Source organism: Lepisosteus oculatus, chromosome 9, assembly GCF_040954835.1.
Source record: "Lepisosteus oculatus isolate fLepOcu1 chromosome 9, fLepOcu1.hap2, whole genome shotgun sequence".
Taxonomy (NCBI): domain Eukaryota; kingdom Metazoa; phylum Chordata; class Actinopteri; order Semionotiformes; family Lepisosteidae; genus Lepisosteus; species Lepisosteus oculatus.
Genome location: NC_090704.1, coordinates 36917601 through 37035017, shown reverse-complemented (window position 1 = coordinate 37035017; position 117417 = coordinate 36917601). Strand labels below are relative to the sequence as shown.

The window sequence follows — 117417 nt, the reverse complement described above, 5'->3', positions numbered from 1 at the left end:
GTAAAACGCTTTGAGTGGAGTGTCCACATAGATAAGACTTTATTAATCCCGTAGGGAAATTGCATATTGTAAGAATGAACAAAAAGACTGATAGATGGAAAATGGAAAATGCAGAATTACTGTAAGATAAAAGGGGCGGTGGAGTGAGAGAGCCACCATACTCATCTATGATCATGGCAGGAAGGCTGTCAATTGCTACAGGTAAAGTACCTGATAAATTCATGTAACTACAAGATATAAAAGAATATCACATTTATAATTATATAAAACAGTTTTATTAAAGAACTAAAAAAACATTTTCACAGTCCATACAATGACACAAAGTATTGGATACAATTTTATGATGGTAGTGTTGGGGAAATAGTGGAGAATATATTAAATGCAGTAAACCATGAAGACACAACACAATGTGGAATGTCTCATTTATTTAACATTTTAAGATATGTTTTTTAATAAAGATTAAATATATTTCTGAAGGTTTTGAACTGATATCAGGAGTGCACTGAAAAGGGAACATACAGTACTGAGCAATGTGCAAATAATGACTATAGGGAACAGGAATAATAAAATATTATAACATTCTAAGGAACATACCTCTAGCTAGAATTTCAAGGAAAATGCTAATATCTGACATTATGCAAGTCATTATTCAGGAAAGAAAGATAAATGCCAACCAACTTTTACTATTAAGTGTGATAATTCTGTGTATTTAAAATACGGCATTAGAATATTGAAAATATACTCAATTCTACAGTATATCTACATTTCTATTCTTGACAGAGGTTTATTTTCTGAAGGACAAATATTAAACAGGGAGCTTCTTGTCTTAATTCTAAGACAAAACCCTGAAGCTGAAGCTTTTTCTAAAATCAGCGTGGGCTGAAATATAATATGTAATAATATACAGTATTACATATTATATGTAATGTAATTTATTTTTACTCATTAAAATCTGTAGGTTTTCTAAATGTTAAGTAATATATATATAATTTTACTACATGCCATACTGTCAAGACTTATTCAACGATTTCTACTAAAGCCTATTTTTATACATTCAGTACCACATGGGAAACCAGAAACATAGCAAACAGTTCAGTGTGACAGTTCAATTTCACAGCACAAATGTGATTCAACAAATTATTCAATACTTGATTAAGAGGAAAATTAAATCAAGATTTCAATCTACTAGTCAATCTCAAACTCCAGAGTGCTTTCATATAGGTAAAAGCAGGAACTCTGTGTTAAAGTAAACCAAAGACTAGGCTTGCACATTGTGACTGGTACAGTAGGCACTTCAAAGTATTCATGTTTGCCTTATGTCTTAAGTTTGTACAGTATGTCAAACTTAAAGTTTTTTAATGGTAAATCTGGGCTACACTTATTTAACATATGGTAAACATATTCTATGGGTGCTATTTTTCTGTATTAAATATTCAGAATTAAATTTCGACAAAAGAAGATACTGATAATGCACTGGCTGTGGTTCATATAATTTCTGAATTTTCTCAGATGTAGAATTTCATTTATAACTATAAATGTGTAAATTATGTTTTGACCTAACTTTATTAATACCTTTATTAAAAATAAAATTAAAACTTTACAATATGCAAAAAATGCCAATGTTTCATTAAGTGTTCCATTCCATTAATTCTTATTTGCATTTTCAACATAGGGTCTGTAGCTTTAGCTGATGCCTTTGCTGTGGATCATAGTTAACACTCAATTAAGAACAATATCAGCACACAGTAGTAGCTAAACAACTAAAAAAAGTGTAAGACCCAATTTATGGCAAGAAAGTTTCTAACTTTGAGAGCTAGAACAGTGTCTCTGCAATGAATGACCAATCATAGACATTATCAATTGGCAACAGATCAGAAGAAGTATTAACAAAACAAGTTTCAAAATGTCAGTGCTAAATAAACTCAAAGATCACATGCCAAGCACAGATCCTTGGTAAACAAATTAATATCCATGTTACAGTACAGTATTTCTGTGTGGAACAGTACAATCATTACATTGTAAACTAAATAACTGTTAAGTGATGTGGTCATAATCTGTACAATCTTTTTTTAAAAGCTTCCTGCAGTACCTTTCATACAATCCATAATACATTTCTATTTGATATTTTATAGATATTTGTAGAAACTCAGTCAGGCAACTTTAAGTTCTCATGTGATTAAAAATACTTGTTACCATAAAACCAAAACATATGAAATGGTTGATGTGTTTGTATTGTTACACCAAAAAACAGTGAACACGGGGAGACTAACAAAGGACACAAAGAACAAAATAGTTGTTTAATAAAATATAAATGGAAATGTAAGGGTTTTGGTTTTTAGTCAGATAGTTCTTGCTACTTGGTTTGTAACAGGTTTCAGAAGACAAAGACAACACCCCACCTCTTAATTTTTCAGCACTGGGATGCAAGCAGATTAGAGCATTCTTTGGTGTGAATCTTCTGAGATGAGGGGCAACATCCTGGCTTTTAAAGTAACATTCAAAATCAAAACCCCCAAGCTGGAGGAAGGCTGGGGTATGGGAGGGAAAAGAATACAAAGCAACACATTCTGAAGTGAAAAGATTAATGTGTTTATACAGGGTCAGGAAATTAAGTTTACACTATTAATTGGGTGTTGTCTTCTCCCCTGAACTACTGCTTTTGAACTCCATTGATCATTTTAACATCCTACTCTACTTTAACAACATATCTGCCACTACTCAATCATGAGCTTTTTCAGGGAGTTGAGATAGGCAGGGATGAGTGATGCAGTGTCGTCATCATTTATGATCTTCTCTGCCCGACCCTCTGAGCCTGCTGAGCTTGGAGACCTGACTGTGAGCTGTGAAAGAGCTGTGAAAGGTGTGCTGTAACCCTATGAAGACAGATACCAAAAGGCACTTTACATTTGTAATATTGCTTAATGAAATACATTTGCTAGAAGTATCTACAGTGTTAGTACCTATTCAATTGCTGCACTTATTAAAACACATAGATCACCTTTTCTCATCATTTTGACCTTAAGCACAAGAAATAAAAATGCTTTAGCAAATGGTTGAAGGAATGATCAGGACAGGGCAACATAGTTGAAGACATATTGATATCAGAATGCCATGGCAATATGGGCAGTGCTTCAATCATTGGAAAAATATACCTTATCTCTTTTTTATTTAATTAAGAACAGCCTCACAGCTTTTGGATCATGTGTTTGATTCTGGGCTGGCCTTCTGTGTGTACTCACCATGGCTCTTCCTAAACTGTGGCTGCTAGGGGTATGGAATAGATTAATTTACTACAGTACCTGTCTTGTAGATCCTTAATAATGTACAGTGCAATATTTTATGTATGGTTAAAAAGAAATGTCCTTGAACAAATTGTGGTGTCTTTGTCTGTATTTGGTTTGGTATCATGTGAAGGTTTCTCATTCAAATTTAACTAACAAGAAAAAAAGGTAGAGATGCACATACTGAAGAGTATCCTTTGCCAAAGCTTGCCCGGTTTTTGGTCCTGATCTTTGTAAGGGCTGCCTCTGCAATATCTGCTCTCTCCTCAGCATCGTCTAGTTCGTGGACTGTCTTCCTGTACTTGGCCAAATTCATATTGGCTTGTTCCTCCTGAAAGGGGATAATAATAATAATAATAATAATAATAATGATGATGATGATGATGATGATGATGATGAAGAACAGGTAACTAGATCTCGCTATTAATCTGAAGAATGAATACCACCTTCACCAAACTTTATAGTATTATTGATCACGGTTTGGACCCTTGAAGTTCCCCAAATGTTCATCAGACAGCATCAGATAAACAGCCTTTTAAGATCAGCCAGGATTTCCCTCAAGAATGCAGACTGCTAAAAATGTTATGTACCACAATAGTGGTGGTTGTTTTCTTAACAACCAACTTCTTTACTAAACCATAAAAAACCCAAACAAAACACGTCAGAGTCTAAACAAAACAATCAAACCGGATTTATCTTTCTATATACAATGTTTTACAGTCTCCATTTCCATTTTTCGACAGTACCATTGTTTTGAGGGCAATAAAGCTACAAGAGATGTGGGTAACTAACATTTGAATACATATTTTCAGTTTCTAAACAGAAGCTAACGAACCTTTGGTATTTTTTAAGTGAAAGATTATGCTTGCTGAAATAATCTATGAAAACTAAATGTTATTCAATTCAAATGTTTAAAAATACGGTTTAATTTAAATTACTATTTTCAAAAGAATTGCAGAAAGTCCTGTGATTAAATGAGGAACTTAATGATTGACTATTCATTTTACAGCAAGCTTTGCTTTAATTTGTTATGATCAAGCAGTTAACACATGACAGGAAATAAATAATTGCATTACAAATTATATTGAAAGAGTGGCAGAGCAATCTTGAAAACATGCTAAATGTGAGTGTCTAATTATTTCCTATCCTATTTAAATAATCTTAATTTGTTTTTTTGTGTTTCCAATATAATTCTCTAAATACTGCAGGGAAAAAATAACATTGTGATCATTGCTGCAAGTGAAATGGATTAATATATACCAATAAAATAAAGCCTATAGCATTTGTATAGATTCTTGTTTTTTTAATTAGGTTTTGAGTGAATGAAGTATTTACTTAGAGTAAAGGTTTATCTACACAACCTGCTGAGGTGATTTCCATTTCTTGAAACTTGACAGGACAGGTACTGTACTGTAATAACTCACTAAATGTATTTTGTTTGAAAGACTAAGTTTATTTGTAGCAAATGCATGAATTGAGAAGATTAAAATAATAGAATGGAATGATTTTTAATGCTTTCTCATTTGTTGGCTTAATGAAGGGGTTATATTATCATCCGAGGGCTAGAGGACTGAAATAAAATCTTAAATACAAGTCATGCAAAACACAGTCCCCTTATCATTATTGAGATTGAAGAGAATAAATCCACTGCATCGTTTGAACCATATCCTGAAAATAAACTGCAACCCTATTCAGCATTTAACAATTCAGGTGCACTGAAAATGAATTAAAAGGCTGGGAATCTCAATATTTCCATTGTATTGGGTTCATACCTATTTTAAGTGATATCAGAAACATGTTAAATGTTATTAAAACTCCTTGAACAACCATCACAACATGTTTTACAAGTTGCCACTATTGTTAGGCTTTTCAAAATAAACAACAATAAACTAGAGAACCAAGGAGTAATTGTTCACTGTTTTGGTTCACAAAAGTACTTTCTTTGCTTGGTTTTATAGGTGTTCCATTAGAAAAGCATTAATTTTATAATAAACTTAATAATTGATTAAGAGTAAATCTACTTTTGGGGATTTTATAGATATTTTAGAATATTTTAGCTTGCTTGTGAGGGAATAAACTAAAAGGTTTTTACTATACTGTACAGTGTGTATTATATCTTGTAAACTACAGTATATATCCTTTTACTTACATTTTACTAAATCCATCTTAGGATATCTGGTCTCAAAAGATAACTTAGCCACATGATGTCATGACATAGTTCACAGGGAAATGACCGAATGACCTCTCCTGGAACAAATGGTCAATTCAGCAGAAGGGGCTACTTGTCACGCAAGCTGGCAGTAAAGGATATATATGTAATGGTCAGCTTTTGAGAATTACCATATATAGCCACAATGCAAGCAGAGAGTCATGTGGGATTGTGCCACACGATGCAAGACTTCCATATGCATATGAATAAAGACGACTTTCAACACACAAAAGATCAGCTGATGCCGTGTTTTTTGGCAGTACACTTGTAATCTCCAGATTGTTTAGATACATTGTTTAAAGTATCTAAATATTAAATACATATTAAAGGCAAATAGATGGGATAGAATGAAAAGTTACAATGGACAATACTACATATACTGTAATATGTCACTAAGCATACATGGGTCTCAAGATCCCCAAGATACCATAGGAGTCCATTAATTCATGGCAAAAGAGCTTGATTTTACCAAAAGTGCAAACACCATGGCAGCAAAACTCATTCTCATGCCAAAAATCAGTACAGTACCGCTTCCTCTACTTGTCTCTTGTAGGCCTTCATCTTGTTCTGGAGCCTCTCTACCAGTTCCTGCATCCTCTGCTGGTTCTTCTGGTCTTCCTCGGACTGAAACACCAGTTCCTTTAAGCGCCGCTCATTCTTGCGCAGCGTCTTCACAGTCTCAGCATGCCGCTTCTGCTCAGAGTCCAGCTCCATCTCTAACTCCTTCACCTGAAAAAGAGCAGAATGCAAGTGCCTGCACACACTGAAAAGAATACTTAAGTAGGATCCACCAGAGTGTCACATTCTTTGTGATGCACTGAAAATGGAGGGTGGAGTGGTGGGTCTGTGGCTAAAGATCTGTGCCTGTGGCTGGAAGGTTGTAGGTTCAAATCCTGAGGAATCCTATTCTGTTGGCCCCCTGAGCAGGGGCCTCCAGGGACATTGTATAAATAGCTGACCATGTGCTCTGACCTCAAGCATCTCTCTCCCTGTCTCTGTGCCTGTATTTCTCATGGAGAGCAAGCTGGGGTATGTGAAAAGACTCTTATCTTAAAATTGTTTGTATTCAGATGAGTTTAATACTGAGACTGAGAAATACAAGTAATACAGTAGATATGTAGAGAACTAATGTACAGTTAGGCACTTTAAACTACTGCTCTCACCTACATGTATGGCCACTTTACTAGAGATTGTGCGCAAATCAGAGAAAGTGGGTTAATCAATAAAAAAATATTTTACCAAAGCTATGCCTAATAAAACTTAATTTCCTAACAACTATTTCCAATGTTTTCTTGGTGAAACTGGAATATCAATACACAGTACATTACACAGGAGACATAAATATTAATATTCTTTTATTTGCTATTCTGCAGTATGATTTAATTAAAAGTTTGCCTTTTTATTTGTCATTGTTAGAGACAGAGATACAGTAGATGCTAACCTATCATGTGTGTACAGCACATCTTTAACTTTATGATAAAATAAATGTTAAATTTACTCATCTAAATTTTCAGAACTCATTAGAGTTACAATCCACACTCTATCTTATACTTATTTTTCAAAATGTTTAATAATGTCACTACAATAAATCATTTACCTCTATGAATATATTTAACTCTGCTTTTCATGGTTTCTGATTTCAGAAATTGCTTAAGACAGTATGTAAAATGCAAAGTGACAATCATGAAATACTCCAAATATTGTTAATTAAAAATAGACATATAATTAAAACTCAATGAAAATATGAAAAATATTTTCTATTTTATCAACAACTCATTGAAAATCAATTAAACATGACTGACTTCTCATACAATATGACTATGCTCCAGAGAAGGAGGTTTTTAATTTTAAAGGAATTCCATGACCATACTACTCATCCTTTTTCCTATTTATTATCATAAAACAGAACTCTATACACTGCTTCCAGATTCAATTGAAATACTGTGGCACATACAGTTAAAGCTCAGTATCACCACAAATCCTTTCACAGTCACTGCCTTTTTCAAGGTTTGTTCAGTTATATCTTGAGCATGAACTGTGGTTATGACTTTTATCTAATACCCACAGCTGAAGAAAGTCAATGTGTTGTGGTTATCATAAAAAGCAATTCTCAGTTCATCTCACCAGAACAGGCATGAACAATTGGTATGAAACAGCACATCACCGCATTCATGTGAAGTGTTTCATAAGGGAACTGTGGTCAAAACAAGCATGCAAAATCACCACATAATGAAGTCAAGAATGTATCATGTGCTCTTCTCTTTTCACACAGGCATTCTTACTATTTAACATGATTCATATATGTTATCCTTAGCACATGATTTACAGTATGTGTGGTGAATAGAGTCTGCTATAGAAGAGTATTGCACATCAGCACATTAAAATACCTACTCTTGCTTCTAGTTTCTGTATGATTTTCTTGCCACCCTTCAATGCCAGCTGCTCAGCCTCGTCGAGTCGGGCAGTCATGTCCTTGATCTGAGCCTCCAGGCCCTTTTTCACTCTCTCCAGGTGCAAAGTGTGTTCCTGCTCATGGCGCAACTCCTCTGCCACTCTGGCAGCCTACAATAAGAACCATTGCAATGAAAAGATTATTTTCTGCTGTTAATGGACCACAGCAAGTGATGTACTGTACAGGGCCAACTCTTTTACCCAAACTGAACTTTGGCCAGCAGAGACTAAGGTAAATTAACCTTTGACGACAATGACAAGAACACCATATGCAATTAATACAGTATATTTTATAAGATGGCCATGGAAAAACATTAATTATACTAAGTAAAATCCTCCTGGACTATTCTGAGAATAATGGATGCAGGCTAAAAGGCACCTCTTTGGGGTTATCTATGTATACACAACACAATACACGCTCTTTATGCAAAGAGTTGTGTTCTACTCAGCTATATTTTTGAAGATGATACTGTACCTGGCTTCTTTCAAGAAACAGATGGATTAATAATCCTTGACCCTTGGATTAATAATGTACTGAATACCAAACAGGCTGGAAAGGCCAAATGGCTCCCTCTCATTTGCAACCATTTCTATGTTCTTAAATAATAAACAAATGATATTCATATTATACAGTATGTTGATGAAAGTAATGATGTGTGAAACCACTCTAGGAAGGATATCACCAATCGTGAATGCTACTGTACATAACTTTCCATTTGCTTTTATTCCTAGATCGTATGGGTTCTGAGATTCAAGTGTCCGTCCTTTCTTTTGAAATCTGTAAGGCTAAAAATGATCACATCTCCATAAAGAATTTGTGTTCTGATTACTTCTACAGAGGACATGCAAATATCTACCCAACAGTTTTTCAAAGGCAGAAGGAAACTCCCAAAGCATTTGAAAAGTGAACACAATAGAGTCTGTTACAGTCAAACCTATCTATTCTCTTGGATATGGAATTCATGAGATTACTTAATATTTTGCTATAGTCATCTAATCATGTCATGCTAGTTAGCTAACTGAAATCATTCATGGCCCAAACAAAAAGGCATTATGGAGAATCCATTATATTAAATCTGTAGACATACAGTACCTCACATGTGGCCTTTTTAGCTTTTTCATCTGCGGTTCTGATCTCACTGTATAATTCTTCATGCTCTGTGGTAAACTGCTGCAGGTCAGCTTCCAGCTTTCGTTTCAGACAGGTCACTGACTGGAACTGTATTGTAGGCAAGACATACAGTATCACACATAATAGGTGTGTTTGCTTGAATAGTGTGCAGAATATTTCCACTCTATAATATTTCACACTCTATTTCAGGATACATCTCTTCTTTAGTCTTAACAATGAGCTTTTGTGCAGTTAAGGGTGTGCCTTAACTTTTGTGAAGTTAAGGGTGTACATTATAAATAAAATGTGTTCATATAAAATACTAAAAATAGTTTACATAGGATATAGAAAAAATAAACAATAGACAGTAGATTTTGTCATACTTTAACAACAGTTTTCTGCATACCTAATGCTCACATTTTATGTTAACTATATTCTGAACGTTTAGTTAATATGTGCTTAACAAAAACATCATCTGCAGTGTACTCATACGAGGGTGAATCAAAAAGTAAAAAAATCAAAGCAACTAAAACAAAGATGAAATTGTCTACATTCCCTCCAGCTTCAGAGGGATACAAATCTCTCTAAAAAATGAAATTCAGCAGATTCTTGCATCTGTTAATAAAATTCATCTTCATGTATTACACATAGTATTCAGATCAGTGCTTCAGATGCTAATCTTATCAATCACTATCTTCTTTCTGCTTTGCTGACTGGAATGACTGGAAGTTCTAATACCAAACAAAGCTGATGCTACTATAATATTTCAAAAGCACCTTTTCTGTCAACTACCTTAATGTACGTTTCATGCAGTAGATGAAGTAAGGACATTTTTTTTCCTACAGAAGCTTCCTCTCACCTGACTGTTAATTTCATTGTATTTCTCAGTCATTTCAATTAGTTCCTGCTCCAGGGTTTTGCGGGCTCGTTCTGTGGCATCCAGGCTGGTGCGGGATTCTTCAGCCTCAGTGGCAAGAAGGTTACAGCGGCGCTCCATCAGGTTGTGCTGCTCCCTAAGCTCCTCGTGATGCCTGGAGTCTTCCTCTATCTGTGCCTGCATGTCCTGAGGAGACAAAACACTTTTAAAAGTCAGTCGTGCACTATTAAAGGATGACACATTTCCAATTTTAATCCATCCATCCATTCAATTCAGGTTCTTAGGGGAACCAGAGCCTATCTGGGAAAGCAACAGGTGACACCTTGGATAGGACACCATTACATCACAGGACACACACAGAAACAAACACTCACACACTCACGCCAGGGACAGTTTTCCCAGAAGCCAATGAACCTACCAAAATGTTTTTGGACTATGGGAGGAAACTGGAGCATCCAGAGGAAACCCATGCAAACACAATACACAATACAAACTTCACACAGACAGCAGCCCAGGTCTGGAACTGCATCCAGGTCCCCATTGCTGTGGCAATCCTGTGAGGTAACCACTCTGCCTCGCTGCCACTGTGCCGCCCAATCATAATCAAATCTACAGTATGGAGAACTCCAGGGTCACTTGAAAAACCACAATGTCTTTGGTTGGAAAGATTTCATTTAGGATCAGCAACAACTGCTACTGACAATGCCAAAGAGTTCTGAAGTAGACTAATTCAGATTGTAGTCTCCATGCAAATGCCTTTTCTCCTATTGGAAACTAACAATTGATTGAAGGTTTTTGTCAAATTAATACAATCAGGATTTGACAATAACCTAAGGGAACATTGAGTCCTAGTTCTGTTTCATTCTAAAATTGTACTTTATGGACTTTGAATTTAAAAAGGTTGGATTTTTTTAATAACATAAACATTTTTTTAAAATTATGACAGGATCACTAAAGATTTGATTAAATTATATTTTAGATACAGTATAGAGGACAGTTTGAATATACAATACTGTAAGATGACCATGCAGAGCAGCACTGTCTTTACTGTACTTCACTTGAGAAATATCCCTATTAATCCAGCAGATGGCAGTCTAATGTTGTAAAAAATGTAAATAGTATAAATGCTGAAACTAAACTATGGTATGCAAAAGCCTGAGCTAGCAATTTAAATACCATGTGTTTATAGAATTCTTTACTAAATTGAATGTGGCAACCAGTGTAATGAACCACTACTGCTTCTTATTAATATATCAAAGTTGCTCCATTGTTTCTGCTTTGTCAATGACAGATTGGTATTAAAATAATTATTTAATAACATTTACATTTAATAAGATCTCCGTTATTACAAACTGTACAGCAGCTTCTGTAGCTAAAACATCTTCATTTCTAGATGCTTGATGTATGATTTTCTTCTCCAGAGCAATTGTGTTCATACCAAATTTCAGACTCTAAAATTGTGTCACTTTGTGTGGTGTTTCTTGATGAGCTGCCTGACAACCAATAACATAGCTAATAACATAAGCAGAATATCAGAATATTATTAACTCTGGACAGAGAAGTATTAAGTGTTTTGATGGCATGTGTTTTGGCAAACAAGAAACAAAGACCATGCTCACTTGCATGCTCCTATAATACAAATATGTTGTTAGATATGTCAGTTTTGTGTTCAATGTCCTAAACTGTGCAATAGGTTAATTAAAGACAAAGTAATCAGGACCTTGCGTTAATGTCTTATCTGAAGGATGGTACCACCTACAGAGCAGTGTCTACTATCATCATTAATGTGTAAATTCTAGTCCAGAGATCCAGCAACAAGTGAGCTCTGGCATGTGTGATCAATAAGAAAAAGTAAACAGGCAGCTAGTGCTAATTAGTACACTTTGGTAATGACTTTCCTAGCAACATGCTGGGACACACCTGCTCACACATGCCCTGTACTGAATGTCAATTTACCTTTATCTGCTGCTGCATTTTCTTAGTGGTCTTCAGCAGCTCTGCATTGTTCTTGGTTACCAGGTCCAGTTGGATCTCCAGCTCATTGACATCCCCTTCCAGTTTCTTCTTCATGCGCACTGCCTCTGTGCGTCCTTTTACCTCAGTGTCCAAGCTAGCCTGCAGGGACTCCAATGCTCTTTGGTGGCTCTTTCTGAGCAGTAGAGAGTACAACAAAGAGCCATTAGCTCCTCCAAACACTGATATACTATTTTAGAGGGCATATTGGCGTCCATGAATGTCATGGCACGACAATGGCAGGGTAAAGACCATCAGTTACAGGAGATTATACCGTGGTAAAATAAAAGAAATGGTTGATTTATAACAATGTCTGGCATTCTTGTAAACTGTACTCAGCTCTAGACAAGGCAGCACAGGTATTGCAAAGTAATTTTCATTTATTTTTTCCCAAAAGCTTCCAATGCTGAATGGGTATAGTCACAATGTGAAGTTGAAGGCACACTGTAAATGTTAGGGGTACAGGATTTAAATAGTCAGGATACCTTATCATTTCACCTGAACTGCTTATTACGATTTCATCATACTGCTTGGAGTAAAGCAGTACTCCAAGTAATCTATGAAATGTATTTTGGAATGAAAAATTGTTTTATTTTTATATTTAAAACAACATGCAAACTTTATGTTCCCTGCTATTTTTAACCATCATAATTAGGTATTCCTTATCAATTGTAACACTCTACATACTGTAACAATGATTTGAGAAAGGGTAAGTACACAAAATAATGTACTATATGTAGTACAATTGATTTAAAGAAAAACATGTATTTCTGATATAAAATAATTGTTTGACGTGCATTAATTCAGTTTTTTGTATATTTCAATTTTAAATATCTAAAAATCCTGATAATTTAAAACAAGATAACTGCAGTCTATGATTTTTTAACACAATCATTATATTCATTTTTTATTCCACAACATTCATTCTATGTGGATTGTGTACAATTTATTTACAGAGAAAGAGAATTAAATGTTGATGATGTAGTTTTTTATATACTGTATGATCGCTCTGAGCCAGTGCCAAGTGCCAGTGAGTGACAGCGATCCACAAAAAAAAAAACATTCCCAAATGCTATAGAATTATGAGCTCACCATAAAAGAGAACAATTTCCTTGCATTGGGAACAGCAGGCAAACAGGAAAAAAGAAGGAGCCAGTGTTAAACCAAAACTAGGCAGATAGTCAAAGACTGTGAAATGCTTTTAAAAGTATTGGCATAATTCAGATTAATAACTGAAATCAGAAGAAAGATTCAATAAATGCAACCACTTTGAATTCAGAATATTAAGCAACTTTGTTCTGAGTTCAGAACATATCAGGTCACTGTATGATAAACATACGCTCCATAACATATCTGTAATACCACAGAATTACTGTATATTCTTTAATACCTAAATATTACTTTTATCACTTAAGCCTTCTGAGCTAAGAATGATGCTTTCCATAAGTACCGAGATGCTTGTACTTTTTTTGCATCTGTAGATGCATACAGATCCATATGGAAAAACTGGCATTGGGCTATAAGCAACATAGAGTAGAGTAAATTTGGTCTTATGTGGATTACTAGAAACAGCAAAATTCTGTATTCATTAATTTAATCCTAGATCCTGTATGCTAGGAAATTGCGTGATATAATCTTAGCATGTTTTATCCCAAGGAACAATACTGCCTGAGTAATCCACAAACAACTCAAAATCCACATTTACTCACTTTTTAGAATAAATAACATGATGTACAGTACGTGCCCAATTAGTTACTTATGTAAAATGCAGATGTTGCATTTTCATTGTACAGTAACTATGTTTTCATTGATAACTAAGTAAACTAATGATTTGAGGGCCAGTTGTTGAGATAACCATTCTTGCCCAGCCAGGCCATGCTTTATAGATGAGTGGTGTTCTTTGGAGCAACAGGTCTCCTCTGCAGTTCCTTTTACATCCATAATTTAGCATTTCCAGCACTTAAGTAAAAGTTTATTGTGGTTTCATCTGTCAATAAAATCATTCCAGAACTGTCCCAGCTCATCTTTTTACTAACAAATACATTTAAAAATATAATGGTGATAATGCCCCAGCATGGAAATACATGTTTGACTATGAAATTGGTTCACTCATTTTTACTGATGATCTATTAATGATGGATGATGATGTAGAAAATGCTTCCATACAAATGGAGCTTCTCCATGTAGCACAACAATGAGCCAAAGCATACAGGCAATGCAATGAAGGAGTTTTTATGGGGGAAAAGTGGAAAATCTTAGATTGGCCAAGATTCCAAATTTATCCAGATGAACAAGTATTATTCCTTCTGACACATAAAATGAAGTCAGAACTCCCCCCAAATAAGTAAGAATTCAAAGTGGCTGCAGCAGAGTGTCTCAAATGATTACACAGATTTTGGTCAGATGAATGGGTTGCTGTTATTGCCTCAAGGGGATATGCAATCAAATACTGACTTTTATGCACTGAAAATGACTTAATGTGAATGTGTGAATGTACACATGATACTGTATCACTGGGTTGAACATGCAGTATGTTTGTGTTTTATGATCAAACATATACGGTACTGTACAGTATGTGAATTTACCCCCCCCAAAAGTGCATGCTATACTGTTCTTATCATTTATATAAATCTCATGATCACAGACATAAATTGCTTCGTATGATCACAAATATAGACTGCATGATGGTTAAGCAAAGTGCCAATACTTTTGGAATGCGCTGTACAGTATATGAAAATACCTTTGGGCTATTTTACTGTATAAAATATTTTTTTCATCACGCTAAATTTACTATGCGTTCTTGGAAAAAACAAAATTGTATTGGTACCAAATCAACGCAATACATTTAATCTTCGTTTACAGACATTTAAATTGATATTAATACGGATTTATGTATAAGTTTTCAACTCCACTATAAACCCATTAAAAACATATGTGAAGTACGTATGTGTTTTATATAACCTCTAATCCCTCTCCTCATCTGGAATATATATATATACAGTATATATTCTTTTAAAATGTTATGAAAGATAAATAGACAGCTACAATATAAATCTGTGGTAGATTATGCTCTTTGGCTGAACCCAGCTTTCAAACTGCATGTTTAGTTTTAGTATGTAGGTGCTATAATAAGTATAAGGAATTAACTACCTAGTTCCTTCAAACTCTTCCTCTTTTTCTTGGAGTCTCCGATCTACGTCTGCCTTTGCCTGTGTCAGTTCCAGCTGCAGACGCATTACCTTGGTTTCTTCAGCCTGAGGATTAGGATGAAGGTAAATTGTAATCCATTACATAAATTCTGTTCATTGTCCCATTTCAGCTGCTCCTCATATAACATCTGACTGATGGTCACACGTCTAGGACAACAGTACACATCTGTCTTTAATGGTCTTGTGCTTTTCTGTAACTGACTGTAACTTTTCTGTACCTTTCTGTAACCATAAACAGCATTAGCTTAATGAAACAGCTTAATGAACAAGAGCTATTATCACATGTAAGACTTGAATATAGAACCTATAATGTGAATACTTAGATAATAAAGTGAGTTGGTGAAATAATGAATATAGATTCTGAAATGATGAGGCTGGCAGAATGGTCATAAAAATATGAATATGAGATGTAAAATGAGAAGAAATGGACTGTAACAGCCATAGTTTTACTCCAGTAGGATGTATACATACTGTAAATCCAACTGTATTTTTTAACACTAAAAATATTGTCAGTATTTAGGAAAGCCCTGTAAATGAACATGGACACAACTGCACTGACAGCAGCAACCAGCAGCTTTTCTCTGTGTTACAGTACATTGTAATGAAAAAGTAAATGTTAAAAAATATTTCTACAGTCTTAGGTGCATGGAACTATGTCTAAGGAATTTCTGCTAGATGCTGTAGTTCTAGAAGATAGATGGTTAAAGATAGACGGTTACCTATAGAAGATAGATGGTTAACCATCTATAGAAGATAGATAAAATAGCATTCACTTGACACATTTTTTAGACAAAAAAATACTTTTGGCAATACAAGCATGCAGAACTAACACTGCCCTCCTTACAGGTTTTCTAAGATAATTAGCCTTGGGGGTACAAATAAAGTCAAGTGAAGTGAGCTCAGTATTTTTTTTTATTTAAACTGTTAGTGAAAATCCTTATCAGCATTTTCTATGCAACTGGGAAAACCTTGCATACTGTACTCTAAAAATAGATTTGAGAATCCAGTCTTAACTGCAATAACACATCCAATTAAATGAAACTTGTAAAAAGCACTGAGCATTCAAAATCTGAAGAAAGTGAGTACAACAAGCAAAAAATAAGATCAATAAATTCTTAAATGTTACCTTGAGTTTGCAGTGTTTCAAGAACAAGACAATGTGTAACAGAACTGAAAGAATATGCTAGTCCAAATCAAAGCTACCATTTACAATTTCACAATTAACACCAAAATGTGGAACTGTCCCATAGCACTTCTACCGATGTACTGTAACAGGGTATATGTGGCATGAATCTGCCATAGTGATGTAATTCTCTAGGACGCCCAAGAGGTTTGAATTCTCCTGCAGCAGGAGACGGGCATTTTGACATAGTGATGTTCACTGCTAATTGGAAAGGTTACCACAGTTCTTCCAAAACAAGACTAGAGAATGCTTGAGAGACAGGCAAATTAATCCCCTCTCTGGGATTTATACACACGAAGCCATACTGGTTGTATACTGTAAATGCCCTTTTCAGAACGCTTTTTCTGAATGTACTTGTGTGTGCTTTATTTTGTTATTATCTCCAAGTAAAGACTCTCATTTTAAAATTACAGGGCTCAGTATGTATTGGATAAACTTTCTAGATTCAAAGGGTTAAACTTAAACCTACTGGTACTATAGAAGGTCTCCGAACCTAAGACCCAATTGATTATAATGATATGAAAATGATGTTCCAGTACCTCCAGAGCAGCCTCAGACTCCTCCAGTGAAGCCTGCAATTCTTCTTTCTCCATTTCCAGCTTTTTTTTCGATTTTTGGAGCTCATGAACACTTTTTCCTCCCTCGCCGAGCTGATCCGTTAGATCAGCTATCTCTTCTAAAATGAACAAAACATGGTATTCAAATTTAATATATCAAAAAGTATGATGTTTTATGATTAAATTAGCAAAATAGTATGGGAGAGTTAAAAGATTATATGAAGCCACAAAACAAACAGATATCATTATATTGTTTTATGTTTAGATATCTGGGTGGCATGGTGGTGTAGTGGTTAGCTTTGCTATTAGAATGCCATACGCATGAAGTTTGTACTGTATGTTCTCCCTTTGTTCACATGGGTTTCCTCAGGGTGTTCTGGTTTCTTTCCACACTCAGAAAACTGTGGGATAACTGGTTTCTGGGGAAATTGGCCCTAGGTGTGTGTCTGTGTTTGTGTCTATATGGCTTGCGATGGACTAGTGTCCCATCCAGGATGTAGCCTTGCACCCGTCCCTTGTTGGCACAGGCTCCAGCTCCACTGCAGCCCTAAATTAGAAGAAATGGTCATCTACTGTATCTAATCCTGTTCCATCCAGTTTTATGAATTTTTAAGGATAGAATTATGGTTCAGTATGTTTAAATAAATGAAGATAAATATCTTACCAGCATTTCCTAAAATCTACTACAAAACACGGTCAGTTGTGCGAGAATAGACCATCATGGCATGTGTTCAGTATACAACCACTTTTGGGATTCTTAGACATCTCATAAGACTCACCTTGAAAGGCTTTGTTTTCCCTTTTCAAAGCTTCTATTTGCTCAATAGCCTCCTCATAGGACGTCTTCAGTTTGAAGAGTTCTGTGGCATGTTGGCGACACTCCTTCTGACAGCTGTCCAGCTCTGCCAGGATATCCTCACATTTCTGACGCCAGTCTGACAACTGCTTCTCCAGCACACGCTGCTTCTTGTCCAGAGCTGCTGCAGTAGCATTAGCCTGAAAAGAAGAGCAAATAGATTTTTAGACTATATAAAACTATATTCTATATAAAACACAACACACAAGTCTATAATAGATTTACAACTCCAGCTTTGAAACATTTAGTACTTTCGGACATGAGTTTACAATAAAAAAAGATTAGTTCCATCAACGCCTCTGCATGTCAGGTAAGAAAAGGAAGAGACAAAAGGCATTAGTTGTAGCTTTTACAATATAGTCAGTAGTCAACAGTGCCAGAAATAACAGTCTGATAATAAAGTCTGCCGTGAAAAGTATTGTATAAAAACTTTAATCAGATCACAAGACCGTTTCATAGAATTGCCTATCACAAGAATCAAAGCATTTGGTGTTTGTATTGCGTGCATAGAATATTGTTTTTTTCTGCTCAGTTTGGATATACTGTATGGTAAAAAATAAGGGGACTGGAACATTTTCTACTTTCTCACAAAGATGCAGTATTTGGCCTGTTAAACCTGATGACAGACACAGAAACTGAATATGTCCACTATCCATTATTTGTAGTAAAGTTTAATGACTATTATTTGTAAATCGAGTCTTATTAATAACAGATCTTTTTCAGAAAAAAGAACAAATAAGAACAAAACATTTCAACATCCCACCATAAGTAATACCCTACACAGAGTCTCCCACCAAGTCCAAGCCCCCACCATCCTGTCCTCAGCACCTTGGATGCAAGCAGATGGCTCCATGTAAAAAATATCAAGTTGGGATAGGATGAAATAATGCCAGGGAAGAGAAAGCAGGGGCTCCATACAGAGTGCCAATATCTTTTTCTTGCAGTTGGATCAGCCTACCTAGCTACCATTAGTGGAATCTTTCTCTATCATTTTTTAGAAAGAAAATGTTAGCTTTGCATTTTCTCTTGGATGTTCTGGGCACCAGAATGGATTAGTGGCGTAGTGTCATGTGACACGTAAAGAAAAAAAAATCAAAACAAGTTGGTATTCATGCAGGCAACCTGCAAGAATTACTTATTAAAGAAATTGAATTGTGAGCATGTCAGAAGAACTTCAGCTTGTAATCATAGTCAGTAGAAAAATATATGCTGAGAAAAATCAAATTATCAGAGTCTGAATTATTCATGCGCTTAATGGAAGAGTCCCTCAGGGAAGTTTGTCAGTTGTGATACTGTACCTAGAGGCATGAAGGAAAAATTAAGTTTGTCTTTGTGCTATTCAAATGTGCACAAGTGATGCCTCCTAATGTTTTTTTTTAAATATGTTAACTCCGTCACTGATTTCAAATATAGTGCCAATTAAAAAAACATGACAGATTGACGATATTTAGGTTTTTCTGTAAATTGATTAATCCTGTGTAATAATTTTAAAAAGCTATGGGGAAAAAGCATATTATTGAGCAAATTGTTATTAACCCAATAGTCTCTTAAATTTTAATACACACATTCTTCTTTAATAATAATAATCAATATTTGTAATGCATCAATGCTCTAAAAAGTCCAAGAGGTGATAGAAAATTTAGAATGGGTTAGTGGGATGAAAGTAACACATGAAATATTTTATACTTCCTATAGCCAAAGTAAAAAATACAAAATATTTAATTTCATAGTTTTATAGCATTTGAATTATTTTTTATTTTGTAGACTATGATGGTGAGTCTTGGTTAGGACTACCAAGTTGTGTTCTTTATTTAGGTTCTGTACATCCTGACTACATCAGTTCACCCAGCTGTATAAATAGAAACCAGAATTGCTAGTAACTCTATGATGAACCGTGTGGGGTTGTGGGGTGTCATCTACTCTCAGCCTGTTTAACATTACAATAATAAGGATATGATCCAGTCAGTAGAGGGACCTTGCTCAGAATGAGCTTTACTTACAGTACTCCTTTAGAAACAGTTTGCAATCAATTTTTAAAGCTAAGCATTTCTCTAGCTATTTTCAAAAGTAAAAAAAAAACATGAATCCTTAATGTTTTCACTAGTTTTGTTTCCTAATGGAGCTTCTCCTACCTTTTCTAAGTCAATGCTAAGGTCCTCAACTTCCCCTTGTAATCTCTGTTTGGTCTTTTCCATGCTCGAGCATTTGGCCTGAGTGGCCTCCACTGCTTCTTCTGCCTCTTGTAACCTTGAGGATAGCTTTTTCCTGGGAAAATAAAAAAGAGAGAAATGAAAATGAAAATGGAACAAGTATTGACCTACAGTATAACACTGGAGAACAAAGTTCAGATTAACTTCATTTCACTTAAATGAGACAATGAGATCAAAAACTACATTTAATTTTGCAGGAAAATTCACTACACTTTAGTTTGGTAATTATGAAGAGCAGCCACTCACATTTAATACATTGTTTTTCCATTTTCTGGTTCTTCTGATGCAATTTAGTTGGATTAGCGTAAATTAAAGAAAATATATTTTTGATTTGTCAGATTTATTTTGTAATACAGTACACTACATGTAAAGTACGTTTTACTATAAAACGTAGCTTTTGCTCAGCAAGATCATACTTTGCATCCTCCAGTTCATCTGTGCGCTGGATGGCATCAGCTTCATAACGTGTTCTCCAGTGGGTGACCTCACTGTTGAGCTTGGACACCAGTCTCTGGAGCTCCAGCTTGCTCTCCTGCTCTTCCTCCAGTTGCTCTTTCAGCATCTCAAAGTCATGCTTCAGGCTGGACAGACTGCTGCTGAGGGAATTCTTGGCCTGAAACAAAAATACCATACTCGACTCCAGTTTGCACCCAAACAATGACCAGGTTTAGCCATGTTTGCACCAAAACAGATCATAATGGCTTAACCACTTTGCTACTGTTTATGTAGACAAAGAACTATAATACTACAGATATATCTTGCAGTTAACAAAAATAAGAATTAAACAATGAAGAGAAATTAAATAATCATAAATAGAAGTATGCCACAACGGAATGTATATGATGCAGAATGACATTAACATATATAACAGATATGATAACAGATGCTTATACAAAGGGATGTATACAAGTATAGTGTACAAGTGTAGCTTGAGTACAAAATCATACTTAGACATGCACAGTAGTTGTCCCAGGTACTCTGCCAGACCCACATTTTTCCAATAGATGGTGAAAAAGTATTGTTTTCAAACTGTGATGTGAAGATTTATGAAAAGTAATATATGATCCTTTTCATAAATCTTCACATCACAGTTTGAAAACAATACTTTTTCATAAGTAATATATGATCCTTAGTAAATTTCTTCCTCATTTGTGGTTTCTGCATCCACGATTTCTCATTCTTGCAGCTTAAAGGGCATTATAAAAACTTCTATCTCTGAGGCTCAATTCATAATTTGAACATCTTCCACAGTGTTACCCTTCTCAGATCTTTTTTTTCCCAGTATTCACATTTTTCATTGTATGTCGACAGTTCAGGAAGACATCGGGAATAAGGAGAACTGAAAGTTTATACATTAGACACTGCATATACAGTACCTTGGACTCTTCTTCAAGTTGCTTCTTGAGATCTTCACACTGAGAAGCCAACAGCACCTTTGTCCTGTTGGTCTGACTCGCTCTGTTTTCTGTTTCTTCCAGCTGTCGGCTAAGATCATTGTTCTCAGCTTAAAAGAAGAATGGGGGTTTACTTAATGTGAGGTTAATACCAAATACGCATCGGAATGGTTCATCTGAAATCAAGTTATTTGCTTTAATCTAAGATATCAACCAGTATTTATGAATATTTGCCATAAACACTTATTTTTGTCAGTTTATACTGATAAAAGGATAACAGAGAGTGGTTGAAGGTCAGACACAAAATCCATCTAGAACTATGAAGCCATTTATTACTGGTTAAAGTTGTTGATACACAGAGACTATCCCAGACTCATGTCCTGGTTTCATATCCCAGAATCAAACTAGATAAAGATAAAGGCTCCACAGACAAAACTTATTTCCTTTCTTCTCTTTTCAGCATGGAATAAAACTATTACTTGTTCCTATTTTTCATAATGTTTTTTTCAAAGTGGTGCTAATGAAATCTGAAGAGGTCTGGCACTAGTTACAGATAATTGGGCTCCAGCTGATGTCAAGAGAGCCTTTCTTATCACTCTTTAGAGGGCCTGGACAAAGGAGATTAGTTTTATAAGTGGCATGATGAGGCTGGTGAGAAGGTTAGAGTACACCATTTCTGAATTAGGAGCTAAATTGCACTTGAATGAAACACAACGGAGGACAAATGGCCAATAGCCTTACATTCATCTTATGTTACTAAAAAACATAATCCTCTAAATTTTGGAAATAACTTTGCAGACATTAAAAACTTAAAACAATATGTGACTAATGTTACAGTACTTGACTCAACACTTCAAAGCAAATGCTCAGATTCTGACCATGTCTGGAAACCATTATTTAAACATCTGGACCAATGAATACTAAATGCTTCAATCTATCAATTGAAGTTCTAAACAGCATCAGCTGTAGCCACTATTACCTGCTTTTCAAAGTATGAATATGATTTCTGAATATACATTTTGTACATAACCTGGTCTATAAACATAATAAATGTAATATCAATTATAATATAAATATCTCAGATTTTGTTTTTGTTATTTTTGCAATCGTTTATTTCAATGTATTTTCTTGATTATGAGGATGGTATTGCAGGGACAGGATTTGGGACCTAGTTATAGGCCAATCCTTGTATGGAAAATAATAAGAAAAACATTTTCTTTTTATTTTTCAAATTTTCTCTTCACTGTAAGACACTGTAAATAAAGGTTTATTTATTTTAATGACTGAATCTCTTTTTATGATTTTGTTACCCCCTCAACAGTAAACCTGGTCCGTCTATTGCTGGTAATCCTGTAAAAAAACACGATATAGCTCTGGTGGCACAAAGCAACACAACATTTATGATGGCATTTCTCCAAAAGTTCAAACTTCAAATAAGAGAACTAACTGAAACAAAAAATAAGGAAGTACAGTGGCTTAACAAAATTCACAAAATGAAACGCTCAAACTTTCAACAGTTTGTAATTTTTCCAACACACGTTCTTTAACACAAAAGGAGCTTAAACATCTTTCACCACCATCATGTGTCTTCCTCTAATAAAGCAAAGGAGCTTGTAAACATGGCTAAGGGTGAGTAATTGGTTAACTGAACATGCACGGACAACACAGCAATGGATCAGCATTCACATGCTGGTACTGTAAATCAGTCTCCCAGGAGTCTACACACATAGAACCAGCCCATCATATACATCAGACTGCTAAGGAGGTTAAAGCTTTCTGACAGTGGTATGGATTTATTATTAAATGGTCTGAAATGTCAGTGGTGTGGAATTGATACTCCATACAAAAGCATGTACTGTAGAACACCTAACAAAATATTTTTAAATGCATTTTTTTATTTTCTGTACCTATTATCCGGGATTTGGCTACATTCAGCTCTGTCAAAGCCTTCTGTAATTCCTCATTCCTAGAGCTTGCTTCTGTGAAAAAATCTTCCAGTTTTCGTATTTGAATATCACAGGAAGCCTAGTAAAGAAAGAAAACAGTAGTTTGATTAAATTTGCCTGATATGACTAATGCAGCATTTTATATGCCACAGTTCTCTGCTTCTCCCAGATCACTTGTTTGGAAATACAGTTTTTGTTTTTTACACAAATCCTCCATTAACAAAATTTAAAGACATGCTTACTATTGACACATGTTCTATTAAAGTTCTCTGTTTTGTTAACCCAAGTGTCCTGGCAAAATTTCACTTTGGTGTTACAGAACCTGGTCAGCCTACTGTAAATCTCCTTCTTAATTCCGTTTCACAAAATGGTGATCAGTGATATCAGTTGTATTTCTATTGAAAATGTACATACAGTACGTAAGAATTTAATGTAAGATATCTATAAGTATATGTAAGAATGTTTTAAGAATCTTTGTAACTTGTTTTTGTTGGTGGGCTTGCGAATGGAAAGGAAAAATAATATAAATTTAGGTGGATAGCTGCGTCAGGGCTGCAAAGGAACAAGTAATAGGTTTATTCCATGGTGAAAAAAATAAGAGAGAAAACACAACATTTCAGCCGTGGAGCCTTCTTCAGGTGTGAGAAAGACAAGGCAGTAAGCACAGGTAAAGTAGCAGGAGAACAAAAGCTGGGAGAGAGGAGGAGCGAGAGGCGGGAGCAGGGGGCAGAAAGAGAGGCCAATAAAGAGGTGTGAAGTCAGAATAGGTATAGAGAGGTGTGAAATGAAACCTACAATGAATAGAGAGAATTTAGAAGAAAAGTAGTCTGTCATTAAGAGAAAGGGGAAGGTGTGATCCTAGCTGCAGGATAATTTTGGTTTCTGTAGTCTTTCTGATGTATGAATTTGGAAAACCGTCTTTGAGAACACAGACAGAGAGATTAGTGTGATCATGGCTGTCAGAGGTGAAATGAGAAACAATGGGCTTGGAGAGATCTTTAATCTTCAAAGCCCTAACATGTTCTCTGAAGCGGTCTCCTTCCTGTTTCTCCAATGTAGATGGCTGGGCATTTATTGCAGGAGATACAGTAAATGAGGTTGCTGGAGGTACAAGTTGCCATCTGGGTGATCCGGAATTGTCCTGAGGGGTCTTGAATGAGTGTGGTGTTAGATGTGTACTTGCAGGTGATACAGCGAGCTCTGTTGCAAGGGAAAGTGCCTGGTGTGGATGGTTGCTGAGGGCGGTCAAATAAAAATTTAGTTTTACAAAAAAGTGAAGTTCTTCACCTTATTTGCTGCTTAGTGGGGCTTCTACCACACAATGTCTGCTAAGTGCAATTAAGGTGGGTGTTAAACTTCAAATTATTTGATTTAAAAAGAACAGAAGAAGAACAGGGCAGTCCAACACAAGAAGGACTGTAAATATCTTTAAAGAACACTTGACCTTGGCTTTCTGCATGTTTTCCACAGTGGCAGTCAGGTCTTCAATTTCCAGCTTCATGTTCTGCTTGTCTTTCTCTAGCTTGGCACGGACTCTCTGCAGGCTCTCGTACTGCTCAGTCATGTCCACTACCATGTCTGCATGCTTCTTGCGCAGGGATGAGGCCATGGTTTCTGATTGCAGAGATGTCTCCTCCAGCTCCCTCCGAAGGCGCAGCAACTCAGCCTCTCGCTTCTTATTCATGTCCATCTGAAGAGGAAAGCAGTGCCCAGAAGAAGATACACTCTTACTCTTACACAGAGGACACACTCCTACTTTACACAGTACAGAGGTTATAGATAGATAGATAAGACTTTATTGATCCTAAAGGGAAATTGAGGATGTATTGCAGGGCAACAGTTTCTATTTCAAATTGGCTAAAAAGGGCTTTTTTAATTAACTACCCACATAAATGTTCAGTTTCCTCAACAAATTTAACTTGTGGATGCATCAAAACTAAATGGAACAAAAAATGTAGGCCCTGTGGTTCTTGAGGACTGCAGATTAAGATAAAGTTCATAGTGTACCTTATTGTGACACCCGGAACCTGTTTCCTTTAGTTGTGATCTAAAATTACATTTTATTAACTTATATTAATTATTTTAATTGTTGTTTTAACACTTTTTATACATTGCTAATTTTGTGGAGTTCATTGATAATGAACAGAATGTCCATCACTTTGGATGAAAACATGAACTTAATAATGGTTTGAAAGGGAAGGGAGTTTCAAACAGAAACTCGCTCTTTGAAATAACACTTGTCATTGATTTTTTTCTTCCTGCAAAAAAAATATTCACGTTTATTTGTCTGCAATTGATAAACGAAAGCAGCAGTACAGCACCTGGGAAGCAGTGGCTCCTCCAGCCTCCTCCAATCTGTCTGTCAGGTCATCAAGCTCCCTGGTCAGATCAGAGCGCTGTTTCTCCACCTGACAGATACATGACACTGTGACACCCAGCGCAGGAGCTGTCCCTCATCACAGACATAGAGAGTAGTGACAATAGGTTGAACTGCCAATAAATGAAAAACCTATGGCGAACATAAGAATATTCAACACATTTGTTTTGCACATGGAACTTTTTTCATGGCTTCATTAACATAGAAAAAACAATAAATACTAGGAACTTTCATGAGCAAGCCAAAAAACTGTACACTAAAAAAACATTTACAAGCAATAAAATAAAAACCAGTAGAGTTAAGCTAGAAAGGACTGCACCTATTGAACAATATCTGAAAGAAAACAGAAACTGGTATCTATGAATAAGCTATCATTTTTAAGCAATAAACTATCTGTAATACAGTGCTGAATCAATCATCTGTCTTCCGGGCAAATCTGTGTTTTGGGATACCAGATACCAGTAATGTCATAAACCATTGAATATTTTAGCGATTAATGCTGTAAGAAAAACAAACAAGTCATTGAAACTGTAATTACGTTGTAAAGTGAAATTGCAGTCACGTATGAAATTAAAATTCATCCAATTGCGCTCTAGCAATGTTTTGTGAATATCCTGACAAAGCATTTTACATCAAAAATAAAAATGCTTTACAAAAAACATTTATGTCAGTGGACCTGTAACAAGCCAAAGCAGTATGCAGCAGCAATCTATTGCTCTGTTGGATTTACATCAAAAGACTTGAATCTTATTTTGTTTATAACAATCAGACGCAAGCCTGACAGCATACTGAAAAGTTCTCCTAAACTGAAAAACAAAAGAAGAAAGTGAGTGTCTGGTTCTTATCAGATGTAAGCAGTGGTACATTCTCAAAGTTTCAAATACAATGTCTTACGAAAGTATTCAGACTCTTGGACATTTTTCACATTCTGTTGCTTTAAAACTTGCGGTCATGACACATTGAAACAGCAATTAATATTTGTCATAGTATACACAACCTAATCCACACAATCAAATCAAAAAAATTAAAAAGAAGAAGTAAATGGATAATAAATCCATCCATTTATTTTTTATCTGTTATATCCCATACAGGGCTGTAGAGAAGCTGGAGCCTATTCTGGTAAACAACAGGCACAAAGGCAGGATACACCCTGGAAAGGATGCCAGTCCATTGAAGGGCAAATCCTCACGCCAGGGCCTATTTACCCAGATGTAAATTACCCTACTAGTTTGTCTTTGGATTTTGGGAGGAAACCAGAGCACCCAGAGGAAATTCAATGTACAGTAGATAATACCCCAGGAATCTTAATTAGAGCCACAGTACTACGAGGCAGCAATGTTAACCACTGCACCACTGGGTAGCCTTAATTAATACGTGAGAAAAATGGAAAGGTCATGATTGGATTGCAAGCATTTAAACCTTTTGCTGTGGCAAAACTAAATTAATTTAGGTGTACAACATTAGCTGAAAGAGCTATACAATTAGTTGATTGACCTCTATCTGTATGCAATAACAGTAGTTAATGTGATTTCAGAATAAACATGCCTATTTTCGTAACGTCTGTCAATAACATAGAGGATTTCAAGCAATCTGTGGAAAGCGTCCACAAGTGCTACCCAAGCAGCTTGATAGGGTTTGACCAAAAAAGAATGGGCAAAAATTGCAGCACGGCAGTCTGCATTATTGGTGGAGACTTCCCCAAACATAGACTCAACTGCCAAAGGTGCTATCATGTAAACTTTAAATATTAAGATGAAAAATTTGATGAACAATTTGCATCATTTTGTATTTTCAGAAAGACACTATAGGAAGAGTCTACAAACGTTTGCAAGGCACAAGAATACTGAATAGGTTTTCTGAAATGTGTAAAACAACTGGCAGAATAAAGGTGGCAATTTTAGTTTCTCCCATGACAGGCTCAAGGATACAAAACATTTATGTACAAAGTTGTTCTTCAAGTCATGGTTTGTGTACCTGATGTTAAATATAATGTGATGCCTAGCACATTTCATCTAAACACCATTTGTACACCATTTGTATGGTGTTTATCATCATTATCTCTTAGTCTGAATATCAGTAACAACCCAGCAGTAATATTTAGCATTTATATCTTTTAGAAAAAAACAGTCACTTAATTTAGTCTTTATGTCTATTCCTTTTAAACATTTGCTTTTTGTGTGTCACAGAAATAGTGTGAATACCCTTCTCTAGAAAAAAAAATAGTATAAGAAAAACTTGCAAAGCACACTGCAATAACAAAAGATCTAGATCAGTCTGAAAAATTACCCTGCCCTGTGTTTTGAAGTATATCTATCAAATGAAGGGTTTTAAAAACTGTGTACAAATTTTATCACTCAGAGCCAGATGTTCATTAAAAGCAGAATGGTCTATTGTTCCATGCTGGTTTAGATCCAATGCAGTTTTTGCTGTTCCCAATTCATTTTTATTGCATTTTTTTCTTGTTGAGAAACAAAAAGATACTCCAAACATTGATTAATGACTAAAAACTGAACTACTATCAGTTAACAATATTAATAGAGAAATGATTAGCTCTGAACCAAAATTCACTATTGCCTTACATCTCCAAGACCATGGATGTCCCAAGTCTTCCTTTATACCAACACAAAAGTAAGTGAAGAAGACAAGCACATTTTACACAGCTAGCAAAGAGAGATAAGAGGAGCAATGTTCTAAAGAATGCAATGCCAGAGTCACTGACCTTTGCAAAAGCATGGCTTCAAGTGATAGTAGATACTAGTACAAATGCAAATAAGTGTTGACATCTGAGAATGTCCTGTGTTGTTTTTATATAAAAGCCACTGGGGTCACCACTGAGCCTTGAATTATTATCTGTGAAGCCTAGATCAGCATTTCTCACTTAACTGTATTGCTTTTGAAATTTCAACACTAGTATTAAATACTATTCCTCAGAGACAAAACACCTCTCAGATTGAAATTACAATTTCAATAATTTGTTTACACATTCGGGTAAAACATTCAAGCAAGCATTTAAAAAAAATCAAGGTTATATTTTGGTAACATTCTGTTTTCCATCCATTCTATCCAACACACACATGAATGCACAGGCCAATTTTACAGATGCCAAATAACCTAACACAATGTCTTTGGACTGTGGGAGGAAGCTGGAGCACCTGGGGGAAACCCACCGTCATACAGAAGTATTAATCACTGTACCATCATGCCATCCCATTCCATCTTCTTCACAATAAAAAAAACACTCTGTCTGTAACATGGCAATTAGGTTATGAACAAAAATATATAAACATTTAATGAATCAATGCTGACAGCAAGATTGTGAAAGCAATGAGAGGAAATTTGAAAACCTTTTAAAATGCTCAGAGTCTGAGGCTATTTGTATGAAGTACCAAACATCCTAAATAACTGTGGCTGCCTTTACTTTGAAGTTAAGATTAATCTGAGACAGTATATTCCTGATCTACACCTTTCTGCTCGGCTACTCAATTCTTTATGCTTTCAGCAGATCACATATAAAAGCCAACTATCATAAGCACTTTTCCTTTAGAATAGGATATTTTAAATTAAATGAAAAACTGTTTTTCTTTTTTTAAAAGCTATATCTGAAATGGAAAATCTATGTTTTCTATTTTTAACAAAAGCTTCCAATTACTCTGCTTAACTAACAATAGAGGTAGAAATTATCTGGTTAGCGGCATCACTGCCTATGAATTAAAGATATTATTCATATTTGATTTATAGAGTGTACTCTATAATAAGAAATTTAGTTTAACATTTCTTTAAAATAAATTTAGTTTGATCTTATGTGCAGACCTGATTTAATCAATACAAATTTGTGAGATGCTGTTAGAATGCCAGATAATTGCTGTATGTTTGTGATAATGATCAGTAAATCATGCTAAATCCTATACTTTGAAAACAACTTAAAAGGATAAGAATGGTGCTTTTTTATTCTTTCTATAGTTATGTTCTTTGATGTTGTATGAATGAATACTAAATTTAAGATATGTTTTTAATTTGCTGCACAAGATTGAACTCTTGTTCAGAATCCTTTAACTTATTAATAGAAAACACTAGGTGCTCTTCTTTCGTTATGACAGGTGCAGATGTTTTTGGTAAGTGGACAGCTGAGATACAGTAATACTCCACTTAGGGGATGACTCCACTGATTGGCTATAACCCCAATCTCCTAGTCCATATCAATTTCCTTTTATAGACATTGAGGACATCTTTGCCAGCCCATAGTCTAGAAATATAGAAGTGACAGTTCATCTGCCCAAGGCTCATTCTCTTAAAAAATGGCTTCCAGGTTTAAACCTAACTTGTTCTACCAAGAGGATTACAATACTCCAGACCTGGTAGAATGATGAAGCAGTAGAACATTTTTTTCCCTTCTGTTATAAGAATGTAATCATGATGCCAACTGAGGCACTTCAGTTCTGGTGCTAACCACGGTCTAGCTCAAGTAGAGACCAGTGCAGTGAGTATGTTACAGAAGTGTTGTGGCTTCCTTGAAACCTACAGCAGAGTATATAGTCTACTGCGGCAGAAGACCAAGTATTCTGGTGTAGTTGTGTTCACTGCTGTCTATAAAGTGACCCTGTCTCTGCTCTGAGCAGAGCAACATACTGTAATTCTAGCCACGTGGGTGGTGATTTGTCAGAACCCAAGTGCAAGAGACTGGAGAGTGACAACTGAAAGGAGAAAATGAACTAATTAATTACTGGCCAGTGGGCCTTAATTAGCCCAGGCCAGTCAGTAATTGGGAAGAATGACAATTCTAGGAGAAGCTGGACCAATGACATCACTGGCAGAGAGAAAGGCTGATAAACACAGCCTGGAGGAAAAATTGAGTCTCGGGTACAGTAGGAACCCAAATAGCGAGACCCCTGAAAGAAACCGAACGGGCTTCGAAGGGCAGCCCTCTGGAGTGTCAAAGGTGCAAGTCAGCAAACTTGAGGGTCGACGCAGAGAGCAGTGAAAAGGATAAGTGTGAAAAGAAGTGCTGGCTAGAATCAGAGCCAGCTGTGTCAGGCAATGTGGAGAGCAGGCTAGGAGCTAAGGCTGGAGCACTGGGCAATGCCAAGAGCTGAGGCTGCTGTGCAGAGCGGAGGCTGGAAGCCAGGTTTCTGCCAAACATAATCCACCGGTCACAAAACAGGGAGTCTTGAGTATGGGAGAAACTGAGTTGTGAGCTTCCTGAGAAAGGAGCTGGGCAGCTTAGAAGGGCAGACTTGAGGCCACTGAGATTTTTGGGCAGAGCGAAGGCTGGCTGTGCTTGCTGGTTGACACTAGAGCAGAGGCTGGTGCATCGGGCAATGCTGGAGCCGAAAACTGCTGTGCACAGCAAGGGCTTGCTTGCTCTACCAGGCAATGCTAGAGTAGAGCCTGGTGCGCTGTGTGAGGCTGGAGCTGAGGGAAAAAAACTTCTGCACAGCCTATAGGTCAGAAAAAATACAAGGAGGCTTGGGTACAGAGAAACTGAATAATGAACATCCTGAAAAAAGAGAAAAACATTATTAGGAGAAGCCAAACAGCGAATGTGCTGAAATAAAGACCAAAAGGGTTTCAGGGCAGTGAGACTGAAACTTCTGTACAAGGTAAAGACAGAGTAGAGACAGAAGTACTGTACAAGTGAAAATCAGGGTGCCAAGAAAAAATGACGAATTGGAATCAAAGCGGAACCTAGGGTTTATATAGAAAACCAGGAATTGAATAATAAGCTAATTAACATGGATCACGAAAAGGCGATCTAGTTAGAGTAGCAAAACCCTGGAAAACCGTGAGCTCTCGAAAGAATGTGATGGTTTCCCAGGTCACCTCTAGCTGGAGGACATCCTCATGACAAGCGTGTTACACATAAATGACAGAAAAGTACAACTTTCAGTATTTACAGTTTCTTACTCATAGACAGTGAATAAAATGACCACAAGATGTATTATGACATGATTTCAGAAATCTACTAAAACATTAAGTAGTGGGGTGAAGACTTCTATCTCTGTTTTCTATTTTGCCTGTAACAGTTAGTTTGGCAAATATTATGTTAGTCATTATACGGCTGACTCAGTTTTCACAGCAGGACTTTGGTATAAACAGCACCTCATTTCCATAACTGAATCAACTAGAAATTAATTAAGAGTCTAATTGTACCAAATTCTTACTAAGAAATAAATTGAAAGTTCTGCTGTTTTACTACTGTAACTCTAGCTAAACAAACAAAACAGCCAAATAAAATACATTTAATTAGAATGATTAATACGTTGAGTTCAAGGAAACATAATATTAGCTACACATCAGTAATTGTGCATTATGGGACATTTATGGAATTTTTAAAGCCTAATGTTTTAAATGTATTATACCAATTAATCAATCACAGTCCCGCTTTGGGAAGTATACTGTAAGTAATATAAGTATTATCTCTTTAGACTATAATAACCACTCATCCGCAAACTAATCATTCTAAAACATTCATAATTAATTGCTTACATTAGGATACAGGGTACGGTATTTCTACAAAGGGTAGCACAGTTTTGCAGTGGTTATCAATGCTACCTCGCAGTGCTACGGCCCTGGGTTCAAATTCAGACCTGGGGAACCAGGTGGAGAACTAAAGTACATGTAGGTGGAGTTTGTATGTTCTCTCCATGTTCTTGTGGGTTTCCTCCAGGTGTTCCAGCTTCCTCTCACAGTCCAAAAACATACTGGTAGGTTAATTGGCTTCTGGGAAAATCGGCCCAAAAGTGTTAATGTGTACGTGTCTGTCTGTGTATCTCCCGTGCAATGGACTGGCGTTTTGTCCAAGGAACACCGCCGTGAGCCCATTGCTTATGGGAATAAGCTCCTGCTCCCCCGCGACACTGAATTAGAAGAGGTGGTTAGACAATGGATGGATGGCATTTCTACAACATTTCTACAACTGTGTGGGGGCATGGCAATTCTATATCATTATCAACTAAACATAAGTTAATATACAGAAGATTATACTGAATACATCAGGAAAGTGCCAACACACTTTGTATGTATTAATTTGTATGAATTAATAACAAAATATTCCTTAATTCCTTAAAATATTAAGTGTCACTGTTATTTCATTTTTCATCAAAAGTACTGCAGGTACTAGAAAGGCAAAGAAATAAAAAACAATTCTTAAGAAATAGGAGATAATCTAGTTGAAAACTAAAGTTAACTAGACTTAAAAAACATACATTTTTCATACACAATCTGTCATTAAAATTAACAACTATAGTAACAGAAACTGTTTTTTTTTATTTTGTAGCCCAGAAAAAGAAAAGAGAAAAAAATCAGACTTTTTCAATTAAGCATGATTACACTGTCAAAAAATGAAAGAAGCCAGCTCTCTCTAAAAAATGGCTTTTTATTTTTCGCTGCACTGACACAGCCTTGATTGCTGCACTACGTCTGCTTTTTTTTGCTCTGTCTCCCTTCTCTCTGAAAAAGAAGAATGTTTTTAAAAAGCGCTGGTTTCTTTCATTTTTTACTTTATGTGATCTTGAGTTTCAGAGCCCACAATAAAAGGTATTTGTTTAAATTGAGGCGAACATGTTTTTCAGGAATTGTTTAAGCTGGATTATGTTGTCAATTCAATCACATACCTTTGCTCTTATGGCCTTTTCAGCGTCTAGCTCTTCCTCTAACTCCTCTATGCGCACCTAAAGAGAAAGAAAATAATTGTAGCTCAAGCTTTAATGACTTAGCAATTTTCAGGTCCTGGACAGTGCACAATTATTTTCACAAGACCCTTTAATGTACTTTTTTACAGAATTACAGTATATGAAAACAATTTCACAGATCATTTTCCCAACATGTGCATACCTGAAGAATGTGTGCTTTACCCACCAATGGCAAATAACAAGGCCAAGTTTTGAGAAATTTAAAGATAAATGCATGACATTTATATTTCCATCTACCATAGGGAAAAAAAATCAGTTGACTGAAGATTTCAATGAGCTATAAACCGGCACTTGCATTTACTCTTTTTCCCCATTTGTGGGTTTGTTCACTTTTTATTCAAAAAGACAGCAATTTGGAAAAAGAATTGATCTGTATGCCATCATTAACATTTTAGCCTGAAGCTGTTTTTTTCTTCCCGACTTAAAATCTGCGGCAATCACAAAAAAGTTAACTTCAAGGAGTGGGTTGACAAATCTTCTTTATCTATTTGTGTGGTTTAATTCTGTACTTTGACATACTCTTTAATATAAAAAATATAAACAAAGAATTACACAGAGAAGAATCCCCCTTTAGCAACACCTTCAAACCACAATCAGTTGCTTCCTTGGACAATACATAATAACTGTAGTATGAACGTCTTTTTACAGAGAGACAAACAGAGCACCTGTAATCTTCTTACGAATTTCATATAACAAATAATATGTTTCATATTTTTAATTAGGACCTCTATAATTAAAATGGCTACAAATACGTCTTTGCCCCTTACAACATTTATATCTGACAGCAAATTTTTACTAGGTTAGTTAACTATTCCCAAAACAGAATTTGCTGCTTGCTGATATTATTTTTATTTGGTTATAGTTTGTTAAAACGATTTCAGTTATTTTAGGAATATCTTGTATATCTGAATATGTGACACACTTCAATATATCTACACTGAATATGTAATTGGAATTGGTAGGTATTCTGTGCATATACATTTGATGTAGTCAATGTGATCAAAAATTGTTCCAGAAAGGTTCCTCTGTAATTACACAGCAGGCTTGGGAGCTGGATGAAGAATTAGCTGTACACTGGGAAAATACAGGGTCTCCTATAGAAGAAATGCAAAAAACAAAATATGCACTCTTACCTGAACTGACACTGTGCTTGCATTTAAAATGTAAAGTGTGAACAGAAAATGACACTCCACAATAAAGCTGACTATGGCTAAATGTTCCATTCAACAATATCCTACTGTATGTGCTGGTAACATGGGAAATACATGTCTTAGTCTAAATGAGGAATCGGTAAAAGAGCCATGCCTTTTCCAATCTACATGAAAACATAAAAATCTAAAGAAAAAAAAAGAATTCTAGAGAGTAATGATTTTAAGTATATTTGAGCCTCTGATTTCTAAAATGTGTTCTACAGTTCATCATCAAAAGTGAAATAAACTTTTTGTTGCATGTAAATGAGAAGGACAAAGTTTATGGCTTGAGGCTATCACGTTACACTAAATACATGGTGACACTGACATTTCTAACTGCACATGCCTGGAGATGTTTGGAAATCTATTGAAAAAATATAGTTTCAAAGCTGAAACTGTAAAAAAAAATATTGTAGTGCAATAAATAGTGTTTTAACACTTTAGAGCCGATTCTACAAAAATCACTAAAAAAAACATTAGAATCTTTGAGGATGATCTCTATCTGAACCATGACAAAACTAAAAGGTAAAGAATATGGAAGTAAAGTGTTGCAGAAACTATAGCAAACAAAGAACCTCTTCATTCAGGTAGGCAGATTTATTTCTGATCTAAGATCTGAGGAAACAGAACAAAACCATAGGCGCTGCAAAATGAATAACAATATTGCTATCTATCGAATAAGACAGGTGCTAAGCTTTAAACATGCAGTTAATTGAAAACTAGTTTTAAAATTACTCACATGCCACTGTAAGACTTCTGCCGAAAGCACAGCCATTACTGTGCAGGAGAGCTCTGACAGCTCTTGGAACAGTCACCCCAATGAAACTGGATCTACCAGTATACAGATAGGCCAACGCCATTCTGTTCTGCTTTGAAGGGGCTTGCAAATCACAGAGAGCATCCCCACCCCCTCATACTCTCCAGCCCTGTTTCAATCTCACTAGTAAAGCAGCAGTGGTGTTTAACCAGCAATTTGTTTACCCAGCCGATAAAGTAAAACAGTATAAATGAAGTCCTTTGATTTAGGACTCCAGTTAGAATACGACAAGAAACAAGCAGCTTTCAGAATAGAACCATAGCCGTTTTTATGATGCAGAGAAAGAAACTGCAAGAGTACAGTATAAATGTGAGCTGGTAGACAATTCTATCCCTGCATATGTCATATTAACATCAATATGCCCAGTCACTACCAATGCAATCATCTTTTACTTTACCGAAAGGGGATTATAATCAGACAAGTTAAAGCTCAGTACTATCAATAAATGCTCTGTATTATTTACTGATGTAAAACATCAATATGATTTCTGAACATCAGGACAAAACCAGGGACACTGCCTTTGTGCACCCTGGCACTAATGGCTATTAGAATACTTGACTGTTACAGTATATCAGATTATACAAACAATAACTGAATTGGTTGCATTAAATAAAATAACTTAATAAATACACCTTTTAGCTACACTAAAACACTCTATTAAAGAGCAATAAAGAGATTAATACAAAAACATATAACCTACAGAAGTGCATATAGTACAGTCTCATAAGAATCTAAAAAAGGTTACAAAAGAAAAGAGTCATTCCACACACTGAATCTCACTCATGTGGTTGCTAGTAGCTAATTGATCCGAGGATCTCATTCTGATGTTTCTTAAAAGAAGCCAGAATATCAGTTTTCTCAATATTGTTGGGTAACGTGTTCCAGACTCCCACAACCCTTTGTGTAATAAAGTGTCTCCTGTTCTCAGATTAAAATAAACTTCCACATAGTTTCCATATGTGTCTTCTGGGTTGAGTTGCACTGTTGTTTCTGAAGCAGTCCTTAAGTTTACGCAGATCAGATCAGGACTTCCATCTGGCATGAAGACCTGGCAGAAGGATGCTGATACCATGTGACTTCCCCCAGCTACTGTTTTTGTACAGAGTTTTGTGAAGTCTTGTGTACAACTGTTACTTCTCAGCAGGGAAAGTTCAATGTCCTCTGTAATATTTAAGGTAGTGAAAAGAAAAGTCTGGTTTAAAAAGAAATGTCTGTACAAAATTTCCTTCAAATGAGGAGAGTTCTTGATCTTTGAAGCAACTTGTTTATATCATGTATACTACATGCTTTCTTTGTCTCACAGGTCATAATATTAGGAACTCTCACCAAATATGTGAAGCGTATGCAAGAATCATGAACTGTTTGAACAATAAAGACTTGATGAAGATAAAGGTATATATTCAATTAGATTTTGGCCAGGCATGGTGATGGAAGGCTATTTCATGCTTCAGTTTCATGCTCTACAGGCAATCACACATGACTTGCCACTGACACTATATGGATTTCACTGGGGGTTACTTACAGTATGCTTTGGCCAGTAAGTGTAGTTTCTTTGTCTTTGTAATTCTTTGCCTAAAGAGAGTGCATTGGAGCTACTCCTCGTTTTTTGCTGTTTTATTATTTTGTACTACTGTATTTTTTGTATCTACAGAAAATCAGTTCTGTAAATGCTACAGAATATTTTCAAAATCACACTATACATGGAGGAAGTTTCACATGTAATTTAAAACCCAAGCAATGCAAATGAGCTTGGATTGTTTTGTCCCTGACAAAAACAAGATCAACCCAGCTCTTGTTATGTACTGCCCACCTGCATTTTTATCAGTGGGAGGATTACAGCCAAGTTCAAAATGGATCCAAAGAACAGCTTCATTGTGAGGCATGAAGAATGCTTTTGCTAAGCGGGAAAACTTGTACACTTTAACCAATACACATATCAGCTTTCAGTCCTCCAATCATGGTCAACTAACTTAAACAAAGAAAGGCTTTATTTCCCTAAAGAACTCCAAAATGAAGCATCTAAACTAAGATGGCATGTGCCAGACTACCCAGTACCTGATCTTTACTAAGCTATCTTCTCCTTACTCTGAAATGGTAAACAAAGATAAACCACAGGGATGAAGACTTTTTAAAAGACTTTTTTAATTCTTTCACAATTTTTTTTTAATATAGTCAATTAGGAACTTAATGTGACAAACATTCTGATGATTCAAGTGATTTTATCCAGTTTTAATAGATGAAAACAATAATAACAACGATAACATCATCCTTAGATCATGACAACATTGTGCTTGATGGTTTTTTTACCTTTGTTTAAATGAAAGCACTTTAATTGTTTTATTTCTTCAGAAAATCCTATTGTCATGTTTCTAATTTCACCAGTTGTGATAATGCTTAATGCACAAATGCTCAATGCACTAATTAAAAGGTCTATTTTTTTTACTATATTTTTGTATTTAACAAGATATACAGCATATTGTGTAAGTAGGAATTATTCCTACCTTTAATTTATTTTATTTCTCAAAATTAATGACCAAAATTAAATACCAGTAATATAACTAAAAATAAAAAAAAATAAGACTATAAAAGTATGTCATGTTTTCTTTACAAATAAGTGCTAAAAAAGTAATATTTAATAAAAAATCTTTACTCGACTTTGTGTAACACCAGACAACTACTAATGTTCTGTAAGATAAATGTTTATTGCAGACTTGGAATCCATTAAGGAAGAATTTTCAATAGTCTAAGAATGTACTGGCTAGAGCTTTTCCACAAAATCAGTCAGAGAGCTTAGAGTTAAATAGGCCATGAAATTTATTTCCACCGTTATTTTTTTTAAGATGTTGCAACTTTTAAGATGAGGAAAAAAGGGCAATTGCAATTCAGCTGAAAAATGCCCTTGTTTGTTCTTAACACTTCAGCAGAAAACTGTCAATTAGAGAGAAATGCAATCATTAAATACTGTACTGAGGACATGCCAATAGAGCACATTTAATTTTAAATACTTGCACTCCAAATCAGGCTACTCCACCTCTTAAATATATAATGAATATTTTCATCAAATAAGATCAATAAAAGACTGAAGTAGTTTTAACATTTGAAAACAGATACTGATTTGGACTTACTAACAGATCCAGTGCTGTAAATTTCTAAATGACCTTTTATTGTCGTGAAAACATCCCAACTCATATGACTGGGTCTGATATGGTACAGTATTTGATATGGTATTTGAGTTATGCAATTCCCCATATCAGCAAATAAACATTTTTACTTGCCCTACGCAAGCTAGGGTTTATGGCAAGATAAACATTAGGCAAAATTAGATTTTAAAATGAACATGTTGTATGTCCATTTAAGGGAGTTTATGTGCTAACATGAGTATTCAGTATCATGTCACTTTTACTTTGCAGACCGACTGAATCTATTGTAATTGAAGTTTTAACTTTTTTCAACACTGCAATAATGGAAAGAATATACAGTATTTAAATCTATTTTGGACACTAAGTCTATTCAGACATTATGATGCTGATTTCTGTTGGTTTATCAAATATATAAAAAACTATTATTATTTATATTACCTATTTTTTTTTAACAGTTGAAAATGAGTTGCATTTTTATTTTACATTGTACTGTTTGTACATACAGTACTTGATTTCAAACAGTAAGCATGTATCTGGAAAACATACTTGCTTCACATTTTCACTATTATTAGGACTGCTTTATTAACAATGGGAATAATATTTGAAAAACATTCAGGATGCTTAGACAATAGGCTTCTTAGAGAGATTGTGTTTTCCCTCTATCTTTTTTCTTCTCCTACTCCTTAATATTTTTGGAGAGATCGCCTAAAAAGTTAGGGCTTACTAGTGATTTATGTACAGTATGTTGGCAGCTATAAATACATGTAGTTGATTTTATTGTAGTGGGCAGCAAAAGAACAAGTGAAAGGTTTATTTCATGCCGAAAAGAGAAGAAAGAAAACAACGTTTCGGCCGTGGAGCCTTCTTCAGGTGTGAGGGTTTATTGTAGTGGTATGATTGAGATCTAATCACAGTATAATAATGATGAAAGCAAGCTCTAAAGCTTTTTATTTTTTAACTAAAGCTATAGCTTTATGTCACATTGACTGTTAAACTAGGGAACCATTTATCTATCTATCCATTTTCTAACTGCTTCTTCCAGTTCTGGAGAGTCGGGGAGCCAGTGCCAATCCCGAAAACGAACAAAGGTGCAATGCAGGGTACACCATGGACAGGATGCCAGTCCATTACAGGGCAGACACACACAAACACAGACACACACACTTAAGGCCTAATTTTCTCAGAAGCTAATTAACCTACCAGTATATTTTTGGACTGTGAGAGGAAGCTGGAGCACCCACAAAAACATGGGGAGAGCACACAAACTCAGATACCCAGATAGCACCCCAGGTCTGGAATTGAATCCAGGACCCCAGTGGAGCGAGACATCAATTCTAACCTATGTATGCACTGTGCCAGCATGCCAATTGGGGAACCAACAAAGTAAAACTATTTATGGGGTTCAATGATTTCATGTTGAAATATGGCTCTGTAGACACTAGACCATTTTTGTTTTATATATTCTGTGTGTTTTAGTACCATGGAACAGTGTGCAAGTGATCATCATCATCATTAAAACAAAAATAAAGCATGACATTTAAAAAAACAAAAGCTAAATTGTAGATGGTTTCTGTCATTTTTAACTAGCAGGAATTCTGTAATGTACAGTACACGTACACAAGTCTGCATTACTATAGCCTGTGATGAAAGAAATATATTCAGTGTTTATTCCTTGCAGTCCACAGAAATATTCTTTCAGGCTCACCTGCAGCTCCTTATTTATCTTCTGTAGATTCACATTTAAGGCCTCCTCCTCCTCCAGCTTGTTGTTTGTGGCATTTATCTCCAAATCTTTCCTGCAGGAACACGAGAGGGAAAAGAACAAAGGTTTGTTTTTTTTCAGGCATACTTGCTTTATGAACCATGCCATTCTCTACACGGATGGTTTCTGGTGATGCAGACGGAGTCATTTTACAATCATTCAGTTTTACCATTAAAACCTTGGTTTTCTTAAAGGCAACAACAAGATATTTTAAAACCAATATATCAGACAAACATGGGTTCCTATAAATATGGGTATATCATAGTCAAGTATTTAATTGTGAAAAATTAAAATGTGTCATATGAAAATTCCCATGAAAAGAGGGTTTCAAACGGAAGTTACTGAATTAACTACTTATACAGTACCTTTCTCCAACCATGTAGCCTTTTTTTCAAATCTTGCTTGGTTCACTGTGAAAGACTATCATATCAAACAGCTGTTTTTGCTTTGTTGTAATTGTGAGAAAAACATAAATGATTCTCTGTCTCCCCAGTGCATACCAATAGATCTGAGCTCTTCCCCGGCTTTTTCCTATTTAAAAAGAAGTTGACATCTGCATGGCAATGATGTTCCAGATTGCCTTAGGGCTTGCTCTGATCAAAGTGAAGATAGCTCTCCACAGATATTCTTTTATTTGTCTGAACAAGAAAACTGTGAGAGCAAGCAACCTCCCCTCTCACCCTGTGTAAGGTTAATCTGTAACAGAGGTGTTTCCTTTTATTAAGGCCTGACTCCTGCCTCCACACAGCCTTACCCCCCACCCAAAAAAAACTAATTCTTTGACTCAAATGATCTGTACATATTCTTACATGAATAGCTATTATTAAACATCCCTTGTGGAGTAATGAACCATAGAATGCCCAGTAACTGAACATCCCTCACAGCCTTAAAAAAATCTGTTAATGTGACAAGATCCAGAACACTTTGAGTGCAAGCACCTTCGCCCAGATTCTACTGAAAGAGTAACACTTTCTGGGGCCTGCTGTACACGCTCGTGAAGACTTACAGATGAACTCCAAACACACAGTCAACTGTGCTACCCCTACACTTGAAGAAGTGTCAGAAACTATTCTTACAAAGCACGCAATACTACTCAAAGTGGAGTGCGGTGACACAGAGCATTCACACTGGTGAGATCACACTATTCACCAAATTCAATAAAGAAAAAGATGGAATAGATTAGGATTTCTTAAGCAAATAAATTAAGTTTAAATTTTAGGATTTGGGGTGGAAAATGTTAGAAAAGAGTACATCTATATTTCCATAGCTTTTGGAAATATTCTCCATATGTACTGTATTATTATTTTCAGCTTTTTTTCTTGAATGCATAGCCATGAGATATACTGTACAAAAGGTGTTGGCAACCTTGATTTGAGAATTAAGAAAATACAATTTCTGATAATCATTTTAAAGTCAAGAATTTAATTATAAATTATTGTGTCATGAAAATTCTAATGAGAATAGTTTTTATTAAACATACTATTGATGCAGATTTTTAATGAAAAATGTTGATCTTAGAAAGGTACTGTATAGAGTAACTTACAAATACACTACTATATAAATAAAATTTAAATATATTGTACCAACTTTATACTAATGATAAGTCTTCAGTACACTGTATTTTGCCAACCATTCTATAATCATGGAAATGTTTTAATGAATTTAATTTTAAAACTAAAAATATTATTTTTCTAAGGGAATAAAGGGAATAGGGAATTAAAATATTCCTAAGGGACTAAAGCTTGATTTTACAGATTATGGTTTTTAAACAACCCAGTTCATGTACAGTAGATTTTGCATACAGTAGCTTCTGTATTCCTGCTTAAAGAAAATCATGAGGTACAATATACTGTACCAATTGCTCCATTACCTATACTGTAAAACACTGCCTGGAATTTGAAACTCATAAACATAACATAAAAAGAGAACAGAAGACAAGTGCAGTATGAGTCTAAGGCTGCAAAAAGCAATGTGTTTGCAAATACACAGTACATTTGTTAATGTTCTATATAGTTTAAGAAGATTATTTAAGAGTAACCAATTTAGGGTGTCAATATCAAACAGAAAATAAATTCTAAATTGGCTCATTAATGATCTTTCATGACTTACTTCTTGATTACCTCCTCCAGGTCTGTCTTAAGCTTCTCCATCTCATTCAGGTTTTCAATAGTCATCTTGCTGTCTCCTTCCAGTTTCCTTTTGGCTTTCTCCAGTTCACTTCTGTGCCTCCTTTCTTGCTCAAGAAGATACTCCAGCTTAAGGGGAGGATTTAGATGTGATTTCTTATCTGCTTCTAACAGTGAATAGCCTCTCCACTTTACTCATTGGACAAGATTGTTTACAGTATGTCTCTTATTCAAAGAGGTGGTCAGTTCTGCAATTTGCCTATACAGGATTCTGTTGAATCAGAAGACTCTACAATTCATGTCTATAACAATTCCCTTGTATCAAAATAATACAAGGTACTCTCACCAGGTTATGACCATGAATCAAGATACCCAATTTTAAAATAAGATTTTTACTAGTGATCAAGCATTGAGTCAACAGGTTTTCTGCTTCACACATTTTAACAGTGAATTTTCAGATCTGAAATTGTTAGTTTTGGCAAACATTATTTTAATGACCATGACCAGAAACATAACAATTCTCCAGCATTGCCATTGCATTTTAATTTGAGTAGGTTGACCATGATCACATAACCATTTTTGCCATTTAGACTAACTTTGTGCAATACAAAATGTATTTCAATTTTATGTAATTGGAAGAGTCAATATTTGCTGAGTTTTTTTATATACTGGAATTGAAAAGAAGTCATTGCATATCTGTTCTAGCCTTGAAAGCTTCTACTGTAGCTTATAACTGACGACAGTTTGAAACAGTCTAAGACCTGTAAAAGAATGCTGCAGTAATGCATGGTCAATAATATTAAAAACATTTTTATTTAAAAAAATCTACATTAGCTTTACGTGGGTTTAATATCAACACTGTGAAATGTACCAATTAAAATAACATTTTGGTTGAATAAATGCTTAAATTATATGACAAAATAACAAAAAAATATGGAAGCATATTTCAGTGAGTATAAATCTGTCAGAGAGCTATATCTTTTAGCAGTGCTGGAATGCAATGTATGCAATAACTGTCAGTAGTCAACATATTTAATGACTGAACATTAATGGGTACAATGTATATACAATCATCCTTGTGCAATTTATTATTGTAAGAAAATGCATTTGTAAAAAAACTTACTTTATTATACTACTGTATATACTGTACCAGAGTGGCCGTTATTTTTGAAAATCTAAAATCTCATGCTCTCACCCCCTCAATATGCAGTACAATATGACAAAATTATCCAAGTTACCAGAAAATATCATGCATGAAACTTCAAGGTAACTGAGATTTACTTACTGGTGTCTGCAACAGGGTTTGAAATGATAGTTTACTTTTTTGAATGGAAGCCGTGCCCTGAATCCTGATATACAACATGGAAAAAGAATTGCATCTGTTCCTTGTTGCAAGTTAGATGATTATTGAACTCTTGTATCATGGCCACACTGTGATTCTCAGTGTCTCTGACCACCTTTAATCCCTTCTTATGGTTGATTATAAAATTGAAATCATAATAACCAAAACATTCTAAACTCACAGGCAATGAAATAATTTAATCTAGACTCAGTGACTGCCAATCACCATGTAAGGGATACAGCTAGGTAGAAAATAAATGCTGAAAATTAAAAGCTGTATTGATATCACTTTTAATGTCACTACATGGTAAAATATCAACTAGACACTTCTAAATACATTCAAAATTGATTATATTTTGCAGAGAGCAATTCAACACAAATTAGAAAAAATGAGAGGGTGAGCATTCAGACTTTCACGTTTTATTATATTTATAGGAACTACTGTACTCTATTATAAACAGTACACTGGATATTATTTATCCATTCTTCACTACTAGCAGTAAATCATTTCTACACTACTATCTTATTGATCAACAAGAAAAATAATAAAAATTATCCAAATATTTTTATGACCGTTTTCAAAGAAACTCAAAACACTGATTTGCATAATGGATCTCAAAAGGACCCCAAACCAGGTATGTTATGCTGTTAATAATGTTAAAGAACTAGAGCAAATATTTAGATCTCAAACTTGCCAGGCAAAATGCAACTGCTCACCCAGTCTGTGAAAGTCAGTGGTCACAGTTTTTGAAGGATCCTGTTAAGATCGCAGTATTCATAATGAATATATCAGAACAGGTATAATAAAGATAAAAATATGCATTCTGGTCTGTGACACCACAGACCACTCTCATTCCAAAAAATATACCTAATAATTACATCAGTATGGAAGACTGGAAGGTCATCTATGGCTTTTGCACAGGAGCTGTAAGAGTGATGAATAATGCTTTTGTGTCGTCTTCTGAGCGAAACAAGGTCCTAATTGGTTTCTGTAGGGTTGCAATACAGCAGAAATGTAGAATAAAGCCCTGATATGCAGAATGTTAACTATAGCCAAGGCAGATAACCAAATCCATGAAAATTAAGACAGGTCTGTTTAATTATTGGTCCTATAACACTAAAGGCATGATTAACACTAAACGGTTACTGCAGGCAGCCTCTATACCTTGTGCTCATGTCATCAACTAAATCATATATTTTTTTTAATCTTATTAAACTCCACAGCTTTCAAAAGCCCCAGGATGCCCCTAGAAACAGTCTAATTTGTCAGTGTGATTATGACAAGCTGACAAAAGAAAGAAGATATACTGTACTGTATATAAATGGTGAAAAGAGAAGAAAGAAAGCATAATGTTTTGGCTGTGGAGCCTTCTTCGGGTGCGAGTAGCTTCAGGTGTGAGGTGAACTACTCACACCTGAAGAAGGCTCCACAGTCGAAACGTTACGTTTTCTTTCTTCTCTTTTCAGCATGGAATAAATCTATTACAGTACTTGTGCCTTTGCAGCCTACACATGCTGACACAGCTACCCACCTGAACTATATATATGGTTGTGTGCCACAGAAGAAATAGCAACTAAATTAAATAATACGATAAAATATGGACCTTTTTGTGCTTTGTAACAGTAAAGTAGTTTTTCATTGTGACCTAAAATGGACTACAGTATGTGGACCTTTCAGTTTATGTTGCTGTCATTTGTTGATTGAACCTTGCTCAGCTTTCTCATTTATTCACTTCCTTTCAACATGATGCACAACAAGTGCCTTGGAATTATTTAATCTAACCACATGAGGAAAACTTTATTTAATCTCTAATAAAATTAACAGTAGGATCTAAGACAAATACAAATATGTTTTCTGTTTCATTAGAAGCAAAAAGTGTAATTATGTAATAAAAATTCTCTGCTCAAATTCCTTTAATGGTCAAATAAAAATAAAACAGGAGAAATCTGCTTGTGTGTATAATACAATATTATTGTTAAAAAACCAATGAATTTTATACAGGCATAAAATAAGAGCTGAAGTATGCAAACTAACTAGCAATAGCACAAAACTGTCTCATTACAGCACTTTGGAAGGACACAGTGTCACGCAAAGCCCAGCAATTGAATTTGACCTCATTGTTTATTTGCTCTAAACAGTTATGACAAAGCTTTCTTGAAAACCAAAGTTATTTTTTTAAATTTATGGAAAGTTAAATTAAAGGGATGATTTTGTAACAGAACAGTACAGAACAGAACAGATTACTACACTTACAAATAAAAAAAGTGCTTGAAATCCAAGACAACAAAAATGCATCTTTATTGTGGTAACCATGAAAAACTAGGGAAATTTTTGAATGATCATATCAAAAGTATTTTGAAGGGCTATTGTTGTAGGACCAATAAGGTAGCCATCTCATTCTAAAGCAATATATAGACATTGCAGCTACAGTACTACTGATGACTTATATTCCTGCTTTATTTTTCATAATTTTATTGAGGTATTCAATCAATAAGCAGCCACATTTAACTTATTCACAAATTGATCAATACATTTTCTAACCATTTTCTACAGTACATGGTCATGAGAGAGCTGAAGCCTCTCCCAGAGACCAGCAGACAAGCAAGGGAAGATACACCACGGATGGGACACTGGTCCATCGCAGGACACACTCAGACACCAACACACACTCATGGAGAATATTCATACTCCACACAGATAAAGCACCCCATGTCCAGAGCTGAGCCAAGGGTCCCAGTGCTGCGAGGTAGCAATGCTAACCACTGTGCCAGTTTGCCACCAAGCATGGTTTCAAAGAGTAGCAGTGCATACAGGAGAAAATGACAGACATGTCTTTGAGTAAATCTCATTACTGTCATTACATTATAACTTTTATTTTTTGCAATTAAATATCTCCATTCTACAGATGTCTACATTTGCCATTGTACATTCTAAAAAACAGCTGTCAAGCCAATACTGCATGACAGAAGCATACTGTAGAACACCAACTTTTACTCACATCCTCTGTTTGCACCTGCAGTTTAGCTTTTTCTTTGGTTAGCAGGTTGACTTTCTCTTCCTCTGACTGTAAGTCCTCAAAAGCCTGCTGTGAAAGCAAAGCAACACATAATTCTGTCATTAAAAAACAACAGTACAGTTATTTTGTATAGTATCATATTTTATATGCACTTCATGTTTGGCTTACTATTATGCTTGTCCTCATTTCTGCTTCCAAAATAAAAGAAAAGAAAACTTGACCCAATATATTTTGCTACTTTTGAAAAGCACTGTAAAAATCTTTTTAATGAGTCAGTAACCAGAAGGAATTCATTAAACTTTTTTACTCAACAGCATGTTCACTGACTTTCCTAATTAAGGAGTAAGATCTACAGTATCTGTATAAGAAAGATTTTTTTTGTATTTCAGAAGTTGACTCCTGGCTAAGAGGGAGCCTTGAAACCAGTTTTCTCAAGAATAATTCCTTACAAGCACAGCTTTCTATAAAGGGTAATTACTGTGAAACAAGTAAGAAATATTTTAATCTGTTATAATACACAGTATACTGCACATATTTCCTGTGCCAAAATACAATGGGGTGAAACCCAAGAGTACATTTTGTCCCTGCAGGTTATCTCTCCCACAGTCTTTTGTTTCAACAAAACCAACATTTCTGAAATGCAAGCACGTCAGTCATCCATTCAAGGAATCCAGTCCAATGACAAAATATATTAGTACAGCAGGCATATCTATAACAAGACTGTATTAATTAAGTGATATTAAATAGCCACACAATCTTAATTCTTTATAAAACCTGAAATAGAAATAGAATTCTTTAGAAAACCTGATTTTATATCCCACTGTTTCAGGTGTTGCTGTTATAGTCCATCATTTGGCAGATGTGTTTAAACAAGCAGATGGTGGTTTAATATCCATGACTTTAGGTGGAATTCTCCAGCAAGTTAAAAGGACAGCCTTTGTAAAATTGCTACTGTGAAACATCTGATCTGAATTAAGGTAGTAGGATTAAAATACTTAAGAAACATCCATAACAGAAAGGGAAGAAATTGCTTTATTTTGTAGAACAAACATAACATCCTGTATCATAAAAGGGCACTGCTGGAATGGCCAGGGCTATTGTTGGATACGATTTATGACAAGCCTGGGGAATGCATAGCTATATGGTGAGGTTCTTTTCAAAAGTCTTTTTTTTTGTTACAGTTGTGTTGGTTATATATTGCAGTGTTTTGTCATTTATAACACACAATGCTTTTAAAATCGAATGATCTTTTCAAAGGATCTAAGGGGTAATAAAAACTTTTCACTATTTTCCCTTGCTTGTCTTCTAATATTTTTACTAGCGTTTCTTCTCTAAAATCTAGAGGGAGAATACGCCTGCTGAGACAAGGTTGTAAAAATTATTCAGTTACTGTATATTAGATGGGTTTTTTAATCCTTAAGGATAAAATGTTGAAATTCAGCCTGTTTAACTCTTGTTTCCTGATTAATTGGTATAGCATTTCAAAAGGAATATCAAATCTGTTGCACCACAATATGGATCAATATATTTTTTTAAATGTTACTGATCTCATAAAACTTTAAAACTTGTCTATATTTAAAATATCACCCTCTCCAAGAGATGGTTTTGGACTAGTTTCTTCATCCTTTTTTTGAGTTAAGAGACACAATTTGATATTCTGCCAAGTAACAAACAACTCTAATGTCTTTCAGATCCCACCTTCCATCCAGATGGCTTCAATCTATAATATACTTATATCATCAAAAAGATTTACTATCCCCAAGGTGTGACCTAGACAAAGAGAAATAACCAGATATCTGAATTGAAATGTTTCACCATCTGTCACAGAGTGGTAGTGGAAGCCAACTGTATAATTACATTCAAAACTCCCAACAAAACTATAATTTCTTCTACAAATAATGCAGCAAAAAGTGCATTACGAAGGCACTTTGGAATTCCTACTATTATCACTACCAAGGGTTCAACTTGTAGTATCTTACTCAAACTAGCATATACATGTAGCCCAGTAAAAGCAGTCTGGTTATCGGAGTGGCTGTTTTTGCCAAAACTCCTGATCTCCAAGTCACATCACATACTTAGTACAGAAGATATTTTGAAATATCCACCCCGATGAACTAGAACACCAGCACCTAATGATGAAAATAATCATCTGAATACTGAACATGAGTTTACCAATCAATTGGCTGAGAAGAATACTCTATTATTGTACTTGTCTCATGACTAAAGTTTCCTGTTGTGCTGGGTAAAAGAAACCATACATTTGTTTTAGCACTTTTCAATGTGTTGTAAAAGCTCTTATTTAAATACATCCTACATACTGAAATTGAATATGTTAAAAACAGAATTGTTTCATTCGTGACTGCAAACAATAATCTTCTGCCCAATCCTCAAGTTTGTTTCAAAGCATTTTATTACAATTCTATGCAGATACAGAATGTAAAGACACTCTACCATTACCACCCCGTTCAGAGATATCAATCATCACTCAGAACAGAGAATTAATTACTTTCCAATTGCAGAAGGAACAGTGAGCTTCTTCATGGGCTAACCCTGCTGCAAAATCAATCAATACCTGCAAGGGAAGTGTTTTGAGGAAGTTCTTGCCTAAAGGCATCAGGCTACCATTAAAACAGTCACAAGTAGATTATAGTCTCTTGCATACCTACTGTAAGTACAGTGTGATGAAGGATGAGAAATTGAAGAAATGACTAGTTAAATCCTATTTTCTGAACTGTACCCTGTTTTTATAATCATTTATAGAATGTATTTCAACAATAAAATCCTGGTAATAATTATGCATTCTATATGGTACCAGTCGACATAGATCATTACATATAGTACACAATTCATTCAAGATTCTAAAACATTCCATCAGCTGTCTGTCCCATTGATAGAAAAAGAAAAGGCATTCCTCAGCAAGAAAAAAGAATCTATAGTATACAGTATATACAGTACTGTATATCATTTGAATTATTTTTTCTGCTAACTCGAAAGCTCTTGATTAACTGAAGCATGTGGCATCTCTTGTAGCAGGCAAAGCTACTTTAAATATCTTATCATATCTTTACAATTTAATAAAATTGTGTTGCACAAAGCAATCTGAAAGCATGTTACTTTGAGCTCAATGCTACCTTTTTCAATACAGGAAAATAGAGAATAATACGTCTACAGCACTGTGAACTGAAGCAATACTGATATTGAAGATGTCCTTTCAACCTAGAAAATCCTCTAGGTTGAAAAGTGTATCCATATCATTCCCAGCAGCCAGCCAAGCCAATGGCATTAAAGTGCATTCATGTGTCTCAAGCACAATTTATGTGAATCACATGCGTGATTTAACAAAGCTTTTATGTGATATTTGTGAAACTCCGGTGGAGTTTAATGGTCTTACCTGAATGTTAACTTCACAATGAATTCTCTTATCAATTTCCAACATGGGACTTTCCTGATGCATATATGCAGAGATATAAAGAGTACGTGTTGTTCTCCACCATTTCAGAACACATCAGACAAAATTACAGAATTAAGAAGTAGCTAAAATAATGGATGCTTAAAAAAGTTTTGAACTTATATAATATAATAATATAACCATTTTATACATTGATTTTTTAATTATGAAAACCATTTCTGATTGCTTTTTTACTGCATTATTCTAAATAGTTTTTTAAGTCATTGAGATGAGTGGAACTTGAAATTTTACTGTATGAATGAGATTTACATAATTTGTAATGAAGAATTACAGATGATTAAATATTAGATCAAATGTAACCCCTTAGTCTATTGAGAATTGAAAAACAAATCTGGCTTGATATTAAAGAAAATAATGCTTTTTGGAATCGATTCTACTAAACCAATATATAGTTTTTGAAGGCCAGAAAGTACTGCTGTATTATCAAAGCAGTAGAGGATAAGCTTTGTGGCCTTTAACCAATGACATATGATACTGTATATCTAATTTACACTTATATCATTTAAACACATTTTCAACTATTTTATTATTTTATCTTCTTTTTTATTGTAAAGTCAAAACATTTACAATAAAAAAGCTTGAGTTCATTATCATTATCAAGAAACCTAACCGGAATCAAATGCTTCAGTTTTAATCATCCAATAAAATACTCTGGGAAACAGAAGGAGAAAACATCAAAAATATTTTTGTGAAAATTGGAATCTTTTTTACAATAAGATTCTAAAGCTGGCCTTTTAAGTGCACATCAATGAAATATAGTGTATATGATTGTGGCTACATAAGTACTGTACTTTGATAAACTTTTAATAATTAGATTAAGGTACATGAAACAGATGCAAATGTAATATCAGTCAACAATAGCCTAGATTGCATTAAACATCCTGAAGCAATAATGGATTAATCTGTTGATGTGCTCTGCTAGCCTTATCATCACTGTTTGACTCATTTGTCTGAAAAAGCTAAAGTGGCCCATATTCAATAAATTAAAATAAGAGGACTATAATATTAGGTTTTTTAAAGTAATAATTTAAAACAAGACAAGTGATCCAAGGAGTTGGACACTGAAAACACAATAATTCAACTTAAGAAAACCAAAGCTTGCAAACTAGACTGCTGCCAAGATAAGTAAATAAGTGTTGTGACTACCTGCACCAACCAATTCTTTCAGGCTAAACATTGCTGATACAGGAGCAGAATACTGTACATACAGTAGTATATCTTTTAACATACATACAGTTCCAGGCAGCCTTTATTGTCATGCAGGTTACGCAAGTATCACATACAGTATTACTGAACCAATGCTTTTGTTATGCTAATTAACACCACATTTTTTTCTGAAACAATCTTTATCACAAAATAAAATTCGAATACACACAGTTTATAATTAGAGAAACCTATTCTCTGATTTCAATTAGACAATATGCCTTTTTAATAAAAATGTGGTTTAGCATTATTCTTTTTTGTATGGTTATTTTCTTAGGTCCGAAAACTGCACAAAGGTCTTAAGAAACAAATGGTACTCTATAATATGAAAAACAAATTGTCCTGGAACTTTTTTGTAATGTGTGATTTGAGAGAGAATTTTGCATTTCAGACCACACACAGGTCTCCGTTCTTCCTGAACAATACATATGTTGCAAGTTGTTTTTACTAACCTGACTGAGCTCAACCAGGTGCTCTTTTTCTTTTTGCAGTTTTAGGACATTTTCATCACACTGAGACAGCTCTTCTGACAATGTCCGAACATTTATTTCTGAGGACTTGAAAGAAAAAAAACTGTTATACTGTGTCTCAGCCTCAAACTTAAATAAACAGATCTTCATCAAAACAAACTTGCCAACAAGGGTATTTGAATAAATCTTCATTAAAGAGTACAATCTGCATTTTCCGTAGAAGCAGACATGATGTACAGTACATGATTGCCATCATGTCTACAGTACAACCTACAGGTACCTATTTTTTCATTCCTCTGGATTTCATCAAAGTTACCACAGACAAGCATGTAATTTATTTGGTAAGAATTTGTTTTATAAGCATCCATATTCAGAGCAATTTAAACATGTCTAAACACAAGAACATATTGCATCAGAATGAAAGTATTGCCTTTTCAAAAGTGCAGAGAATTTCTTGCTTAGGCTTTTTGACTTGCAAATATGAAAGACAAAGTTTTATGGCATTCTTATCACTTCATTGTTTTGTATTCATGTAGTCAGGATTCCTATCAGTTTAAGAAAATAATTTCTGAGCTAAACATTTGATTACATAGCAGAATTTAATTAAGACAAGAAATTAAGGACATTCATTTCATTTTATTTCTCTGAAACGTTTGTTCATTAGATTAGTATATTTGCTCTCTCACAGAGATATGCCATTCCACCCATTACTTGAAGATGTATTGATTCTTGTATTAATTTAATATAACTTTTTGTTTTCCTGCTTATCAGATGCTCTTATAACAATTTGTCTTTTGAAAATAAATAATGTCATTGGCTTGTTAAAGTGTTCTTTCTACTGAAGTGCCAAACATTTTTTTTTACATTTCATCACATATAATTGTATGGTTCCCTTTTAATGCTAAACATTTAAAAGACTAGGGAAAGGGGTTTAATTTGCCCCTTTTTCATTTCTAACTCTTTCTTTGTTCCCATAAATCCACAATACTTTTTGTTGGGGAAAAAAAAGAACATACCTAACCTAAAGGCCACACATCTAGCCTAATTGCTACTAACAGTTTGACACTTCATCTGTATAGATTTATTACTCCTGCTTTGTTATGATAAAATCTCAATGTTACCTAGAAGGTAAAAATCTTTAAAGTAATAATACAACCTAAAGCATTTGTCTAACTAAAACATCCTAAAATTCAGGTATCAAATACAGCAATAACTTACAATAGCTGAAAGTTATTGAACATTTCTGAAGTCTAACTGAATGACCCTTTCATTATTAAACTCTATGGAACACAAATACAATTTTCCCTCTATGATCAATAATATGGTGATGAAAGGTCTTTCTGTAATGATAACTACGAAATATTTTTTGTTAATCATTAACAAAAAATAATCATTGTTAGAATTTAACAATGGAGGTAATGAGGTTGGCTGCATCTGTCTGTTTTTGATTTCACATACAACATTAAAGTTTGCTTTAGTTTATATACAGTATTGTACAGATCCTAATTTGCTAGTCTAGAAGAATATATATTTCAAACAACTGAGAGAGAATAGAAGACGAAAAAAATACAACAAACAATTACATTATGTAAAAAAGAACATAATTCAAAGCATATAGAACATAAGACAACCCTGAAAACATTATTTTGACTTATTGGGTTGGAGTGAGGACAGACGTGATGGGGAGCTGAAGAAATCTCTACATATTTGTTAGTTTATAAAAAAATATTTATGGCACTTTAGCTTTGTTTTCTTTTTTCAAAAAGGAATTTAAAAATAATGGAACAAAAGAAGGCAAAAGTAGTGAATGTTCAATGTTCAAAAAGAATATTAACCTTTGCTGTAAATGTAAAGTACAGGCTTAGACAATTTGATGTCAGCAGAATACATTTAAGATTTTTAGATGTCTGATTATAATAGTACCACACAGACAAATAAAATAAAAAAACATATATTAGGGTGCTTCGGGTCATATCTTTAAAAATAACTTTTTGTCAGTAGGCTCATCTTTCTATTCACACTAAATATACAGTATCCTGTTATTTACAGTACGCATGGAACACTACTGTCCTATCGTTTCATTGTCTTTCATTAAGAGGGCCAACTATCATTAAATGCATTTGTAAAATACATTGTATTGACATTGTGACAGTTTATGTATGGGAATTCCAATTTACAGTTCTTTTTTTTTTCTAAAGACTGGGAAAGCAGTGACAATTCAGGACAACTAAAAAATGAATCTACTAGTCATATGCTCAGCAGGATATCATGAGAACATTTAGCTCTGTAGGGGTGAAAATTACTGTTCTACAGTATTACACACAGCGTTAAACAGCAAACTACAAATGCTTTACCCAACAAACTAGTCAAAAACGTCTTCATTCCAGTCATTTATTGTTGGGTTTTAAGGTTTCTTTGTATGTTGTATTTTTTTCTTTATTTTTTTTCAATATAACAGTGGTTCACTAAATGAAAGAAACTGGAAAGTAAACATTTTAACTTCTATTGTCTACAGTATACCATTTTCAAAACAATTAAACAAAATATTTGAATTTTTGTAGCCTTCCAGATCCTTTAGTTTTGCCAAGGGTGGCATGACTAGTATGTTTGAAGTTACCAAATAGAACAAAAAAACTTAACAAAAGGCTAGCCAGTGTTGAAGTTATACAAATATTTGACTTCTTTCTGTCACAATTAGATTGATGTTACTGTGAGAGGATGATAGATATTGACCAAAAGAACAGGTAAATACACAAATAACTAATTTCCCCTTCACTCAAAATGTATTTTGTATTTTAAAATATGTTTCCTGTTTTTAAAAGGATTAGAGTTGAAAAACAAAAAAACTACAGAATTGCTTGTATGGAAAAAGAACTAGGATTTCACTACCTGTGCACATTTTTTCAATGTTTTTTGTATATCCCAGGGTATTAAAGCATTTCTTTCTCAGAGCAGGTCTATACTTCATGCTAAATTCCAGCAACCTTCAATCTTAATTTCTTGTTTCAGACATCTTTTTAATGAATGTAATAATAGCTGCTACATTATGGTTGTAATTCTTTTTGTGAGCTCTGAAAGTAGTTAAACCCACCAATGTTATGATTTGAAATGAATGGTTAATGTGTAAGATGTTTGCATCAACGGATAAAGATTTTATTGTTATGCAGCATGTTACGACCCCAAGTGTCTAGGGGTATCGGGGTGTAACATTTAGGATAATTCTTTGGAAGCAGGTGGGTTTTGGTGAGGGACTAGGAAAAGTGATAACAAGGGTAAGGAACTAGAGTGGTGCCAAAGGAAAGAAAATAACAAACAAAATGGAGCTGGCTAGAAAAGTGAGGGAAAGCTAGCCTGACTGCAAAAGAAAACCCAAAACACAAGGTCTTTGGCATCTTCAACACCCTAACTAGCCTCAACTGACTACCCAACACCATACAAGACAAATGGCACTCACCCGTACTAAACTAGTGTTACTAATACAAAGTCAACTAAGTGTGTAAAGTGTACCCTACAACCTAATTTAACCTTATACAGAAAAGTTCACACAAAAACACAAGTGAACCAGGAATACAAATAAGGGAAAACAAGAGTAATCAACAGGAGCAGGGTACAGAAGAACACAAAAGTTGAACATGTAACACGTTAGGGCAAGGTAATGGCAAAAAAAGGATAAACACACAAACAAACGAAAGTACAAAGAAACTAATAGCAAACCAACAAAACAACAAAGCCGAAGCTATACGAAAATACACACACACAAAGCAAAACAACAAACCAACCAAGTGGTGGTGTGATGGTGGGCCAATAGGGGAGGGAGAACAATCAAAGGTCAGCAGTGTGTACTGTACATAACAGAAAAAACACACACAGAACACACACTGGGACATAACACAGCATCTTCAATGCAGAAATGTACAGTAGAATATCATACTTAAAAGTGATTGCTCTTGATATACATCTATTTTTCAGGTTTTTTCAGGTCATTAAAAAGATTTAAAATGGAAAAGCTTTATCAAGTCTGCCATAAGTATCTAGTACTTCAAGACATTTTTCCTCATCATGTTGTAACAAGGCCAAGAACCTGAACAACATAAGTTAAATTGAAACAATGTGCCTTGATAACAAAGCCACGCGTTGATTATTCTTTCATTCAAGTTCTATTGATATTGATTGACTTTTACATACTGGGTGATGTAGTATTAAAATATACAGTACTGTAGGTATAAAAATCATACTTTTAAATGGTATTCTTCCTTATTCATCTTAAGTTATGAGCATAATATAAATAAACAACATTTAAAGGATTTGAAAAAGTTACACTCATATACAGCAGAACATCTAAATATTGTAAAAAGATCAAAGGACTTTATATAACTTACTGTAGAAGAATCTAAATGAGAACAACATCAGTAAAGATACAAAAATATTTATATCTCAAGATATTATGTGCCTTTTATCTTTTGTCCTTCAGTCCTACTTTCTACATACTCTATCTTGTGACATCTGCTACTGGTTTCTGCAGACACAACATAAATGGTGAAGATCACACATTTTCGTGTTCACAAAGCGTTGAATCATTTCAGCTGAAGAGTACTATTTCACTAACCAATCCTCCACTTCCATAAATTGATATCTTCTGTTTTGTATTTCTTGGTAAATCACTTGTCACCCAGACTGCTTCCCAACTCAATCTCTCTGCATTCCCCAGGATAATTTTCTCTTCACATAATGCCCCATATGATGTGCATTGTATAATTTGCATTAAATGAATCAAAACACCCAGGGACCAGAAAAATAACCCCTATTTGAAACAAAAGGATCTCTTTGAACACCAGCTGTGCAACAGAGGTGGGAGGTTTAGGAAGAGGCAGTTTTATAATTAGGAACTTTCTCGTTCCCAAAATATAATGGACAATGGAAGCCACAAGAGTAATTACCACATACAAATAAGTAAGCCTATATAGTACCAAAAAACAATTTTTAACTATTAGTTTTATTGGCATTATTCTGCTCCACAGTACAAACAAAACAATAATTTTTGAGCTTGCACTAGCATATGGAATGTCAATGTACAGTATACTGTATGTTGGTGAAAGGATGGTATTTGTTTCTTGTGTAGTGGACTGCAGAGACACATAATGCTTACTGTGAAACTGAAAAGCTGAACAACTGTTTCTTTCTTTGAACTTTCAGGTTCACTTCTCTGGAGACAATCAGTGTTTCCTGGAGCTGAGGCCTCTGGACAGTTCCAACATGACTTTATGTTATTGGCTCTGACACAAACACTGAAACCCATGGCAACAGATGTAATTAGACGGTAAAAGCCCAATTTATTAAGACTATTGAGTTCTTTTAATAGTTATATATCTATGTTATCAATTTGCAAACCAAAGTACTGTATATTTAAAGGCATTGTGACAGTAGTTAGCATTGCTGCCTTGCAGAACTGGGGCCCTAAGTTAAATTCTGGACTTGGGTTGTTATCTGCGTGGAGTTTGTAAATATATTCTCCCCACATTTGCAAGACTTTCTTCAGGGTGTTCCTGTTTCCTCCTACAGTCCAAACACATACTGGTAGGTTAACTGGCTTCTGGGAAAATTGCCCTGGTGTGAGTATCTGTGTCTGTATGTTCCCTGCGATGGACTAGCGTCCTGTCTAGGGTATAGCCTGCTTTGCACCTGCTGCGTGCTGAGATAGGATTCCCAGCAACCACGTATTGGATCAAGCAGTTAGAAAATTGATGGATTTATATTTCAAAGCAACAGTAAGCAACAGTAAGTTACAGATGAAAGTATTAATACAAAATATATTTTACAAAAAAATCACAGACTCATAGTGAATAGGCTTGGAAGTTACTGTACTCTTATCTTTCATTTGTCATGACATACATTTTTTTGCCAGAAACTTCGTGATGTCAGCTTGTTCTTACTTTTGAACGCTGTTGCATGGTGAAAACCGTCAAGCCTGTTCTTGAAAAATGTAGATTCTGACTTTATGGAAACCTTTATCAAGGTCCTACTTTCTGCAACTTTTTTTTTTCAAAAAATGAAATCTGATATCCACTTTTGCTTTTGAAATGTCACGCATTTCATAGGTTTTGCTTCTGTGCTTCCTCACAAACATCAAGCTCAGATTTGAGAAGCTTTCTGTAACTATCAGAAGTTAATTTAGGTGCAGATACATGGGTCTGTGTCTTGTTTTATGGTAGGGAAGTATTTCTTTGAGTCATAAATGCGTCCATTTTTGATATATGTATATAACTTCTCTATAGCTTCTGCAAGGTTTGCTCATTACACACACATTTTCTGACCAAAAGTCAGTTGCTTAAGATTCACTGAATTTGTTAAACTGTTGCCTATGGATTACAGCAAAGGACACATAATGTTAAGTATGTTTAATCATATCATAACTCTCAAACATAAAAAAATGAAAATGCATTCACCCCAGCTTTAACAATATGTTCAAAAATATTAGGGTGCTTGAGAACACAGCAATGACTGAGCTAGTGCCTAAAGTTATCCTATAACACATTGGTGGCCCAGACACATGACACATATCTATCGTGAAGGGGACACTTTTTTCTTCATACATTTTTCTTTTTGAAAATACAAAAACCATGTTAAGCACAATGTAAGCTTCAATCCGACCATAGGCCAAATGTGACTCTTGTTATCAACCTCATTTTCCTTCTCCCCGCAATACTCAAGATGATAAAAAACAACCAGAAATACACTCAACAGTAGTGAGGGAGCTGACAGAAAAAGGTGCAAAAGTAAAGACCTTGACCATTTCTCCCTTCTTTTTCCTTATTAGAAGGGGCATTCCATGTTATAAAACCAGGAGCATGTCAGAGAGCAGCCCGTGGACTGCCAAGAACAGAGCTCTCCCTTCCCTTTCTGGCAGTATGTCAAGCAATAAACATCTTGGACTAGGTCAGATAGCACCTAGCTGGCTGTTGTTTTTTCTTTAATAGTAGGCCAAGTAATATGCAACTTGGAGTATATCAGATAGTAGCCAGTGCTCACTTACGACCTCACCCCCACCCCCCACCCTTTATTCTTTTGCCTAAGTCCTTCAGGCAATAAAAAGGCAGCCTGGACTACATTAGACTGCAGCCAGAGAGCTATAAATAAGGAGCGTGGAGGTGCATGGAAACACAATACACAAAAAGGTACGCAGAGGCACAATATACAAAGAAGTGCAGGGAGGCACCAGCATGGACAAAATGGAGTGCACAAAAAGCAGAGTATTTGGAATGGGTTCACTGAGAAATGAGGTGCACAAAGTCAGGGAGCTGAGCATCAAAATAAATGTAAAGGTTGTGGTGGGAACTGCAGTATAATCTAGCACACAACTCCCTTTATCTTTGTACTGTTAGTTATTCTCTTTCTAGGAAAAAGGGATGATGTGCACCAAGAGCATTAAAAACAACAGAGAAAAATAAATCTCTTCAGAGGTAAAACAGAAAGAATAGGAAAAAATGTATATTTTCTAACAGGGGAATAGGTCTAAAGCAACTAGACTTACAATATAATGAAACCACATTAAGGCAAGAGACAAGGACAGGAATAAAAAATGAGATGATCTTTGTTACTTAATGAATGTCAAGCAATTTCAAGAACAAGGGGAAATGGTCTTTGTAACTATAACAGAAAAACAAAAAATAAATTTAAACTAAATTTAATATGACTGGTACAGTATGTGTTGCAAACTTGCGTGATATACAGTACCATGTTAACCAATTGTTTGACTGTTATGGCTATGCATAAAACAATGTCTCTCTCAGTAAATTGTGTATTTGGTCTATGAGAATGCCAAAACTCTTAAACTCCAAAACAAGGAACGTAGGTGGCATGGTGGTAGCTCTGTTACATCTGTCTCATCTTGCACCTAATGACCTTACTGAAACTTTTCAGTCAGACACAATGAAACAGCTCTTGTTGAGGTAGTTAATGATTTGTTGATAGCCCCCAGCTCTGGAATTCTTAATATCCGTCTTTTTTCAGATTGCAGGTCAGCTTTTGTGTGCAGGTACTTTCAAGTGCTAATACTGTGAATCATGGCATCCTGCTGAATCATGCTGAAATGATCTATGGATCATTGATGCTTTTCTTCATGGGATTGGCTCCTATTTGAATACCCAGAGCTATTGTGTGAATCTTAATGGTTTTAAAGCTTCTGTTCAGATCATTTGCCATCACGGACTTGTGTTTCACTGCTATTCTGACAGCACTCAGATTTATCTGCAGACCAAATCAGATACTATTAATTCAGTTTCTGAACAATATAGGTGTCTGACATTAAAATCTGGATACAAACAGACTTTCATAAGAGAAACTGTGACATGGCACTGAAATTATGCTTGGTTGTTACAAAGCTGGTGATTTCAATATTGTTGTGACAGTGCTGAAATCTAACCTTAAATGGAAGCTAGACAGTGTGGTGTTGCTTTTGATGCTGTGTTATTATTTGAAGTGAAAGTTGTGAATATAAGTAGGATATTTTTCTTTCACCTGCATAATGTTGCTTAGTAAAGGTCCTTTCTGTGCCTATCTAATGCTAAAAAAAATATTCATACCTTTATCTCATCACAGGCAGACTATGTAAAGTCTTACTGGGTAATATTCTTGGATACTAAAGAGGCTTTAGGAAGTACTGTACACAAATCTGTGGCACATTGCCAAATAAAACTACTTTCCATCACACAACTCCTGTCCTCTGCAAATTGAACTGGTTCTCAGTGCAATTTAAACTGGTTGTGAAACTCATTTACAAAGCAATGAATAGTCTAGTTTCAGATTATTTTAAGCTTTTAATGCATGAGTATAGTGAAGGTCCATATTTATCCAATTGTCCAGTTGTAGTAGTATCCATTGCTTTGAGTTAGTTGAGAAGCATTTCTAAATAAAATTGTATTATTAATACTACTATCCCATTGGCTGGAGGGTATACTGAGAAATGAAAAAGAGCCATAAATTACTCCTGCAACCATGTTAAATCTGAAATAAAAGAATAACCAGCAAGCCCCTTGTATTGCTTATATTGCAGTGAAAGAGAGAGCAGGGTGTGTGTCTGTCCTTTACCCTCTGAAAGCAAGGTGTGGAGACCAGTTGACCAGCTCTCTAGGGGCCTTTGGTGGCACTGGTACAACTGCTCAGACTTTTACCCATGAATGCAATAATTTCCCAATGGTAAGTGGTTACTCTTTACAGTGACATGAAACCATATTTTGACAAAATAGTATTAAGAAGTGACATAATTCAGGTAGATAACATATTGTGGATAGCAATTACACTTATAATGGTTGATTTTAGAATTCCTACCTATCATAGACTACAAGAAATGTCCATGAACGTGACCTTGTGACAACTGATGTATCTAAAGAAGAACATTCAAGAAAATCTCTAGAAGTTGCTTTCTAATTCTAAATTTTAATATTTACTACAACTAATAAATGTACAAAGCAAAAAATAATTTGTTCGCGTGAATGTGGCAAGTCTGGGCTTTAACTTCTGATCTTTTTGCAAGGCACCAAATACAGTTGATTTAATACAATTTTTTATATAGTATACCAACAGTCTCAAAACAAGAGAAGAAAAACGGCAATTTTGTGTCTAAGAGATCCAGCATTGTATTTTTCATTCATAGTTTAATAAAATTGAAGTTTTGATTCCTGAGTAACCTTAGATTAGACTAGAATAGATTTTATAGGAATGTCTAAACACATATCAGTTTCTCATCTCTGTGTAAAACGTTGTAGAAATTAACAGTGTGTTATCTTGGTTGTTGTTAAGGTAAAATCTGTTTCCTGGATGATCTACAAAAATAATAAAATATAGGGTTCTATACAACAATAAGCAAAGGCTAGAATGTGATTTAACACCATGAACATAAAATATATGGTTACAGGCATTTAGCAATACCCTCGTGATAGAAGGTTAGGAAATTTACTAGAGCAATAATTCACTGGATGCATAAAATATGGTAAACTTAGCTCATTATGTTTGTGTCCTGTAACTATTTGGCAATGCATCATTTAGTCTGATACAAGTTCAAACATAACCTGGCCGTAAAGTTATTTCCTTTCATCAGGTTCCATTTACTGACTTTTGGAGATTCTCATGTTTTTTCTAGGCAATAACAATCTATTCTTACTTCACTTTGACCTGGATTCTTTATTTTTACTAAGATTAAAGTAGAAAAAATACTTTCAAACTTACCATATGAACTACTTTTTCATTGTCAGCCTTACCTTATAAATCATACACTGCAAAACCTTTTACAGCAAAATGTAAGGATGGTAGTAAATATCCTCACACTCCCTCATAATCTAATTTAGCTCACGGTTTCTCAAGGTACTATCCCCAAGAAAATCATGTATCATCTCAATTATAATTCTTGTTAACATTGAAAAGCAGTGTGTAAAATGTGATTTCTTTGAAGAAATCATTGCAAGTATTACTTTCTAAGAATCTGTTTGCAGTAACTGAAAAGAGGTTAAACTACCTAAACAGTGTTCTTTTCATATAATAGGTCTGATAAATTTTAAATTGCTGTTTATAATCATCTTTAAGAGCTTGACAGGAGATGCTTGTTAAGGTATTTGAACAGAAATCATAGAAACCAAATAAATCAGCAAACTAAGATTTATTAAATAATTGAAAGCTGTTCATAATGTCCAGTTACCTAACATCCCAGCAGTTGTTCATGGAGGCAGAGACACTTTCATGATTAATGCCACTCATTTCAAAACAAATAAAGTCACAAAATGTAACCTCAGGATATTCAAAGAGTGGCAGGCAGCAGGAGTACAAAAGGGAACCAGTACTTTGAGATAATCGGGTTAAAAGATAATCTAACCTGCTTCTCTTTTTCCACGGCTATCAGAGTGGACTCCAGTTCCTCAATGTCCTTCTTCAGGCTACTGCATTCCGACTCCAGCCTTTGTTTGTGCACAGCCAGCTCAGCAGTGCAGCTCTCCTCCTCCTCCAGACGATCGTTCAGTGCAGCCACCTGGGACTCCAGCTCCCTCTTTACCTTCACCAGCTGTGTGCACCTCTGCTCCGTCTCTAGCAGGTTCTCTTGCTCCTGAGAAGATGGGGATTGGCTAGGTTGAAGGACAGAGTTGGACAACACCTCTGGGTCCATCACACCTCACAGTCAAAGAGAATCTCTGTCCCAGCTCCCCACCACCCAGCTTCTAGAAACTTACTATTTTACACAAAAAACAAACAGACACACTCTTAACAGCAGACGTTTTAAAATTGTGAACTCAGACTCTCTTTTGAAAATCAATCAAAAGCCTCAACCACAGATAGATAAAATCTTCACTTGACACTCAATAACTATAATATAATAATAAATATTGCTATGCTCTCTGTTCTTTAACATAGAAATGAACTTTCTTTCTTTCTATAGAAAGGAACTAGTCTTTTGCAGGGTGTCTTAAACTTCTGCCCCTTGTCCTAACTCATTTAGATCCTGAAAGACTAACTAAATAGCATACCCAAATCGTTAAAGGGCATTCAGACGATTGTGATTATTTATTTGACAAAACTGCAGCGCATAGTTTTCCATAAATGTGCCTGTGTTGCTTTCACTAGTTTACGTTCCATTTGTCTTTCAAGTCTCTCTCTCCATCCCTCTCTTTCCATTTGCTTCTCTCACTCTCTCAATCTGGCAAACTGCCCAGAGAGAAAAAAGCCCCCCTCCCACACACACAGAATGCTTCCTCTGGTCTGTGGCAGGTACAGCCAAAAAGAGAAAGAAGTTGAATTTTAAAGCAGCAACTACAGTTGCATATTTCACAGTTGACTCAAAGCACAGAGTAAAAAAGAATCATTCTTACATTGTCAGAAACACAATCATTTACTTGTTTTTGAAATAGAGTGAAATTGGGCTATTGAATCAGTGAACGTTTTTACCCTTTGGTAACAAAGAGAAAAATGTAGACTAATTATAGGCTACTAGTATAATCTTTTTCACCAAGGATGAAAAAGGCCCTTCACCCTGAATCTTCTCCTTTCTACATCCCTACAGGTATTTTGTACCACCCTGTTTTAATCAGAAATCTGCTTGCTTTGGGGGAATCAGAATATACAATATGTTGATAATGATAATCAGGAAAATCCTAAATTATGTATACAGTATATCAGTGTGATCAAGAGAATATAAATAGATACAAAAAATTAAAAAGTTAAAATATAAATATTCATATCTAGAAAACTGCAAGGAATATGCAATAAAATTTCCTTTCTAAGTGAACAATATAAAACAATCATAAAATGCACTATTCTCTTACAACTTAATAAAATATATGGTAAAGTTAGTGTTATAAATGACTCATCTGACAGCCCCTTGCTCCAGGCTGTGTCCTAAAGGGTTAATCTCCTAGTTTTCCAGAAGGAGGGACCACAAATCTTTGTACAACTAGAAAGCATAGCTGGTGTTTTCAATTACAGAGTAGACCTCTCATACGTGCTTATCAAAAGTCGCTGAGGAGTTTTGCATTCCTACTTTTCTTTTTTTCCTTTTAGTGCATGTTGACAAGTGTCATGTCAAGTGAAAGAAATCACTGCATTCCAGGTGCGACTTGACAGAAAAACAAAACAAAAGAAAGGAGTGTGAGAGGCACACACATGAAAAAGAACAAAACAAACAAAATAAAAAACAGTACATACAGCTGCCAGTCGCTCCTCCAGGGTCATACTAAAGTTATCCCAATCCAGGTCTTCTGGCTCGGGATCTGCCTGGCGCCTGTCATCCTCCTCAGAACCATCTGAGAGAGACCTAGATCTTCGCAACCGCAGCAGCTGAGACATTCTCGGCATTAAGCACCTACTGTGTTTTCAAACCCAAGTGTGCAGGTCTGTGGTTGTCAGGCTGGTGAGAGTTAATTGCAGGGGGCAGGCTTGAGAGCTATTCATTCAAGCTCTGGCAGACAACGGAAGCTGTGTTGTTCGGGCGCACAAGAAGTAATTTAGAACTTTGTCCCCCGAGGCTACACCTGTCATGAAGTGTCTGTCTTTCTCTGCTTGTTCTTTACCTCTAACCTTGCTCTCTGCTTAACTCCACACCTTTTGTTCAGTTCGCTCCCCCCTCTTTCCTATCTTGGTCGGCAACAATCTTTCTCTTTCAGTCAGATCATTCAAAGCTGCAAAGAGCTTAAACAAATCAGAATGCTAAAGAGACTCAGCTCCTGCTTAAGCCTGACCTCTTACGCTGCTGCAGGTCCTTGGTCTGTGCTGGTCTGTTGCCACTTCCCACAATAGTGGCTGGCGTTGAGTACAGGTATTTCTTGAACAACTGCAGATCTATCCTGTTTCTTAGTGGCTGAGTATAGGATGACTGATTATACAAAAGTTTTACTTATACATCACTGGTAACCAGAGACTCTTTTTGTATCCTACTTCTACTGTTCATACAACAATAATTTGACCCTTTTTCAATCCTACGGTATGCATTCCCATAAGTTCAGCTTTGTAACATTACCCCTTTGTAATTTAAAGTCTGATCCTTATCTATAGCCACGCCTCTTTACACAGTCCCACAGCTGTTTCTCTACCACCAAAACAAATTCAAAACATTTTGCACAAAAATTCAGACTGCAACATGCAGACTTTTCTGAATGTATTACAATCAAGTATGCATTCAACTGTACATACACTTACTACATCTTACTGTCTCCATAGCATTTAATAAACCATATTATGTACTTGTGAAGGAAAACAATCTTAATCAGTAATAAATTACACAAATCTGTATGCTAACCATTATGCCAATATAAAGCATGCCATGGGAATACATTTCAGTAATTCTACATTACATTTAAATTAATATAGCCTACTTTAGATACTTATCATGGAAATCTTTAAAAGGTAAACAGTTAAGACTGGTGTTAAAATCACATTCAGAAAGCAATTTACAATTACCTTGAGAACCAGCTCATCTGTAAGTCATAATGTTGTTGGTTTTATCACTTACAATATAAATTAAAAAATAAGCTACCAAGGCTGCATTATTTCTAAAAAACACTGGCTATAAAATAACTTTGAAAAGCAAATAACCACAGTCCCTTCAGCTCCTTAATATTAGCAGATTCCAGAATTCCCGAAAAATTCCAGACTGAATGGCACTGAAGGACCTCTTTATTGGCTTACAAGAAAACAACACCCACATACAGTATCAGACAGATGCAAGTGGAATAATACCCTGCATTTGCAATTAAGCATTTTCAGCATGCACTTAGAATGACAGCAACTCTTGATGTAGTGCTGAGTCAACATGTACTGCAGCATATTTTATTTTCCTCAAGATTCCTAATCTTGAAACTGAAGAAAAGGTACCCATCTTGCAAGTACAGACAGATTTGGTAGAAACTTCAGGATCATCTTAACTGTATGAAAATCACATTGACAATCTCAACCGTAGACTGCTGTTTCTAAAATTTAATTTGGTTTCTTTTAAGAGATTAGCATTTAGGTTTTAATCTCAACATTTTCACATTCCACACAAGACCAACTACATGCTTTTTGTGCTGCATCTACAGTAAATGAACAGGGTTAGCTTGTTTTAAAAGAATACTCAAGAGAGGTCTTAGAAGGCTACAACACCACCAAGACAATCATAATACAAAGCAAATCCTAAAGGTTTAGCCTACAATATACCTATTGAGGTTATTTTTATTATTATAAGCCAATAAGGTTTCAATAATGGAAAAATAATGACATTTCTGAAAGTTCCCAACCTAGGGAGTTGCTTAAAACAGAAGCTGTAACATCACTTTAAATGAACAAGTTTAATTTCAGTTTAAGTCTTTGTGGCTACAGCCTCACTATGCAGACTGTATAGAAACAAGATTTAACATTTACTGGCCATGGAGCTGGGCACTGCTCCCCCAAAACCAAGGCCAGGAGGACCAGGAACGCCAAGAAGCTGCTTCAAATGGGGCTGCAACGGCAGGCCTTTCCCGTGATGACTCACTGAGGCATGCATTACCTTGGCTGGCTGTCTGGCGCATAGTTTTGCTCACTGTGGGGCTTCTTTTTGGGCTGCCTCAGGTACTCAATGAAAACTAATCTCTATGCTAATGTTCTCTGTGCCACTCTGGGGACCACTTAATTTCAACTTCAGCAGCTGAAGCTCCTTTCTCCCTTGCTGAAAGTAAGCAAGTGTACTGTACATTCTTCAGGTGGTGTACTGGCATAACCAAGGTAGTATCAGAGATTTGAAAAATAAGGTATCTTTGTTAAAATCCTATTTTGTTCAATCTGAAGGACAGATTCTACTGATATACTGTAATATTTTTTCAGACTGCCAGAAGGCACCAAGGGAGATGATTCTATTAGCTTTTTACAAAAATTTCCTCCAAAATGACTACCCTTATTAGCTGCAAACAAGCCCATTTAATTATTTCTGCTCCAGCACAGGGATGAACAGGCCATGTAGCTTCATCTTCATCACAGTAGGTTCACAGGATTCACAGGATGTGCACAGGATTATTCTGTTGTCACCATGCAGAACTGAATACTGTATATTTCACCTCAGTTTGCAGAGTTTTCTGCTTAATTTGGCCAGGTTGAAGATTACGTATGGCAGCCTATTTAGCCTGTCTAATAGCACATGAATAGGAAAAGGACTGATTTCAGAACTCTGGAGAAGTAATGTGAGATTATAAACTGGACTCATTGTTTTTTTTATCACATACTGAAGCTGGATTTCTGTCTATACTTTAGCATTCCTTTGGGAAGTGTCCCTGGATTTCTTTCCATAGCAGATGATCTGAACATGAAGATATTCTGGTATTCTTAAGTGTGTGTACAGTACAGTACAGTACAGTATATACAGTATGTACTGTAGACAGTGTTATTCTGTTCCACTTTCCTATGTCTGTTTCCTGGGATATTCTTGCATTGTGCATTATGACATGACACTATGGCTACAGAATAACTTGTAAAATGTTGGATTTGTGAATGTTTATTTCTTGGTGCACGACAACAGAAGCTGATGCCTTTACTTTTCAGTTTGGCAATGAAGAGTCTAGAATTGCAGACTACTATGTCTCTCAGCTTGTTAGTTTTGAGATAATAATTGTTTTCTTAGATTTAATTTCTAACTCTAAATTTCACTGTTTTTTACATTTATGCTAACATTTCTGTCTTTTGTTTGTTACTCATATGTTTTGCATTCTGTTTGTCCATATCTTGGTCAGAGGAGGTATTCCTCTTCAATAATAAATTGAAATGACTGTACCTTACAAGAGCTTATAAGGTAACAAGCGCAAGGTCTGGACTCACTCAGCAAAGCAGGTTAAAGCTTATTTTTTACACTTTAAGAACATTCATATTTATTTACTTTAGGAGATTGTTCTGAAGTCTCCAGATATTCACAAATTTCAAAATGAACTATATGATGTCATTGCTTATTCTTGAGCAATGAATTAAACAAAGAGGGTTGTTGTAGCTGATAGGAAGATACTGTAAATATTACTGTCAATGCTTTTAACAATGATAGTGAAGAACATTTCAGTCAAGTGATGTAAATGCATAACAGTAATAATTTATGTTTGTCATCAGTTTCTACATCCAACATTTTTGATCCACAGTTTCTAGACTACATAATACTTACAGTAAACACTTAGAATTTCTGGATTAGGCATCAGTTCACTACACATATCCTGGGTCTTCCCTCTAACTCTAAATGCTTCCAAAACTTTGTTTAAGATTTAAATGAAAATAATCTGTAGTTAATGGGAAATATTTTCTATGAAGTATATTTTTGTTTCTCTCACTTTGCTGCAGCACATTACCTTCACAGAGGTATTTATTGCCTACAATAAATAATAGTTGTGTGCTCATTGGACTTGAGCTGAAAAAATACAAAAAAAATATAGCATAGTTAAATGCTCTAATAAAAGCCTATTCTTACTATTAAACTCATAAATAAACCAGTTCGAACTTTTTATCTTTTCCCCATGTTTGCATAGGTTTCTGACAGTTGCTCTGATTTCCTACCCCAGTCCAACAATATACTGTATTAGTAGGTTAACTGGCTTCTGGGAAAATTGGCCCAGAAAATTGGGGGTGAAAGTGTGTGTGTGTCTGTATGCATGTTCCCTGTAATAGACAGGCATCCTGTCCATGGAGTACTGTATGCTGCTTTGTGCCAGTTGCTTACTGGCATAGGCTCCGGCTCCCCCATGACTCTTACTAGATAAAGCAGCTCGAGAATTGATGGATGGATAAATCTATTTGCAAAGGCTATTTCTAAGCAGAGAGAAACTGCTGTGTAATAGAACAATGCATTATGATTAGACAACTTATTCAAAGGATTGATTTGCTTCTAATAATGTACAATGCCTCTTCCATTAACTACTGTACATCTAGTCTGTTGTCAGCAATGTTCTTGTGTGGTGCTTTCCTGCAGAGAAATAACTACCTATAAAAAATAGTACAGGCCTTTAGAAGCTTCAGTTTACAGGCAGCACAAAATTAGAATGATACATTGCTAGAAGCCAGATAGAAATCTCAAAAGCAATAGATAGTAAGATGTCAACTGCTCAGTGTGATCACCCATTTCAAGGGAAGTGAAAATCATCTGATGGCAACATATCCCACAGCTAGAAGAAATCATTTGGGGTTATGAGTATGAGTTTAGAATTTGAACCTTAACACTCACTACATTGTCTGTTTATGGGAACACTTGCTGTCACAGAATTCATGTGTAACACTTCGATAATGACAGCATGACGTTATGTACTGCAGTGTGACAAAAACTGAATGGAAGAGTATGATTCCAGAAACAAATTTTGTCTACCATATTGTAAATACATTTTTAAACGTTACATTCATTCTTTTTGTAAAACTGTTCTCAACATACTCAACAGTACCCAGAGAAGATTTATGCCAAACTTCATATTTTGTTTAAATACAAGCAACGTGTCCAGTGTTTCACCACTTAAGGATAAGTGTGAAATACCACAAAGGCATTACTTCACATTCCATCTAAAAGGCTTTTGTCTTATTTGTCTTTCACAACTTCTGTCAAACACTTTTAATGAGGATTTGTCCTCTAGAAAGCCTATGCATTTTTTGTTATTTATTGATGTCTACAGTCTATGTCTACATGATAAAAAACAGACAGAATATTAATATTAATTTATTTTCAAATGAAATGGTTGTGCATGACATCTGTTCTTCACTTATTAATTCAGTCCCTGTTAAGCATGTGAAATAACATATTTGGATATTTATGAACCCAAGATTGATATGGTTGAGATATACGATTATGTACTATATATAACTGGTTAATTAATCAAAGAACATTAAACTCTTCTTTATGCTTCTTTAACAGGGAAGCTGCACTTAAACGTTATTACTGTAGAAACTAGAATATTATCTTCTAAATAGGCAAACTAACGGATTCTTTAAAACTGTAAGGCAAGTATACCACTCTTGGAAATCAGGGTTTCTGACGGCATAATCTACACATAAATCTGTAACTCAAATCAAAACTTTGAAGAAACTAAAAAAGTGAAAAAATGTTACTGTGCATGTATTTTTCATTGTTTTCCAAATGTTGTTGGTAAAAGAATAAAACAAACACTTTTGACACAGGACTTTCAAGGTACAGTATACATACTGTACATGTATATATACAATAAGCAGACTATTGCTCAAGATTGATGCTAATAACATTAGTGTTAATTAACTGGGACTAAGTGTACAATATACTAATTATGTTGTTTTCTCACATTTCATTAAAATCAAATGCAAGTCTTAAATTAATTAACTAATATTTTCTACTGCTTCTCAAGCTAAATTGGTGTTTAATATATGTAGAAGATATATCACTCTTAATAACTTTTCGTTTCCAAAACAAAACTTTCATTCATTACCATTAAGCTAGTTTTCCTGTTGCATAGGGTTAGGAAGCATTTGACTTCTCTTATCCCGGACTGCACACCAGTCCATCAAAGATACTGCAGAAACTGGAGCACCTGTTGAAATCCTGCATGAACATGGGAAGATCATTTATACTTCAAACAGACAACCCTGATCATTGGATCTATGAAGCACCGTTTAATACTTATGTCAGTCAAGTACTGTTTTCTGCACAAGTGCAAACTGTTTTCATTGCACTTACATACAGAATGTGTTAACATTAATTTACTGTGGGTTTTATACAGTGCAAACAAAATATATAATCAAATACAAATAATTCAAATGATTTACTACTCTTACTCTTAACACGTCTTACGTTACTATTCAAATGAATGTTGCACACATAATTCCAAAATGTTATCATACAACATTATTTCTTTTCATATAAGGAACATCCACCTTGATTGAATGAGCATGGCTTAATTTAGGTCAGATGTTTCATTAACTGGCTAACATACAGTATAAAGAAGGCTCTTGGGTTGCTTTTATAGGAATGGCATGACTCAGGAGAAAGGTTAAGTTAGGGTAAATGAAAGGTTAGCTTTTATTGAGAAGCGATCCATGAGAATATAAAATAGTGCACAGGGAGTCCTTTATATATTAGACCGTTTTGACAAAACAACACTGCTGTAATTTGTAGGCTTTTGAAAAGTCTTATTCACAGTACTCAAGAATATCTACACTGGCAGTTAATAATCTTACAGCCTTTGTGAATCACTGCCATTATTTGAAATCTGACCAAACCACTGTGAAGAAAAAATGAACCATACGTGTTACATACTGTATATGCTGACAATAACTGGACTGGATGCCAAAAATCAAAGATGTCAACATTTGTAAAAAAAGAAGTCTATTAACACAAAAACATTCCATGACAACCGCCTTGGCTCATCTCAAAAAACATCAGGGGATAATTTTTTCCATTATTTTGAAAGCAGGCCAGCACAGAAATGAGCAGGAGTCTTGCCACAAATTCATTCTAATTAACATAAAGCACAGGTCGTATTAACAGATCCAAAAGGCTTGTTTGAATATGTTTAAATGTTTAGTAGGTGGAATCATTTTAAAAAAGTGCAGCTGAATTTTGTTGAATACTGTATAAACTATGTAAAGAATGCATTGCTGAACAGTGAAAAAGGATAAATTATTTTCCAGCACTATGGAAAGAAATGAAAGAATGGAAAATATCACTCTCTGTAGTTGGTTGCTTTTATAATAGTGAATCAGTTTCCAAATTTATAATGCTTCATTCACTACCACAGTGAATAAATCAATTTTCCATTTGTCCTATTTATTTGTATAAGACAGAATAAAATCACTAAATTATGTGTGCTAAACTTAAACCCGTACTCTTAAAATGTAAACATTAATAATTGTTTTCAGAATTTAGGTCAGAATTTCTTTACCCTTACTCTTTGACTCACTGACACATCTCATATACAAATAAAGCCCTATGTGAAATGTTTATCTTTCCATAACATAACAAATTAATAGTTAACACTTGAATGTTTACAAACTATTTACAAAAGGTCTTTCTGAACAGTCTCTAGAGGAAGGCCCAATATTATTTCAGCCATTTTCTTCGGCTCAAAGGAGCAATCCAACACATAGTAAAGCATAAATACATGAACTCATAAGGTTGGGTACTTCACTTTTGTTTAGTTTTACTAATGCAGTGGACAGACAGACAGACAAATATGTCTTACTTATACCAGCCCTGACTGTTATACCTACAGTACTTCTAAAACATAAAACAACTGTGGTATGAGCAAGAATAAGTTGTAGAATAATAACATAATAAAAGAATAAAAGAATAACAGTAGGCAAGTCTGACAACATCAGTTATATCAGACAATACTGTACATAAGAATATTGGTCTTTCATTGAAATGTTGCATCACAATTCTAATGATTATAGTGTATATACAGTACAGTATATACTGTACATTTTCAGCCGTACTGTATAAAAAGTTTAATCAAAAGCATATAAAACACATTGCTATATACAGAAGCATCAATCTATCCATTTTCATAAAAAGTGTTCAATCTGGAACTGTCATGGTACAGTATAGAGAATTATTTATTTTAACAGATGGCTAACCGCTTTAAGACTATAACATGAAGGTCACATTCCTTTCTGAAAGTACTATGACTTAAAAAGTTGATTTGAAGAGTGATGGTGGTGAGCATTTTACACCTGCTGACTTTACATCTAATTTTAAATAGGGTGAGGAATAATCTTTTATTGCCAACTTTTACATCCCAAAGTAAAAATGTTGTATTGGGGTTAACTTTTGTGACCCATGGTTTGCCCTCCTTTATTCTTGTGAAAGCATATAAATCAGAGTGATTTACAATAAAAAGTAATGTTTTGCTATTAATGGCTTTGAGTGAGCAGGGTCAGAGCTCAAGAAAAAGTCACCTTTCAATTGTTTCCATTTTTGTTTGCTTCCCAATTTCTTTAAAGAAAATGTCAAAACGATACAGTGGACTGAGTAAGATTCTGATATACTGAATAAGGATACAGTGCTGAAGCATTTGATAGAAATGTTTAAAAAAGTATATATAGGGTAACCCATGTCACCTAAAGCAAACTGCTTTCCTGGGTCATGTTCTTAGTGTAAACATGCTGCTAATACTCAATTCACACAATAACTTTATCTAAAATTTTACTTATTTTTATTTTATTTATTTCAAAGGTTGTAACAATCCTAGGTTTATTTACATTATATACTGTAAGTAAGGTTTTGCAGACAATTAAAATGTAAATAAAGTGAAATCATTCTGAAAGACAATGTTTCCCCTCCAAGGTTCTGAAACTGGTATTAAATTCAGCACGATATTCTTGAGTTAATTATAAATATAATTCTGCTTACAGGACCTGGCAGCCTCAGAAGATGCCAATGACACTGAAAAACCCCAGCACTCCTCTCTTAATCAAACATCTTTTTCAGTCCCAGCCACAGTATGTCAGTGCAGGTTTGCCTAATAAAGAAAACCTGTGGCCATATTTTCAAACATTTTTTAAAAGAAAAATATTTGAATCAGTTTATATTTCAGAATATAATTAAGTAGTTCTGGTATTCATGAAAATTGCTCTTAAGATTGAATATTAGTATTTAAGACTTAAAAGAATTTGGACCTGACATTTCACCAACACAGACTGAAGCTCAACATCATGACTGTTATGCTTCATATAAAACAATTCTAAGAATGTAACAACAGGGGGTGTTAAAGTTTCTGAGTAGGGATGTTGAAAGCAGAAGTCAGAAGAATTGACCTGACTTTTATGATCAATACTACTGATGTTGTATGACTCTACTTCAACTACAATGGCTACAGCTGCTACTATTATTTACTTTTATTGAAGATAAAGTTAATAATGACACAAAATACCCTTTTTTAATATTTAGATCATTACGTTTACCAATAACAATCTGCAAAGTCTGTCTTGAAATCAACCAAATCAATGTTTTTATCTTAATGCATCATTAAAAAAATGGTAATGCTAACATTTGGAGTTCTGCCTTACAGATACAATATACTGTATGGTGATTATTTCATTTCAAATGTTTTCAAAGTGGGAATATTCCAGGAATGTATTTCAGAAAATTAAGATATAGCACTTATTAAGAGCTATTAATTAAGTGCTTATTAATCTCTGTGAGACTATAATTCAGTTTTAAAAAAACTATGATTAAAAACAAAAAACCTGGAAGTAACCTGCAAATCTCTATTAAAAACAAATAAAATCTGGAACTTACTGCTCGCAATCTAATGAAAACCTCATTTTTTTCTTTGCTCAGTCCTGCATTCTTTTCCTCAAGCTCTTGGACCTTCGAAATGAGACGATCAGTTTGCTCGATGGCTTTCTTCAGCTCCTCTTTCTCTCTCATCTCAGCTTGCTGACACTGTGGCAGAGGTTTGACCTGGGTAGCAGAGAAATGAATTTCCTTCAGGCTTCACTTCTGCAGATCTCTCCCCCAAATCTGGGCCTCTCAGGGGTCTTTAAAACAATATAAAATTTCATGCAGGGATATACCTTCCAATGAAGTGGATCCAAAAATTTAGAAAAATGTCAAAAGCCTGGCACGTCAGCAAAACTTATTTATTAATTTTGTTTAAATTGAATATAAAAAAACAAAAATCACATCTACAGTATAACTCAACTGTGTTGCAAATGTACCATTGTTTTGCTCCCACTGTTTGTCAGCCTGCGGTAATGCATGGGCTTTTAGAATCTTTGTTTTAATCAGTGGAATTAAGACATCAAAATATTATTCTATTATTTTTACTATTCTATTTTGTTGTTTTTTTGTGTAACTCATAACGGCTACATTCTGTGATCAATGGTTGTCTTTGCTGGTACCTTAGAGGAGAAATAAAATCACAGACTAACAATGACTAAGTTAATGTATGAATATATTCTTATATGAGTTTAGAATACATACTGTACATAATGACAATTATTCTAGTAAGATGCATAATGATATGCAAGTTTTTCCACAAAGGAAATATTTTATTTTTCCTCTGTTGCTTTAATTCAAAAGAGCCCTCTTCCCATTATTAGTCTGCTTGACTTTTAAAAAGAATTCCACTTCATAAGACATTCTAAAACATGTAAAATTAATACTGTAAATGCACAAAAAGGCAATGTTGTTATTGAATTAATGAGAAGATTCAGTCAAATTCTGCACACTGGGTTTAAAAGGTCTTTCCTTCAGATACTGTATATGAAACAAGGTGCACTGTCAGAGGGACATACAGTATCTGAGTTTCTTAGAAGAAAAGTTGATACACTGATACATTATGTTTTTGACTCCACATTAGATAATCCTAATGTCTCTACTTATCCACACTTCCACAGAGAACACAAATGGAAACAGCCAGTTGAGTACAACAGACATTTCTCTTTGACTTATATTTGTACCAGAGGCTAGTGCTATGTGTATATGTATTGAGAAAGTACTGAAGAATAACTACTCAATAATGAACAGGATGAGTTACAACTAAAGCCACTTTGAAAAGCCAAAGCTCATATGAAAGGAATCTGCATCCTTTGGATATTTTTCTGTCACTATTAGTGTGGAAAAATCATAAGGATTCTAAATCATTAAAAAACTTGACCTATAAAAAATTCTGAAAGGGTTCTAACCATATATAATTAAAATGTTTTTTTTTTTAAGAAAAGGGAAATCTGTTGGCAATCAACATCATTTTAAATATCTGAAATTCTTTCCATATGACAAAAATCTCCTGCTGTACACATCTGAATCAGAGCCAGGACCTGAAATTTTTGTTTAGGGGGAATGAATGAATTTCTTGCAAATCTACTCAAGAGTAAATATCCCACTTACAGATTTCTGTTTTTTATACTTTTACAGGTGTACAGCTGCCAATAATAAGCCAACTAAATGATTTAGCTGCCTTCGAAATATATTTTTGCTTAAAGTCAAAACATTACTGTATGAAGTTATTATTCACATTGGTAATGTAAGAAATCTAATTTTATACTTTATTTAATGTGTTTTCTCCTATTAGATGTACATGATTTTGTACATTTTTAACAGCACTCCATAAATTACTTTTTACTTGCTTGGGTTCTAGGAATAAATTATACTGGGAAGTAATGGCATTGAAGTGGGGTGAAGCTGTACAGGAAAACAGTCTAATTTATTATTCCACTACCATGGAATGCTTTAGGCATACCAAGTTATAAATCTAGAAGACAAAAACAATGTCACAATTCGACTTGTACAAATATTTATAATGTATATTTAACAGTAAACAAATAGAATTGTTGCACTCAAATATGGAAAATTAACTTTATATTGTGACTTATCTTAGATTACAATTATTAAATTAAATCATCTAGTGCAAAAAAATATGGCATTTGAACATTTACAGTCGTTTTTGCACATTTACACATCTTAGTAAAGAATTATGGTAAAAGTACCTATTCTTCCACAGGGAAATGATCACTCATTTTTGAGAAAAGACTAGCACATAACCTGTTACCTTTGTGTTGTTTTGCACATTGCCTGTTGCTGTTTTTGCACGTCTGTTGTTGTGTTTTGCACACTGCCTGTTGTCTCTGTCTTTCTTTTGTTATACAATTGTATTGTTGTTGTTGTTGTTTTTTTCTTGTACTACTTATGTCCGAGAGCTAGCTAAATAGCATTTCGTTATACCATATACCTGTATATGAGTATAATGACAATAAACTTGAACTTGAACTTGAGATGCTTTCAAAGTTCAGCCTTTGCATTGACCCATGAACACCACTTCCTAGAGGAGCAAAACTTAATCAGCATCAGCTTCTGTCTATCTATCCATTTTCTAATGGCTCATCCATGTCAAGGTTGTGGGGGAGCTGGCACCTTCTGCCTGTTGCTTGCAATGGGGGCAAGCTGGGTACACCCTGAATGGGACACTAGTCCATCACAGGACACACAGAGATACAAACAAACTCACATCAGGGCCACTTTTCCCAGGAGCCAATTAACGTACAGGTATTTGGAGTGAAGCACGTGGAGGCAACCTACACAAACAAGGGAGGACATACTGTTCAAACTTCACACAGATAGCATCCTAGGTCCAGAATTGAACCATGAACCCCATTGCTGCAAGGAAGGAATGCTAACTACTGTGCCACCGTGCCACCCATCAACATCAACAAATCTATCCATTTTCAAACCACTTCTACCAATTCAGGGTCGTGGGAGAGCCAGAACCTATCCCAGCAAGCAACAGGCACAAGGTAGGATACAGCTTCAATAGGATGCCAGTCTATCGTGAGGGAGACAGACACAGATATTGTCCATTCTCACACCCAGGGCCAATTTTACCAGAAGCCAATTAACCTCCAAGTATGTTTTTGGACTATGAAAGTAAACTAGAGCACCAAGAGGAAATCCACGCAAACACAAGAAGAACATACAAACTCCACACAGATACTGTACCATCCCTAGCCAAGAATCGAACCCAGGACACCAGCACTGTGAGCAAGCAATGCTAACCACTGCGCCATCGTGCCACCCTCCACATCAACACTTTAAAAATCTTTATAAATCTGTATACACAGAAGTATATACCATGCAGAAGTTTATTAAAAACTGAGAACAGGAGGCACATGTTTAAGCAAAGTGCTATTAAAGTAGGAAAACAGTTACCCAATACCTTGGCTTCCTTCAAGAAACATTTGGATGAGATCCTAGGATCAGTAAACTACTAATTACCAAAGTAATTAGTAAGAAGGCTGAAATTTAATTTTAAACCAAGAAAACCAATTTGAATTTCCACTCATCTATCCATCATCACAAAGATGTTCACATCTTGAAGTGTCATGGCAACATGAAGACAGTCCTGAAATCGTGGGGAACAAATTTGTAATACTCTCTGAATAGGACACCAGTCCATTACATTACTACAATTTCTCATATATATAAATGTATAGTTGTCTTTCTCTCTCCTTTCTTTTGCTATCCATGTATGTACTAAACTGACCAGAACTAGCATTTCTTGCCCAAATGTATAATGAAACATGCTGTAGTTAATTAATGTATTTGTTTTATTTCTGAAGTAACCATCTGATAATCCCTACCTGGGAATGTGAATGCTGTTATTTGAAGTAACAAAAACTGTGATAAACATTGAACTACACTTACATTTTTTTTTCATTGTACAAGAATTTTCATTAATCTTTTACCCCTGGAGGAAAATGATTTTACGCATATCTGGCCACAGGTTTGTTTGTTTTTTTCTTTTAGGCTTTTCCTTTTTCATGTAGTGGTAAAGTGTGTTGACAGTACATGTCAAGGGTTCTGGGTGATATGTGAAACATGGTAGAAACAATATAAAGATAGACAGCTCTTTCTCTGAATACTGCCGACCTCAATTTCATCTTTCTGCTTGGCATGAAAATGTCCTAAAGGAATGTTTGCAGATACAGATTCCGTTTTGCAATTGTTAATTTGTAAAGTAACACAAAATGTACAAATACTTTGCCCTGATTTTGGAAAAGACCTCCATGTTCAATTGTATACACAGACATTACAGTACATTATAGTATACACAGAAATGTATAATACTACACAGATATTTTTACAACAGACACATTGATAAACTCTAATGTCAATGTTAATATTGAGTAGATCTCCTTTTAGCTCAGTTTTGTATCTGCAAACCTGAGAACAATAAAGTGAGTGTGCAACACAAAGTGGTTTATGTTCACAGGTCACTGAAATGTCATTCATTGACGGGTTTCTCTCACATTTCAACACCAATGTCCCAGCTGCAAAATGATTCATGTGAGCTTTGCTGTGTATAGTATTCGCTTGATCAATGATGGAAAACGGTCAGGTTAAATACCTCAAAGTCAAAGAGCTTAATGTTCGCATGAGAAATTCATGAACCTGAAAAGTGGTTGAGAAACTCTACAGGAGCATGAACTGCAAAACCCCGACATTTAAGAGAGCAAACACTGCTGACATTATACAGAAAAAATTGGTGTTTAAAATAAGAATGCAAAGACAAACTAAACTGTAATATTAACATTTTAGTGAAGGATGTGGACAAATGAGAAATTCCAAGTGAAGTTTAAATTTCTGATCACTACAAAGAATTAATGACAGGCATAAGGATATGATGAAAAATCTATTGAATAATGTGTGAAATACTCTATACTCTTCTGAATCTCAGGTTTAATTATATCTCAGTAATAATTTGTATAGCCACCAGTTGTGCCTTCCATTAGTTATATGTACTCATTCTGCAACAAGATTGTACAAGCACTTCTGGCTCAGCAGCAATAATACAAAAATGCTTTATTATACTTTCTTAGAAAACAGATGTGAATCAATTTTCCACAGCTCAGTGAAATGTTCTTTGAATAGAAAGTGCTATTAGAAAAAAAAACTTGTCACAGCTTGCTCAATGAAATTCAAGGTATCTATGCTTGTCACTGGAAAATGACTGTCATTAGTGGGAAACTGAGTTGGACATAGCATAAGCAGATCTCTGCTAGCTACATTTGTTCTTTAAGGTAATATTAGAAATAGAAAGGCAGACACTTGTTTTAAGTTACTACTTTAAAAAACACTTCTCCAAAATGATTTAAAACTCTAAAACAACATACACATATGGACACTCCCGGGGATGTCTCTTGAAGTCACACTATCTTATCATTTAAACCTATTTTCTCACAAAAAGTTTATTATTGTGAAAATTACAGAAAAAAATTTAAACCTGCTCTGAGGTACAGTACCATGTTAATTAAATGGTACTATTCAAGGTACATCAATCTACTCATAGCATCTACCAGGCATCTTTTGACATCTTTGTTTTGTTACTGCTACAATAATGTCTATATGATCTTGACAGCTGGAGAGTGGATGAAGACTTTTGCCTCCTCTAAAACATACTGTACAGTACACATTCCAGAGTCTTCTGCCATTACTCACACTGTAAGCGCTGATGTTTGGCTCATAGTCTTTGCCTTAAAATATCTACACCCTATCCTGACGACACTTAGAATTTGTGTTATTTTTCATTACGTAAAGATGCAGTATCATAACAAATCTGTATCTCTACTCTATTTGGCAAGTATCCTTTTTTACAAGAGCCAGAAGCATTCGCTATTAAGAGCCTTTAAGTTTTACGTTTATTCTCCATATAACCCACTTTGCCAAGAGGCCCCAGTAGTTTACTTCTTCTTATAGAAACATATGTATTAAAGCTTTATATAGGAATTTTATGTGTCCATTTTTTGTCCCCTGAACACTACCAGGTGTAAATACTATACAGTAACTATTATACAGTATGTATACAGTAGTTCACTTATAAGCCACAGAAATGTAATTATTGAATTAAAATGTTCATACTGTATGTACTGAAATCATGAATCATTCATGAATTACAATAAACTTGTGTTTACTTGAATTACAGTGAACTTACATTGATTAACAAATGGTAAATGAAAACTAGGGTGGAGAGGTTTAAACAGAGAATAACTGGAAATTCAATTTAAAAATGAGAACTAAAATGTACTAAAATAACATTGGCTGTACTTAAACAAGCAAATACTCCACTCAAGGTTAATAATAATAAGAAAAAGATTATTCATGTGAAGCAGAAACAAAGTAGTTTACAAATTAATCTTTTTAAAGGTAAAAAATCATTTTAATCTACTGTAGCTGAGTTCACCACAAAAAGCATGACATTTCTGTATTGTATATCAACCTCAGCAGAACCCCATTGACCTTCCAAATAGAACTCCAGAAATGCAAAACGTCTACTCTATAAACTGGGGATGAAACCAAATTTTTAGTGACCTAAACGATGTTATTCTAGATTATTATTTTGGAACATAAATTGATTTTGAGTAAAGAAACTGCAAAATTTGCTATCATGGTCTAAGAATGTGTCATTCAATAAGACAAAATACATTTACAAATTCAATTAAAACATTTTTTTTAGGTTTCTGAAATGCTGTATCATCTAAAGCAGATAATCAATGTAAACTGAGTTTCATAAGAAATCCCAGCATTCTGACCTGTATTTTAAATGACTCATCAAATCTTGATTCTCTTGACAGCTCCTTAAATATTAAATACTTAAATATGTTAAAAAATTCTAATTTAAATGTTTAATTGAGTAGAGTAAATCAAAACAAGAAATTGGTTGGTTCAAAATCTTAAAGTAGAAAATGCCTTTAGAATTCATATGATTTACTTTGATTTCACAATACAGTTAAAAAGACAGTAGATTTATCTTCACTGGACTACAGCTCCATGGTCTTATGTGGCGGACCTAGGTCGGATACGTTGATGTCATCGCCCTCCCTGAACATAGCAAGGACCTCAGCAGTCTGGGCTGAAGGAGGTCTCCTTTATGTGGCTCATGTGGCTTATTCCCTGTTGCATTACACTGGAGACCCTGGTTCACACCCCAGGTGTTGCAGGACAAAACTTTGTATCCTACCTCTATTCTTGCATTTTAAGAGCCTCCTCTGTGAGGGAATAGTATGTTCAGTATGTACACATGACTCCATCTGTTCAAACAGCACCTACTGTACATTGACTTGGCTCTCAACTATATCCTTCAATATTTCTCACACCATATTCCACTAATACTTTTAATTCTCAAACTGGAAATGTAACTGGCTAGTTTCATTCACTTTAGAGATGCTTGGTGCCTCCATACAACTGAGTAATGTTCTACTTCTTATTTACTTTTGTTTAGGTACTGTAGCACATGCATTTCTTCTCCACTTTGTGCTAGCCTTATTATCGTTTTCGCCATTTTTTTTAGCTTATTGTACCTGCACAATTACTAATTGTACATTGTAAATGTTACATACAGTAAAAAAGAGGAAATTAAAAGAACTACCACAGTATAGGCAAGCAAAATCTTAGCAGCAGTACAGTAGTTTGCCACTTGATACTGTTGACTGGAGCATGTGGTTTTAGGACTATAGCTTTGACATGGCTCAAAGCCAAGGGGAAGACACTCCCAAATTTCAATTTTTTGTTCACAAATTCCTAGAGGCAATTCGCAGTGGCTTGAAATTGGAAACTCTATACAGGATCTGCAGGCAGCATTAATGTGTGACAGCAGCATAGATGAGGAACATATGGTTTCAGTTGAAATGCTTCCTAACACCTTGACAAATCTTTTCTAACCAGCATTTCACCATTCTTTCCAAATTACACTGGCTCTACAATGTTGATCACTCTATTACTGTATGACATTTTTACAGTATGTGTATATACTGCACAGTGTTTCTGAGGTTACCGTCCTCCCTCCACCATCCTAATGCCCCATTCTCTTGCCCCAGAGGAGAGTAAGGTCAATATACTTACTATTCCTGCAGTACAAGTCCTGTTCGATAACTATTCTGCCACCTCATTGGCCTGTGTGATAAACTCAAGTCTATAGACTATGGCTACTCCCAGGCTCTGAGGGCTGAGAGTAAACTTCTGTAACATTGTAATCAGTGGGCTATGACTTCAGCCTACCCTCCATTCATCACAATCTCTGGCATCTGCTTGTTTAAACAAAACTGTGTATATAAAATGAGTTTTTCCTTCACGGCTTTGATTCTTATGAAATGGTGATCCAGTTCCTTAAAGAAATAAGAGGTCTCTCTATTCTTATTATGAAAATGATGAAACACAAGCAGAAAAGCCAATTCTGCCATGCAGCTAGTGGATATTCTACATGAAATCCAGGGCAGTTAATATGACAACAATTGGGTATATATGACATACTGTAGTATATGAATTATATTATAATAATATAATACAATATATATATGAATAATATGACAATAGATGGGACCTTTATTAAACATGATTTCATTAAAGCTTTATATGCCTTGTTTTCCACCTGCAACTGAGATGAGTGATTCAATATCACCATGTTGCATAAAGTGTCTTGATTTTGTTTTACCCATAAATAGGTTCAAAGTCCATCTGCTACAGGATGTGTTTAGACACCAAGGGGGTTGGAATAGTAAAAAAGAAAATACTTTCAAAGCATCCAAACTGAACTAGATTAGGAATTGTCATATACAGTATTTACGGCCCAGGTGTTAGTTTGTCTTAGTGGGCTGCACACAGCCCTCAGGTGTATGTATTTCATTCAACTGACTGTGTTTAAATACATGATAAAACGCAACAGCTCAAATAACAAATCCCTTGCACGCCTTTGCCACAAGCCTGGATATGAGCTATTAAAAAGGAACAGTTGTAGGCATGAGTCTGGAATTCCAGAAATCGTTATTGCTTTATCCTTTATATAAGTGTTTACATATGGAACTAAAAAGGGCATAAGATATGTGATTCTAATGGCCTAGTGCCATTAAATGTAATGGTATCTATTCCTGACATCAACAATGAGCGGACATTAAATGTATTGTTATGGAGCCAAGTTTATCTTTACTGCACTTTTGAGAATGTTTTAAATGCAAAAGATAATACAAGCTCTAAACTCAGAACAACAAATTAAAATCTCCAGAACTCTTTAGAAATAATCTTTAGCTTTCATTTATCTCAGTTTTTGTGACCTGCAGTGTTTACGAATCAGAAATAATTCATTGCAACTATTCACTTTATTCATAACACAGTCACAGACTGCAATACACCATATTAAGTTGGTATGCAGGAAATTCTGAATAGAGCTACAGCATGTTGAAACCCACGTGACATGAATGACAGCCTTGCACAAAATGCATAAAATATTATTACACCTGTCTGGATTCCTTATGGTGATGTAGTCCAGTACTGGTCAGATTATCATCTTTGATATGACCATATTTATTTATATATAGAAAGTTAATTCATTTTGTCAATTGGTTATGTAAATTAAGCCTAGCTCATTCAACACTTTATATTTTAAATTCGTATTTTGTATTTTATTTCCATTCTATTATTTTCCCAGACATTAATCTTCATGGTAAAATGCTGTTGCAATCTCATTTAAAATAAAACTTCTGCGCAGCAGTCTTGGTTCCACCTCTGAGAATTATGTTTATTGCAGCACCAGTGGAAAAAAACATTAGCAGCACGGGGTTGCATGAAGTTAGAAACTCCTCGGTGTGCACAGTGAAATATACCTGTATTAGGTTCATGGAACATATGGGGCAATACTGAAGCATGAACTGCTTTAGAATAATGGAGCCTCAGTTGCCATCACCGCTGAAGAACCATCATGCCACAGACTCTTCCCGCTAGATCACAATATAAAGGCTTTTAGCAAATCATAGTACAACTATGTTCTTTCATGTACAGTATTTTCCATTGCACATATACTGCATGGAGTTGCTCAAGACAGGATAAGCATGGCCAATAATTTAAAAATATTTAGATTTAAATGTGAATACAATACTGTCTTAAGAGACAGTTTCCCTTACATTTGTACTGCCTAGGAGAATAACTAACTGAAAAAAAAAAACTACTGTATATAAATTCATTAACTTGCAGATACATTCTCCAGCGCTTTCAGGATAAATTTGTGCATGTCACCTTTGTCACTGAAGCACCAACTACCATCCCAAAAGCCCCCTTTTTACAGTAAACAATTGAGAAGCCATATTATTCTTCAGAAGTGAAGACAGCATGTGAAAGGAATTCCTCCCTATAACCCATAAGAGTGAAAAAATGCCCAGCCTTACGGAAGTGTCAACACCAAGTGGAAAGAAGAGGTGCCTTACGTGTGCCAGTGGCTTGGTTTGGATGGTAATGGTCGGACGGTATTGGTGGAAATCTGTCTGGATCACGCAGACTTTCTTCTCCATCCTCAGAGAGTGCGGCCCCTCATCTTGCCATGATTAGGCTAGCACAGGAAGCATGCGTTTGTCAGGAGCAGCCCTGTTACCTGACCCTTCAGAAATGCTGAGAGGCAGAGGGGGAGGGAACAAGTACTAAAAAATACAAACCAGCCTCATGCCCCCCCCTCCCACTGATGGCTGAAGAGCAGAGCACACCAGCCTCTGAATGCCACTTGCATTAACCCCGTCCACACTGAGGGAATTCCCCGCTGAAAGATTGAGACACGTTTTTTCCTGTGGGGCTCAATTAAGGGAAGATTCTTAAGATTGTATTTACAAAGCACTCAGGGTCTTCACTGTGAGATCTGCCAGTAGCAAAGAGAGATTTTAATGGGCAATTTTTAGTTCTAAAAGACCCAATTTTGTAACAGGATAATGTGATTGATTCATCTGTTTTGATTTAAATTGATTTTACATTGATTTATAATTTAAATTGATTTTTTAATTGATTTTATTAATGCATATATCACAAAAATGATTTGAAAAACAAGATTAGAGCTGAATTCTTAAAAATATTTTTTAAGAAAAACATTTAAGGACATTTCACAAAATGTGCTTTAAAAATAAAACTAAACTTGACAGGGCTCAAAGAAAACATCACAGCAAAATGGTTGTGCCCTCTTTTTTGAATTTTTAAGTGATTAACAAACAAAAAACACAGCCTCAAAAACTTGTAATGTAGTATACAATATACCCATATTAAAAAAAACATTTTGGTGACGAAAATTTCCCTGTTACATTTGAGGAAAGAGAATGTGTCAAATGTTACTTTAAAAAGAATTAGATGTAATTTGAAGACAAAATGAAGAAACTACATTACAGCCAACTCCCTGAATTTTGAAATAGCCATCTCCCTAAATTTTGAAATAACTGTCAATGTAAATTATCCCAGTCATGGGCAACTAGTAGTAGTTACTTAAACAGTACAGATATCTTTGCATTTAATTCACACCTCCTCTGGTCTGTGATAACTAGAAAAGTAAGAGTTAGAGAACCTGAAAACCAGAGCTGAAAATTGTTGTTGGTATTAGAGATGTTCAAATGAAAACTTAAAAACTGACAAAAATAAAAATGAAAGTGTTTTGTCCTCTGGGAAACCAAGACCATTTATAAATAATCTTGATTTTTTTTCTTATGATGTTAAGAATTGTACTTTTCCCCTTCTCTGTACACAACTAATACACAATGTAGTTGGCATTTGAAAGATGGTGTTAATCAGTGCTTGAGCAACTGAAACCTTCAAAGTGAAATAATTCAAATTGTTTTCTTCCTTTGAAGTCTACAAATTATGAAGGGTTGCCCTTCAGTGTGTTTGTTCTTGACCTTTTAAAATGAGTGCGCTCCTTCCAGGTAAGAACTAAATGGGCGCATCAGACCAACTTAGAAAATAATGGTAACCTTGAGAACTAAAAAAATATATAATTATGGCCTTATGAAAAGTATGTAATGTATTTTATACAGTAAATATCAAAATCTTTCAATTTGACCCTAAAACAAAATGAAAATAAAATAAATCCTGGGAAGACTGTGTTATATAGACACAGTTTAATCGAGACTGGTTTCACATTAGAGAAGACAATATGACGTGTACATGCAGAGAGCCACTATAGAGAGCAGCCAGTTATGACTTGATAAAAAATAATTGTCTGTACATACTGTATGTTCAGAGTGATCCCGGCGAAAAACATACATTGATGGAAAATCCATAAATTGTGAAATAGAGACAGTACGAGGAGCACATACCTGTACATGCTGTTTTTATCTATGACCCTGTGAAGAGATCTGTAATTCCCCATATCAACACACTGATTAATAAAATAAAACTGGGATTTCAAACGGAGGGCTTGAAGCAGAACAGAATATGAGAGGTGAAGTGCATAGCAGATGTCTGTACTAACACATGCCTCTAATTTTAGAACACTAAAAATGCATGATCTCTCAATGAAAAAAATCCACTAGTTTTGATGTTTCTGTATTCTGAGTGTGAAGACAAGCAAACATATTTTTTTAACAGACAACCTTTTTAACCAGCATTTACATTAAATCAGTCTTCATTATCAGAATTGAGATATTAATTCATGAAAATGTCGAAGTTATGTATATAAGGACAGCATAAGCCAACTGAAAAACAATACAGTAGATTTTAGGATCATACACAGTTCATTTTAGGATCAGATCAATAATAATAAAATTTCTTTATTAGCCCTGTACAATTTCTTGCATTAGGAACTTGTCTTTTTGCATACCCCAGCTTTTCTCCATGGAGACACAGACAGGAAGAGAAGCTTGGGTTCAGAGCACAGGGTCTGCCATTGTACAGTGCCCCTGGAGCAGTTACAGTAGGGTTAAGGGCCTTGCTCAGGGGCCCAACGGAGTAGGATTCCTCTGCTGGCCACGGGATTTAAACCGGCAACCTTCCAGTCACAGGCGCAGATCCTGAGCCACAGAGCCACCGCTCTGCCCCAAGAAGTCATGGCTTCAGCGGGATTCGAACACAGAGCGTGTGACATGGGAGTCAGGAACCTAACCTTTAGGTCAAGAAAGTGGTTGACTCTTTAGAGAAAGAAAGACATGGTGTTACAGTACTTTATGTCTTTCTTTGTCACTACAAATGATGTCATTACAACCTGGTTTTCCTGTGCAATGAGGAAAACTACAGGAAACTTAATAAATGACCAGACAGAATAATAGAAACATAATTTTTTTCTCATTTATCAACCCAGTTAGATAAACTAAATTAAACACCCAAAAAGAAGATACAAAGGTAAATATAAAGTGGATGGAAGAATGAAATTAAGGTAACAAAACATAATAACATCAAATTTTGATGTTTTACCTTTTTTGGTTCAAGGGGGGCCATGAAATTAATATTTTTATTTAATATTTTAACCATCAATCATTTTGTACAATCACAACCAGCACAAGTTAAAACAAATATGAACACATGCTTCATTCTTCTGTTTATATTGTACATACTGTATACAAGTGTGCAAATGTATGATATTTAATTCTGTATATACACTGGCCTTAGAAAATATTAAAGAATGGTATATTAAACTGTGACCAACACAGAAGGCATGGCCCAAAATATGACCTGGCTTAACCGTCATCTCAGAGAGTCTAAAGAGTAAATAGGGTTGCACATACTATAAAAGAAGAACACCAACAGAAAACAAACAAAGCAGGCTTTAAGAAATGTCACAAAGCAGATTTCAATTCTTGTGAGAAGAAAACCGAGTTCTACAGTATATCTATATTCTAATTTATATCTCTAAGGACATCTGTGAAGAACTTGTGGATGCTGCTGCATTGCAACAATAATCACTGCTGGATGTGGACTAAACCACATGAGGGGTATCAGGGTTCTTTCATTTTTTGATAAGAAAATAGAATATATAGGAAATTACAAACTATGCAATGCCCTTTCAGTTTATTACATGGTACACACACAGGAATAGAGTAATAAAGAAATGCCAAAGGATGCATATCCAATTCAAAACAGCCTTACAAAGTGCTCATTGATATTATAAAGATTACCACATACAGATATGCCACATACAGGCAAATATGACTAAACATTTTTTTTTTATTCTAAACGTGATCGAAAATTGGGCTTTGGCCTTTAGGTGTTGACATCAAGTTCTCAAGGCTAATGCTAAGATAGTTTTCTTCAATTATCTTATATTCACCGAAAGATTTATATTAAACAATTTTTGGCTTCGTAAATAAGACCTTACAGATCTGTATCTTCATTAACAAAACAAAAGTGAATATTATGCTTTCTATCCAGAGGTCTAATATTAAACTTAACCCATAACCTGGCAAGCAATGAGGCAGAATATACCCTAGGTGGACACACAGGTACACACAGACACAAACACACACACCAGGGACTATTTTCCCATGCCAATTAGCCTACTGTACCAGTATGTCTTCAGATTGTGAGGGGAAACTGGTGCATCCAGAGGAAACCCATGCAAACACAGGAAGAACATACAACCTCCGCACAGATAGCACCCCAGGAAATGAACCCTGGTCCCCATCCCTGCGAAGCCACAACACTTACTACTGCATTACTGTGCTGCCCTAAATCCCGGCTATACAAAAAGAAAGCAAATCTGATGTTGCACGTTTGCTTTTGTAATGGTACAATCATTATTTGTTTTACTAATTAATGTATCACCTATAAAAACCAAAATTGTTTTTCAATTCTGTTTTGCACCTCTGACAGCATTGGGTAAAGGTCCTTGCTAATAAAGTCTAATTTACTGTTTCTCAAATTTATTGCAATGCTGTAATACTCAATGACTTTCTATTGACATTTGCTATTTGAATAACACATGAAGGGAAATTGAGCAGTAAATTAATATATAACTGTAATTTCAAAACACATTTTTATATTATATACCCACCTTGTATGAAATTAAGACTTGGCTGTACAACAGCTCAGAGCCGGAAAAGAACCAACAAGAAAACAATCTTTATAGATTTTTAGGTTTTGATTTACTTCAGTACTAATGTGCAATGATTCTGTGTAAACCAGGTGGTCAGATGCATGCCTGTTACTAATACAATGCAGTCCAGTATGTAAGCAAAACAAAAAGGCAAAACATTTTGGAAAACAAACATCCTTTAAATGCCTTGAGCAAGACAATACATGTTGATAAAATCAATTAAAAAGCAGCAATTGCTACTTGGCAAGTCACAGTTGGCTGCAGAAAAGCAGATTTTGATTCCCATAAAACAAGATTTGCTCATCACACAAAAATGTAAATACAGCCTGGCACAAAATCATATGTACTCTGTATATTTAGAAAAGAAACATGCTTATGTATTAAAAGAATGATAAATAATGAAGCAGCAAAACACAGATGGATATGAATAATATCCAAAGAAATCATATGTATTCTAAACATAAAAACTATGTTTTTTATCCAATTTCCTGAAATTTTCCTGAGAATTAGTGAAACACAGCATCTTAAATTTGAGGCTCCTTTAAGACAGTTCTAAAGCTTACCATAGTGAGATGAGTTTCTGGAATTCAGCCACTTCTCTATGAATGGGGCTTTTGTATTTGAGTACTGTACACACTTAATGATAAGCAGCATGTCTCCCAATACTCTGCAAAGAACTGTCTTGCTGTTGTGTGCATAGCTTTGAAATTCAGAACATAAATCTTGGTGACTAAAATATATTTCTATACAGACTAAGTGATTTTATCACTATGTCAAATTTACTTTTGAAAGATGTTAACATCTCTTACCCCACAATATGGCTTGGTAAACTGTTCTGTGCATTGTTAATTCTCTAAGCACAAAAAGTCAATGGGTGCAAAGCTTACGATTACCAAGTTCCCAGTTATATACATCACTGACACTGACAGCTACATTGGCAAAGATCCAGAAATAGGAATGTACCAGGGATGACCAGCAAAATGTGAAAGAACAGATAAAGGAACTTACAAATACTAAAACTAGATGCCAGACATCTCAAACTTTCAGCAAAACCTTCTAATAAAAAAAACGGATGTTAAAATCTCTGATGTTTTAAAATGTAGAGCAAGACACTGAGAAAAGAAAAAGTACAGTAAAATACTATATATATTACATTTTGGAACACAGAGAAACATCTATATTCTAAATTGAAAAGGATTTTGGTGTGAAAATTACTGAGTTCTCTAATTTGAGTTTGAAAGTATCATTACCCAGAAGCCTTTGAATGTGTACAAACTGTCCCTTCCCAAAATCTCAATGACACCTTGCGGCACTAAAAGTTCACCTTCTTTATAAAAAAACTCAGAAACACTAAATCAAATTTTAATAAATAATCACTCAATATAAAATCAACACTTATTTTGAGACTCCTCTGTCCTGCAGCAAATCCAACATCTGTTCAAAACAGAATTAAACAAACATGTCCAACATACACAGCTGCGTAGCACTTTGTGAAATGAACCTCAAGAATTTGACACATTTCAGGTCTTTACAACTGTATTCAATTACACCCCAAAATCTAGGTCTCTTCCTGTTTACATAGGTGTGTGATATCTATAAGCCATGATCAGAATATGGTATTTCTCACAAAAGTCCCTTCAATTATTTGAGAGCCAATAGCCAAAAGTGCATCTTGACAATGCCGTTTTAGAGTATTTTCTAGAGTAGCCAGTAATTTTGAATGAATTGCACACAACAGTGCTCTAATGTAATGATAGAATTGGTAAATGGTGGGGAAAAGGTAAATCCTAGATAGAAATCATTCAGAAAAATAGCAATGCAGACACACAGTAAATGTTGCTCATTTATAACATTCCTAATTAGTAATTCATTTATATGTTTGCTCTGCAGACATACTGTACGGTATTTGAACGGCTTTCCTCATATCTTACTACACAAACCACAATCATGTTCTCAGTTGCTTTGCTAAAATAAAGTTAACTGGAAGGCATTAGTTAATCCCCTGCCAAATTCAGCTTTGTCTTTCCTTCTGACTTCTAGAACATTATGTTTTCAATAAGGCTTTTAATTAGGTGGATGAGTAAATTAAAGTCACATATGTTTGGTCCGGAGGCTCACATATACCTGTTAAAATTCTTACACGAATAATCAGATGAGACAGAAACGATTTGACTCATTCAAGTCACGGAGCTTAATCACTGAAATTGTTATTCTTTTTATTGGACTCAAGGACTTTCTCTATCCTTTAACTGATCTGGAGAATATAACTGTATGAGTACTTCACATGTGGTCTAACTAGAGTGCACTGCAGTGTTCAAATATATCCTCCATTATGTTTTTGTTCACTTTGGCATGTACACAAAAGTCCTACAGTATATACAATTTTATTGTTTCAATGCACTGCTTAAATGACTGCAAAACTTAAAAGCAATAGTAAATCTATGTGGCAGTAAGATTATACTTACTGTACACTGCCTTAAACCTGGAAGTGAAGAACCTATTACAACAACGTACTGTTATTTGCCTGATTCCATTCTACGTTTGCTATATTCATACCTTATAATTTAATTCTATTTTTGCCACCTTGCAGACTGCTTTTCAGGAATTATGTTGTATTCTGTCTCCTTATCATTTTTAACAATGTTTAGCTATTAGATTTCAGAACTTAACCTTGTTTCACAGCTTCCTTCTCAGCCTTCCAAACCAGCCAAGTATATGACAAGTCTGGCAGTTGGTCTATCTGCAGCTGAACTAAAATGAGCGATGTTTGGAAGACAGCACAATTTCTCAATTTCTACATTAAGTGCATAACACAAAACATTGTCGTTTTGTCTTTTTTTAAAGGGGTACTGCAACGCTATTTTTATATTTCAGGGTTAGAAAGAATCACCATTGAAGAGTGCATTTCAAACCACAATAAAAGTAAAATGTACAAAGTAACTTGTAAAACCTCCAATTTACTTCAAAACATAGATTAAATTTCCAGGTATGCGCAGCGCCATATTCTGTCATTGAAAATGAGGCAACAAACTTCCAATGAGGTGAAGCAGCCCTATTACATTGCAAACAAGCATGCTTGAGAATCCCAATGAAGTATTTCTCAACTTCAAGATCACGTTGGAAAATTTGGAAGGTAGTTCCAAAGTCATGTTGCAATTTGTAGGAACTCTCACTCTCGCCTGTGGTAAGACCAGGGGTTTGTGACAACATGGCGACTTATAGTGCTGTCACAAAGTTTGCAATTTTGTGCTTGATTCATGTTTTGTAAAATGTTTCTATAATGGCAATACATTTACAGGATTTTGTTACTGAGATTTAATAAACTGGAATTGAGACTGCTGTTCCCTTTTAAGCATAGTCATGTATGTACTCCAAATCTATAACACATTTGATTAATTTGTATCAGACTCACTTAATGTGTCATATACAGTAAACTTGACATTAATTATCCGTTTGAATAAATAGCACCTGTTTGTTCATCTTCACACACAGAATTTTTCATTCTCACACAATGTATATATTTCTCAAACTCTTACTTCTCTCAATAAAGAAATTAAATGTATTCAGTTTTTTTAGAAAAACGTAAATAGATTTAACTATTAAAACAAATAATTTCAAAGGTAAAAAACATGTACAGTACCACTGTATTTAAATAGTATACTATAATAAATTAATGTGGTAGTTAGGTTAAACCGGAGCAAATATTAGTAGTAAAGTTTAAATTTATTGTTGCAATATTTAAATGGTTCCATTTCAATATAAATATATACTGATGGAAAAAAGAAATGCAACACCTCCTTCACACTTTAACCCTCCCATCTGCGTGGAACAGGCTGAAGAGTGATTCATCTGTGAAGAGGACCTGATGCCACTGATGACGAGTCCATCGCAGCCCCAGTCTGCCACAAGCCAGTCAGGTGTGACGTCTAGGAGGTGTGAGCAGAGGGCTTCTGACAGGTTGCCTTGGTCTAAGGCCAGCAGCATGGAGCCTTACTGTCCTGTCACTGATGCGGGTATTGTTTCAGCACCAGTATGAGTGGCAGATCTGAATTGATCTCTCAGATGGACCAGTCTGATGTCAGTCCTGGTCTGGTGTGGTCACCTGAGGGCGACTGGATCTTGGACAGTCATCTGTCCTGTCGGTCTGCTGAAACTGCAGTCAGGACACATTGGAGTGGCTTACTCCATGGTTTCTGGCCATAGTGTCTGGTGACATTCGAGGCATTATGGAATGTGGCCTTTTTCTTGCAGTGACCTAAGCTTTGAATTATGGCCTTTTTAAAGGACCTTGTTGGGTAAAAGTGCACCTAATGAGCTTTCAGGTGATTGGCAAGTTGCAATGTCTCACTGCATGAGCTGTATTGCTGGGCAAAGGGCTTAAAACAAATTGACAACTTTTTGTGAAAGTACATAAGCTATAACTATAGTACTCACATTCTAGAAAATGTTGCGTTTCTTTTTTCCATCAGTATATATCGTAGCAACTTATATTGAGCCAAGCCAAAGCAGCAATGGATGTTGCTAGTATTTGTCAATTTTCAACTCAGCTACTTGAAAGGGTTTTAAATTATGAAGGTGTGCTATCTTGGCTGACAAAAACTAAAATTTAGTAACACATTTTAGTTTGTCCCAAGAAACCTGAAAAGTTGGAAAGTTGGAGTCACCTGCTAAATCTTCAAAAAAGGGGTCAGTCTAAAAGCTGAGAATAATAATAATAATAATAATAATAATAATAATAATAATAATAATAATAATAATAATAATAATAATAATAAACAACTTTATTTTATATTGTGCCTTTAAAGGTGGCTTCAAAGCGCTTTACATAATGACAACAACAATAAATAAAAATAATACACAAGATAAAACACAATTACAATATACAGAGGAGACCGGGGATGGTGGTACTAAGAAAAGCAAAGGGTGAAGAATGAAACCAGTTAAGTTAAAGCTCTTCTAACGAAGAAGGTTTTGAGTCTGAATTTGAAGGAGTTTAGAGAAGGTGACTCTCTGATATCCTTGGAGAGAGAGTTCCAGAGCTTGGGGGCATAACAGGAGAAGGCCCTGTCACCCACAGATTATAGACGGGCTTGGGGGACAGTTAGTAGACCAGAATTAGAAGAGCGAAGATTGGGAGGTGAGGAATAGAGCGATAATAGTTCAGACAGGTACTGAGGTGCCAAGCCATGCAGAGCCTTATAGGTGGGCATGAGGATTTTAAAGTCCACACAGAATTTGACAGGAAGCCAGTGCAAGGACTCCAGGATAGGAGTAATAATAATAATAATAATAATAATAATAATAATAATAATAATAATAATAATTGCTTACACTTATATAGTGCTTTTCTGGACACTCCACTCAAAGCACTGTTCAGGTAATGGGGACTCGCCTCCACTACCACCAATGTGCAGCATCCACCTGGATGATGCGAAGGCAGCCATAGTGCGCCAGAACGCTCACCACACATCAGCTATTAGTGGGGAGGAGAGCAGAGTAATGAAGCCAATTCATAGATGGGGATTAATTAGGAGGCCATGATTAGTAAGGGCCAATGGGAAATTTGGCCAGGACTTACACCCCTACTCTTTTCGAGAAGCACCCTGGGATTTTTAATGACCACAGAGAGTCAGGACCTCGGTTTTACGTCTCATCCAAAGGATGGCGCCTGTTTACAGTATAGTGTCCCCGTCACTATACTGGGGCATTAGGACCCACATGGACCACAGGGTGAGCGCCCCATGCTGGCCCCACTAACACCTCTTTCAGCAGCAACCTTAGTAATGTTATCACTTGCACTAGACCTGGTCAGGATTCTGTCTGCCGAATTTTGGACATACTGCAGTTTGTTCAATGTAGATTTACAATAGATACCCCAACCAGTACAGCATTACAGTAGTCAATTCGGGAGAACACAAATGTGTTGATCAGCTTTTCAACCACAGTTAGTGGTAACATTTGGCGTAGGTGAAAAAATGTTTTGACAGTATGCTGCACGTGTGGGTCGAATGTTAATCCGGAATCGGATATCACCCCAAGGTTTTTCAATTTAGACTGAAGCTCAAGTACAGAGCCATCTACAGATACAGTAGGGTTACAGGATTGGCTTTACAAAGTTGATGGGGGGTGCCAATAAGCACGACTTCAGTTTTGTCACAGTTAAGATGAAGGAAATTTTTAGTCATCCAAGTTTTTATGTCAGAGATGGAATTAGATAGAATAGAGACAGTCACATCAGTGTCAGGTTTGTGACGAATGTATATTTGAGTATCATCAGCATAGAAATGGCATAGCTGAGGCCATGTGATCTTAAAAGCTGACCAAGTGGGAAAATTTAAATGCTGAAAAGCAAGGGGCCCAGTATTGAGCCCTGAGGAACACCAGACTTAACAAGACCAATTTCAGACCTATACCCATTAAGAGAGACAATGTGACAGCGATCAGTGAGGTAAGACTTGAACCATTTGAGGGCAGTGTCAGAAACTCCAAACACAGTCTCAAAACGAGAATTTAAGATGTCATGGTCAAACATTGTCAAAAGCAGTATTGAGATAAAGAAGGATGGGTATAGAAAGAGAACCAGAATCAGAAGCTATTAGAAGATCGTTAGTGACTTTGACCAGGAAAGATTCTGTGCTGTGAAGTTGACAGAAGCCAGATTGGAGGGGCTCGAAAAGGTTATTTGCCATGAGGTGGTTATGTAACTGAAATGTGACAGCACATTCTAGAGTTTCTGCAAGAAAGGGTAAGTTGGAGATGGGTTGAAAATTGTTTAGATTATCCAGAGCCATGTTAGGCTTTTCTGGCACGCGGGTAATGGCAGGAGTTTTTAGGACCGTTGGTATAACACCAGTGCTCAAGGATTCATTTATAATATTGAGGACAATGGGACAAAGAGAAGAGAAACAGGACTGAAATAAAGTGCTGGGAATGGGATCTGAATTAGATGTGGTGGGTTTCATCTGTGTAACTAGTTTATTGAGGGATGCTGAGTCACGAAGAGAGAAGTTGGAGAGAAGCGAACCAGAAAAGTTGGATAAGGAGGGAGGAGGTATGGAAATGACATGGGTAGTGGAGAGAATGTGATGTTGGATGTTGTCGATTTCAGAGCTAAAGAAATCTAAGAATGTGTTGCAAAGTTGTGGTGGGGCAGTTTGGCTTTAGCAAACTGTTGACGGTGGAGAATAAAACAAAAAAACAACAATTTACATTAAGTATGGAGTTATCTAAAGGATTGAGGTGCTTGTGATGCTTGTTTTGGTTATGAACATAGAAGGCTGCTTCATACTCTTTAAACTAACATATCTGCTTTATTCTGTTTTGTTGCACAGCATTCCAGAATGCAAACCAATTGTCCTTTGCTCATTTGTTTACTGGAATATAAAGGTCGGTGATATTTATATAACTTGGGGTTATTTATTCAGGAATCACACTATTATGATTATTATGCACTATTATTATAATTATGTATTGTTGATGGAACTGTATGCTGCATGCCAGTTAATCACACATGGGTTAACAGGCATGCTGTGGTAGCACTATACTGTATGTGCAAGCATATCTGTCTTTACTGTCATTTAAGATTAAACTAAACACACTCTCTAATGTATAACACAATAATTTACACTCAGATCTGGTACAGACATAATGGTCTCAGCTAATAGCATATTCTTCCAATTTTGTATACCTTATCCAAATAAAATGTACTGTACCTCAGAGATGTGATGCAAGCTGTAATTCTCTCACATTCCAATACATACCGTATAAATCAGCATGATCCACAACAACTGGTATCTGACATGAAAACTTGCAGTTACATGCTGATAAGACATCTTTTTGAAGAGCAGCAGACACCAGAACATAAACAATAATGTAAAAGATAAATGGTTTTCTAACATAGGCACATCTGACAGCAGTAAACAGAAACACCAATAAATTCAACCAGGCCATCCCAGGGGGTCACATAAACATATCTGTTAGGGTTAAGGGCAAGTAAATATCGAGAGGAAGACTCTTAACCTTCCACAAACCTGTGAGTAAAATTGAGCCGACCCATTTCCCAGAGCCTACTCGTGAAGATTTTGTGCCAAGAAATGCCTTTAGTTAGAAAGATAGCAATGCTCATGGTAATGTATGCACTACATAGTAAACCATTTTCTTCCAACATAGAATTCTGCACGCACTGTCCTGAATGTCAGAAACTCCATTACAAATTGAATAGCTTTCTGAGGGACATGCAATATGTGGACAGAAAATATGTGCTTAAAAGGCAAAAAATGGTGGTTATTACTTTTTATAAGAAATTTAGATGTACAGTATAGCTGTATTACAGTACAATCCTCATTGTTTAGTTTTTATTTACATATTAAACTGGTCTCACAATTTTGCCATATATAGAGCATTAAAGCAGTTTGTCAGTTAATTGCTGCTATTATCAGGTCAAGGAAACTGTTTTTCGTATATGAAGGTTTGGCTTAATTATGTGCATCGGCAAACAAGGACTATAAAACAATTAGGTGAAAAAGGTACATATGTCACTAGAGGGCAGCAATACTCCACATAAGAGTTGGCTTGTTAAGCACACCATGCAGTTAAATTAGAATGAAATAAAGTTTATCAATCAAACATTAAAAACATAATGCATTAAGCTTAATTTAGGATCAATGTCAAAGTCTATTTAGTTAAGTTTATAACAGAAAAAAAACTATAACGTTTATTAATAAATGACCCATGACAACATAAGTTTTTGTTAATTGCATTAAGTATATCTACTGTAGATGCAGCATGCCTTTCAAGAACCTCCCAGTCCAAAACCACACAGTTGCCTCTTCAGACATTTGCAGCTTTGTTTCCAGCAATAGAGAAGTCAAAGCCATTCAATGGTTTTGAATGGAATGTACTGTATATGTGTTTATATGCATATACACAGATCTGCCTCTCTTTACTTTTTCACATTGTTTCAAGTGAAACAATTTTTCACTTGAAAAGTGATCATTACTTACAGTATTACAGTATCACTGAATTTACTTTTGTACAAAAGCCTGCATTCAAGGCTCACATTATCATTTGCCATTTGGGACTTTAAATCATGTTCAACAATCTAGCTTTTGAGCATGGTATGCAGTATAATTTTTGGAAATAATATAAACTATTGTAGTCACTTAAGTATGAGAGTTCTTTCAGGCAATAATAAAAATGACTGTAAGACAAAAGTGAGGCAGGAAGTGATAGGAATGGCAACATATTGTGAGACATCCCTCAAAGTGTGTTTTTTTATTTTATTTGTCTAATGACCTATTCATATTTAAGGTGGGTAGCTGCATCAGCATGCTTAGGCTGCAAAGGGACAATAGGTTTATTCCATGCTGAAAAAAAGAAGAAAGAAAACACAACGTTTTGGCCACGGAGCCTACTTCAGGTGTGACACCTGAACACCTGAAGAAGGCTCCACGGCAGAAACGTTGTGTTTTCTTAAATTTTTTCAGCATGGAATAAACCTACTGTATTACTTGTTCATATTCATATTTAATGCCATTTGTTTTCCCAAGAAGGAGAGCAGACGAACCAACACTGAACCACAACAAAGATACTTTGATGTCACACTTGATTTATATCAGTTCTTCCCAAATGGCAACCTCGCTTCGCAAAAGGGGAAAGTAAATATGTGCAAACCAGTATCCATGGAAACCAAGCAATAATATAAGGTGGCCTCCTGACGCCTTTCACCTTATCTTTAAAAGAATTCCCTTCCCAAAGAATACTGGCACAGAGAGCAGGGAGCCCTTTGGTCCAGTGCAGCATAGGAATTTTGCAGTCAAACTGTTTTGTATATTTATCATCTTAATATGCTAATCTGCTCTGTAAAGAAAAGGCAAAATATACTGACTGTATACAGTATATATTATATGTATTAATTATGGTACTGTACGCAAAACTACACAATTATTATTTAAATCTTATTCAACAGGGTCTTCATCAGGAAGGTTACAGATTCCCTAAAATACTAATAATCCCTTTAAACATACAAGTGTCTAATGTCTACTAGAAGCTGTTTAATTTCTAAAAGTGTCTCATCTAACTTTATCTTTCATCTTCGCTGTTTTAAAACTTTCAATGCAGGTACCTTTAAGTAAAATATGAGACATAAATATATATAGATGGCAGAAAGTATACTGTATGATGGGAAAAACATTTACAGTATGTGTTGCAGTAGATTTAGCACTTTGAGCATTTAGGCAATGCACAGAAGCAATAAAACGGAATGCTTGGATGAATAGCACAGAACACAGTACAAGTCAAGAAGGGTTATGCTGAAATCCTAATTAGATCACATTTGGAATACCACACAATCCAGTGTCAGTGTAGTCGGCACTGAACATCGGCACACAGGCCTTTAGTCATGTAGCAATTTTTGAGACAAGGTAATGGAAAAGCCCCTCCCTTTTTTATCTACCACAAGGACTAGCCTTAATTGCAAATTGTCTTGGTTATAGCAAATATGTTTGTATGTTTATACTTTTTCACTCATTGGAGCCTCATTATTTCTTAATGAGGAAACGTCTCGTTTCAAGCTGAACTTTACTCTCAGTCCAAGCCATTATCCTCAAGTGTCCTCTGTCAATGTAAACTATCGTTATGTTCAATGACCACGTTCCAAGATGTACAGATAATCTCAGCAGGAAATCCTAATGCAGATAAAGACAGCACAGGCCGCCAGCCAGAACTATAAAAAGGCTCTGGTATATATTTGTAGATACAGTACCTGAAAATTCAGAAATTGTACAGCTTCCATGTCCTGAACTGCAGACCAATATCCATTATGAAGAGCCTCTCAGTGCCAACACAGAACTTCTTAAGTGTATAAAATAACCAAATCACGTCAGTGTTTCCTACCTTTTTAATTCCAGAAAAAAAAAGAAAATAAAACCTGAGCAAAAAAAAACATTAAAATAAATCAGTTACAGTATGTTCAGAGGATTCAGAAATTTTCAGTAATTTTATTTTTCCCCATTACATAACTTGACATAAGGTCGTGTTTCTTATGCATACAGTATAAACATGTCACTTTTTGCTTTGAAACATTAGTTTAACTTATGTCAAGCATAGTATTTGGATTATAAAATGGTTCAAGTTAACATACAGTAAACAATTATGTAATGCTCCTTCCTAATGCTTTTTAATCAACGTTATTTGCATTATCAAGAGCACATCTTCAATTATTTTTGTGACTTTTTTTGTGACAAGCAGTATACTGTATATACTGTATATAGCACAAGAAAATTCACAAGTAAGAGAGTACTTGTCCAATCTACTGCAGCTGATTGATTTTGGTAGATAACTGATCACCTCTACCAGCCATTTCTTGAAAGAAGTGATGTTACTGGCTTCAATAACATGGCATTTCGACAATAATTAGTTTTAAACTCTGCATTGTACATCAAAGAGATGTAAGGACTTGAACTTGACCGCATGTCCAGGCATGGTACTATTTATCCCTATACAGATTACACTAGTACCTATTCATAGAAGCCAAAACAGGATCATGGACATGAATCCTTTCAATTTGAAGTTTTACTGACAAGCAGGGGATAAGGGGAGTGCGTGAACTATGGCATTTCAAGAGAAAAGGTTATATAAGGCTATTAGTAGAAACACTTAAAAGGAATTACAGAGACAAATATAAACAGAATAGGTTTCCTACTGTTTACTACTCTATGCCTTTATGTCAATATTTCACTGCTCCACCGGGGTCTCCAGAGAAAATATTATTCTGATATGGTCAGATTGAGCCATCATGCTCTCCCTACTGGCCTGATCTTTTATTTATAATGACAAAAACTCATTCTGATCTCACTAAAGACATAATTCTTTGTATTTTATCTAACTTTTTTCCATTACACACAGGAAAAAATGCTTTGTAGCACCCTCTGTTGTTTAAACATAAAATCACATAATTACATTTGATGCTTCCACACAAGGACACAACCAATTACATACAGTATCTGGCATTATCTGATAAACGATCTCAATGAAATCTAAAGGTTTCTTCTTGGCTCTTCTAAATTGCTGCTTCATTGTCTTGTCAACATCTACAGTATATCAAATTTACATCTAAATGAAACATACTGTAGAACTATACATTTATTTGTGTATGTGCTATATAAAAAAGAATATGGATATCATTAGTATCTGCCTTAACAACTAAAATTAAAATAATTTCCAAAAAAGATCAATTGGATTTTAAAGATTTTAAAATATATGATACATTCATGATGCCCCAATGAACAATCCAAACCATTTTATAATCTTTTAATTTAACTGAAGGTATAATGTCAGTGCATCTTCGAAAATTCCAAAAATAAGGGGTATTTTACATTTCCTACAACTAAAATTAATCTGATCCTTTAGAACTCTCACTGAAGGTAAGGCTGGTATTAACTTAATTGCAAACAGCAAAATGAAATTCATAAGCTTCACAGTTCCAAAGATATTAAGTACTGCAAATGTTTCTAAAGATTCAACATTTATTCTTGGAATAATTACATTTAAAAACAGTAGAAAACAATAGGGCGTAAGTTCAATTTTCTATCATGTTCAATATTATCATTTAAATTCACATGCTGGCACAGGTAACACTCTATAATCAATTTTGTTCTCTGATGTAACTGGCTACAACCTTACCTGTATATCATAAAAATTAAACACACACTTGATTCATGAAGAAGCAATAAAAGAAGAGGGGGTCAAATGTTTTTGTGTTTTCATTTAAGTGTCATCAGTGTTGATGAGAAAATGAGAAAGGCATGAAAAGATATTAAGAAAATGTTCAAGTTAATTTACCAGGAAAAAAACAGCCCTATTCCAGTTTGCAATTCTTTCACATGAAAACACATAATAATGGAGATTGCAAAGAGTGAAAAAAAACTAAATAAAAAACACATTCATTTAAATCATTACTGTATATGTCTGTGTAAATTTAAACTTTAAAATGATTTGTCAGTGTTACAACATTCTGTAACAACACTGAAACATGTTTTTAAAAATTGTTGTTAAAATGCACTTATTCTATTTGGTCCCCATAGCAAGCTACTCTCGATATTGATGTAAAGTCAAAGTAAATTCTATTCTCCACGGTAAACAACAATGTTCTTATCAGTTTCATGGATCTTCACTTCATAGAGTGCATTTTGTGGCAGGAGCTTCACTAAGCTGTCCCAGATGAACACAGCTAAATTCTCTGTAGTGCTAAAAAACAAAAGAAACAAAATAAAAAACATAATTTTAAGACTTTTTAACTTTCACACTTTAAAATAATGTTACTACATAAAACCTTTATACATACCTAACTGCATTTGCGAAGTATGGAACATCCTTATCCAGGTTTTTGTGGTCTAGAGGTTTCATGACTGCCTCCTTAAAAAAAAGAGGGAAGTAAGAAATGGCAGAAGCAATATGCTGGACGAGAAGATGACCCATGGAATTCTCTCAAAATTAAATTGCTTATGCCTAAAGAAGGCTCTAAAGAAAAGTGTGTACAATTTTCAGTGTGGAATTTACCTTTACTTGTACAATTCTAAAATAAAAGGATATACAGTCATTTTTTTACATTGGTAACATACTGATCTTAACACTACTGGACTGGTACTGTACTTGCTGATACGATAAACCCCAACTCAAAAGAAATGTGCAAGTTTGCCTGTAAAAATACAGTCAACTTATCACTTATTAGCATTATATACTGCCCTCTGAGAAAGAGTTACCTAATAGTGGGTCAATTCACATCCATTGGCAAATACAGTACATCCACATCACATTACGGTTTTGCTTCCATTAGATGTTCATAAGTGAGCGTAAGGGATATGGGACTCCTCAAACATGAGTTCTCCATAGCACATGGGTAGTAATTTAACAGCTTGTTGTGGCTTGAACGTGCCTACTTTTTAATTTTTTTTTCTGTAAACTCAACCATTGATGCTCTCTGAATTGAAGCATAAGTCTGCTACTGCTTTCAGTGTCACACCTTCAATCACACTACTTGTAAGGTCATTTGCATCAGATGTCTTTTTCCATAGAACATGGATGAAAATCAGAAATAACAAATTATTGTGCTGCATCTACTTAATGCCATCAGGAATCCGGGGTTATGAAATACAAAAAAAAGTAGAAGGTGGAAAGAATGAAAGTCAGCGATTCTGTCATCTAAGAAGTGTTTCATATAACAGAAATAACAGTGTTTTAGCATCTGTATACTGGCAGTGATTACTCTGAAAAACGTCAATGTACAGTACTACATATTGAATCGGTTTTTAACTTTTAGAAAGCAGCAGCAGTGATAATCCTGCAGACAAAGTGTTATACAGTTTATTGTGAATAAATCCTGAATCTACAAAATGTACACCTTAAATTAAGTTTTCACAAAATAAATACCCCCACTAATATCCACTGAAGTCCACTTCTTCTTGAAAACAAGCTTGATTTTGGAAAGCATGTCATCACAAAACCTTGGGAAAAACTATTTGTCCAGTTTCAGAACAGTGTATGATAAAAGTCTGACCCACCTCAATGTAGTGTTTGAGGTCTGTGAGGTTCATCACCATACCAGTCTCAGGGTCAATCTGTAAAGACACACACAAATCAAGAACAGCACAACAGTGAGAAGTATTACATCTACAATATTTTCCTTGAAAAGGAAATAACATTAACTGGATAAAATTGTCGTTGCACAAATAGTGAATTTTAAAAAGGGGTACAGCCATATACAGTTATGTTGAAATGCTAAACATAACTTATTGATTATAATTACTAAAAGGTCTCGACATTTGCAAGGACTCAGTGCAGAACACTTTTGTGAATAGCCCAATTTACATACAGCCAAGTCCACCCCTCTGCCATTGCATAATGTACTACAGTTTATTATATATGGTTAAAAGACATAAGTTGTCTTTTATGTGATCATTTACAGTATATGATACTTAAAGTACTAATGCATTGGCTTTAAGTTAATTAAAATAACATTGATCAACTAAAATAATAAAACATTAATCACAAACTTACAGATGTCAAGATCTTACTTTACTTCTAACAAACTACAATAGGACATAAATCAGTAGCATAAAACTGTAAAGACCATAAACAAGAACAGTTAATTTGAATTTTTCACAAATTATAGGATCATCTTAATCAAGACACAATACTGTTATTAATTTCCCTTACACTGCTGTTTCAAAAACAAATCTTAAGTAATAAAACCAGCATTTGCATCACAATGTTTAAGATTGTGATATAACACCATATAAACGATATAACACCATGTATTGGAATAAGAGTAACTGATTGTTACCTACTTTTCCCCTTACAGTTATTTCCACTGCAAAAGAAGCAAACAGAGAATATTAATTTATATTGCTCAGATAATCTCTCGCAGTCAAGAAATTTTACGAAGTTAGCCAATTATAATACAGAGCATAATTTAGAATATTCCTACAGTATATTATGGCTAAAAACCCTTACTCAGAATATTTTATTGATGCAAATTATGTTAAACAGAAAAAGAAAATATAACTACAAATAAAAGACTATGTAAAGCATGCCTTATCTGACAGGATTACATGAATTATCATTACAAACACTTAATTGATTAAGCAATTATCCTCAAATGCAAACAAAGTATAGCAAATTTACAATTTCTTTACTGCAACTGTTATACACGGATTGTGTTATCTGTGTTTTTAAAACATATATTTTAACATTAAGACATATTTACATTTCAAATTCTATAATAGCAGTGTCCCAGGCTAACAACTGCATCTATTTTATGTCAATATGAGAGGACAGCAGACATTTTAATTATTACTGCTTACTTTTTATCATTCATTTTAAGGATTAATTTAAATTGTTTGCTTACTGTCTCACACTAAATTTCTCCCTGGAATCAATAAAAGAAACTACACAACTTATAACTACAACTGAGCTAAAAGTAACAATTTTACAACTACCAAGGGGGTGGTACAATTTATTTACTCTGGCTTGTCCTTTTTTGTGTGTTTTTTTCAGCTCTGCTGAAATCAAACCCTGGTAGAAGGTTCTAATCTTGAAATGATTGTGTGACAGTAATTATTCAGTGAAGGCGGAATTCATATATCAGTCTATTCTTAAATAAAAACGCTGTCAATTTAAAATGCATTTACTAATACTATGTATACTGTGATGTAATTTAATCAAACTAAAATGCACTGTATACATACTGTACATGACTCCTAATAATAACAGAAGCCCTTCTACGTCCCCAATACTGAGCATTGTATAGAACTGCAATGTTGTGGAAAAACTAAATGTGTAATTACATTCATAAAACAATGCCATTGACATGTGCATGCAACACTACTTAAGAATCTATGCATTTGTTTCTACATTATGAGCTTTAGTTAGACTGAATGATAAGACAGCAAGGCTATCTGCTGCTAATGTTACAACAGCACAACGTTCTATAATAACTTAATAAAAATTGTAATTATATAATATAAGATAATTTTGTTGTGACACCTTCCTGGAATTCACCCTCATCATGAGTTCGTCTGATGATACATTAAGCTGAAACTGTGAATTTTGTCACCACATTAAAGGCATCCCAAAGTTGAAGTGTTACCACATTGTACACATCCAAAGTTTATGTGACAGAGGTGATTTTCACTGACAATTGTAAAGAGTTAGTTTTCTGCACAAATTGTGAACATTTACAGCAGTGGATTGAATTTACATGATTTTTGCCCTGGAATGATGGATCGATTTATCAGTATTTGGACCACTAATCTGAAACAGTTACTGACATACTGGTTTGACTGTGAAGCATTTATACTTCTGACCTTTATAGTTGTGCCCATGTCCATTGGGGTTGTTACACTTGCCGAAGATTCTTTTGTTTTCTTCAGCACTTAGGGAGTTGCTAAAATAAGGAAGAAATTAGTCCCACGGGTACAATGAAAATGCAGATTAAAAACATCAGAACTCTAAAAAAGTACTACAAACATGTTTTTCAAATCAGATTTTAAAGAACAAATATTCTCTCTGCCTATAGTGCCTACCTGGAAGAGATATCTTTCACAAAAGTGAAAAACAATGTAGGAATCACAGCCACAAAGTGAAAATTGTGTAAGTGTAACTGAAAAAAGTGTTTTGATCAAAATATTTTGATAGCAAAGTAAATGCTGCTGTCCTTGTGAATAAAACAATTTACTGAAAAACAGAAATGTACAGTATATACAGTAGTTGTTTTTTTTTCCAACTGGAGTAATGATGTAAGCAGGTGACCAGAAGCAGGACCTCTGACGTGAAGCCGACAGAAATAGATAAAGAGGTTAATGATCCAAAGAGATCATCATTAGGTCAGCCTCTAATCTGAGTAAGCTCCACGCAACAGAGAAATCTTACTTTCCAATACCATTTGAGTCCACAAAAAAGGAGTCCCAAAAAATATGAATGACTTTTCCTTGTCATGTTTTAGAAAGTTAAGCATGGCATTATCACCTGTGTGCAGGTACTGCATCAAGTTACATTTCACTTAAACTAATCTGAAAACATTTCATAAACGACAACATAAACAATGAAATAACTCCAACAGACATTATTGCAATATCTTAAATACTGCATCCCGTAAAGGCAAGTTTTAAAACATACTGTATACAATATCTATTGCTATGACGCTGCATTCTTTAAGATGAGTATCATACAGTAGTGGTAATTTACACTCAAGTAAACTACTAGAACACCAACAATTAAGTTCCAAATATACACAGCCCAAGAAAAACTATTAAATATGAAAATGCCAAAACAAGAGTACCTGTATTCAAATTTTAATGGAGTCTCATTTATTGTATGTTTGTTTTTTTGCATGTTCTTGTTTTAGAGCACATAGAAAGGAAATCAATATACACAAAGGAGAACAGGGTTTTATATGCCTGCTGTGCAAAGGTACAGTAGATATTTTCTTTTTGGAACTTTAATTGAATACAAAAAGAAATAAAATGCTACAATAGGAGTCCTCAAAAACAGGAATGAACTACAGACCATATGATATCAATAATTAAGAATCAAGCTGTAAAGTTTTCAAATAATTCAGTATGATGACAGTCCAATGTCTAGGCAAAGCTTTTCTACAAAAACTCTGCACCCTACTCTGTCGTGTAGTAAGCATGGCGAAAACAGCGACACTTTAGGTGGTCATTGCACTAATCACACAGTCCTTGAAAACATGGTTCATTGGAGGGAATTCCATGACGCTTACACTGTGAAGTGTAAAATTCCAAGCAGCTTAAAGTGTTACGGGGTCGCATACCTCCAAAGATGGAAAGAACCAATTAGGACATTAACAACTTCATGTCAGATGGGTGATGGGCCTTCAGATAAAGACTTAAGGATAATTTGGATATCTGTAGCTTACAGCAAGTAAACTGATGAAGCTGCACTGAACAATTGTTTTAGACATGAAGGGTATTATTGATCTCAATCACCAGGGAGACCACCAGAGACTCAGAACTGAACTTTGTACACTTAATATCAAGCTTCAACCAATTTTATTTTAAACACGTGTAACCGGCTGTATAACAGAAAAACGGCAACACATTTAACGAAAACCACATCAACAACTAATGTCTCACAAATTGCAAGTTAACTTATTTTCTTTTTGGAAATGATTTTCAACTTTTCACTTACATTTGGAGATACTGTACAAACACTGTCATAACTCTTCTGTGTTAGAGTGTATCAAAAGTGGTACTGTATATATAGAATAAATCACAATGCTTGATCAGGACCTTATTTTTATTTTTAACACTCTTTCTAGAGCGTAGTCATTAAGTGTAATAAAACTACAAGATGAGACTAAAATTAACTAAGCATCATAGTTCAAACTAATTATAATAAAAATACTTCAGTCAGATATCAGATAAAAAAAGGCAAAAATAAAAGTATTAAACAGAGGAACCGCTTTATGTCATGACTGCAACACAATCTCGGTTATACAATACTAAAGAACATTTCTGGTCGCAAATCAGATCAATCATCCCCTGTCCTCACGCTTGAGCTGCTAACACACTGTTAACACTCGGACAGTCTACAGCTCTGCTGTCGTACATTACGTGAGAACTTGTTCTAGGGCCCCTTTGGGCATTTGATCAGATTATTTTTCACCGTAAAAATCTAAAATTACGTGTTTTGTTACATCTGAGTTAAAAATCGCACAGTTCTTCTGATTATTTTTCAATGCTTATTACAATTTTATGTTTTGAATTATTAATTTGGTTAGTGTTCAGCATTTTAAGCGCATTCTCCTGTCTACTGCGTGCTTTACACAGTTCGAAAAGGCAGCAAGGAAAATACTGAATAAAATTAAATCAGTACCAATGCATCATTTTTTTAATTCTAAACCAAACGCAACAAAAAGCTATCATGCAATAAATCCGGTAAAATAATCAGATTAATACAAGCATGCAGCGGAAAATCTTATGTGCATAGACTTAAGAATTCATGAAGTAACGACTAATTTTAAATACTGTTCTTCATAATGTATGAATCTGTAGGACGAAATAATTCACGCGAACGATTAAGGTTTGATAACTACAAAAGTACACTGCAAAAAATTCAATTCCCATAAGCTCTTTCGGTTTGGGGAAAGGTCAACTAAGGGATGCACAGTAGTTATTGCTTTCAGTTTTATTAATGTTTATGCGTGGTGCTAAAATGTAAATTTAACAGTATGTTTGTATTTAAGCAACTTATATGAACTATTTTTTTTAAAATTTACAATCCGCATCATCCACAACAGTTCGTTTTCAAATCAACTGGTGGTCCATGATTTATTAATTTCGGTGATACAGTAGCTCGTAACAAATCTACAGTATTTTGATTGGGTCCGTGTTCAATTTTAAAGTCGGGAACATTCATGTGTCAAATAACACCTTAAACAGTCTTTTGTTTGATGCGATGCAATAAAGTAGTTTTGCGTAGTTCTCCTGGACTTAAATAATAATATGCATTAGAAATCCCTGGCTACACAATAATAATTTGATAGTTCCTTCTTACCTGTGAAGTCGATGACAAGCACTAAAACTTTCTACTCGGGTTATGTATGCAAACCGACCGATAGCATTGCTCTCCGAAGCTGTGTTTCCTTCCATTTTTGTTTTTCAAACGCTATGGCGTCTGTGGAAAATATTTAGAAATAAACAAGGGCTACCTTGTTTTTAGCGACTACATACACGTTCAATCTTAGTTTTATACTTTCTTAAAAATTCCAAGGTTCCCCTTTTAATCAGAACCCGAGTTTATGTGTGGATCTATTACATAACCAATACAAACAACCGTATTTAATTTAAATGTTACGCTGACACGTATTTCGTGTCACAGGTCACGTAAAACGTTTTAAGCATGGTGATGTAACATTGTCAATTTGCAATGGTGGCAGTTATTCAGAAAACTTAAACTTTGAATATGGAATAATTAATAAACGAGAAATCGATTTGAAATTCCCCTTAACGTATTTATGAAATTGGTTCCCCCTTCTGGTCAAACTGGGTAATTTTCTTCAGTTATTCTACTGTATATACTGTATTATACCAGCAATTTGAAGCAACTAACAAGCTACAGAATACAGAAAGAAATTGCAAAACCATGTTAAGTATACACACACATATAAAACATTTAGTGTATTCTCAGGTGGCATGGTGGTGCAGTTGTTAGCATTGCTGCTTTACAGTGTGGGGGCCCTGGGTTCAATTCCAGATCAGATCAATTTCAGAAACTCAGACATGTGGGTACACAGAAGCCAAAAAAAGTGTTGAAAACACAGAGAACAGTTCTAGATGTCAGAGGGAAAGCAAACACACATATTTGCACAAAACTCATGATGTATTAGGCGGGATGTTCAAGCTCCTTCTGTTGGGACTTTGACGTTGACGAGACAAAAATAAAACATTTATTATATATAAAAGCAGCATTGCAAAAAAACAACAACAAACAAACATATTACTAGGTGCCATGATTTAAAAATGCAATTCGACTGCAGCTTAGTCCATCTTCCCCTTGTAGTCATGCGCTTTGCTACTACTGTATATCTAGATAAAACTTGTATTGTATGTTCTCCCCATGTTTTACATGGTGTTTCTCTAGGCGCTCTGGTTTCCTGCAATAGTCTGAAAACATACTGTTAGGTTAACTGGCTCTGTCAGCCCTGTGATGGACTGGAGTCCAGGGTGTACCTGTTGCTTGCTGAGATAGGGTCTGGCTCCTCCTGCACTCCTGAATTGGATGAAGAGGTTAGAGAAAGGAGGAGTAGATGGATGTGCATTCTTGAAAAAGTCATTTATTATTATGGTAACCAATACTGTACATATATCTGTAAGACAAAGTAAACAAAATTCTGCTGTTCTGTTGCTCCTCTGTCCCATAGATTCAGAGTACCAGAGATCATTGGAATATGTTGCTATCAGTTATTGTTAACTTATTAAAATCAGCTTTTAACAACAATGACTAACCTGTTATGTTCATTTTTATGGTCCTAAATGGAAAGTCAGGAAAACAATTACCCCAGGAACAAATAAATCAGCACAACCAACAAGCTTAAAGAAATAAAACGGGTGGAGTGGTGGCTCTGTGGCTATGGATCTGCACCTGTGGCTGGAAGGTTGCCAGTTCGTATCCTGTGGCTAGCAGAGGAATCCTACTCCGTTGGGCCCCTGAGCAAGGCCCTTAACCCCAACTGCTCCAGGGGTGCCGTATACAGTTAATGGCTGACCCTGGGCTCTGACCCCAAGCTTCTCTCCCTGTCTGTGTGTCTCATGGAGAGCAAGTTGGGGTATGTGAAAAGACAAATTCCTAATATGAGAAAATTGTATAAGGTCAATAAAGTGGTCTTGATCTATACATAACGTTTGCAGGTTGCTAAAACTGACACCAAATCCAAGACAGGATGGTTTCAGCACATTGCTGTCTACTTGCTTCATTCGTTAGACTTATATTGGCCATACATACCATTATTGTCTTATTTTGGAAAGGCACTTAACCTGTTTCATACACTTACTGTATTTCTTAGACTACTATCAATCAAAAAAATTGTTTTTCATTTTTGTGGCCTAGTAATATGTAGCTCTTAGACAGTTACAAACAAACAACTGTAATTTCTGCTATTACTGTTTATGTTCAGTGAGTTTTGAGAAAAAAAAGTCAAGGTATGCATCAAGAAAACATTTTTGTTGTTCTAGCACCATATTTTGGAAACAGGGAAAAAAAGTTAAGAATACTAACAATCAGTGTCTTTTCTAAATATATTAAATAGGCATATTTTCAATATGGAAGTGGTGGGATGATTTTTTTTGTCAGCAATCATCACACTGTAGCTGCATAATGTAGTTTTTAATTCTGTTTTAAAGATACTGTTCAACAGAAGCAAGCATTTGACCTTGTCTTGAATCATGCAGATCCATCTGCCCATTAATTAGCCCCCAGTGGTTACTGAAGTAGTACCAGATGTAACCATGATTAAATATCCAGTTTTAAGTTAGTCCACTGTGCTCAAGTGCACATTCTAAATATTCACTATCCTCAATTACATATAATTTTCTAAACCTTAGATAGAATGTCGTGAAGATAACTTCGCTTTACTTTGATTATCCTTGATAGATTGCCACCCTCTTTAATCCTAGATAGGCTCATTTTAATCCTCTCACACCCACTGAATAAGATTGTCTTACCTAAATTGTATCTGACTTCACATTATGTAAATCTGAATGTAGCTATTCAATTGAAATTTGCATTAGTTCTCATAATAGATTGTTTGAAAAAATTATTTTTCTTTCTCCATTAACACCAACCCATGCAGATAAATGTTTAATTGAAAAGCCTGATTTAAAAAAAAATATATGGGATGAGTTTACTTACAGTATTTCATCTTTGACAAAGAAGTATACTGTAGTACTGTAAGTATGTCTGCAGTCACAAGTCATCTGAGTGTGGCTTGGACATCCATAAAAACACAGTGAAATTGCATATCAGTGACTTAAACCAGGATATGGAGCAAGGCTGGCCATGCAAACTCTTTCAAGAAGACACTACTACAAAAGATCTTTTTGTTTTCTCTGGAAGAAAATGTGTGAATACCCAGGCTGTTACTTTGCTTAAGTTTCATACCCAGGCTAAGTCATGTGGCAGATAATTATGCCTTTTGGTAACTGAGACAAATCCAACCATATTTCCTCTCTATCAGGCATATCATAGTACAGGCACCAAACAGAAAATGTAGAGAGGACCTCTGTCCCATATAAATGCCTAAAGCCTTTTGTTTGTATGTATTTTGATATATTGCTTAAGTTGGGTTCTGTACCTGGATTGCGTTTGGTATGTTCTCATATTCTAAAGAAATATATATGCTGAAACTAATTTTCTGTTTCATTTATTTATATGCCTTAATTTCCTTCGGTATATGTAGTGTTTTCTCCTTACCTCAATAGTTGCCTAGACATGCTTCAAGTCATTGTAACACCAGATGGCTTTTTAATCCTGCCTCTGCTACTGCTAAATTAGAATTAGTGCCTAATGAAATACGCACAGAAATAAACAAGCTCCTTATCTCACCTGCACTACTCTCGGGATCATAAATGGTTTGCATCAATAAAAAGCAAAATCATAAATACTGCCATCACTCTTGCGTCATAGCCTGTCTGCAGTGTTTGTTGTCTACAGAGACTCAATAAAACATATCCTACGATGAATTATTTGCCCTGTATGGAATAAAATAATTGCTCCTATTTGCTAAAAGGAACAGATGATTTCCCATATCCCATATAGATGTTATGAGACCTATATCATAATAAAATGTTTCAAATAATTTACCCTGTTCAGAAAGTGAATAGTATAACTGCTATACAAAACTGGGGGCAGGACATTTTGGCATTATTGACAGCAACCAAGAAAATACTATTTCTACCAGTTATAGCACCTCAGTGAAAAACCTTATTTTTGTTTCCTTAAATGCAATAACAAAACAATGAAAATCAAACAGCAGTAATCCAAAATAATAATCCAAAATAAAATCTCTGACCAGTTGAACACATGAGAAATGTTCCTGTGTAGACTGATTCACATATCAAAATCTTTGCTTTTTTATTAATATCATTGATTGACACATTCAGCATTGCATCCCAGCTTCCCCCCCAGAAAAACAAGACTTTGTGTGTGACGTGTTTATCCTCTTAATCCTAAAGAAGCCTGGCTGGATTTAAAAGGAGATATCATGTCCCATTCAGCAGTGTGTGGGATTGTTGAGTGCAAAGAGATTTGAGTGCTCCTCAGCTAAGTCAGCATCACACAAAGGGGTTTTTTGAAATGGGAAACAGCAAAAGTGGGGCTCTCTCAAAGGAACTTCTGGAAGATCTCAAGCTGAATACAAAATACTCAGAGGAGGAGTTGACAGCCTGGTACCAATCCTTTCAAAAGGAGTGCCCAAGTGGAAGAATTACCAAGCAACAGTTTGAAGGTATTTATGCCAGTTTCTTCCCTGATGCCGACCCCAAAGCATATGCACAACACGTTTTCAGAAGCTTTGATGCCAACAGCGATGGCACACTGGACTTTAAGGAATACATCATTGCACTGCACCTGACCTCCTCTGGAAAAACTATGCAGAAATTGGAGTGGGCCTTTGGCTTGTACGACGTTGATGGCAATGGGACCATCAGTAAAACCGAGGTCCTGGAAATTGTCAAGGTATACTGTATCTTTTCATTGGTTACCTTAAGTGCCTTTACTGTAAGTTAGTTTGGGTGTGTGAGAACAATCTCTCTGTGTGAAAGCTTGTTAGCAGTGAGCCACTCACTTCTGTCTGTATAATCTATTCCACAAGGCTGTGGGTGCACAAATAATGGTGTACAAATAGTTTAGGCTATTTTGCATTGGGCTATTTAATTTTTAGGTGTCCTTTGAATAAATTATTACCTGGCAAGGAAATTTTTTAAATGAAATGTCAACATATACTGTATACACATGTACTGTAGCTAATACAAAACAAAATGTTTACAGTATAACAGTACAAATAATATTAAGCCATCATTTGTTGATTAGTATGGCAAACGTAACGTATTTGATTCTTTAGAATAGGCCAAATCAATGAAGAGATGTGTGTCCCTTAAATCATGATTAAAAAACAGTTTAGATCCATGAATTATACAAAACATACTAAAATCAGAATAGAATATTTCTATGATATTAAGATCAAGATTTACTTTCATCCAAATAAGCATGAACTCTTTTTACCCAGTTATAATCAAGGCAGTGGAGGAAAATGTGTTTAATTGGACAATTAACTTTTAATCTCCTGCAGTGCCAATTTTCAAAAGGGGTGAATAAAGTCATGATTGTATTCCATTGAGATTATATCTTCAAATCATTATTTTCATCATGGTAGTGGGATTAACATAAAGGTGGTTTAAAACCCCAACTGGAAAATGATTGTATGACCATATGGTTTTATGGTCATACTGTATGTAGTTACTTTTTATATTGTTTGATGACTTTTAATCTTCTTTTTCAACAATGTCTTGACTTGTCTTTTCAGGCCATATTTAATATGATATGTGTAGAAGATCAAAAGACCCTTCCAGAAGATGAGAATACACCGGAAAAGAGAACAGATAAAATCTGGGATTACTTTGGAAAGAAAGAAAATGGTATGTCAGTTCATCTGCTCTGTTACGAGTTGCAGAAATAAACACCATTCAATAGATAATAGGGATGGAATTTCCAGATCTCTTTAAGTGTTTTGAAAAGTAAACACTGTTAGTTTAAAATATATAATTCTGTATCATGACCTGAGTCAGGTCCAATAAAATACCATAATTGTAGATCTGTTTCATTAGGTTTAAAATACAATTCATGATTTGCTTCTTTAAGAGTGATGGAATGTTGTGAAAGGTCAGATTAAAAACTACTAGTAAAATGCCATTACTACAATATTTCTAGTACAAAAAAAAGAGTTACTGCCCTTTTTAGTATATCTAAGAACATTTAGCTGTGAATATAGTCTTAACACATTTAAATCAAGTTTGGGTAGATAAACAGCAGCTTTTCTTATGAAGACGAAGTAGTGCTTTATCGCAAAGCTGTGACACCACTCCTCAAACACAGCGTTTTTTGTCTTTGAGAATTTGAGAATCATTAAAATCTCTCATAGGATTTCAAGGTTTAGAAACAAATACATTTATTCTTAGGTAAATACTCATTTAATACCTCATTATTCTGCAGAACAATCATCAAAGATATTTCATTGTCTCAATAATTATTGGAAACAATCTGAAAATGGTAATTTTAAACCTGCTTTTTCTGTATGCCCGGTTACACTGCCATTCTTAAAATATACATATCTCTTTGTTTATTTTTCAGATAAGCTGACAGAAGGAGAATTTATTCAAGGGATCATGAATAATAAGGAAATTCTCAGACTGATACAGTTTGAGCCACAAAAAGTCAAGGATAGGATAAAGGAAAAGAAACACTAGCTTTTAGGAACACCTGAGTTTTTTTTTAAACAAAGACTGTTTGAAGCATAACTGTTTACATATTTTATCATCTCTGCACCTCTTAAACCTGTGTACTAGATACTCATTACAACATTTCAGTTTGTGCATCCAAGACTTGTGCATTGTGAAACAAAATTGCTCTCAACATTGACTGTAGCGTCAAGTTAATAATCCCTTTGTAGCAATTAAATCCTCTTAAATTCTGAAGGTCAATTTAGACAAATCCCTGCTATGGACTGCAGGGCGGTAGCGTTAATCTAATAGGTTTCCTTTAAACGTCTTTTGGGCTTGGAACTATTTTAGTGCTTCTCTTTACTTGCTAAGCAAGGAATGATGTTTTTCAGTGACACGGCCCTACTTTCAATAGAAAATAAAGGTAGGAGAGAATAAAAGTAACACATCCTCATGTATTTTTTACCTAGTTTCTTCGGAGCCACACAAGAACTTACAATTTATCAATACCATTGTTATTTATGGATTGCATGGGTGAGATTGTGTTTATAGTTATAATTTTTCATTATTCTTAATTATGTCAATGTATTTGGTAAAGTGCTTAGATTAAATTATCACACTAAAAAATGGGTTTGAAAATAGTCTAATATCAATACCACAAGGGGGTTTAATACATAAGCGATATGTAAGGAAAAGCGTTCCTATTTTACATCTCTGATTAAAAATGCAAACTTAATTGTGATCTTTCTTCATGTTTATCTATATAATATATTATACTGGTATTATCAGTATAACAAGCGCTTTGTATTATAGCCAGGAACTTTGCTTTCTATGAGAACATTGTCTTATTTATTAGAGTCTAAATGGGGTAAAAAAATTAAATCCTTCATAAATGGGCATCTAAAAATAAAGTACTGTAGGATTTGTATTACATAAAAATGCATCATGCATTTCATTCCTAGATTTATACTTAGAATAAAAAGCACACAGGTACAGTATGTATGACAATGGCAGCTTCAACTAGGAGAATGTACTGTAATACTATGTATCATTTCAGGTTCATTTTTGCTTGGTTTTGAATAAAGATTTATACTGTCAAGGAAGCCGGGTTGGTCTCTAGTGGAGGATGGTGTTAAGAGCCTATGTGAGGCGGCCATTCCGGAAAAAGAACCATAGACAGGGTACAGGGAAGACACATAGGGTTTATTGGTGCTCACAGTGAAGGAGGGAAGTTCGTGCAGAAGTGTAGGGAAAATCCGAAGGCAAACATATCCAAGGAAGTT

General features: G+C 35.0%; 3 protein-coding genes across 3 annotated transcripts; 1 reads left to right on the top strand and 2 right to left on the bottom strand.

The window, feature by feature from the left end:
• Positions 1-2714: 2714 nt before the first annotated feature.
• Positions 2715-85251, bottom strand: LOC102696526 (putative uncharacterized protein MYH16). Its single transcript, XM_015356045.2, has 25 exons — positions 85051-85251; positions 74603-74767; positions 62759-62986; positions 51880-51984; positions 50147-50200; positions 46738-46824; positions 42381-42526; positions 40215-40305; positions 33285-33341; positions 25619-25705; positions 24742-24987; positions 23259-23376; positions 21334-21461; positions 20374-20570; positions 19880-20012; positions 17671-17887; positions 16874-17010; positions 15093-15196; positions 11886-12078; positions 9912-10115; positions 9035-9160; positions 7882-8052; positions 6019-6219; positions 3466-3612; positions 2715-2873 (listed from the first exon to the last, which is right to left on the bottom strand). Exons 1-25 carry the CDS (start codon positions 85132-85134, stop codon positions 2715-2717), a joined length of 3585 nt encoding a protein of 1194 aa, XP_015211531.2. The 5' UTR covers positions 85135-85251.
• A 15251-nt stretch (positions 85252-100502) lies between these two features.
• pts (6-pyruvoyltetrahydropterin synthase) lies at positions 100503-110055 on the bottom strand. Its single transcript, XM_069194490.1, has 6 exons — positions 109698-110055; positions 106484-106563; positions 104966-104988; positions 104180-104236; positions 102964-103034; positions 100503-102866 (listed from the first exon to the last, which is right to left on the bottom strand). The coding sequence occupies exons 1-6, from the start codon at positions 109790-109792 to the stop codon at positions 102743-102745; spliced, it is 450 nt and encodes a 149-aa protein (XP_069050591.1). The 5' UTR covers positions 109793-110055; the 3' UTR covers positions 100503-102742.
• A 3864-nt stretch (positions 110056-113919) lies between these two features.
• rcvrna (recoverin a) lies at positions 113920-116870 on the top strand. Its single transcript, XM_006643476.3, has 3 exons — positions 113920-114374; positions 115222-115333; positions 116046-116870. Exons 1-3 carry the CDS (start codon positions 113994-113996, stop codon positions 116159-116161), a joined length of 609 nt encoding a protein of 202 aa, XP_006643539.1. The 5' UTR covers positions 113920-113993; the 3' UTR covers positions 116162-116870.
• The last annotated feature ends 547 nt before the right edge of the window (positions 116871-117417 follow it).

Coding starts and splice junctions, on each gene's coding strand:
- LOC102696526 (XM_015356045.2), bottom strand. CDS start 85,134: ATGGAGAAGAAAGTCTGCGTGATCCAGACAGATTTCCACCAATACCGT. Junction 24,988..25,618: donor GAGGAGCCACTGCTTCCCAG/GTGCTGTACTGC, acceptor TTTCCTCTTCAG/ATGGACATGAATAAGAAGCG. Junction 20,571..21,333: donor AACTTGAAGAAGAGTCCAAG/GTACTGTATATG, acceptor TTTTTGTTTCAG/GCCAAGAATTCCCTCAGCAG.
- pts (XM_069194490.1), bottom strand. CDS start 109,792: ATGGAAGGAAACACAGCTTCGGAGAGCAATGCTATCGGTCGGTTTGCA. Junction 104,989..106,483: donor ACATGGGCACAACTATAAAG/GTCAGAAGTATA, acceptor CTTCTTTTGCAG/TGGAAATAACTGTAAGGGGA. Junction 104,237..104,965: donor AAATAACTGTAAGGGGAAAA/GTAGGTAACAAT, acceptor GTGTCTTTACAG/ATTGACCCTGAGACTGGTAT.
- rcvrna (XM_006643476.3), top strand. CDS start 113,994: ATGGGAAACAGCAAAAGTGGGGCTCTCTCAAAGGAACTTCTGGAAGAT. Junction 114,375..115,221: donor AGGTCCTGGAAATTGTCAAG/GTATACTGTATC, acceptor TTGTCTTTTCAG/GCCATATTTAATATGATATG. Junction 115,334..116,045: donor CTTTGGAAAGAAAGAAAATG/GTATGTCAGTTC, acceptor TTTATTTTTCAG/ATAAGCTGACAGAAGGAGAA.